At 42.1% G+C, this 144,179-nt stretch overlaps 3 protein-coding genes and 1 long non-coding RNA gene across 10 annotated transcripts in view; 1 reads left to right on the plus strand and 3 right to left on the minus strand.

Annotated features, from left to right (window-relative positions):
* Window positions 1-40,331: 40,331 nt before the first annotated feature.
* On the minus strand, window positions 40,332-81,040 carry LOC308301574 (catenin delta-1-like). 6 transcript variants are annotated; one of them, XM_080745596.1, is made up of 23 exons: window positions 80,937-81,040; window positions 79,704-79,771; window positions 72,462-72,628; window positions 70,294-70,460; window positions 65,048-65,116; window positions 64,536-64,655; window positions 63,380-63,645; window positions 62,265-62,552; window positions 61,262-61,502; window positions 60,252-60,474; window positions 58,755-58,947; window positions 57,369-57,486; window positions 56,503-56,659; window positions 55,261-55,278; window positions 54,199-54,267; window positions 53,296-53,423; window positions 49,558-49,708; window positions 48,512-48,704; window positions 47,736-47,941; window positions 46,376-46,417; window positions 46,151-46,218; window positions 45,283-45,387; window positions 40,332-43,351 (listed from the first exon to the last, which is right to left on the minus strand). In XM_080745596.1, the coding sequence occupies exons 4-22, from the start codon at window positions 70,453-70,455 to the stop codon at window positions 45,328-45,330; spliced, it is 2,772 nt and encodes a 923-aa protein (XP_080601722.1). In that variant the 5' UTR covers window positions 70,456-70,460; window positions 72,462-72,628; window positions 79,704-79,771; window positions 80,937-81,040; the 3' UTR covers window positions 40,332-43,351; window positions 45,283-45,327. The 6 variants fall into 6 exon arrangements, with proteins under 6 accessions (XP_080601722.1, XP_080601723.1, XP_080601726.1 ...); XM_080745597.1 differs by having other exon boundaries at window positions 79,699-79,771; XM_080745600.1 differs by lacking the exon at window positions 70,294-70,460.
* LOC308301973 (uncharacterized protein) lies at window positions 72,535-89,370 on the minus strand (the record flags this gene model as incomplete). The annotated part of the gene is made up of 7 exons (XM_080746119.1): window positions 72,535-72,628; window positions 73,313-73,344; window positions 80,937-81,102; window positions 85,902-86,634; window positions 87,533-87,608; window positions 87,711-87,811; window positions 89,073-89,370. 7 exons carry the CDS (start codon window positions 89,368-89,370, stop codon window positions 72,535-72,537), a joined length of 1,500 nt encoding a protein of 499 aa, XP_080602245.1.
* A 22,650-nt stretch (window positions 89,371-112,020) lies between these two features.
* Window positions 112,021-117,029, minus strand: LOC308301475. The gene is made up of 8 exons (XR_013962886.1): window positions 116,917-117,029; window positions 116,575-116,689; window positions 115,710-115,910; window positions 115,413-115,574; window positions 115,173-115,299; window positions 114,475-114,591; window positions 113,857-114,031; window positions 112,021-113,366 (listed from the first exon to the last, which is right to left on the minus strand). It is a non-coding gene; the product is annotated as an uncharacterized lncRNA (long non-coding RNA).
* Window positions 117,030-123,987: 6,958 nt separating this feature from the next.
* slc43a3b (solute carrier family 43 member 3b) overlaps window positions 123,988-144,179 on the plus strand; it is a 36,985-nt gene continuing 16,793 nt past the window's right edge. Inside the window, exons 1-3 of one of the 2 annotated variants that reach the window (XM_080745728.1) lie at window positions 123,988-124,037; window positions 136,894-137,249; window positions 140,559-140,688. In XM_080745728.1, coding sequence (XP_080601854.1) covers window positions 137,063-137,249; window positions 140,559-140,688 — 317 coding nt within the window. In that variant the 5' untranslated portion in view covers window positions 123,988-124,037; window positions 136,894-137,062. Of the gene's footprint in view, window positions 124,038-135,495; window positions 135,556-136,893; window positions 137,250-140,558; window positions 140,689-144,179 lie in introns of those variants that run through there. The other variant, XM_080745729.1, reaches the window with a different exon arrangement.

Genomic DNA, 144,179 nt, shown 5'->3' on the forward strand with positions numbered 1-144,179 from the left:
TGATTTGATTAGATTATATTTTACTTTATTAGGACATTATCTGGTAGAAAATTGACCTCTAAGGGTCCATTTTAGACAAACTAATAGTTTTGCTGTGTACCTTTGACTACAAACTGTAGAGGTATATAGCTGAGATAGATGGTAGTGTAAGTGGACTGAGATCCTCCAGTGTCTGTGAGGGTGATGGACTGGTTGGGATATTCGTCCATCCACAACTGGACAACGTAGAGACCCTCATTACTGCTGCTGGTGGCAGCAAATGACAAAGTACAATCCTGAAAGAAGAGAGAAGGAACACAGGACAGGAAGAGTAAAAATAAAAAAAATAAAAAAGAGAGAGAGAAAGAAAGAAACAATGGGTCATATTTCTATGAAGATGTGATTATAGAAAAACAGTACAGTATAATCATAGCAGTAATTATGAATATAGTAGTACAAAATAAACACAATTTTGATAAAAAAAAAACTGTGTTAACATCAGAATTAAATTAGCATAAAATGTGTATTAGCTTGTGAAAAAGCATTCAACTCACGCTTGATATGCTGAGACCAGAAGGAAGAGCAAGTGAAGGAGTGCATCTAACCCGGTCTCCATCTGGGTCAAATGCTAACAGGTTGAGGTTTCTCACACAGTTAGAAGGAACTCTGAGAGACAAAGAGAGACAGAAGGGAAAACAGAAAGAAAATGAGAGACAGAATGACATTATATAATTAGTAGAAGTACTAGTACTATTCAGGGGGGTCTTTTTATTGTTCATTTTTACAGACTGCAGCTGAAGTCCTTGTCATGTCTGTCTATCAGTCCCTCCTGGTACACACAACACCACTGACCACTTTAACATGCTGAGAAAGGCTTGAGGCCAAAAAGCTATCAATAAAACTTTTTTCCCCCTTCTCCTTTTACAACTGGCAGTCTTGACTGTGGGGGAGATGGATTGATTGATTGATTGATTGATTGATTGATTGATTGATTGATTGATTGGTTGATTGATTGATTGATTGATTGATTGATTGATTGATTGAAGTATTTATTAGACGTTTTGCATAGGAAAAGGTACAGGTTCATGTACAGTTCACTGATACAAGGTCAACTAAAAGGAAACTCGGGTAAAGGCTTATTTCCGTTGAGATCTTTCTCTTTAATTCTTATGCAGTATATATTATCAGAAAATCCCTTGAGAACTAAACAGTTCAAACTATAGGAGGGTCAGGGGGTTTAGGCTAGGTTTATTGTTATCAGTTTGGAGCGGCTGCCACCTGTAAGTGTTTTTTTCAGGGCGGTTTTAAAGGATGCTAGGGATTGGCACTCCTTTAAGGCCTTCGGTAGGGCGCTCCACATTTGATTTTAGTGGTATACCGTAGCAGGAGAACAAATTAGAATTTTAATCAGTTGAGTGTGTGTCGCTCCCTCAACTTTTATGACATGTAAAATATAATAACAATAAATAACTAATAACAAATTATATTTAGGGTATATTGTTGTGTTGAGTATAATAACAGAAGAGAAGTGTATTATGTTACCGTAGTGAAGGTATGATGGTGGTCTGAGGAGACCTGTTGGCTTTCCCAGTGTCTGATCTGGTCTGGAGGTTCACCCACATTAAAGCAAACCAGTTCACAATGTTATTAGTGTTACTTATCCAGTTACCACCTCTTAACCTGTGGGAGATGAGATTATTATTGTTATTATTAAGTTGACATGAACAGTATAATAACTTTATTTATTTCTGTCCTACTTTTTCTCACACTGTCTCAGATGAAACAATTAAAGTAAATCAAAAAGTAAAGCAAAAGTTAATTAAATAATGACAAATCATTTTAACCATCCCTAATTTGGGCATGTGATCACAGGCATTTTTATTTCATTATTAAAATATCATAGCTACAAGCTCACAACCAGTCTATCAACATTGTGTTATGAGCTTGTAAATCTACTATTTTCACATGTTTCGCACAGCACACATACGCACGCACACACACACACACACACACACACACACACACACACACACACACACACACACACACACACACACACACAGTATATATATATATACAGAATGACAATTATGTAATATTATTATTATTGTTATTATAGAAAACAATCATAGAATACATGTTAAGAACACAACAGTTTCAGCCCTACATAAATGATTACAGCTAAGCAGTAGTGAAGGGCAATCCCGTTCATTTTGGTGAACAAATCATTTTGTTCACATTCACGGTAATGATCCATTCACACGATCCATTCAAGTTCACCGTTCATAGCACGATCGTCCTGTGAAAAACACTATCGCAAAGCGTTTTTATTACGTCGCCCGTACAGACCGCCCTCCCATCCTGTGTGCCGGGGGCTATTAGGGAAACGGGGCGGGGGGATGAACGAAAGTGTGAACGACACATTTTAAGGATTGAACGAATCGTTCACGAGTCTTGCTAATGATTTGATTCTTATGAACGAATCACTCATGAACGACACATCACTACTAAGCAGTCAACACATAAATGTCCTATAATTTACACTTGACACATCAATGGACAAACTGTCTGTTTCAGGGATTGAACCTTTGATCTTTAAATTCAGATCCTCCCATTTAGCTGAGTCATGCAGAGTGTCTGGTCCATAGCGTTGGGAGGGAGTTCTCCTTAACGCTACATGTATGTCAGTGATGATCTCTTGCGACCGCAGGAAACTGCACACCTCTCGTCTGTGGTAAAATAAAAAAAATACAGTTTTCCTACCAACCAAAACAAAGACGGCTTTTGGGAGTTGAAAGACTACTTTCCTTGGTGTAAAAACACTCTGAGCCCCCCACCTCACGTCTAAAATACACATTTCACAGAAGGCAAAATCTAGTCAATGGACATTTCTATAGACAAGATAGGGGCGCTAAAAGATTCTCTTTTCTGGCCAAAAAATATTCTCTTTTCTGGCCAAAAAGTGAATTTTAGACGTGTTTCCACAAAGGAAAGTATAGGCTTTCAACTCCCAAAGCCGTCTTTGTTTTGGTGAGTTGCAAAACTATATATTTTTATTTTTACTACAGACGAGAGGTGTGCAGCGTTTCCTGAGGTCGCAATTAATGGATCATCACTGACATAGCTTTACGGAGGACTCCCTCTAATGCTATGGACCAGCGAGGCAGGCTGGATAATTAAATACAAATTAAATTACCCGCTGTTTAAAACATGAAAGTCGAATAAAATTATATGAAATGTTATTTTTTGTGTTTATCTCTCTTCACTCACATCATGTAGAAGTTAATGTTAATGGGAACCAGTCGAGTCATGATTCCTTCTCGTTGACACCACTCTGTGTTGTTCTGCACCGTGTTCACCTCCAGTAGGGTCTCACTGCCACAGTCCCCATCATAACACTCCCATGTGTCTGAATCTGTGCAGGATGTGAAGGCTGTCTTATAGCGCAGAACCACCTGTAATTATGAGATGATGATATAAAAGTTATACATTACATGATGGGGTGAGGTCGCTTACTGCTAATTATTATTACCCTAATAATAATTATTATTATTATTATAACCAAGGCATTGCAGGTTTAGTTTTATTTTTGATTAGTTTTTAAAGAGGGTTAATTTCCTATTTAGAATGTTATGTTTTAAGAAAAGGCTTAGTTATAGTTTATTTATTTTAGCATTCATTTTATTTCTAATATTGTATGGGCTTGTCAGGGGAGAGATTCAAAAGGTTCAGAAAAGTAGTGAAAATATCTCATCTACAATCTCCTGACACATCTGGATGTGAGGCGTTGTGAGATTGTAGATCGTCTATTTTCACTATAAGTGAAGCATTGTGGCACAGAGCTTTAACATGGCTCAAAACTGGCACAGCTAACTTGAGCTATGATTTTAGTTATGGTTCACTTTTTCAACACATAATACAGTTTCAGTTGGTTTGTTCTTAAAGCAGCACTATCTAAAATTGCATTATTGCGACCGTCAGGTCGCAGTTACTACTAAAACCTCCACCGGCTGTCTGTCAGTCAGTCTGTCAGTCAGTCTGTCCGTCACGTCACACTTTTCCCCAACTCATATCTCCGCCACCGTTGCCCCAATCCATGCCAAACTTTGCACACACACTCCTTGCCTGCCAATCCACAACCTCCACCCCTCCAGGGACCCCCGGAGCTCCAGGGACCCCCTTCCGCCGCTGCCAAAAAGTGCAATAATGACCAAATGACCACCCGAATGGGGCTGTTCACAGGGAATACCCGGGGACCACCGACTCCTGGTGCTCCAAATGGATGCAAAAGTGGTCGCACCCCCTAGTGGAGGACCCCCGCAACTGCAGCGCACATAAAATGCCGTAACTCGGGCTAGGAGCGACCAGAAGAGCCGGGGCCCGTACCCACACGTCCGCCCTGGCGGCGCCAAGAGAGCCATCAACATGAATCTGTCCCATATAGTGCCACCATCAGGCCCATTTTTCCAAAAACATTTTTGGACACTGCTCCTACAGATTTTGCCCTAAAATCACGCAAATCGGTACACAGTATGTCTAAAATCAACTCATCAACATGGATCTGTCCCATATAGCGCCACCATCTGGCCGATCTTTTCAAACACATTTTTGGACACTGCTCCTACACATTTTGCCTTAAAATCACGCTGCGACCTGACGGTCGCTTATCTCCCAATTAGGGAGTCTTACTGGTATTCTATACAAAAACAGTTCATAAGTGCTGCTTTAATAAAGCCTTGTTTTTATTTCAGTTACGTGAAGTTCATACTAGTTTTTGTTATTGTGTTAGTTTAATTACAGTAACTATAATAATCTTGACCTGTGCCTACCGTCATAGATCCATTTGCGTATGTGTCCTTTGGCTCATAGGTAATGACAGTTCCATAAAAGTTGTTCTGTTGGGCTCCTGCATGCTGGGCTCCACAGAGCAACAGCAACACCACTGCTACTGAAGACACACTCATGGTTTACTGAGGGAATGTCAACCCCTAGTAGGTGTTATACACAAACACGTACATGCACGCACGCACGCACACATGCCCACCCACATACACACACTCACACACGCACACACACACACACACACACACACACACACACACACACACACACACACACACACACACACACACACACACACACACAGAGCAAACATTTTCAACATTTGAAACAAGAGATGTACCTGGTATGAGGAAAGAGACTGTTTCTCTGGAAAGGAGAGGCAAAGACGACTTCAATATGTACGGTATGTCTCTGTAATCAATCAAATAAGGATTACTAACCTAACTAACATAAGCATGACATTTTATATGACTGTCCATCCCTTCCAGTCTTTCATTTCACTTATTCTGCTGTTCATTATAATGTCTTCTGTGAATGTATATATGTACAATTAACAGAATTGGTCTATTTCTGTGAAGCAAAAATGCATGCCTGTTTGGTTGGAATGCAAATCAAAATCCACCTGCTCTCTATTTTTAAGAATCAAGGTGTCTCGATCTCCTCCTATAGGTGCAGTTCACTAGCCTGGCAAGCCAACCTCATACTGCATGTGCATTCACTCTCTCGTTCCTTCCCACCATATGAGTCTGGACTTTGGGCTATAGGCAGCTTGAAAAGTGGAAAGGAGTACTTGCCTTGACAGACAGACTCCTCATCACAGTGAAGCCAGACAGTCAGTGCCGGTTCTAGGACTCAGGTGGCCCTATGCAAGATTATTTTAGGTGGCCCCCCCACTGATGATGCGCGCGCAGGGTGCGCAACATTTTGGGTGTTTATTTTTGTTTAGTTTTTTGCTGATACGGGCAGATTTGGGGGTCTCAGCACATTGATTTATTACTGACAGACAGTGACTGAGCAGCCGTGTGACTGGCAGGCCACAACAAACAAAGTCATAACCACTGCAGCACAGCATCGGCACACAGACACAACTTAATAAGGAAAGACTATGAGGGGGCCTGTTGGCCACTGGTGGAATGCATAATGCAATTTGCAACCTGCATTCAACTGTGGCATATTATCAAATTATTCTGTTGTGTCTTGTGTGAGATCTTTGTTTTATCAGTGGCCAAGCCATGAAGTGGCAAAGGCCACTCATTGATATTGTACTTCATCATTTCTATTCTTCCGCCACTTTTACTCCAGTGGCTTGACCGTGCAGTCGCTTTTTATGAAACTCGGCAGTATGGTAGAGGACCACGAAGCTCGCAACAATTGACCAAAGGCTGGCGCTGTAGGAAGCCTTTGAAAGTGCGAACTTTGAACAGGTATAGCTCATGCTCTGTTTGACGTACAGCCATGAAATCTGGACACACACGTGTCTCCTCATGCCGTACAACTTTTACACTCTGACTTTTGACCTCTGACCTTTAGATCTCCCAACATTTTGTATTATATGAAAAACAGTAAAAATCTATCTCCTCCTGGGATTTTCGCGTCACGTACACAAAACATTTTTTACATGAACTTTGGACCAATACGGTCAAACTGTCTGGTCGGAATTTTTGTGAAACATTATTTTTTAATAATTCACTGAATATTGCAGTGTTATGCAAATTACTCTTCTGCCTCTAAATCATACATGCAAAGTTACACATTCATGGCATTTGGCAAAGATGTAGAGGGTATAGTCCAAATATCACTGAAACCAATCTTATTCCAATTGGCCAAAGGGGGGCGCAATACGAAGCGTTTGAAAATTCAAACTTCAAACGGGCATAAGTCATGACTCGTTTTGTTTGAAGACATGCAACTTGATTACACGCGTGCCTTGACTCAAGCGGAAGACATCTGTGTCTTTGTTAAGTAAGCTCCACCCTTAGATTTTCCGCCATTTTGAGCAGTTTGTGAAACGCTTAAACCCGCTTTTATTCTGTAATTTTTGCGTCACGTGGACAGAACTTTTTTTTACATGAACTTTGGATCAATATCAAATTGGAACATTCTTTTTTAATAATTCAATGAATATTGCAGTTTTATGCTAATTATTCTTCTGCCTCTAAAACATACATGCAAAGTCACATTTTCATGATGAAATACTATAGAGGGTTAGTCCAAATTGTTGAAACCAATCTTAACCCAATTGGCCAAAGGGGGGGCGCTATATCATTTTGAAAGAAAATAAGATTGCAGGAAAATTCCAGAAACACTCACTTATATTTACTCAGATTACCTTTACTCTGAGCCTTCAAAATATGGAAAAATCATTAAAATATTGTGGCACTCTGCTATTAAATCATTGTTTAATAAAAGGCACTCAGTGTGTCAAGTACATTACATGAAACCATTTTTTTTTTAAACATGACTGGTCAATTATGTGTGGCAGCCATAGTGTAGTGGTTAGTGCTTGTGCCTCATATGTGGAAGGTTGTGAGTTCAAACCGTTGGGTTGAGTTGATGTTAACATCCTGGATGCCCACGGTGTGTGCATATGTTATAATGTTGACACGTCTGATCTGGTTTTATATGAAACTGTACGGGGCTGGCACGACTGAAGAGAAGTCCGGTTTCCCTATAGAGGCCAGTGTTATGAAATTCACAAAAGTGTATTCATCTCGTAATCTAACTCCAGATCACGTTCATGTTTAAAACGAGCCATTCTCTACCGGCCGTAATTTTCCTGTACCTGAGTGAAAGAAAATGTGATCACTCAAAATTTCAGAAATACTCAGATTACATTAACTCAGATTACGTTTACCCCAAGCCTCCAAAATATGAAGAAAACAAAACAATAAAATACTGTGGCACTTGGTGATTAAATCATCACAGAACCTGGCTGTCTAGTGTAGAGGTCAGGGCATATGCCTTTCAAGTGGAAGGTTGTTTGATCGAATCCTGCCTGTGGTTGATATAAATATAAAATCATGACATTTGGTAGACTTATACAGTTTGGGTCCCTGGACATTGTCTGATATGGAGCCTTCCCCAAAATGCCCCTTCTTGATGCCTATTTTAATATCCGCCATTACCAAATAATGTATTTTGCATCATAACTCCTGAACCAAGCATTATAATACAAACTATGCGATGTCTACACCTATGTTGTGATGGCCAAGGATTACAATGATATCATGTGCAGCATCATAATCTGACCAGGTGAATAGTATCACAGTATTTTATGTGTGTTGCATACAGTCTTTTGCATACATGTTGTGTAGAGGCCAATTTGTGTTTTTACCTATAACTCCACCGATTAGTGTAAAACTTTGTATGCACACTTCCCAGAGGCCAAGGAAAACCTGTGCTCTGCATTTTTCACATCTGCCTTTTATAGCGCCACCAGAAGGCCGACTTACAGTATGTAAAACTCATTCTTCGATATTGCTCCTTCAGATTTTATCCGAAAATCACACAAATCAGTACACAGTATGTCTCTACAGTGATGCAATCATGACGGATTTGTCCGATATGATATTCTATCTAATTGGCTAACATTGAATTCCAAGGTTTGCAGGATTGCTCCTTTTTGAACAAAATGCCTCAAATCATGAACGCAGCCTGCTATGTGTGTGTGTGTGTGTGTGTGTGTGTGTGTGTGTGTGTGTGTGTGTGTGTGTGTGTGTGTGTGTGTGTGTGTGTGTGTGTGTGTGAAATCTTGCACACACATTCCCACTAGGCCAAGGAACAGATGCCACTCTCTCACTTTGGCCTGTTATAGCGCCACTAGCGGTTCAACTTTTGCAAAAGACATTTTTGGAACAAAATGTCTCAAATCCCGCATGCAGCGTCCGATTGCCGTGAAAGGCCCAAGAACGCGTGGCACCCTTTTCACTTTGGATTATTATAGAGCCACCAGGAGGCCAAAAAAACCTACCTGACTGGCCGGAGATCTGTTCTCGGAAGAACACTGCTTCTAGTTTTGCTTTTATTTCTTTTCCCACTTTTCTTGCTTTTCCTGCTTTCCCTTACTGCTTTTTTGCTTTCCTGCTTTTTATGGCTTGGCCACTTTATCGCTGCTTGCATTCACCAGGTTAGCATTCACCTGCGTCTGCACGTTAGTGTTAACCAAGACGGCAGGTTAGAGTTCGCCCACGATTCGGAATGCTGGCCGCTCGAAACAATGGCACATCGAAACATCACTACGCGCCCTCATGTATCACCAAGTGTCATTATGTGAAACCTAGCTGGAGAGTGGATTCAGTTGTCATCCCAAGTCTCCCGGATGTTGCGGGAGTCTCCCGGAAATCAGCGTTTCCTCCCGGACACCTTCGAGTGGCACTAAACCTCCCGGAAATCCCAGCCGCTCCCGCAAATACTTGCCATATCCGGCTGGATCCGGTCGAAAAAAACAGATCTGCAACCCGCAATGCGGTCGTCGAACTGTCAATCTGGCAAATGAATGATTGTAATTCACTGTGGGAGATGTGGGCGTCTAAAAGTGACCAACCACTGGTCCCAGATGCAGACTGGGTTCTCTTCTCGAGAGTCGAGACTCAAGCGCGAGAATATAATCAGCTCGTATTGTAAACAGACAGGTTTTTGACAGGTCTTGCTTAAAGGAGCTATAGTCAACTTTTTCATTGTAGGGCCGACACTTTGTTTACATCCTAGTCTATAGACTAGAATGTAAACAAAGTGTCGGTCTGACAATGGTCAAAATGATTATTTTATCATTATTTTACGCTTTTTGTGGTCATGTTTGAATAGAAACAAATATATGAAGCTTATTTTTTTTATAAAATATTTTCGAAACATTATTTTTATTTTAGCATCCGTTTTTCAAGAAAAGGTTGACTATAGCTCCTTTAATATGAATGAAATAACAGTACTTTACAACTGTCGGTTCTTTTTCGCTGGACATACAACTGGACAAGCTGCATCAGCCTGTGCGACGCACGGCAGCCTGTGTCTCACTGTGACATAACTTTCTCCCAAATAGGTAAGAAAGACATCATTCTATAAATTAACCCGATTATATTAAGCCTAAAATGGTTCCGCCGGCCCGTGCAGAACCGCTTTTAACAGTTTTTCCTGCAGAAATCCACTGCAGGAGGTAATAGATGGGTTTTAACATTTTAAAAGGAATTTTCCATACCCCTGTTTACATTTTTAATGTAATGACATATTTTGGTTTTATTTATTTTTCATTTATAATGTGAAAATATATGTGTCGGAGCTATTCACTGTTTTGTATTTCACATTTATTTATTTGTTGATTAGATTTTGGTAGAATTATTATATGCATTAATATGTCAGTATTTTGACATGTATTTGCTATATTATTTGATTCCTATTTGTTATTTTGTTTTGCTTAATTCAGTTACAGATATTATTTTAGTTAATTTTGAGTTACAGCTAAATACTGTTATTTTGTAGTTAATTTGGCAATTGGGGTGCACAGGTGAATTTACTTAACAGTCATCAGGCAGGCTCAGCACTCAGATTTAGATTCAGTTTGACACCAGGAAGGTGTACAAGTTTTTACCAGGGACACAGGGCCAATGCATATATTGCCATCATGCTGTATTGCTCCAGAGAGATGAATAAAACACCACAAAATGCACTTAATGGCTTCGACATTGGACTCATTCCCTGCGTAAGATCCACTTTACCTGGTGCCTCAGTGGCCTTTTGAAATGGTGTGTGTTTGGAGGACAAATAGCCACTACATTATGTGATGCCATTTTGAACGGCGCTGTATGTACAGTATAATTACTAGTGACTACTTTTAAACCATTAACCATTAATGAATTAATAATAAAACTAGAAAAGAAAATTTCGATGAAAGTTTAAGTGTGCCTGCAGCTCGCTAAGTCTGTGCAACCTTGTGTAGCGGTTGGTGTTAGTGTTTCGTTTTGAGAGGGTTGTTCCCCCTGAAAAACACGTTTTGGCATGAAACGGTTACGTTTTGCGCGTTTGTGGTGCCCCCTATGGGTCGAAGTGGAAATGCTTTTAGGTATATGTTCAGTATAGCGCCCCCCACTTGTGGTTAAAATTTGGTGTTGACTGGATGTTTCGTTTGTGATTTATGGCTACTTCTTACAAAACGGGCTCCTCCCGCTAACTTTGGAACCCTGTTACGGAAGAACGGTATGGACTATCAAAATATCGTTTAAATATGTTTATCGCATGAGTCCATAGATCGTGTGTATCGATTTTTGTGACATTTGGAGAAAATATGTAGGAAAAGGAGCAAAAAGTGTGTTTTGAAGAAAATTCAAAATGGCGGAAAATCTATCCTGACGCAAATGGGCGTGGCCTATATGAGGAGATGCGTCATGACCCAAGGAATCCAGGGAAAAAGGAATTTTAATTTTCCGACCCACGGTTCAAGAGTTACAGGCCGAAAGGTAAAGTGGACTGTTATAGCGCCACCATGAGGCCAACTGACGAAAGTATTTTTTATTTAATCCTTGATATCATTATAAATCTCCTCTCCAAGTTTTGAAACTGTAGCCCCTATGGTTTGCGAGAAAAAAAATATTGAATGTGAGTTTTTGCGATTCCCATTATAAGTCAATGGGTAAAATTAATTCACTAATAAATTAATATCAATTAAACTATACAACTTTTCTCTTAGAAAAGTAATAGCACCCCATTCCCGGCCGAGCCGCACGTTTTGATGTATATATTGCGGCGGTGGCGTAAATCGTGCGGCACTTATTACGTGCCGAAATTTTGTGGCGAAACTATGGACTTAATTAATTAATGACTTAAAGGGATATAACACTTTCAAAACTTTTTTTTCGTCTAATCAGGCTTGTATGAACACCCTGAACAGTTTTTAATTTGCTTCATTCAGTATTTAGATATTTGATGTAAATGTTACCAGCTCCAACACGCCCAGGCCCTCTCCACATACACACCCATTGTAACTTCAAACTCCATTTTAACCATGATAGATTCATTAAAAACACACATTATTTTTTCTGGTGACTCATAATACCCTCCTAATACGTGAGCAGACCGTGTTTTTTCAATAACTTTTTTCATTTATTTTCAATAAAATATTATTGTATTTAATGTTTTCCATTTTCCCAAAGAATTATTAAAAATAAAAGAAAAAGGTTATTGAAAAAACACGGTCTGCTCATGTATTAGGAGGGTATTGTGAGTCACCAGAAAAAATAATGGGTGTTTTTAATGAATCTATCATGGTTAAAATGGAGTTTGAAGTTACAATGGGTGTGTATGTGGAGAGGGCCAGGGCGTGTTGGAGATGGTAACATTTACATCAAATATCTAAATACTGAATGAAGCAAATTAAAAACTATTCAGGGTGTTCATACAAGCCTGATTAGACGAAAAAAAAGTTTTGAAAGTGTTATATCCCACTAAGCACGCCGTCTAAAAGTGGTCTAATAGACGTATAGATTTGGAAGTTTTTTAGTGGTCTAAACTTAGACTAGACGACTAATAGACTTCTAATAGTCGTCTAAATGTAGACGGTCTATATTTAGACGACTATTAGAAGTCTATTAGTCGTCTAGTCTAAGTTTAGACCACTAAAAACTTCCAAATCTATACGTCTATTAGACCATTTTTAGACGGCGTGCTTAGTGGGATCCCTTTAAGTATGGCGGATTACAATAAGTGTTTTGCCATTGCATGGCAGGCACACTTAAAAAAACATGTCTCACTGCATGGACTCCAAGGTAGCCAGTTTCCTGATACTGTAGCAGACAGCCAATAAACATAATAAAATCACATGGTACATACTGTATACTCAATAGATATAGACGGCAGGAATGAATGGGGAAAACGCCAGCACAAATTCAATCAGCATTCTAACAAGCCATGTTTCCATAAACGTATTCTAATTAGGGAAGCGAATTATCAGAAATGCGTATTAACTTATGTTGCTATGATTTTTTCTCTTCAATGTCCCACGTTGCCATGGTTACCATAGACTTCCATGTAATTGCGCAATTGTGTAAAAAGTGCACGCCCATGCCTAGATGATGCACCACGTGTGTGCACACTGTTCACAGCTTTCAAACAAAAAATCCGCTTGGAAATCCGTTCAGGCATTCATGATTTATCAGCCATTATGTTTTCTTCAGATGTAAACAAACATGGCTGCCATGTTTGAAAGAATGGGTTGGTATGGGGGTTAAACATGCAATTTCGCGATCGCGATCATGCCTAATACATTTCTGGAGGTCCAAAAAAAAAAATTTGAAAAAAAAAATATTGATTTTTCTTTTTTTTCTTTTTTTTATTCAAAAACGGCCCAAACTCGGGAAACTCGGGGTTGGCACAGGGGTAGTACCTTTTCAAACTCGGGAAACTCGGGGTTGGCACCAGATGTGTTAAGACAAAGCAAATTTCGCCCGTTTCCATTTGCGGGTGTCATTCGAATTAGCGACGGTCGCATGAGTTGACAGAGTGCTCATCCGGCAAATTTCAGCGTCCTCTGGAAGGTGGCCGATCTGCAAGCTCACAGCGTGGTGCGGAGACGCAGATGCGAGCTGTTGTGAGCTTGTAGATCGGCCACTTTTGGCACGCAACACTGTGTGATGAGGAAGGGTTAGCCACGGATGGCTTGACTCCGGGAGGTGAAAATGGGAGGAATTTACACACAGTCCATGTCACTCCGTGTCTAACAAACAACCGGTTTGTTTTGTGGGCTATAAACGCTATACAATGGACGTTAAGCGGCAGGGGAAAGTGTTAAGTTGGCGGACGATATGGACCCAGAACGTCATAATGTATTTGCATTTATTGTCTGACCCGTTTCCATTCACAAATGCGCATTTAGTTTATTCGATAAAGCCTCAAAATCCACCTCCTCCAAGCGGATACATTTTTTTGCGGATAATGAAAGTTTATTCGCATTTTGAAGTGTTACCATAAGAAGATTTTGCAAAGAGGCTTTATATAAACGCCACTACAGTCAGTGTACTTGGAGAATATATTTAATGGGATGCTGGGGACATGTGACTCACCAGGACAGGGTCTGACGCTACATATCATGGCTTCCACTGCCTTGCCCTCACACGGCCTGCCTCCATGCTGTGCTGGATGGTCGCTGCAGGTGCGGACTCTGGTCCTGGTACCTTGACCGCAGGTGTGAGAACATTCTTCCCAGGAGGACCATTCTGACCAGTTACCGTCCACTGTCACATAATAAAGAGCACAACCTTGATATTGAACACACAGCACATGCTCGCATGTAGTATGTGTGTACCTGAAACTGAAAGCGTGTACTATACACCTATAAACTATATACTATAACCCTAACCCTAACTTCATTAAAACTAACATTGGCAGTGATTGAGAGAAGACAGAAGGCCATGAAAATATTCACACTATTTATTGGTGAAGTATATTATTGTGAATTTCAGACAAAGATTCTTGCTAAAGTACTATATAACCCATCCAACTACAGTATGTGGAAACTGATTGTATTACTACAATCCGACAAGGCAAAAGTTATTTGTAAACTGGGAGCTTTCCTAAAGAATGCCTTGCCCTTGTTCAAATAATGTATGCCATGCCCACTTTTCTGCTACTTCTGTTTGAATATTATTGTAATGTTTGTTATGTAATGTATTCTATTTATGTACAATATTTAATCTGTGCTCCATACCATGTGATGAGTTAAATAAATGATGATGATGATGATGAAAGGAGGAGATCAACGTCAATGCAAATGAGCCTGCCCAGCATAGCTCCACAACATTCTGGTAGGCTTCACTCAGACTTTAAATTTACCAAACTTCCTCGCAGCTGGGTTTTACGGTAGTTTTAGTTCTTCTGAAAAACCTTCTGAAAAAAGTTACTTTTTTCAGAAGGTAACGCTGTAACGTAACAGATTACTTTTTAATGGCAATAACGTAACATAAAGAGTTACTTTAAAAAGTAAGGATACCCAACACTGCACCTGTCAGCACATCCAGTAGCCTACTTACTTAGTACTTAGCAGAGGAGAGGAGTATATGTTTCAGTCATGCTCCATCTCAAAATGTATGTACAATGCACTACACTGGACTAACAGCCACAGGAGATAATCGAGGGGTTTTAACAATTTAACCTCTAACATATGAGAGCCTGTCTGACACTATTTAGGTTGATTTCTATATTGATTCATCCTGCTATTGTTGTCTCCACCAGCCGAAGGCTGAGGGAGAGTATGTTTTCCCCTCCGTCCGTCCGTGCGTGCGTCCGTCCGTCTGTGCGTGCGTCCGTGCGTCCTCGCAGTTTGTGTGCAGCTAATCTCAGTCGCCGTTGGCCCGGTCGCTGCCAAAGTGAGCACACATATTCCCTGGATGCCAATCTAGAACCTCTGCCCTAAATTTTTCAAATGGGCCTTTTCTAGCGCCACCTAGTGGCCGATGTTCGCAAAACACATTTCTGTGCACTACTCTTACAGATTTTGTCCAAAAATCCTACAAATCGGTAGGCAGTATCTCGACAGTCATGTGATCGACACGGATCTGTCGGAATTTTGCATATTCCATCCTGATTGGCTAAGATTGGCTTCCAAAGTTTGTAGGATTGAGCCGTTTTGAACAAAATGCCTCAAATCCCAAACGCAAAGTCCAATTATCATGAAATCGCGCACACACGTTCCCACTAGGTCGAGATAGAAATGCCACTTCAAATTTTTGAAATCATCCTCATGGTGGCGCTATAACAGGCCGATTTGTGGTTTTACCTATAACTCCATCGATCAGTTTCAAACTTTGTAAGCGCATTCCCTAGAGGCCAAGGAAAAACCCTTTCCCTGCATTTTTCACATCAGCCTTTTATAGCGCCACCTTTGGGCCGACTTATGTAAAACACATTTTTGGATATTACGCCTTGAGATTTTATCCAAAAATCACGCAAATCGGTACACAGTATCTCTATAGTCATGTGATCAAGTCCGATCCGTCTGATATTTCATATTCCATCCTGATTGGCTAATATTAGCTTCCAAAGTTTGCAGGATTGCTCCGTTTTTGAACAAAATGCTTCAAATCATCAACGCAGCTTGCGATTACCGTGAAATTTGCCACACATATTCCCACTAGGTCAAGGAACAAATGCTACCTTTTTCACATTGGCCTGTTATAGCGCCACCAGCAGGTAGACTTTAGCAAAACACATTTTTGGAACACAATGCTTCAAATCATGCATGCAGCGTCCGATTTTGAAAGATCTATGGTGAAGAACATATGCCACCCTTTTTACATTGGCCTATTATACAGTAGCACCACCAGGACACACTGCCTGGTGGAGACCTGTGCTCGGAAGAGCACTGCTTCTAGTTTGTATCTGTATTCTGTACCCGTGTATGCAGACATCCTACCATGGACATTTTGCAGCGTGCATGCTCCCGGGCTTGTGCAGACTAGGAGTCAACATTGGTTCAAATGTTTTATTTTCAAAGACCACCATAACTCTGTACACTCTCAGAGTTACATACCTGTTATTGTCTTTCAGGGCTACTTATGTTGTATGTTAGAGGCAATCTCTAATTATAGCATAATACTGTAGCAGTCTTCAAAAGCTAAGAATAAATAAAATGAATACATGCCTGTATATTTAAATATAAAATACATGTTTACCATTCTTTGGTAATGGAGAGGAAGCAACTGAAGGAGGAACTGGAGGGGAAGCACTGTTCCGAGAGTTGACATCTGGGAAGCCAAATATGTACACAAACACAGCCACACTCGCAAAGACAAAGAGGCATGCACACACGCAGGCCAGTACAAGTAGATTGCCTACACGCATAGACGCACGCGCGCGCACACACGCACACACACGCACACGCACACACACACACACACACACACACACACACACACACACGCACACACACACAAACGTTGAGGGTAAACAACAATGTGCTGGGTTGGGCCTGGGTAAATTTCTCACATATTTGTCTCCACCAGCCGAAGGCTGAGGGAGAGTATGTTTTCCCCTTCGTCCGTCCGTCCGTGCGTGCGTCCGTCCGTCCGTCCGTGCGTGCGTCCGTGCGTCCGTGCGTCCTCACAGTTTGTGTGCACCAAATCTCAGTCGCCGTTAGCCCGGGCGCTGCCAAAGTGAGCACACACATTCCCTGGATGCCAATCTAGAACCTCTGCCCTAATTTTTCAAATAGGCCTTTTCTAGCGCCACCTAGTGGCCGATGTTTGCAAAACACATTTCTGTGCACTACTCTTACAGATTTTGTCCAAAAATCCTACAAATCGGTAGGCAGTATCTCGACAGTCATGTGATCGACACGGATCTGTCCAATTTTGCATATTCCATCCTGATTGGCTAAGATTGGCTTCCAAAATTTGTAGGATTGAGCCGTTTTGAACAAAATGCCTCAAATCCCAAACGCAAAGTGCAATTATCATGAAATTGCGCACACACGTTCCCAGTAGGTCGAGGAACAAATGCCACTTCAAATTTTTGAAAACAGCCTCATGGTGGCGCGCTATAACAGGCCGATTTGTGGTTTTACCTATAACTCCACCGATCAGTTTCAAACTTTGTAAGCACACTCCCTAGAGGCTAAGGATAAACCTTTGCCCTGCATTTCTCACATCAGCCTTTTATAGCGCCACCTTTGGGCCGACTTATGTAAAACACATTTTTGAATATTACTCCTTGAGATTTTATCCAAAAATCACGCAAATCGGTACACAGTATCTCTATAGTCATGTGATCAAGTACGATCCATCTGATATTTCATATTCCATCCTGATTGGCTAATATTGGCTTCCAAAGTTTGCAGGATTGCTCAGTTTTGGAACAAAATGCCTCAAATCATCAACGCAGCTTGCGATTACCGTGAAATTTGCCACACATATTCCCACTAGGTCAAGGAACAAATGCTACCTTTTTCACATTGACCTGTTATAGCGCCACCAGCAGGTACTAGGTAGACTTTAGCAAAACACATTTTTGGAACACAATGCTTCAAATCATGCATGCAGCGTCCGATTGCCATGAAAGATCTAAGGTGAAGAACATATGCCACCCTTTTTACATTGGCCTATTATACAGTAGCACCACCAGGATGCACAGCCTGGTGGAGACCTGTGCTCGGAAGAGCACTGCTTCTAGTTATCTTTTTTTTCTACTTTTTTTTACACATCAAACATTATTAAAACATACATTAATAAGTAATGGACCTCACACATTAAGGACATGCTAATGTGTAATTAAGATAAAAATCTGTAAAAAAAAAAGGATTTGCTTTAATGTTTTGATACCTTGAAAGCCTTACATTCTATATATATATATCTTACATATAGTAATTGGAGAAGGGCTCCATGGAGTCACAATGGCTTATGCTCCCTATTCCCAGCAAACCACTAATCCTAGAGGTTCCACGCTTGGCATATGTACTGATCAGTACTCTGCCAATGTTATAGGCACATTTGCCACCATCAATGTACTTACATTAGCGTACAGTTAATATAAAACAAAATTATTATTCAGACGCTTTTTAGCCAGCTATGAGCGGCCATTTTGCCCGCTAGGACCACCCATTACCAACTGCGCATGTGCCAGCTGTTGTTATATGAGCGCTCTGCTCTAGTATATATATATATATATATATATATATATATATATATATATATATATATATATATAAACAACATGTACTCACATTTTGAACACTTATGTCTGCTCTGAGGCTGTGGTGGATCTGATATGTCAAAAACCTGTAGAGTATCTTTGTGAGTGGAAGCCATGGTCTTCTCTGGATGAGGCACTGTTAACAAGCAAAGAAGAAATGTAATCTTTCATTGGAAGGGGGAGATACTTGTAAGTGCCACTTAACAATTTCAACATTGAACCCCCACAATATAGTTTCATCTACATGTATGAAAGTTGGTACACACCTGTATCATGTCCCGACTTATTACCAAAAAGTCGCTTGGGGACTTGACCTAAACCCAGCGGGAAGTCAGACATTTTTGAGCGGTGGTAAACCGCTCCATAGAGTGGCTGTGCGTGTGTCTGTAGCCTTTTTCCTCAGCGTTTTGCCATGGCAAAATGTGTGTACGTAGCATCATGTTTGTCTAGTGATGTCATCATTGTGTGTTTGTAGCCTTTTTCCTCAGCGTTTTGCCATAGCAAAACGTGTGTGTGTAGCATAGCCTGTACATCCTAGACTCAAATCCTAGTCTGAAGACATTATGCAAGCACGACCACCGCTCACTTCACATTGGCTGTGATTTCTTTAATTTATTGTGCCGTTTTGCCATTTTCATGGGTTATACATTAACAAACTCCTCCTAGGAAGATGGTCAGAATCACCTCAAACTCGCATAGCAAACACAAGAGACCTTATAGATGAAAAGTTCAAAAGCGTGAATTTTCATAAAGAAGCATCAAACTTCACAGCCAAACAGGAAGTGAAAATAGCTGATCTACAAGGTAACTTATTTTTTCCTCTTTTTGATGTAACTTTTGAGAAGATTGACATTATAGACTTGAGGGTGGTGTCATTGGAATCAGATCAGAGTAATTGTCTTTCATTAATTGAACTTGGCTCCATGCCCTTTTCTGATATTTGTAAAACTCTGTAATAAGTGTAATAGTTCAATAAGTGTAGCCTACTGTAGGTGTAATCTTACAATAAATGCGAGAAGTCTCTGCGCGCGCGCGCGCGCGTGTGTGTGTGTGTGTGTATGTAATCCGCGTATCTCGAAAAATCACATTAAACAGTGTCGCCACCATGGTAACAGGTAATAATGTCTGTCTGACATGATGAAACTAGTGACCAAAGTTTCAGATGACTGACCTGGTCACGGAACACCATATATACGGGCATAAAAGAGAGCCAGACAGACAGAGATAAAATATCTCCATATAATTTATGGGTATGAAAGGGACACAGACAGACAGACGGATACAACGGGTATTGCACAACCTGGCGTCAATGGTGACTATTCTGCAGGGACATGCTGGGACCCTGATTCAGCCCGGGAAAAAGAGTTAGAGAGGCTCTCATTGCGCGCTATAGCGAGAGATCTCTCTCTATAGCGCTGCTGCTACTCAAAGATTTGCCATGACAAGCCAGTGGGCCAATTACATGAGTTATATTTTGTCGTTGTCGGGTGGAAACCTTGTATGTCCAAAACTGTTTGTTTTGTATTATCATTTTAAGAATGATTTAAACTAGTGAAAACAGCTGATCTACAAGCACACAATGCCTCGCACCGCGAGGCGTTGTGTGCTTGTAGATCTGCTATTATCACTACTTTTGTGAGACGGCCTTGTATGATGAAGCAGGGCTTTGCTTTGTGAAGAAAATCTACACATTTGAAACTTGGAGATACGAGAATGGAACGAAAGCCGACATTTAATTTGTATTTTTTATTTTTTTTCCTAATGGCCGCCCTGGACCAGCCGGGAATGAACCGGGAATGAACCGGCCGTTGCCAAGGGGCACTGGTCTGGGTTCTCCTTGCCTGGTTAATAAACCAGACTGCACTCAACACCACCCCCTGGCGGTACTGGTGTTAAAGGCTGGCACCGCCAGGCAAGGGTTCTCCAACATTACTTCTGAGACTCCTCAGGGACATTCAATCCCTCATATACTGTGCACACCCCCATGCACAAGACTAGTCATATATAATTAGAATAAAACATATACATAATGAGAATATATCACATCATACATAATAAGAACCCGTAAGACTCCCTAATCGGGAGATAAGCGACCGTCAGGTCGCATGTATGTTCTCTGCAAAAAGCAACCTCATGGTGGCGCTAGAAGAGGGGCATTTGAGAAATCAGGGGCGGAGGTTGTGGTTTGCCAGCCAATGAGTGTGTGTGCAAAGTTTGGCATGGATAGGGGCAACGGTGCCGGAGAGGGCCAAAAGTGTGACGGAGGAGGTTTTCGTAGTAACTTGCAACCTGAGGTCGCAATAAATCTATCATAAATATCAAATTTGGCCGAGGACCCCCATCTGTGCAGCACGGCATGTTATAGATAATAAAGATTATTGTCAGTGCATTTGGTTAGACCAGGAGGTCTTCAACAGGGGGTCCGGGACCACTAAGGGGTCCTCAGACTTACTACAGGGGGTCTGCCAAATCTTTGGGTGATAGGATTATTTTTTTTACATTAACCACTCAGCAAATTTCTCAGCAACTTCCTGGTGCTGACGTCAGCTTTGAAGGGTAAATTAATACAGAAATTGCTGGACTTCAAGCCAACAAATCATTATTTCGAATGGTAAAGTAAATTATAACGCTTTGTGCCTTTTACTATCTTGTGTTCTTGATCATGCTAACCGTATTTTATACATTACTATTCGGAAATTGCATTAAATTAGCGATTTCTGTGTTAACTCTACTAGCCCTTACCCGTTCAAAGATATGAGCTCCGAAATGATGTTCAGTGTGTGGGTTATGGGATGTGCACTGTTCACACAGTATATGAGGGATGGAAAGTAACTTTAACTGGTGCTTGCATGATAATATGTAGGAGCATCAATGTAAGAAATACCCGTTTCGTTTAATGGCTACAGAGATACTGTGTTCCCGCCCACATCCCCGCCACTTTCCGGGTGCAGAGCTAAAAAAACATACCGAGTAGAAAGGAGGAGGCTCGCACACCGTCTTAAGCTCCCAAAGTAATAATTTTATTGCAACGTTTCGACCCGCAGTGGGTCTTCGTCAGGCATGGCGACATACTGGGAAGTTGCATGTTAAATACAAGCACACCAAGTGGAGAGTAACAATGTACACAGCTGATCAACATGTTGTAATCAAAGTAACCCCACCCCCTCTCATTACCACGGTAACAGGCTGCAGTGACCAATGACAAGCCTCTGTAGGGTAAAATACATATTAAATTTTAAATTTTATCAGGGACTAAGGGGGTTGGGGACAGATTATTCAGGATGCAGAGTAATAAAATAAATAAACTGCACAGAAAAAACAAAACATTGTGTTGAGTAACTCAAAGTCTACAAAATGTCACCATTCAATTAATCAAAATACAGCATATAGCAATATATAAATGTAAATATAAGTAAGAACAGGAAGGGCATCAAAACAAACAATGACAAATGCAATAATAATGCAAATATTAAAAAGGCAAGTATACAAAATAAACATAAAGTTAACCTAAGAATGGTTTAATGTCAAATTCCTCGTTCAGGCCGTGAGGGGCCATAGTGTTCAGTGAGTAAATGTAAAAGGCCTCGCGTTGAAGCAGAAGCAAGAACCAAGTACAGGGCCAAAGGTTACGTTTATTTAGGATTGATGGTTTGTTAAATGTGAGAATACACATTAATCCAAAATGTCTATGAAGATATGACATCTATGACAAAGTTTAATCTGCAACAAAGTTGTATACAACATGCAGTGGGGGTCCCTGCGTCATCTCTCTCTCAGCTAAGGGGTCCCTGCTTCATCTAAGTTTTGGAAAACATTAGTAGAATCGGGTTAAACTTGGGTAACTGAAGAGTTGTACCCCAGGAATCATAAGGAATGCTATTGGCTGCCGACGGTCTGGAACTGCAGGGATACATGGGAGAATGTGATCGGAGCCTCCCGATATAAAGCACACGAAGAAGAACACAGTCGGCTGGTATCAGTTTAGTTGGCCACGCCCCCCGCAACTTTATCATCAATGGGACCATATTTGCACAAAACGCATATCATGGTAATTGAAAGGCAGTTTTTCACTAGCGACAGAAACCATAAAGTATTTATGATGATGTTTAGAAAATCAAAGAGAAAAATGAATGGGATTCAGTGGAGAAAAAATATTTTTGGTACCTCGCGGGGCCCGGGGGGAAAACAGCGCAACTAGCGGCCAATCATGGGATCTTTCTCTTCCGGGAAAGCTTCATGAATAATCCAGCAAACAACACCCCTGGTGCGTGCGTGTGTGCGTGCGAGTGTGACAGACAGACAGACAGACAAACAGACAGTTGTTCCCAAACCAACTCAGCAGTAAAAATTCAAAGAGATTCATTCATACATGTTTGATGCTCTTCTCCCCTTCAGTGAAGAGTCTTCACCTAAATGTTGACCAACACCTCTGTGAAACAAACTGCTCTGTGGCCACACACAGACACACACACACACACACACACACTGACACACACACACACACACACACACACACACACACACACACACACACACACACACACACACACACACACACACACACACCTCCTTCACCTACAGTAGATGTTGGCAAACAGTGGGTGGACGTTACACACTAAAAACCTTAAGAGTGGGGGTTTGGTCAAACATCTGTGATTGGCTTAACAGCCTTGTGGACGGTCAGTGTGTGTGTGTGTGGGTGGGGGAGGGGGGCAGGGGGGTCATGCTATCTCTGGAATTCCTGCATGTCCGAACTAGAATGACAGAGAGAGGGAGAGAGAGAGAGAGAGAGTGTGTGTGTGTGTGTGTGTGTGTGTGTGTGTGTGTGTGTGTGTGTGTGTGTGTGTGTGTGTGTGTGTGTGTGTGTGCGTGCGCACGTGTGTGTGCGTGCGTGCGTGCTTGTGTGTCAGTTGGAATCAGTAGATGTTGTGTGGTCACTGTCAGGTTGTCAGTGGGGGAAACATTTAAACTCTCACTTGTTCCTTTCAATTCACCACACACACACACACACACACACACACACACACACACACACACACACACACACACACACACACACACACACACACACACACACACACATCCCACTAGCCTTACAGTAGCTACTGAAATGATTCTCAACCGTTTGAATTTCATAAAAGTTTGATCTGCATTAGAACACAGACCCCCATTTGATAGCATGTTTTAAATCTGTGGGACCCCAAATTCTGTCCCATAAGGGTCTATTTTGGTTCCATTTGTACACTCTCAGAGTTACAGACATGTAAGCAACCATATTCACCCCTGATAAAAAAATATACATATATAATGCAGAAGATAATTAATATATAACACCAGATTGCTGGAAAAGGGGTTTAAAACATATCTAGTCCCATCCCTTCTCGCTCTTATCATTACATCATTGAGAATTATGACAATAGTGCATGCTGATTCATAAGCATAACTTTTATAGCTTCACCTACACTACACCACTAAGATACCCATGTACCTGGCAAAATACTTAAAATACTTTATAAACGTTAAGGACGTCCACAATTACAACACCAGAGGCAGCGCCACAGATCACGTTCAACCCAAAGTCAACTTAAACAAAGGGTCAAACTCGTTCTTCTGCTATACAACCAAAATGTGGAACACCCTACCGAAGGCCTTAAAGGAGTGTGGTTCCCTTGCATCCTTTAAAATCGCCCTGAAAAACCACTTACAGGCGGCAGCCGTTCGCAACTGGCAATAACAAACCTAGCCCAGCCTCCCCTGACCCTTCTTCGTATTTACCTACTGTATATATTTTTTGCACTGTTTTATTATTTTTATTTACTTTTTTTTTTTTTACTATATACTGCATAGTACTGTGTTCTATCCGTCTGTCATTCAATGTTATATGAGATACTTCAATGGTTTCCTATGGAAATAAGCTTAGTCTTTTCTAGGATCTCCTTTTAGTTGACCTTGTACCAGTGAACTGTACCGTCATGAAACTGTACCTTTTCCTATGCAAACTTCTAATAAAGTCTTCAATCAATCAATCAAATATTTAACCTGATTATGTTGTACATTATATTCCGGCCTGTTTTATTTACTGCATATTTAGACCGATTGATTGAATATTAATCAGAAATGCAGCACCTGGTATGGTCAGACATTAAGGCTAAAAAAAAGTCCTGGGAACTTGTTTTCATTGTGGTCCTGAATATCCATACTATGGATATTCATCTCTGTACCTCTATCAAATAAACAAACACGTGAAATCAAATTATTATCATTATAATGACCCAAAAGAGAAATGAGACGTTTTCCCGGGACCCAAACTAGTGAAAATAGATGATCTACAAGCTCACACCGCGTCGCTTCGCACTGTGTTGTGAGCTTGTAGATCGGCTATTTTACTTCTTCAACATCTGTTTTCTAATTTATGGAATTTCTTTGATTTTTATTTCAGGCCTATTTATTTGTGAAATTACTCAGAAAAATGATTGACTTCTTTTTTATCACTTTATTTTTTGGTAATATTTTTTTGAAAATGTTTTGAACAAAATAATTAAAAACAAAATGTAGGAAATTAAGGGACCCCTAAATCTATCTGCGACCCACAAATGGGTCCCAACCCGATGTTTGGATAGCAGTGCTATATATTAGAGGGTAAGCGCATGCATGAAGGGAGTGGCAAGTCGAGTGGCAAAGCTAGTGACAAAATGAGTTTAACATTGTTTTATGCAATCAGATGGGACTTTTCAGTTTGGATGTTTAAGCTGTCAAGGGCAGAAAGTAGATTTTTTTTGCCACTCAGTAGGCGTTCCTGCATAACTTACGGGTATGATGATGTCACGCGCATACCCTCTATACGTAGCTGTGGTTCTCAACCTGTGGGTCAGGACCCCCTGGGGGTCCCCAGTTGATTAACTAAATGTGCAACATTGTTTTCTCACTCAACAGTAAACAATCCAACATAAAGTTTAAGTGTATAGAGGGTATCTGGCATGTTTCTAAAGTGTCAATTTAAGGACGTTTTACTCATTGCATGCCAGGCCCGATAGTCCCGAGATTATTTCAATGTCTTTCCCTGCCAGGCCCGATAGTCCCGAGAATTTCCCGTTTTTGAAAAAAAATGTAGTAGGCATGATAGCAATCGCGAAATTGCATGTTTAACCCCCATTGTTTAACCCCCATAGCAACCCCATCTTTCAAACATGGCAGCATTATCTAGGCATGGGTGTGCATGATCCGTGCACTATGAATTACATGGAAGTCTATGGAGACAAGGGGCATATGAGAGTACGAAGGTATTGTTAAATGGCAGGGTATGTGTTAATACCTCTAAAATGACAAATTAAACATTGGCCAAATTGTTAAATACTAGGGACAGAAATAATGAAAATAGCCGATCTACATGCTCACAACGCCTCGCGTTGCGAGGCGTTGTGAGCATGTAGATCTGCTATTTTCACAATAGAACCGTGTTATACAAAATGTAATTCCTCAACTCTTAGTGCTCGTCAGGGTGGGGGGTCCCCAGTTAAAATATGATTATTTTGGGGGTCGCTGCCTGAAAAGGTTGAGAACCACTGCTCTATAGCAGCCGTGACAGAATGCTTGAGTTGAGGTTGCGTGAGACCAACTGGTAACCATATAGGAATAACAGTCGGTGGGCTGTGACTATATGTGACCATGCGTAGAGGAAAACCCAGGGTTTCATTCTTCATGGTATAACCTCAGGCCTGTCACTTCCTCCCCAGCTCCCCGTGCAGGCGGTGGAGACAGCGCTGTACTTTCTCTCCATTGCTTACGCTCACTCACTCACCTCTACGGAACAGTCAGACCACACACCATCACTCCAAGACCACCTGATGGAGGCAACAGTACCACCCACCCAGGGGGTTATCAATATGTCTGTACAGAGACAATGTGTCCGTGGTCAGGGGCGTCACAAGGGGGGGAGTGAGACTGAGTTACTAGGGCCCAAGGTGGAGGGCCTTAATTATTTTATACTTTAGCTATTGAAAAATAGCAGATAAGCTCACAGCCGCGCTGCTTTTGTTTGTATACAGGCTGTGGAGGAAAAAAGTATTCATATTTTTTTGTTTCTTTTATCTTGTAAAAGTATCAATAATGCAATATAGAAATGCTCTGTTATTAGGGTGCCCTCACACCAAAATACCTATGAGAGTGGAATCCGCGTTCCGCCAATGCATTTCAATGAGAGTGAAGGGGTTTCATGCCAGCAGAGGATTTCTGCAAAAACGCTCCCTTCTCATTGAAATGCATAGGCGGAACGCGGATTCCACTCTAGGTATTTAAGGGTGCCCTCAGACCAAAATATGGTCGGCAGTGAATAAACTCTTCTGGTGCGCAGCTGGCAAAAAACGCAGAGAGCATATTCCGTCCCAAAGCCAGTGACGCCCCTGTCACTCACTTCCCGCACCGCCCTCCCTCCCTGTAGCCTGTTACACTAGCGTAGCGATCCTCATCATATTTTACGTGTCAACTCTATAATGGACAGGCGAAGGGTACTCGCCCTTGCTTTATTGGAACGGGAGATGCAACAAGCTAAAAAGAGAAGAGTTTGGGTGCATGAGACTCTTGATCAAAACAAAACATCTCCCAGTCCCTTCCTGATTCTCAGAATGTTACGCCTACGCCTTCCGCCATTGAAATGCATTGGCGGAACGCGGATTCCACTCTCGTAGGTATTTTGGTCTGAGGGCAGCCTTACGAGTGAAAGTCTGGAATTCAAAATGTGCTTGAGTAAAAGTACAAAAGTATTAGCATCAAATTGTCAAGTTTTCAAATGTATAACAATCTTTTGAAAATAACAGATCTACAAGGTCACAATGTGTCGCATTGCGACACATTGTGACCTTGTAGATCAGCCATTTCCAAAATGGCCGAAATGTATAGGGCTGAAGTGGTTAATGTATGTTTTGTAATAATATAAATCAAAATCTACAAAGTAACTAGTACAGTAACTAAAGCTGTCAAACAATCGTAGTGGAGTAAACGTATACAATATTTGCCTCTGAGATGTAGTGTAGTGGAGTAGAAGTCAAAGTAAAGACAATTTGAATCACTCCAGTAAAGTAAAAAATCACTCCCAGTGCAAAGTAAGGGTGCTATTTAGTGTATGAGTCCAGAGAAGCTTGGCCAACATGACCCTGGGCGTACAACACACTTTGGACAAAACCAGATGTCGGAGCTTAGCAGGAGCACCGCTCAAAAATACCTCAACATTACAGAACTTGAGTAAATGCAGTGGTGTAAAGTAACTAAGTACATTTACTTAAGTACTGTACTTAAGTACAATTTTGAGGTATTTGTACTTTACAATTTCCAGTACTTTTACTTCTACTCCACTACATCCCGGATCCAAATATTGTGCTTTTACTGCACTACATTTAAATGAAAACTTTAGTTACTAGTTATACTAGTTTGCCGGTATAAATTATAATATGTTAAAACATACATAAACCACTTTAGCCCTATTTTATACCTTGCCTTTTTGAAAATAGCCGATCTACAAGCTCACAGCGCGTCGCATCTATTTTCAAAAATGTGGTATTTTGATACCAATACTTTCATACTTTTACTCAAGTACATTTTGAATTCTGGACTTCTACTTGTAAGGGTGCCCACACACCAAAATACCTAGAGTGGAATGCGCCAATGCATTTCAATGAGAATGGAGCGTTTTTTGCCAGTGGAGGATTTCTGCCAAAAAAACACTCCATTCTCATTGAAATGCATTGGCGGATTCCACTCTAGGTATTTTGGTGTGAGGGCACCCTAACAGAGTACGTCTACAATGCAGTATTGAAACATTTACTTGAGTAGAAAAGTACTGAGTAAATGTACTTGTACTTTACACCTCTGTATACAGGTTATCATAGATGTACAGTATGCAGATTGATGGTTTGCATGCAGGTTGTGGTTTGGAGTGATGCTGCTCGGTGGTTAGCTGTAGTGGAAAGAGTATGACACACTTTCTACCAGATCTACGCTACACCACATGCTGTTCAACCAGATGAGAAATATACATGTAGTGCCAGTGGTTCTCAACCTTTGGGTCGGGGGGGTCCCCAAATTATTTGTAGGGGTCCCCAGATGATTAACTTAATATAACACTGTTTTCTCACTCAACAGTAAACAGACAGAGTGTATAGAGGGTAACTGCACATTTCTAAAGTGACAATTTAAGGACTTTTTATACCTTTAAAATTATATTAGAGGCAGAAATTGTGGAAAATAGCTGATCTACATGTTGCGAGGCGTTGTGAGCATGTAGATCTGCTATTTTCACAATAGAACCGTGTTGTACAAATGTAATTCCTCAACTCTTAGTGCTCGTCAGGGTAGGGGGGTCCCCAGTTAAAATATGATTATTTTGGGGTTGCAGTCTGAAAAGGTTGAGAACCACTGCTCTAGGCCATGGGATGACTGAGTGACTCACATCTGTTTTCCATGTCTAGATACAGATGATATACATCTGAACATGGCTACCATGCTTTTATTTATACCAAATTGTGCTTAGCTGCAATCTGGGGTATATTTTAATGAATAAAACATAAGCTTAACCTATCTGCATGGTACATTTCTTTATGACAAATGTTGACCCTGATGTCAGACACCTTGTACTGGTTGACAAGTAGCTCTCCCAGCCAGGCTTGGATTACTGCAGTGGTTCTTTTTATTTTTTGGCTCAGGGCCTACATCTTTTATCCATTTTTTTTAAAGTTTTCATCCTTGGCGCACCTGAATTACATTGTTGCTTTACAACACCTTACATTTATGTTATATTACGATATTTAAATATGTAAATATTTCCCCTAAAATACAGCATGTCATCACGAGGAAAGTCCTTGAGAGAATATAGCGTCACTGTCGGGCAAAAACCTTGAATCTCCAAGTTTCAAATGTGTATGTTTTTTGGTAAAGCAAAGCCCTGCTTCATCATACAAGACCGTCGCACAAAACTAGTGAAAACAGCAGATCTACAAGCACACAACGCCTGGCGATGCGAGGCGTTGTGTGCTTGTAGATCGGCTGTTTTCACTAGTTTAGTATTTTTTTAGATGATAAATACAAAACGAACTGTTTTGGACATACAAGGTTTCCACCCGACAACGACGATATGTTTCCATTATAGGTCAAATTGAAGATATACTACGCCATTATCCCTATTCCGGGGAGAAAATTCACCAAAAATAATTTATCCTTGCGTCACATCACATATTGCCACGCACTGTGAACTTGTACATCGGCTATTTCTGCTATTATTTGTTTCCCAAATTTGAAACATTTGGAGAAAAAAAAAGAATGAGGTTTAACGTGGTCAGCCATGTGCATTTATTATTCACGACAACAGCATAATAGTTTCTCTGAATATGAAACAAACCACACATTTGTCAGGCATAAATAATACAGATATTTACAAGTTTAACGTAACATTACATAATGCATGTTCGACTCGAGGGAAATTACTTGTGGTCCATACAGCATAGGCCTATCTTTGCTGTCGGGCCGAATCTCACTGACTCCAAAATGTTCATTTTCAGGAAAGTGAGCTCAAGTGGAGTTAGGAGGTTTTGACCGAAGGGCTTTTTACTACTTTTCATTGGTTCAATATTATTTTAACCAACACACAGACGTAAAGGGTGTTCAATAGCACGTATTTATGAAAAAAAGAGAGGGCCAATCCGGTGGAGTTAGCTGGTTTGGCAGAAAGTGTGGAGTTAGGAGGTTTTGTCCCAAGCACTTTTTACTACTTTGCATTGGTTCAATATTATTTTAACCAACACTCAGCTGTAAAGGGTGTTCAATAGCCCTGGTTCATCAAAAATGGAGCTAAGAGGTTTTGGCCAGACAGTGACGCTATGAAAACAGTCAACGGTCACTGGTGCTGGGTGAGTTAAGTGGAGGGACATGGAGCTATATGGTCCTCTGGGTCTAAGGTGGGTCAGCAGGGGTGGACTGGGCGTCTGGCATACCGGGCCCGGCGGGCCGAACATTAGCGGGCCGTTTTAGGATAGTAAAACCCAAGCATACGGTAAAAGAGCTTACAAAACTTACAACGAGTCACTGCCTCAACCCGTTGTTTTTGATTGATTGATTATTTTATTATACAAAAATGGAGAACAGTACAAGTATAGTCAATACAATTGAAATGTAGTACAGTACAATTACAGTTGAACACCCTGCCTAAAAGGAACATCTCAAATAAGACCTTTTACGGTCTTTTTTATGTTGGAAGCCCTCGGTATACAATTCATGGACATAATAAATAGCAAGCAAAGAAAACATTCAATAATATCACAGTTATAAAAACACTATTATGTACAGGAGAGCGGAAACAAGGGGCTGGGGCTAAGGTAAGGGGGGGGGGGGGGTTGCTCACTTCTCGCCTGTCTATGGGAGAAGTGATAACTACCTCCTTCTCTGTCCTCCTGAGGATGCCAGCGAGAACTATTTTTGACCGGTTTGAACCAAGATGACAGGGAATGGATGTCCCAGTCCAGCCCTGTGGGTCAGATTTAGGTGTGTGGCTGTTGTTGTAGTAGTGCTGGTAGTGGTAGTGGGCCTGGTAGTTATACTGGCGGGTCTGTTCTTTGCGTCCAGGAAGGCCACACTCTTCTGGGCCCACGGTAATGAGGGGTCAGCGCAGAGTCTCTTGTCTTTCACCGTGTAGAACCTGTGGGCAGAAAGGAGAGGTCAGTCTCAAGTTAACACATTGATCAACACCAAGGGCGTCACAAGGGGGGGACAAGTGGGACTGAGTTACTAGGGCCCAAGGTGGAGGGGCCTTCGTTATTTTAAATTTTTGCTATTTTTGAAAAGTGTGCTAATCTTTGAATACCGGTAGCCTACAGTATATGTATTTTTAAGCGAACATTTGTAACTCAAATTTTGCTTCTGGGGGGGTCCCTGGAACTAAATATTTTGAGATGGGGGTCCGTGACCAAATGCATATCACTTTGAGTGTCCTTCACACGAAAAAGTTTGAGCACCACTGACATAGAAACGTAGTTTTTTCACTTGCACAAAATGTCCACGATTTTTCTAAAATAGCAGATCTACAAGCTCACAGCGCGGTGCCACGCTCATATAGTTAAAGCACAAAATAATGTGTAATAATGCGTTCCCAGTCTAAATGGGTTAAACCCCCTCCCCCTATGAAGAACATTCATGGGTGGCCCGCAGTGAATCCTTGTGCCCAGGGCCCAGAATTTGGTGTGACACCCCTGATCACCACTACCACCACCACCACCACCACCACCTATTGAGTATTGATTGATTAACTAATTACACATATTAACACATTGAACACTTAATAGGCCTACAGCAAGCACAATTTACCAAGCTATGTTAAAAGGATAATGCAAAAATAGCTCTGCATGGGGGCTAATTGATTCCATTGTGTTCCTACTGTATGTGCACTATGCTACAGTCAGTGTGTCTGTTCAGTGTAGTCCTGTGTTACTAGCTAATATCAACCAAATGGAATTTCCATTTGTTTCCAACAGTTTTATCTTTTTAACTGAATTAGCCTTATTCCTATTTTAGTGTCGCAATCAAGAATGCAAGAAATGCAAGTTAGATAAGGTCTACATGAATTGTACAATCTATAAGGCCGTTGTACAGTATGTGTGTGTGACACGACAAAACACCTTGAAACATCAACTTTGTCGTGCTGACTTACTGCCTCTGTCTTATTGTGTTTTGGCACAATTTGTACACTTTTAAAAGCTTGTTTGGGAAATAAGGTGTGATATAGGTGTGATACAAATAAAGTGTATTATGGCATCTAAAAATGTGTAGCATTATGCTATATTAAAGTTATTTGGTTCTTTGGACTTACACCAAAGCAGGGATGGCACAGGACTGGGTGCTCTGTCTGTAGTAGCTGCTGAGAAGTTGTTTTCGTATGGTGGTTTTTTTGATCTCCCTGCAGCAGTCTCCTGTTCCACCTGTTGAATACAGAGAAATGGGTTTCTTTTTAGAAGAAGGTCGGAAGCGGCTTATTGTCTATATCAGACAGGGGTGTCACACCAAATTCTAGGCCCTGGGTACAAGGATTCACTCACATTTTGTGCTTTAACTACTGAAAAATAGCAGATATACAAGCTCACAGCGCGGCACCGAGTGCCGCGATGCGAGATTGTAGATCTGCTATTTTTGAAATATCGTGAAAATTTGTGCAGAGTCTGAATATTTCAAATCCTTCCATGTTTTTTTGAAAAAGCTATGTTTCTATGTCAGTGGTACACTTTTTCATGTGAAGGACCCCGAAAATGACATGTATTTGGCCACGGACCCCCATCTCAAAATATTTAGTTCCAGGGACCCCCAGAAGCAAACTTTGAGTTACGAATGTTCACTTTGCAGATTTGCACACATTTTCAGGCAAGTTATAAGAAACTCCTTAAAAGGGTTGGGTTAGGTCATGCAAAGCAGCCTTGGTTGTAAACAATTATGAGGAATGTACATCTAGAATATTTGTCTGTTTTTGGGGGGTCTTTGATATAAGAAATCTTGGGAACCACTGGTTTATAACCAAAACTAAGACAAATATACTGACACAATTCTCTGTTTCAAGCAGGAGAAAAGAAAACATGCCCATAGTCGCTTATCAGTGGTTCTCAACCTTTTCAGACCGAGACCCCAAAAATAATCATATTTTTACTGGGACATCGAGGCGTTGTGAGCATGTAGATCGGCTATTTTCACAATTTCTGCCTTTGACAATTTGGCCAATGTTTAATTTGTCATTTTAGAGGTATTAAAACGTCCTAAAAATCATCACTTTAGAAATGTGCTATACACTTAAACTTTGTGTTGGTTTGTTTACTGTTGAGTGAGAAAACAATGTCGCACATTAAGTTAATCATCTGGGGACTCCCCCCAAAATAACTTGGGGACCCCCCTGGGGGGTCCCTCCCGACCCACAGGTTGAGAAGCATTGGCTTATATTAAGCAGACATGACATGTTGAACGTACCTTTAGCCGAGGCGGTGGGCAGCGTGCAGAGGGCAGTGAGCAGGAGTATAGGCAGGTAGAGGCTCTCCATTGTGTGTCTATAGATGCTCTCAACAGACCACTGATGTGTCTGAGCCGCCGTGTCTTTTTAAACCCACCACCTCCAGAGCCCCGCTTCCATCCAAGCCCTTCACAGCTCATCATTGCACCCCCACCTCTAGGCTACTGTTCATGGAAAGTACAGCGTGGGTTTCCCATACCACATGACTACAGAGTCTCCACCAGCAAAAGACCCTCGCAGTTGAGTTGCCACTCACTTTTTCCCATCGGGGGAGTCGTGGGTGGGCTGATAACTCTCACTTTCAAAAGGAGAGCAAAAACAGAACATCTATAAGCCCGATTAAGCTTGATTGCTATTCATCATATATAAAAGTGTAAAATATATTTTCTAAATATATTTTCTTGTGTGATTATTGATTAATGGCTTGTGATATTCCTTTTTGACTAGGCCTATATTGTTGTGTAATACATGGGACTTCAACAGGGGGGTCCAGAGTCACTACAGGGGGTCCTCCAAATCTTTGAGTGATAGAAAGTTTTTTTTTTTTATCCTTTTTTATATTAACCACTTGAACCCTAGCGTCCATATTCTGAGAACTTTAGCCAAAAATAGCAGATCTACAAGCTTGTGAGCTTGTAGAGTGGCTATTTTTGGCAAAGAGCTTTGGAGTAAAGGGGAAAAAGAGCAGACTAAGTACAGAGTGAAAGGTCAATTTTATTTATATTAAGTATTGACGGTTCAAGTGGTTAAATATCTGAAAACACAAATTGACATGAATCCAAAATACACTGATTGTGCTGTCAATTCATCTCTCGCGCAACTAAGGGGTCCTTGGCCTGAAAACGTTGAAGAGGGGGATAGGGTATAGTCTACTGTACTGTGTCTGTGTTTGAACAGAAGGGCACATGTTACCAGGGGTGTCGCACCAAATTCTGGGCTCTGGGTACTTTAACTATTGAAAAATAGCAGATATACAAGCTCACAGCGCGGCACCGAGTGCCGCGCTGCGAGCTTGTAGATCTGCTATTTTTTTTAAATCGTGAAAATGTGTGTTTCTTATGTCAGTGGTGCTCAAACTTTTTCATGTGAAGGACCCCCAAAATGATATGTATTTGGCCACGGACCCCCATCTCAAAATATTTAGTTCCAGGGACCCCCTAGAAGCAAAATTTGAGTTACAAATGTTTGCTTAAAGATTTGCACACATTTTCACAACGTTTCAAAAAATAGCTAAAGTATAAAATAATTCCAGGCCCCTCCCCTCCACCTAGTAATTCAGTCCCACTTCCCCCCCTTGTGACGCCCCTGCATGTTACTACTGTGGTAAAGCAAGCACTCTCACAACCCACACACACACACACACACACACACACACACACACACACACACACACACACACACACACACACACAGTTCCGCTGAAACCTAGTATGTGGTGGTTGCTACAGTACATGCATGCATAGCAACCTGGGTTCAATGTAGTTATTATTTAGTCATAAGCTCTTGTTAATACTTTTTATTGGTTCAATAGATTTATAAAAACCCACTGGCACACTTAACCACTTTCTACTGATATTGCAAGCAAATTGGAAATGACCTACCTGTGTTCCATTTTGGATGCAAATCTTTCCAGTGATACAATGTCAGCGACAATCAAAAATCACACATGAATGTTCTTCATGGGCTGGGAACGCATTATTGCACATTATTTTGTGCTTAAACTATTGAAAAAATTGAAGATATACAAGCTCACAGCGAGCTTGTAGATCTGCTATTTTTGAAAAATCTTGAAAATGTGTCTTTGAATATTTCAAATCCTTCTAAGGTTTATTTTGAAAACCCTATGTTTCTATGTCAGTGGTGCTCAAACTTTTTCATGTGAAAAACCCCCAAAAATTATATGTATACATCTCAAAATGTTTACCCCCCAGAAGCAACATTTGAGTTACACATGTTAAAACAGAATTAATTTCCCAGTGGATTACTCGCGACTCGCCACACTTGCAATCTCCCAGTTCCCTGTCTAGTTTCATGTTGATCTCATGCCGTCATGGTGATGGTGCTATGAGGATGTCAGTCTTGCCCAAATATGGAAAGGCAGCGTCTTGCACACATGGGCGTTGCTAAGGCCTGCATGGCAACAGCTTGTGGTGTGAGTGAGGTAAGAGCAGAGCTCTGCTAGGCCTGTATAAGGTGTTAATACACGGCAGACTTCCTCTTTATCCCACTGCAAAAGGATAAACGGTCTTAACACTCCCACTTCACCCCATTGATAATTCTTCATCTCATCGACGCGAAAGGATATTTAGGACTTCCAGTTCATCCCACTGAGACCAGATTTGTCCTCACTGAGAGAAAGAGAACATAAGGAGACACATTTTTGACGTTACACCTTCACTCCTGGAAGGAACGGGTCTGAATACTTCCTGACTCTGTTCTCTTGTTCTAAGTGTACATCGTCCCTGACTGACAACTCTCTATAAACACATGAACAGGATTACGGCCTATACTGCAAAAATGGTGACCGGACAGATCCCCCCAGCAGCCTGTCAGCAATTCACCACCAGCCGCGTGACCAGCCAGGAACGTGAAGACCCAGCCAGGCCAACATCTTGCAGCCATCAACAGTTTACAAAGACTTTAACTCGACCGGGAGAGGTAATACTAATAACCCATCAGATGACTGACACAATAAATAAATCTCACGTCTGTAAACAGTGTCACAAGGGTTTCCGTCATTTAGCCGACCTGAAGAAGCACCAGCGCGTCCACACCGGAGAAAAACCTTACCACTGTAAGCCGTGCGGGAAGAGTTTCAGCCACGTGGGTGACCTGAAGAAGCACCTGCGCATCCACACGGGAGAAAAACCGTACCGCTGTGAAGAGTGTGGCAAGAGTTTCAACCAGTTGGCTCACCTGAGGTCGCACCAGCATGTCCACACTGGAAACAAACCTCACCTCTGTCAGTATTGTGACAAGAGTTTTAGTCAGTTGGCGGTCCTAAAGAGGCACCAACGTATTCATACTGGAGAAAAACCCTACCTCTGTCAACAGTGTGGCAAGAGTTTCAATCAGTCGGGTGACCTGAAGAAACACCTGCGTATCCATAACGGGGAAAAGCCCTTCCATTGTAAACAGTGTGCCAGGAGTTTCAGTCAGTCGACTCACCTGAAGAGGCACCAGCGTATCCACAACGGAGAAAGACCATACGTCTGTCAACAGTGTGGCAAGAGTTTCAGTCATTCAGCTAACCTGAAGAAGCACCAGCGTGTCCACACGAGACGAAAGAATCGCGAAGAGCCAGACGTAGGAGCGGTTCGCACTGCTTTAAGAAAAGGTCCACCAGGGACGTGCAGAGAATGTTAGAGGGGCAGGGGCTGACATTTCTAAAAGTCACGTGGGTCGCGCGTGGGTCGCAGCGCGACACGTTGTGAGCTTGGAGGTCGGCAATTCAACATAAGATGATGCATTCAAGTTCAGGAGAGTTTGGACAAGGTAATTCTCTTGAATGCTGCCTTCAGGCATGGCATGAAAAGAGGGTATTTGTATTTCTTTCACCATACTGAAAACTGCATTTAGTCTGGAGAGGGCGCTTTTTTACAGACAGATAAAAGGGCAGGGGCTCAAGACCCCTTGATGTATAGGCTATGTGTGGGTAAAATCATTTCGACCGGATCAAAATCATTTCCACGGAGGTTAGGGTTAGAGTCGGGTGTCGAAAACATGATATGTAGTAACAGCGACACGCTCCCTATGTGTGCACGTGCCTGGTAAACTGTGATAAGACTTTCAGTCGATTAGATACTCTGAATGAACAACCCAGCGTGTCTACACTGGAGATAAACCTTTATCACTGCTAACCGTGTGAGAGTTTGAATTAATTAATGAATTTCAACTAATTAGACCAGGAGTCGTTTTCCAGCCCAAGGACCCCATAGCTGAGAGTGAGACAAAGCAGGGACCCTCACTACTTGTATGATACACAGTGTATTTTGTATGCGACTTGATGAGAGCTTTCAAAGCTAGCTCACTATACGAGCTCACTATACGAGCTAGCTTTGATTGTCTTGCCGTTGAGAAATTTGAGATTTAACATGTTTTTGAGCGGTGGTAGACCGCTCCTATACGTGGCTGTGCGTGTGTCTGTAGCCTTTTTCCTCAGCGTTTAGCCATAGCAAAACGTGTGTGTGTGTAGCATAGCCTGTGTACATCCTATACTCAAATCCTAGTCTGAAGACGTTATGCAAGCACGACCACCGCTCACTTCACATTGGGTGTGATTTTTTGTTTGTTTGCTACATTATCTTTGATAATGGATTGGATTTATTTTAATGTGTATTTTCCCCACATGTAATTGTTTGTAAGAATAAATACATAATCTAAAGATGCAATTGGAAATTGCAAGTGTGGTTGTTGACGTGACTATTCTGCAGCAAGCTAACTGTCATGTGAAGCCAGACCAATCCTTGAGCTAGCACAGGGGTGGGCAACTTTGATGATGGTGAGGGCCACTATATTTCCACCTTCACTCCAGAGGGCCACTATATTTCCACCTTCACTCCAGAGGGCCACATTGCATATTGCTACGTCCTACTTTGTCACTTTCTGGTATCTCATACAAAAGAAGCAAAAATAGCCGATCTACAAGCTCAAAACGCATCGCAGTTGAATTGGAATCCTGAAATATTTTTTGTTATTTTTTTAATTGGAATCCTGAAATGTAACATGTTGATTTAATTTCAAATGCATTTAGTTATATACTCATGTTAACTTTATGAATTAAATACAAATACATACATTGGACATAAGATAAATACATTTTAATACTACTATGCCAGTCATTAAGCTACTAATATATACTGACTTAAAGCAGGTCATGTTTGGAATTGTAACAGCTGAAATCAATAATAGGCTATGAGATACATAAAGTGGTTCCTGTGTAAATAAGCCATAAAGCTTACTAGGATCTCCTTTTAGTTGACCTTGTACCAGTGATGTGTATTGTCATGAAACTGTACTTTTTCCTATGCAATCTTCTAATAGATTCTTTAATCAATCAATCAATCAATCAATCAATCAATCAATCAATCAGTCAGTCAGTCAGTCAGTCAGTCAGTCAGTCAGTCAACCAATCAATCAAGTGACCACTCCAAAGTGTAATTCTGCGAATCAACAGAGGAGGGTGCTCAAGGCCCATCTATGGACTGGTCATGACTCATGAGGTTGGGAAGCCCTGTTGAACATTACAGGCTGGCTGAGAACTCACTTAGTTTCACTGACAGTAAATCAGCAGGGTTCTCAAAGTGGGGTCCTTGAGGAGGTTCCGGGGGCCTCCCCCAGCCCAGAAAGATTATAGTTGTGAAATGTGAATGTGACGGCCCTCCTCTGGGCCCTTGGCAGGTGGCTGGTTTCCTAATTGTTTTGCAGAGTGCAGAGATCTTTTTTTTATTTTTTTTAATATTCAACTAGACTATGGCACCTCTGTCGAGGTGCCAACTTGCTTCTTGTGCACTAGGCTCTGCGCTGTGTACATTTTGTGTTGATTGAATGATGCGTTCATTTAGCATAAAAAATAGGCTCCTCCTGCAAACTTACAAAAAATACAGGAAGGTAATTATAGCCACTCAGACGCTCAGTATGGAATATCAAAAAGGCTTGATACATGTCCATCACGATGAGTAGCCTAGAAGAAAAAATGTGTGTTTTGAAGAAAATGATAAATGAGGAAAAACTCATTAGGCGGACATGGTCCTGGCCTATGAGGAGCTGTCATCCAATGTTATATGAGATACATAAAGGTTTCCTGGGTAAATAAGCCGAAAAGCTTACTAGGATCTCTTTTTAGTTGACCAGTGAACTGTACTGTCATGAAACTGTATCTGTTCCTAAACTTCTAATAAAGTCTTCAATCAATCAATCAATCATGTCATGAAGGAATCATTTTGATTGGACAACCTACAGTTCAAGATAGGCCACAACATAAAGTGGACCATCTATTATAGTGCTGCCAAAATAGCCTGGAAACCAGACAGAAAAAGGACGACTATTTTCCTTTGTATCAACAACATACTGACCAGGCTGAACATGGTGACAGCATTAATAATTTGCAGTTATGGAGGAGGTGTTTACCGTTGCCGAATACATTGGCAGATACCTGGAATTCAACCTCTGGATTTACTTTTCTGAAGTTGGCTTATATTGCCAATTTAAGTATTTTAAGGCAGTGTTTCTCATCCTTTTTTCTGCATGGGCACACTTTTCATGTCCCAAGAATCCATGGGCACACCAACATAATACGGGGGTGTAAATATCGTCACTGTCGGGAAGAAACCTTGAATCTCCAAGTTTCAAATGTGTACGTTTCTTCGCAAAGTAAAGCCCTGCTTCATCATACAAGGCTGTCACACAACAGTAGTGAAAACAGCAGATCTACAAGCACACAACGCCTCGCACCGCGAGGCGTTTGTGAAAACAGCCGAGCTACAACTCGGCTGTTTTAACTAGTTTAAATTGATAAATACAATACTTGCTTTCAAACAGTTTCAAGGGGCACACTTGACCCTTCTCAGGGGCACACCAAAGGTCCCCAGGCACAGTTGTTGAGAAACACCGTTTTAAGGGGAAAGTGTTGGAGTAAATGATAAATCTTCACAACTGTACATATTGTAGTCTGAAATAAAACATACTCAAGTATAGTAGGCCGACAGATCCTCCAAAAATAAAGTAGCCTACTTCAGGTAAAGAAGTAGACTTATGGTAGTTTTACTTAATCACACAGGGCCTGTACAGTATGCATGTATGCAAGCCACTGCATCAAATCTCGTCTAAGAAAAGCTCTTTATTTATAAAAACAGTATTGCCAGTTACATACTTTTACAGACAAAAATGCAACTTTTCAGAGCCAAGGCAGGTATGAATGGTACGTCTTAACTTTACATGGATAGGCAACATTACAGATCAACTTGTAAAACTAAAAGAAAAAAAAGCAACAAAAAAATAAAGGATTGGTCTCTTATGCCATTACAACATATCAGTGGTATAAGTGGGTTTATAAAGCAGAACAGATAACATGAAGCTCTCTCCCACTGAACCCAAATATACCAACCCTCACAGAAGTGAAACAAACCAGTCACAAAAGCCAAAAATACAGAACAAAAAACGATTCATATAACAAAATGTGCTTCTTGTTCCCACTCCCTTGACTTGTATGTCATGTCCTGTGATCTCTTCAGTCTGTCCAAAAGTCAAGACTCTGAGCAAAAATAAAGACTTTATAAGACCTTTATAATACGCCTGCACGTGTACTTTTTACACCAATTGTAATGTAGAATCAATAACTTGGGTATTGAGTGTTTTATTAACCCATTTAGGCCTAGAATTATTGAATGCTTTAACCAGTGAAAAATAGCAGATATACAAGCTCACAGCTCTGCGAACTTGATCTGCCATTTTTGAAAAAGTCGTGAAAATGTGTGCAAATCTTTGAATATATGTATTTTCAAAGCGAACGTTTGTAACTTTGCTTCTGGGGGGGTGAGATGCGCAGGTCCGTGGCCAAATACATATCATTTTGGGGGTCCTTCACATGAAAAGGTTTGAGAACCACTGACATAGTAGTGTCTCAAGAACAGACTGAGCTCCATTTAAGTGAAAAGGACCTTTTCTTTGACGATGGCTGGCCAGATTGCTGACATAGAAACATAAGATTAAAAATCTTAGGATTCAAAAGACACTTATAGAACCGGGTCAAAATTCTCATTTTCACGATTGTTCAAAAATAGCAGATCTACGAGCTCGCAGCTTGTATATCAATAGGTAAAGCATAAAATAATGATACGCAATAACGTGTACCCGTTCTAAATGGGTCAATCACCAATACTTCTCAGGGATCTGTCAGTTGGGTTACATAAATGTGTCTGCCATAATCTGTGACATTAGAATTCACAGGGTTCACCAGTCCTTTCCGTGGTGTTCAACACCAAGCACCCGTTTTCCTTCCTCTGTTGTGTAGTGTGGTTCTCGTGAAGGGATATTTCACTTAAAAAAAAAACGTGGTCATTTTATCGTCCAATAAGGCTTTTGGGAACATCCAGGACAGTTTTTGAATTTCTTCATTCAGTATTTAGATATTTGATATTCATTTCCCCCATCCAGGACCTTCCTATACAAACCCACTGCAACTTCAAACTCCATTTTAACCATGATAGATTCAATTAAAACACCTGTCCTTTTTTCTGGTGACTCCTGACATCCTCCGAAATTAAATGTATTGAATACAATAAAAGATTATAAAAAATCTATGAAACATCGTATTGAAAAAAACACGGCCTGCTCACGTATTCGGAGGGTGTCAGGAATCACCAGAAAAAAGGACAGGTGTTTTAATTGAATCTATCATGGTTAAAATGGAGTTTGAAGTTGTAATGGGTTTGTATAGGAAGGTCCTGGAAGGGGGCAAAATGGGGGAAATATATATCAAATATCTAAATACTGAATGAAGAAATTCAAAAACTGTCCTAGGTGTTCCCAAAAGCATGACTAGACGATAAAATGACCAAAAGTTTTTTTGAAAGTGAAATATCCCTTTAACAGTAGCGTTAGGAATGGTTTCTATTCTTGAAGTCAGAATGTTTCAATGTTCAGTGGTTGAGTAGTAGTGTATCTCCCAAAGTAGTGGCACACCACACATTTGCAAGTCTCCAATGTGATGTATTTTGTACTTAAAAGCACACAGTCAACGTTCACATCCACTCATGGGAGCGTTTTTAAATAAAAAAACATCCACAAATACAAGAAAAGAAAAAAAAAAAGAATCAGAAGCAGCTAAACTGTCCTTTCTTTCATTTGGGGAGGGGAAAAAAACAGTTTGAAATTAAGGTATCGAGCACAAAACAAAAGAGGCAGTCGGTAAATTGTAACAAATGAAAATAAATCAAAAATACACATGCTTTGTCACAGGAGTAAGAAAACGAAATTAAAAAAAAGCACACAATACAAGTCATTTTTAACAATGTGTCGTTATGAGCCCGGTCTTTTTAAACACACTCCATCCAACATTGTGCACACACTGTCACATTGAGGTCCATTTCAATCACACACACCGGCAGGTTTATTGTACAGTATGACAAATATACAGACACGCACACCTGCCTTCGCTTTGCCCACATCCATTTGCCCATCCCCAAACCAGAGAGAACGACTTGAGAGACATGGAAAAATAACTCCTATACAAACATTCTCAAAATCTACAATGCCGGCCAGCATTCCTACTGGTTTGTCGGCCTCTGCCCAAACTCCCATTTCACCCACTACAGGGACCATTTAAATTAAGGAAACAAAAATGTAAAAAAAAAAAAAAGTAGTCAATCCCATGTTCATTTTATATACAGTATATATCCTACACAAAAGGCTACAACTCACGCTTGTTGGGATTCAGATGATGGCAGCAAAAAATGTTACTGAAAAGTGGTTGATGACAAAAAAAAAATACAAAATAAAAAGAAAACTACTAATAGGATGACAAAGACTGGAAAATAAATGATTGTCAAAGATGATTGCTCTTTAGGAAAAGGAATATAATTTAAACAACAGAGAATATATTTCTGATGCTACGATGACTATTGTAAAAAGTGTGTGCTGTATATCAACAATTGATTGCAACACAATCGCTTTCTTTGGATGCTGACCCTCATCTTCATGTCCACGGTCTTGTGATGGAAGGGGGGAGGAGGGAGGGGGTTGAGAAGGAGAGAGAGACTGAGTTGGTCTCTTATCCTCTGCCTCAGTAGCAGTGGTAGGGAAGGGAAGGCCCACACTGAGTAATGCACACTATCAGTTTTTCTGCAAGAGAAGGAGTAAGCATTTATAAATCAACAATATCCAAACAAACATGAAACACAAAGAACCAACAGGGGAACAGACGTTGTCGCCGTCGGGCAGAAACCTTGTATGTCCATAACGATCACTATTTTTGGAAATGGAAGAGAACCTGTTTCAACGGATGGATCAAATGTAGTTATTTGGTCTCTTTTCGTTGGTTAATATTTTTTAAACCCTCGAAAAATTAGAATATCGTGTGAAAAAGCATTGCAGATGCCCTAGCACCCCAAATCATAATCGACTTCGGAAACTTCCCACTGGACTTCAAGCAACTTGACGTTTCTCTATTATAAATCCTTGTTTTGAGTGGTCTTGTGTAGTATTCTAATATTTGAAATATGGACTTGTGATATTCATGAGCTGTATGCCATAAAAATTCAAAATTTTAACAAAAAGAAAATGTTTGGAATAATTCACTGAATGTTCATTGTATCTAGAATATATGAAAGTTTCAAGAAAATGTACTTTTACACAATATTCAAATTTTTAGAGAAGGATCTGTATATGCAACGCATTGTGAGCTTGTAGGTGGGCCATTTTCTCAACTTGCGACACTGTCATACGTCAAAGCATGAAATAGGGGATTCATTTATGCGTGCATAATGCATGCAAAAATGGCATGGTTTCTGACCGACAGCAATGATAGAGATATACTGTATACCGTCACTGTCGGGCAGAAACCTCGCATCTCCAAGTTTCAAATTTGTAAATCTTTTCGCAAAGTAAAGCCCTGCTTCACCATAGGCCGTTGCACAAAAGTTGTGAAAACAGCCAATGTACAAGCACACAACGCCTCGCACCGCGAGGCGTTGTGTGCTTGTAGATCGGCTGTTTTCACTGGTTTATATCATTTTTAAAATGATAAATACAAAACAAACAGTTTTGGACATACAAAGTTTCCACCCGACAACGGCGATATGCATGTATACACGTACACAACACAAGGACACAACACCAATGCTTATTCTGTGGTACTAGTATGGTGCGCACACAACAATAATTGTCATTATCCAGGATCCTAGTTTATAATAAACATACACTGGGGTTTGGTACAACTACGGTAGCATTTGCCACAATTCCCCAAGGACCACCTTGCAGGAACACTATACCAGCATGTGCACATGTCAGAGTATCGTGTTCTTCGGTTATCAGTACCCTGCAGATCTCAGATCAGTGCACCACGATGAGACACGACATGACTTGGTACAACAAGGGGCTTTTATAGAAGCTACGAAAGACAAGAGGATGAGCTCCCTATAGAGCAGGGGTTTTCAAAGTGGGTGACGGGGCACCCTGGGGTGCCGTGACGGCAGTACAGGGGTGCCGCGAGATCATTTGATAATATTTGGAATTTATTTGGACACTTGAAAAAATATTTAGTATCATTTTAAACTTGAAGTACAAAGTTATTTTCAGTCAGTTCTGACCAAAATGGCTATTATCTCAACGTTTTCCTCGCAACATAATCACAAAAATATCGTCACTGTCGGGCAGAAACCTCCTATCTCCAAGTTTCAAATGTGTACGTCTTTTGGTAAAGCAAAGCCCTGCTTCATCATACAAGACTGTCGCACAAAACGAGTGAAAACAGCCGATCTACAAGCACACAACGCCTCGTATCGCGAGGCGTTGTGTGCTTGTAGATCTGCTGTTTTCACTAGTTTAGTACATTTTATAGATGATAAATACAAAACGAACGGTTTTGGACATATAAGGTTTCCACCCGACAACGACGATGTGCTATAAATATAAGGTGCTGGGAGTGAAAATTATAATGTAGAGGTGCCTCCGATTAAAAAATATATGTATGGGGTGCCCTGAGACAAAAGAAAGTTTGGGAACCCCTGCTATAATAGAGATCCCATGCAGGATAAGAGGTCAGTTGGACGTACCATGCTGTTACATGCAGAGGGGGGGGTAGAGGGGATGGGGGAGGGCTAACCATCGTAGGAGTCCAAAAGGGGCAAGGAGCCCTTCCTGCCCCCATACACCCCTCGCTGAGAGAGAGACAACCAGAGAGAGAGAGAGAGAGAGAGAGAGAGGAGAGAAGGTTGTGAGGTTGTGAGTGGGAGAAGTAATTTTGGTCAGTAATTGTGAGGTTGAAGAAGGTTATTGATGGGAAAGTTTTTAAAGTGAAGCCTCTTTAAAAGAAGTGCAGGAGAGAGAGAGAGAGAGTGTGAGAGAAATGGTTAGAAGGGCTGTCACGATTATGACTTTTACATGACGATTAATTGTCACTCAAGTAATTGCGATTAACGATTTAATTGAGTTTTTGTCGTTGACAATTACATTTCTGTTTGGCTTTTAGGCTTTGAAGTTGCACATGGCAATCATGACACATAACTTAAATATACAAAGAAATTACTGACATATTTGACAATTTTATACTTTAAAAAGAACATTGATAGTGGAAATAGCCGATCTACAAGCTCACAACGCGTCGCATCGCGTAGATCTGAGAGCTTGTAGATCTGCTATTTCCACTACTTTTTGAAAGTGTTTGTAACTATATTAACATTTCTCAACATGGAAACGATGACGACGATTATGCAAAATAATTGCGATTAACTCAAATAATTGCGATCGGACGATTATGTAATAATTGTGACAGCTCCAGTTGTGAGGTTGAAGGTTATTGATGGGAAAGTGTTTAAAGTGAAGCCTCTTTAAAAGAAGTGCAGAAGAGAGAAGAGTGTGTGAGAGAAGAAGAGACATGGTTAGAGCAGCTCAATGAACAATCAAGTGTGTTCACACTCTTACTGGTAAAGTGTCTGTCGTGTCATCTAGAGTGTGTCTCCTCTCCCTCTGCTCCAGTGTAGAGTAGCCCTCTGAAACAAACAAAGGCATGGGGGAAATGTAGATGTCATCCACTGACAGGATCCATGGACAGAGTATTAACTGATTATTTATTATTACAATGGGTCTTTACATTTTCCACACAATAAAAATGATAGCGGCACAGTCATAAACCATGCATGCACTCACCAGGGCCCATGTCATTTAAAGGAATCATGTCCCTCTTCTCCCCTGTAAAAACAACATATTAACAGTCAGACACACTACTTGCCACGGAAAAAAAACATGCATGCAATCTGATATCGCCGTGAAGACCAACACCATTTGTTTGTCCATAATAAGGGGATTTTATAAGATATTTGACCAATCTGCGAAGTAAATCGTTACCAGGAAATTTCTTCACCAATGTGTTTCTAAAGGTGTGTAATAATATGTACTAAAAGGTTGAAATTCAACTCCCGGGGGAAACCTCATAAAAAAAAAATCATGAAAAACCCCTAGTTTGACCCCTCACATGCTACTCAAAGCATAATTGTCTGTGTTTTTTTTCCTGTATAGTAAAGTCAATGGGAGACAAACTTTCAGTTTTTTTATGAAGTTTCCCCCGGAAGCTGAATCTCAACCTTTTAGTACATAACATTACACACCTTTAGAAACACAATGGTGAAGAAATTTCTTGTAACGATTTAGTTCGCAGATTTTATTATGTTTCCCTTATTACCAGGACTTTAGGTTGTGTTAAAACCAACCAGCTGCTTATGGTTACAATAAGGATCTGCAGATGGCTGGTTAATCATGGATTCTTAACTCATCTAGTGCCATTTGCGTGATGTCACGCAATAAGTACTAGAGTACTTACAGTGCCGAATGCGTGATGTCGCGCAAAAAGTAATAAATTACTGTAACGTTGAGTACATTACCGAGTAGAATGGCCGGATGTCCGGAGACGAAAATCCGCGCTGATTTGTCATCATCACGGCTCCACGAGCACACAATAGTCATCCCATAACATTGAGGTGGACGGGGGATCTCATCTTTAATGTCCATTATCTCAAAACTACACTTTAGAAGCGAAGATGGAGGCAGATGCTCGCTTATAAAGCACATGTATAAACGCTCTGATGCAATCCAGCATGGCACCACGTAAACAACGGTCGATTCCGGCGCACGACCCGATGACGTCAGACCGGAAGTGATCACGCTGTGGCACTTCTGGCCTTCAAAATAAGAGAGTGCAAGCGGATGGAGCCTGCGTGAGGCACTCTGGACATCATTGCGACCGAAAATCGCGGGCACAAAATGAGTTAATAGGACTAGTTGTTAAAGATCCCTAAATACAGCAATATAAGACTATATCTTATCATTCTGCAATACACACAAGTCTGACTACTTAACTCGCTTTCATGAACACATCTTGGGAGTTTTGGTTAATGGTCTGAAGGAGCAGTTTTCAATTAATCATAATTTCTTTCTTCTATAATTTAAGAATCCGGTCTTTTTATGCTTCATCATGCTTTGTGGAGTTCATCAAATCGTTCAGAACAAGCACCTCTCTCCAGTAGCGGCAGCGTGCTGTCTTCATAGTTGCCGTTGGCTCGGCTGGAGGGGCCGTTAGTGGTGCTGGCAGGGTTCAGGTGGACCATGAAGTCAGTCTTCTTCCAGCCGTCCTTCTCTAAAGGCCGACGCAGCTCCTTGTGGGCCCAAACCAGCTGCAGCACCTGGCCTGCTCCCCGCACCTCACGGTCCGAACGTTTACTGGAGAAAAACACAGACGTGCACAAAGTTGGATTGGGATATGAATTTAGATCATTTCAGACAAAAAAATATATATATACTACTATTCAGGGACGTGCAGAGAATGTTAGAGAGGCAGGGGCTGAAATTTCTAAAAGTGCCTTTTGGTAAAATAATCGAAAATAGCAGACCTCCAAGCTCACAAAGTGTTGCGCTGTGACGCGTTGTGAGCTTGGAGGTCGGCTATTTTCGGTGCTTGCATACCACACTGAACTAAGCATCATCAAGTCAATAGTGGAGACGTGGCTTAACGGCATGGATTTCAACACAGAGAGGGCAATTCTTTCAACATAAGATGCTGCATTCAAGTTCAGGAGAGATTGGACAAGGCAATTCTCTTGAATGCTAGCGTCAGCTATGGCATGGAAAGAGGGCATTTGCATTTCTTTCACTATAGCAAAAACTGCATTCATGGTCGGGAGACGGCACTATTTACAGACGGCTAAAAGGGCAGGTGCTCAAGCCCCCTTTGATGTCTGTGTGTGCACGTAATCACTGTGTCTGTGTGTGCACTCAATCACACACACTTACCCGTCCTTGTTAATGAGTACCAGTCTCTCGATGCCTTGCGAGGCTCGCAGGGTCTTTGCTGCCTCTAGACTGTTGCCCAACACCTCGGTGAGCGTGCTCAGTACGGACACCACCGTCTCCTCGGACAGAACGCGCCCAGACTGGCCCTGACCGCCAGGCAGGTCGGCCACTAGGTGACCAACTGCATGTTTGCCTGAAAACGGGGAACAAAGAAAAAACAATGAGAAAAGAACGGTTTGTTGTGTTGAGGAGTTTGCTCACACGTGCAAGGGGTTGGCCTTAACATTTGGTAATTGAAATGTAAAATACTTGTCATCAAAGTTTATGCATTAAAACAGGCGTATTTTATATCACTAATAATTATTTTATCGTTTATAACACTTTGGCCATTTTGTCTAACTTGTGGATTTGTTAGTTTGTGGTAGATATTATCGTTTATCGTGATAAAAAACACTCACGATAATCGTATCGTGGAGATTTAATTTATCGTAAAATCGTCCTCTGTCATGCACTGGGATCAATTCACCTTTTATTTGCCGAGCTGCATATCCGGTACCATTTAAACCCTCTATAATTGGTAAAAGGTACTTAAAATATACATACTTGATACAGGTCTTTTTTTCATTCTCTATCAATGTCTTTGCCAAAAAATAGCCGATCTACAAGCTCACAACGCATCGCGTTGTGAGCTTGTAGATCTGCTATTTTTTGGCAAATGTTCCACTCCCGGAAAATGGGAAATCGCGATTTCTTTTGTCACAATAATCGTGATATGAAAATCTCATATCGTCCCATCCCTACGTAATGCATACATTATGATTTTGTGTTGCTGTTTGCGTTGTGGAATACCATGTTTGTTACAGTAACATTACTATGGTTACGTACAACTCATTGAGACCTACATTTAACACCCATTTCTTCAGCTACTACAAAAGAGACACCAACTCTACTAGCCCCATGTGTACGGTGGTCCCTCTAGCTGCCAACCAATACACTGTCATTGATTGCTTCCATTCACATGAGAGTTAGGCGTTTCACAAGCTTACCAAGCAGTTCTTTGTTGCGGTTGTCGATGGCCAGGTTCCTCAGGGCTCCAGACATGGCCCGGACCACGCGGTCGTTGCCATGGGCCAGCAGCTCGGCCATCATGGGCAGACCCTGCTCCAGGCGTACTGTGGCCCGTATGTATCGACCATACTGGGGAAATGAAAGAAAAACTTTGTATCAATATTGATATATTGAAACGAATGCCAGAAAAGTCGACCTCTTTCAAAGTCGACCCCAAACTCGTTTCCCAACGGGTCTGAGGCCTTTAGCTAGATGCAGAATAGACAAAAATCTAATATTTGCTTCTGGGGGTCCCTGGAACAAAATATTTTGTGATGGGGGTCCGTAGCCAAATACATATCATTCTGGGGGTCCTTCACATGACAAAGTTTGAGAAACACTGATGGCCACATACGTTTTTTTCAGAAAATTGTTATGATTTAGAAGACATTTGTAGAATGTGCCCATCAGTGGTTAAGGACCCCCAAAATGTATTTTTGGCCGTGGACCCCCATCTCAAAATAGTTTGTTCCACGGATGGACCCCTATTGCTAACCTTTTTGTTCCAGGGACCCCCAGAAGCACAGATTTGATTTTAGTCAAATCTGTGGCTAATTTTAGCCACAGACCCGTTGGGAAAGGAGTCTGGGTCGACTTTGAAAGAGGTCGACTTATCTGGCTACCATTGAAACAGGGGTCTTCAACGTTTTCAGGCCAAGGACCCCTTAGTTGAGAGAGAAATGAAGCAGGGACCCCCACAACCTGTTTATAGATTCCATATAGTTTCATTGTTTGACAGCACAATAATCAGTGTATTTTGGATTCATGTCAATTTGTGTTTTCAGATATTTTAACCACTTGAACCGTCAATACTTAACTTGACATTTCACTCTGTACTTAGTCGGCTCTTTTTCCCCTCTTAGCCAAACGTCTTTGCCGAAAATAGCCGATCTACAAGCTCGCAACGCCTCGCAGCGCGAGGCGTTGTGCGCTTGTAGATCTGCTATTTTTGGCTTAAGTTCTCAGGATATGGACACTAGGATACGCTAGGAGTGGTTAATATAAAAAAGGGAGAAAAGGGTTCACTAAAGATTTGGAGGACCCCCTGTAGTAACTCTGAGGACCCCATGTAGTAACCGTTGAAGACCCCTGTATTAAAAGCAATGGTTGTCCAATTTCAGTTACTTCATAAGCTGGATTGTCTTAAATGGATAATCACACTTATAGTAATGGAGGTCCTTCAAAGGTGAGACTGATAGCTCTCCTATGGGATGCTCTACTGCCCCCTGCTGGATGAGTTTAGGCCTGTCACAATTATGACAATAATCTAATCGCAATTATTTGAGGTAATCGCAATTATTTTCCTCGTCATAATCGTTTCCATGTTGAGAAATGTTAATATAGTTACAAACACTTTCAAAAAGTAGTGGAAACAGCAGATATATACAAGCTCACAACCAGGGCAGGAATTTCACGGCGGCCACGACGGCCATGGCCGTCGTTGCCCCTCTCTTTGGCCGTGTGCCCCTCGAAAAATGACATGCTCAAACGGCCACAGTGGCCGTGGTGCCCCTGCTGTCCCATGCAGTGCCCAGCGCCCACAGCAGTTCACAATTTCATTGAGGAATAAAGAGGAGACGAAAATGTAACCCTAACTACAAAATAAAGACTGGGCTAAAATCTGTCTTCATTTTAGTTCACGAACAAAGAGAGTACGAAATATGTCCTGCGATGCGCATTACGGTCAAACACCTGCTGCTTTCTGACATGCAGTGGCAGATAGAGGCGGGACGTTCGCGAACGAATCGAGTCTTTTGAACGGCTCTTTGATATGAACGATGGGATCCGGTTCGCAATCGCAGTATAGGGAGCCGTTCCTTTAATGAACAACAGTGGTGGGAAAAGTACAATAATGTAGAAATACTCTGCCACAAGTTGAAGTTTGGAATAAAAAATGTAGACTACTTGATTAAAAATATCAAAGTATTGGTATCAAAATGTAGTTAAAGTAGAAAGTACTTATTATGCAAAATGTCCCATTTCACAATTTTTCCAATGAATAAAATGTAGGGGGAAAAAACATTTGAAAATAGCAGATCTACAAGCTCACAGCTTGTAGATCGGCTATTTTCAAATGGCAGGTAGGCCTATGTACCTATTATGTCCGAAATAAATGTATATAGGGTTGAAGTGATAATTATAATCAAAATCTACAAAGTAACTACAACTAGTGACTAGAATGAGCCAGTCTTTTGAACGGCTCTTTGAAATGAACGGATCCTAGAGATCCGGCTCACTTCAAAGAGCCATAAATCCCATCTCCAGTGGCAGAGCGCACGCACACACGCAGAGAGAGAGAGAGAGAGAGAGAGAGAGAGAGAGAGAGAGAGAGAGAGAGAGAGAGAGAGAGAGGGAGAGAGAGTTGAATGGACACAGCAGTAAAAGTTACAAAACTACTAAGCGACGATGTTTATCTGTCACAGAGGCATGGAGGATGTTTGCAACATGTTCCAACGTTATCAAGCCATACGTCCAACACGCGACAAAATAAAGGAATATATATATAGGCTAGAACAGGGAACCAGCTGATGGAAATAATCCCCCCGCGCAGATGTGTGGAGACAGAGAGAATGTGAGTGAACGGCTGTGTACACGTACCTGAACTCTAGCATTAGGCCAAAAAAAAGAATCCATACAAAAATGTTAAATCCATGTTGGTCTACTGTTAGCCTAGCGTGTAGCAACAACAAACACAAACTCAAACGACTAGCCCCCTTGTTTGCGTGCGACGCTCACGTGTATGCACGTGCACGCGCGGGTGTGTGTGTGTGTGTGTGTGTGTGTGTGTGTGTGTGTGTGTGTGTGTGTGTGTGTGGTGTACATGCTTATTTACCTATAGGCTACTGGACTGGTGGTTCTGCAACTTCTGCAGGTGTTGTTTAGTAATGTTAGGCTGTGGCTACTGGGTTGTGGGTTCAGTTGGATGAACTGGACATTGTCTACTAGCTGGTATTGTCTTACTGTACTGTACTGTATGTAATGTACTACTGTAATGTACTGAGATCAGTTGGTTGAATAGACATTGGTTATATAACCAGGACAGGTGTTCTGTGTTCTCTTGTACTGTATTCCTAAAATAGTTTTTTTCATCAAAAGGATGAGAGGAAATGTTGTGTGAAATAATTATGATTACATGGCAATCTTTGTCCAATTAAGGGGTAAATAAAGGGGTAAAATAATTGTCATGATGACTAAAACTAGTCTAAAATGTCAACAGTTTTTGTTTGTACTTAATCTTTAAGCAAAATTAATTATGACTGTCGAGGCGTGGACTTAAAATCACTGTTTTAATTGATGGCCTTCTTGCCCTGGCACTTGGCCTTTGTGCCCTCAAAAATTTGACAACACTAAAGGCCAACTGGCCTTGCCCCTAAAATGACGAAATTCTAGGCCTGCTCACAACGCATGTTGTGAGCTTGTAGATCGGCTATTTCCGCTATCAATGTTCTTTTTTAAGTATAAATTTGTCAAATATGTCAGTAATTTCTTTGTATATTTAAGTTATGTGTCATGATTGCCATGTGCAACTTCAAAGCCTAAAAGCCAAACAGAAATGTAATTGTCAACGACAAATACACAATTAAATCGTTGATCGCAATTATTTGAGTGACAATTAATCATTATGTAAAAAGTCATAATCGTGACAGCCGTCGATGAGTTTTAAGCGTATGACTTACAGTCCATCTTCCAGCACACAGGTTCTGGATGGCTCCAGCAGCAGCCTCCAGCACTGAGGGGTTCTGGCTCTCTCTGAGCAGGGACGTGTACACACGCACCACCTCTGGCTGAAACAGCAGCTCATAGCCTGGCAGAGAACACAAAGGAATACTGGTCTGAGCAACGGTTTGTTTCAATGCCCCAGAGAAGAGTCTTTCTCTACGACCGGCCCCAACTCAACCCAAGTTATCGGAGACTGTCATTAGTAGACAAAATGTATAAAACTAGTTATATATTCCCTTGGCCTGCATGAATAAGGTTGGTAAGAAATATTACCTCTAACAGTAGCCATGTGTTGCATAGAGAATATAGGTTGCTGCCTTCAGGAAGGAGATACGGTGTTCCAGAATACAATAAGGTCAGACTAAAAAGGCCCTTTGTCCATCAGTCGCCTTCAAGGCTTAATCAGGAGTTTGGCCATATGTAGGCTTGGCGGTGGACATTGCTCTTGTCTGTATTATCCTTATGTATGTAAACATGTCTTGTTTTTTGTGCCCTTGTGTCAAATGTTTGTATATATGTTTCGCATACATGGCTGCTGTGTCGCAAGACAAATTTCAGTGTGAACTGACAATAAAATACTATATCATATCATATCATAAGTAGTTATGCCGATTGCCTAATAGTTGCAAGATTAGCTGCATACACAAAGACAGAACCGATCTTATAACAAGATCCCGCCTCGTGGATATACAAATAAAATGAATTCTGTGCCTATGTTTCCCTCCAAACAAACAGCTGTTAGTCTTCATTTAGTGAAGGGAATTCAGGGATTAAAGCCATCTGAATGGTTGGATGTAATTAAAGAGGACGTGTACAGAGTAGTGAATGATGGCTTTAAATTCAAAGTGAGCCATGCATACCTTTGGCAGGGGTCGTCCTTTTGGGAATGTCAACCAGGTCTGCACTCCCGTCGTCCCCATCCTTCTTTCCTGTGCGCGGAAAGAGTTGAAGAAAGAGAAAGCTGAATACTAGATACAACACTAAACAATATATAGGTTACACCAGTGTTTCTCAACCTTTTTTCTGCATGGGCACACTTTTCATGTCCCAAGAATATGGGCACACTATAAATGCAAAAAATTATAAATTCAATACTGGCTTTCAAGCAGTTTCTAGGGGCACACTTGACCCTTCTCAGGGGCACACCAAAGGTCCCCAGGCACAGTGGTTGAGAAACACTGGTTTAGACAACATTGGCTTGGGAGTGCATTCCAACCTCCTCCGTTCTCTGTCTTGGTAGAATGTCAAAATCGTTAAGATGAAATGTGTGAAATGGGACCATGCCATCAGCAGGAAGGTTTGACCATGCAGTTTTACAACGACAAAGTCCATACGTTTGAAGTGATGTGGTATGAGACAGGCTTGAACATCCACGTTTTCACAGTGAAGTTGTTATTCGATGTTAGTGGACTAGTTCAGTGTTTCTCAAGCTTTTTTCTGCATGGGCACACTTTTCATGTCGCAAGAATCCATTGGGCACACCAACATAATACGGGGGTGTAAATATCGTCACTGTCGGGAAGAAACCTCGTATCTCCAAGTTTCAAATTTGTACGTTTCTTCGCAAAGTAAAGCCCTGCTTCATCATACGAGGCTGTGGCACAAGAGTAGTGAAAACAGCAGATCTACAAGCACACAACGCCTCGCGGTGCGAGGCGTTGTGTGCTTGTAGATCGGCTGTTTTCACTAGTTTGTTGTTTTCACTAGTTTAAATAATTTTTAAAATGATAAATACAATACTGGCTTTCAAGCAGTTTCAAGGGGCACACTTGACCCTTCTCAGGGGCACACCAAAGGTCCCCATGCACAGTGGTTGGGAAACACTGGACTAGTTGGTCATACCAGATGGTGAGTAACCAATGGGCAACGTGCAAAAGATGCACAAACTGAGGGTGAAATTAACACCAATCAGAGACGCTTACCTTTTGAAAACCACTCATCTAGAAACACAGTGGAGAGACAGAATTGGGGAGGGATCAAAAAGGAGACAGAAAGAGAAGGGAGGAGAGAGAGAGGGGAAAAGGAAAGGGTGGTAGAGAATGAAAAACAGCAATAGGGGCTCCTTCCACCAACAAGCCACCAACAAGCCTCAACTAGGGCATTCACCAAATATTAGAATATTAGAATATCAAAGTCACTATTCGACGTTGTTCTCCGAAGTAGAATATTCGCTTATTTTATTTTTTATTGTTTTCTCTTTAAAAAAATATATATATATATATATATATAGTATATAATGCTTGGCTAGATAGGAGGTCATAAGAATGAGTTGTCAATGCCCCTGGTGGATGAATTTGTTAATGCTCTATACCAGGGGTTCTCAAACCTTTTTAGGCCGTGACCCCTAAAATAAACATATTTGAACTGGGGACCCCCACCCTGACAAGCACTTGGAATTGTAGGTATTACATTTAATGTGACTCGGTTCCGCAGATAAATATTGTGAAAATAGCTGATTTTTAGCTCATAACGCCTCGCAACGCGTTGTGAGTAGGGATTGAGCTTGTTAGTTTTTATTGATAATGAGCACCTTATTGATCCTGCTTATTGAGCCGGGCTTTTATCGCGCTCGCTATTGAGCATTTTCTAATATTTTGTGGAAAGATATGAGACGACAAATTCAGAACAGAACTGGATTTTTTTTTGTGTGTGTTTAACCACTTGTTGCGACAAATATCACTAAATATCTTTAAAACAATCATTCATTAGTGTGCAATAAGTGTTAAATGGCTTTATATTATGAATAGTACTGTAATAATTTCTTAATCGCCTCTTGTGTTGATTGTTTAAACATGACGTCATGGGCTGCTATGCTCGATAACAAGCTTGATAAGCCCAATGCTTATCGATACCGGGTACTCAATAAATCTGTTATCGGGTTTTCGAGCTACCCTTGTTTAGGGCTCCATCCCTAGTTGTGAGCATGTAGATCTGCTATTTTCACAATGTTCGCCTCTTGCTTACTTAATATTTGACAGTTTGGCAAGTCCTGTCGGATATTCAACTATTCGAATACTTTGAGGTCGAATAATTAGAATACTAAAAAAAAAAATCACTATTCGTGAATGCCCTAGCCTCAACACACCAGCAAACCTCTGAGAAGAGGGAAGAAAAACTGAAATCCAGTGACCTTTTTAACTCTAATTGACAGATTAAAGACGAACCTTTGCCCTTTCGGGAGCCGAAGCAGCCTCCCTTGTTGGACCCTGGGGCGGAGCCTTGGCTGACGGGCGTGGTCTCAGCGTAGCGGTCGCAGCCCGGGACCTCGCGATGAACCTGATAGGACAGATTTCTTAACAAGCATACGCTGTTCTCCACCAGCTGAAGGGAGGGATGAACGTAAAGAGAAGACAAAAAGGCGTACCGTCAGTCTCACATGAAACACATTTCACAATGTAAAAAGCTGTCTTAATTTAGAACGGGTACACATTATTGTGTATCATTATTTTATGCTTTAACCATTGAAAAATAGCAGATATACAAGCTCACAGCGCGGCACCGAGTGCCGCGCTGCGAGCTTGTAGATCTGCTATTTTTGAGAAATCGTGAAAACTAGAATTTTGATCCGATTCTATAAGTGTCTTTTGAATCCTTCAAGGTTTTTTGAAAAACGTATATGTCAGCAATCTGGCTAGCCATCGTCAAAGAAAGGGTCCTTTTCACTTAACTGGAGCTCAGTTAGTCTGTTCTTGAGAGACTATGTCAGTGGTTCTCAAACTTTTTCATGTGAAGGACCCCCAAAATGATATGTATTTGGCCATGGACCCCCATCTCAAAACATTTAGTTCCAGGGACCACCCAGAAGCAAAATTTGAGTTACAAACATTCGCTTTGAAAATACATATATTCAAAGATTTGCACACATTTTCACGACTTTTTCAAACATAGCAGATCTACAAGCTCGCAGCACGGCACTCTGTGCCGCGCTGTGGGCTTGTATATCTGCTATTTTTCAATAGTTAAAGCATTCAATATTCCCAGGCCTAAATGGTTAAAAGCTGTCTTAAGACGTTATCAAATGAACATTTACCTTGTTATCTACATCTTTGCGGTTGATCTGTGATTGGACAATGTACATGAGCGAGTCGACCAATCCTGTGCATTCCCTCAGCTTCCGCCTGGCCTCGCTCCTTTCTGAACTAACATTCCTATTGGAGGGAAAGGAGAGAAAACTTAAAAACTGAACTTGTGGCCTCCCTGTCCCGTCTTTAGCAATTGATCAGTTACTGGGTGTGTTAATGAAGCCACATAAATCCCACTGTAAAAATCTGGACGCATCGGTTTACAAACGAGCCGCATGTGGGCATGTCAACTAGTGGTGACAGTCTACAATAGAGGGTATATACACGTCCACTGGGACCCGCCCCCAGTGGCAAAACATTGAGCAGCATGGAGCATTGGAGTTTTGAAGTGCTAGTTGCAAATCACTCAACGGTCCTGCATACCACCCGTTTCTAAATTGCAAATAATGCAGGACGCATCAGGATGTTGTGTTGTTGAAAACGAGTGCTTTCAAACTCTGACACTCCCTATATAAATAATCCCTTGCACAGAATGTCTTGACAGAAAGTAGCTCATAACATGTCTATGGTGGATTTTTATGAAACAAAAACTTTGCAGATAGAAAGAGGTTAATTCAAGCTTTCAGTACAGCCGCAATGTTGGTGAGTTTAACTTTGTTTAATACATCGAAACTTTTCTGTTTCGATGTATGGGCTGTCAATGGCAGAAATTAGTTTTTTTTGCCACTCAGTAGCACATAACTTCTAGCAACAGTGATGTCACGCGCATACCCTCCTATACATACAGTATATTGCATGCAGTGATTATCAACTATGATACAATTTCCTGTATTGTTGCCGCCGTTATGATTGCCGCTCTGTAGATTTGGCTATTTGGCTAGAGGTGGCTCTGTTTGGTAATGTCATTGTGATTGAGGGGACAGACAGAAAAACTAGTTCTCAACGTGTCCAGCCGGGGGTCATGTTTAGGAACCGACTGGACCCTTATGGGTCTGCAAATCAAGTGTACCAAAAAACAAATGGACCTCTGAGTTAAACAAATACTGAGGATTTTACAGTGTAAATTGATTTTAAAATTATGAAAATGTTTTAACTGCGGACCCCCCCACCCTACGAGCACTAAGAGTTGAGGTATTACATTTTGTATAACACGGTTCTATTGTGAAAATAGCCGATCTACATGCTCACAACGCCTCGCAATGTCTGCCTCTAATGTTTGACAATTTGGCCAATGTTTAATTTGTCATTTTAGAGGTATTAAAAAGTCCTTAAATTGACACTTAAGAAATTTAAGAAATGTGCAGATGCCCCTCTATACACTTCAACTTTATGTTGGTTTGTTTAGTGTTGAGCGAGAAAACAATGTTGCACATTAAGTTAATCATCTGGTGTACCTAAGGCAGCCAGCAGTGTTGGTGAGGGCGGTCTCCCACTCCAGGTGGCGTGGTTTGCAGCTCTCCTCTCCTCCGTCGCTGCCTCGCTCCCAGCCAGAGTGGGGCACCATGACCTCGTCAGACAGGGCGTGCAGAGCGTGGTCCACAATCTCCATCTTGACCGAGTCGTGCGAGGACAGGTTCCACAGTGTGCCTGAAAAAGGGTTGAATAAGTACGTTTTGTTTTATCACAATGTTAATTATGCGATAAGATATAAGATATCGTCACTGTCAGGCAGAAACCTCGTATCTCCAAGTTTCAAATTAATTGTTTTTTTCGGGAAGCCCTGCTTCATCAGACAAGGCCGTCGCACAAAAGTAGTGAAAACAGCAGATTTACAAGCACACAACGTGTGTGTAGATCGCTGTTTTCACTAGTTTAAATCATTTTAAAAGTGATAAATACAAAACAAATGGTTTTGGACATACAAGGTTTCCACCCGACAATGACAATATACTGTAACAAAGTTACTGACAGTGTGAACTGTATGTCCATGTTTAGATATATAATGTAATGTCTCTTCCCCTGAAAAGCTCAAAGAATTAATATGTAATTTTATTTGCTCAACATCTGCATTTCATTTGTGCTCACCTAAGTTGAGGCCTGTCAATTTGTTATAGCTCCTTCAACTGTTGACTGAGTCAACGAGGGAAGAATTCAGAACATTTCTAGTTCAATATGCAAGAACGCAACCAAGAAACATAAGCCTCGAGTTGATTGATTTGGGGTCGCATTCCTTTAAAGTTTACACTGGTGGTTGCTTCCAATCCAAGTGACTTAACCCATTTATTCCCTTCTTCTTTTGGGCAGAAGGGGGTGCTGGTGCCGTGATTTTCTCCCATAGGTGGTTGCTCTTATTTTGAAGATCCGTGACGAAAATCTGTGATGAAAATCTGTGACGACACCAGCAACAATCCGGTTTTACTTTTCCCGTCTCAACCCTGGTGGAGTTTAGAAAGTCGCCGTAATGGCCGCCCAGAGCTGTGTGCCAATATTGGAGAGCGATTTTGCCGTGAAAAATCCCAGCCTTCATCAAAATGATCAATGATCAAAATGTCTTATTTTGAGATGAGGCTTCTTTCTTGAGGTTTCTATGGAAAATCGGCAGTATAAACAAACCACGGCCATTACTGTTCATGAGAATGTATTTACATTATGCAACCCGGTGATATTTAGGATAGGCAAGGCTAAATTACTTTTAATATCCTGGTGATCTTCGGGATAGGCTACAGATGAGTTAATAGGTGTATACATTTTGTAGATAGTCTATTTTCGGTTTGCAACATGGCGCGCATAAAGTAAAATTCAGTCATTACATTTATGTGGGTACAAGCTAGAGTGGTATAGGCTGTGTGTGTGTACAGTTATAAACTAAGCGATATTTAAACTAGCCATTTAAAATCATATTACAACTCATAAAAACAGACAGGACCAAGCCTTAATGTGAACAGCATTACCTGTGATGGTATCGGTGAGGTCCTGGTCACGGGTTTTCCTCAGTAACCTGACCAGGGCTGGCACTCCGTCACAGTTCTTGATGGCGATCTTGTTGTCCTGGTCTCGACCGTAGGAGATGTTCTTCAGGGCTCCGCAGGCTGAGTGGTGGACCTCCTTCTTGGGGTGGTCCAACATGGAGACCAAGGCTGGGATGCCCTTCAGGCGACGAACCTCCGACTTCACCTGAAGAACCACACACTTCAGTTTAAGAACGGGTACACATTATTGTGCATCATTCTTTTACACTTTTAACTATTGAAAAACAGCAGATATACAAGCTCACAGCGCGGCACCGAGTGCCGCGCTACGAGCTTGTAGATCTGCTATTTTTGAAAAATCCTGAAAATTTGAATTTGGACCCGATTCTATAAGTGTCTTTTGAAGTTTTTTTTAAAAAAAACCTGTGTTTCTATGTCAGTAATCTGGCTAGCCGTCGTCAAAGAAAAGGTCCTTTTCACTTCACTGGAGCTCAGTTAGTCTGTTCTTGAGAGACTACTATGTCAGACTTTTTCATGTGAAGGACCCCCAAAATGATATTTATTTGGCCACGGACCCCCATTCAACATATTTATTTCCAGGGACCCCCCAGAAGCAAAATTTTAGTTACAAACATTCGCTTTAAAAATACATATATTCAAAGATTTGCACACATTTTCACGACTTTTTCAAAAAATAGCAGATCTACAAGCTCGCAGCACGGCACTCGGTGCCGCGCTTGTATATCTGCTATTTTTCACTGGTTAAAGCATTCAATAATTCTAGGCCTAAATGGGTTAACAGGATTTCTTTAACCGTTTGCAAGCTCGCACTCCTTTATATGAATACACCTTTTGCTCAATGACTCCTACAAGGCAGCAATTATATACTGAGAGAATAACTGAGAATGTGGAACTATTCTTTACAATCTTGTAGGCGGTGGCTGCCTTTCTGGATCCATTAAAATTTGATAAAAAAACGATTTTTGGTATACCTTGTCGTTTTTGAAGGTGAGATGCTGCAGGAAGGCAGCCGCGTTGGTCTTGACAGGGTCCAGACGGTAGTTCAACATGGCGATCACCTCCGGCAACTCCGGCTGTCTCCAGGATTGGGGAGGACCCTTCCTTAGCGTGCTGTCCAACGAGGCCATACTTCCCCGGTCCATCGTCATGGGCACACCCCATGTGTACGGATCCGCTCCTCCCATGTCACCATCCAAAGTGTCTTCACAGCTCCTTAAAATGGAGGATGAACGAACATCAACATTTGTTGCATTCAAGTATGAACTTGGTTTAGATTATGCAGTTATGAATGCACGTGTGTCATCATAGCCCAAGCTGAAATGCGGGATCTAGGGCAGGTAATAGACCAATTCATATTGCACTCTAAATCAGGGGTCTTCAACGTTTTCAGACCAAGGACCCCTTAGTTGAAGGAGAGATGAAGCAGGGAAAAAAGGTTGTGGGGGCACAACCTTTTCATAGATTCCATATAGTTTAATTGTTTGACAGCACAATCGTCAGTGTATTTTGGATTTGTGTCAATTTGTGTTTTCAGATATTTAAAAATAGCCGATCCACAAGCTCACAACGCCTCGCCTCGCAGCGCAAGGCGTTGTGAGCTTGTAGATCTGCCATTTTTGGCTAAAGTTCTCAGAATATGGACGCTAGGGTTCAAGTAGTCAACATGAAAAAGGAGGACAAAAAAGTTCCTATCACACAAAGATTTGGAGGACCCCCTGTAGTAACTCTGAGGACCCCCTAGGGGTCCCGGACCCCCTGTTGAAGACCTCTGCTCTAAATAGTCATATGTTGTCCAGCAATATAATCAGACTGCAATTACAGAAGTTTACATATTGTAATCTATTTTCAAGCATTGATCTGCCCCTGCTTTTATTATAGTGCTCATGATCATCTGCATGCCACAGATGACGACTCAGTAAGCAACATTAAAACAAAGTTTGTATGATGATGACAAAGCAGTATATCCAGTCATACCGAAGTCTGCGTCTGTCCATTCCCCCGGGGCCAGGGCCGAGGCGGGGCATGGTCCCGTAGCCCCCAGGGTGCATGGGCGGAGGCCCCATGCCGTAGTCGATGTCGTCGTAGCCCAGGCTGCGCTGGTCGTCCTCCATGCCGTAGTGCCCGTGACCGTATCGCATCTCCATGGCCGAGCCCATGGCCCGCATCCCCCGGCCCACCTGGGGCTGGGCTGCATAGGGGTCGATCTGCTGGCGGCTGGGGGCCCGGTAGCCAGAGTCCAGGGTCCTGTAGCCATCCACCTGCCTGTTGAAGTCAAAGAAAGGATGAATACATCAGTGTTGATTTCGTCGACTAAAACTATGGCGAAAAATGTTTGTCGACTGCATTTTTTCCCCTGACGAAAATGAAATAAAAACTAAGCTGTGATGACTAAACTAAGCTGTGATGACTAAAACCAAGACTAAACATATTGACAATTTCGTCAACAAAATAAAAACTAGACTAAAACGTTAGGGAGAAAAGAGAGTCATTTTATGTTTGGTTGCTCTCAAGTGTAAAATCATTACGATGCCATCAAGGCCTGCCAAAATACATTTTAGTTGACTAAATCAACTGTAGATTTAGTCACCTAAAAGATATTTTGTCGACTAAAATTAGACTAAAACTAACACTTTTCAAGTGACTAAAACTAAATGACATTTTATTCAAAAGACTATGACTAAAACTAAATTAAAATTTGTTGTCAAAAACAACACTGGAATACATAAATAACGGATAAACAAGGGACGATGTTAGATGGTACAATTTAAGTGGACATGGGTTGATGGCTTTTATTGACCACTAACCTAAGGTCCCGTTGCCAGTAAAGGTATGGCTATACCTCCAAAACCTGATCAACCCCTACAGCCCCACCCGTTCACTCAGATCAGCCAACACAGGGATGCTGACATTTTCACGACTTTTTCCAAAAATAGCAGATCTACAAGCTCGCAGCGCGGCACTCGGTGCCGCGCTGTGAGCTTGTATATCTGCTATTTTTCACTGGTTAAAGCATTCAATAATTCTAGGCCTAAATGGGTTATTAATTGTGGTCAGGACACAGTGCGTCCAGCCCCATGCATGCCCGTTACCTGTAGCGGTCGTCCATTCGTGTGCCTCTGCTCAGGCTGGCGTAGGTCTCCGACGGGGGCCCTGGCCTGTAGTCGTCGTAGCCCCCCGATGGGGCGTAGTGGTAGTTCCTGGGGACCGTTGCTGTGGGGTAGTCTCCTCCTCCGGGCTGCCGATAAGTGCGGTCCAGCGTGGCACTGTAGCCGCCCATGCCCGGGACCAAGAGGCCCCCGTCCATGGACATGGAGTCAGGGGGCATGACTGTGCGTGAGGCTACAGGCTTCATCATCTGCAAAAAACAAAAGTTTAAATTGTTATGATGGTATGGTTTGGTACAAAGACAATAATAGACAAAGATACAGGCATACCAAGAGAAAAAATGTATTTTTAGTAGGGCTGTCACGATTATGACATTTTACATGACGAATAAGGTCCGTACACACCAGCGAACTAGCGAAGCATCGCGAATAAGCGAACCAAAAAGGCTAAGTATTAGCGATACGCCTTTTTCCATACACACCAAAAAGCGACGCGAATATGCGTATAACTGTTCCCCTCTGCCTCAATGCAAAGGTCCCTCGACCATGCTCTCTCTCTCTTTAAATAGGATAGAGTGAGCTTACTTTGATACAGAGAGAGAGGAGTTCACCAGCAAATGTTCGCTAAATTCAACACAAGGGCGAATAAAAAAAACAGACGCCTTTTCACTTTTTCGAAATTTGCGTTTGGTGTGGATGCTTCCATTGACTTTATAAGGTTTTTTTTAAAAAGCAAATTATACGCCAATTTGCTAATTCGCCCCTGGTGTGTACGGAGCTTTAATTGTCACTCAAATAATTGCGATTAACGATTTAATTGTGTATTTGTCGTTGACAATTACATTTCTGCACATTGTAATCATGACGCATAACTTAAATATACGAAGAAATTACTGACATATTTGACAATTTTATACTTTAAAAAGAACATTGATAGTGGAAATAGCCGATCTACAAGCTCACAACGCGTCGCATACTTTTTGAAAGTGTTTGTAACTATATTAACATTTCTCGACGTGGAAACCATTATGGCGATTATGCAAAATAATTGTGATTACCTCAAATAATTGAGATTAGACGATTATGTCATAATTGTGACCGCTCTAGCTGTGAGTGTGCGTGCACTTCTTGGTCTCCCTACCCCATTGTCTTGCCGTCTTGTGGTTCCCTCATCAGAGAAGACTGAATGCGCTTCCTGGGAGTCGTCCTCTGGGGTGTAACTCTCATCCAGAGCGCCGTGGGCGGGGTCAACCATCCTGTACTGTGACACACACACACACACACACACACACCATTAGGTGACTATGTTCAATCATGCTAGGAACTTGTGCATGACTCAAATACACTCACTTGATAATATAAAGAAAATGTTACATTTTCATCGTTGTCGGGTGGAAACCTTGTATGTCCAAAACCGTTTGTTTTGTATTTATCATTTTTAAAATGATTTAAACTAGTGAAAACAGACGATCTACGAGCACATGTACATGTGCTTGTACATCGGCTGTTTTGTGCGACGGCACTTTTGTGCGGCGGCGTTGTATGATGAAGCAGTGATTTGCTTTGCGAAAAAAGGCGATAGAGGTTTCTGTCCGACAGTGACGTTTTATTATCATCATGTGAGATTGAGATTAAACACACACATATACACACCTGTGTCCCGTTTATGTAACCGTCGCTTAATTTCAGTCGTTCTATGTCCGCATCCCCTAGACGCCCGTTCTGAAAAGGGTAGAGAGAAAAGTACTATCGTAAGAAATAACCTAAACATTAACGACGATAACGTCTATATACACATTCACGTAAGATTCAACCATCTTAAACCTTGCATATAATGAAGGGGAGGTTGCCTACAATTCCAGCAAGCAGCTCGGTCAATCTCTCTTAAAACCCCCTTCAGATAGGATTACTGCTGCTCAAGCACATTCTGCACTGACCAAACCACCCTGCATATTCACGGCTACTGAGTCACACAGGGGTGAGTAGTACTTTTTGGAATTCAGCCATTCATCCCTGTTCACTAGATACTCCCTCTGTGGTCTGTCAGTGATAATCATTGACACTCCACATGATTCTCTTGAGACTATTATTCACCATCATTGGATTTATGTTATGAAGAACTTGATATTTGCAGTTGAACAGAGCTCATTGAGACACACAAAATCAAGCTTGAAATACATTTGAGAATCCAGATCTACATCCATTTAAAAGGGGATAGTTCATACAAATGTTGTCATTTTATCGTCTAATCAGCCTTTCATTTTATCGTCTAATCAGCCTTTTATGAACACCCTGAACAGTTTTTAAGTTGCTTGATTCAATATTTAGATATTTGATGTAAATGTTATCAGGCCCTCCAGGCCCAGGGCCTCTCCCCATAGACACCCACTGTAACTGAAAAATGAATCTATCATGGTTAAAATGGGAGTTTGAAGTTACAATGGGTGTGTATGGGGTAGGGCATTAACGAAAAATTGACAATTCAACTGAGTCGACTTCATTACACAAGTCGACTCCCACCAGAGAAAGTCGAAATTGAAAAAACAAAACTTTCTGCCTCATATATTTGACAATTTGGACGATGTTTAATTTGTCATTTTAGAGGTATTAAATATTGTCACTTTAGAAATGTGCAGATACCCTCTATATACTTAAACTTTATGTTGGTTTGTTTACAATTGAGTGAGAAAACAATGTTTCACATTAAGTTAATCACCTGGGGACCCTCCAAAATAATTGGGGGGGTTGTGTGTGATGTGATGACATCATCAAACGATAAAGTCGACTTCAACTCAACTTTTTAAGCAAGTCGAGTCGACTTGCAAAAATCACAAGTCGTTAATGCCCTAGTATGGGGAGAGGCCCTGGGCCTGATAACATTTACATCAAATATCTAAATATTGAATGAAGCAAATTAAAAACTGCTGGACAGTTCTCATAAAAGCCTGATTAGACGATAAAATGACCAAACTTTTTTTTTAAAGTGAAATATCGCTTTAAGTTAAGTTCATTGACTGGTTTAGGAAGATGGAGACACAGGAAAGGAGCTCCACCATCAAGCCAATAATACCAGTCATACACTAGACTATAGAGACTCACTGCAATGCATGTTACATCCAGAAGGGGGCAGAGTTGCTTTAGATTTAAAGCCGTTATATTCAGTAACAATGGGGTTGTGGACTCTTGTTTTACAGGAAAACAGGCTTATTTCCTTTGTGCCCTCATGAGAACAGCAATACATTTACAAACGACTCTACTCTGCCACCAACATGTGGAATGCTATGACACCATCTGTTAAAGGATGTGTAACTTCTTTCAAAATGGCCTGGAAAAACAGGAGACCACAATGGGATTTTCCCATCTCTTTTGTACATTGTACAGTTTTGTATAATAACGTATTACGGTGAACATTTTTTATGCTACGTTGATCAATTGAACACATAGGACCACAATAGAAACAAGTCCGCAGGACTTTGTTATCCGTTTAGCCTTAATGTCTTACCACGGGCTGTTAACATTTTAATAAATAAAAGAGAAAAAAAAGGAAAAGAAAACAAAAACAGCTGTGCTATTCTTCTTCTTTGCAATGTGAATCATTGGCCCAGGGCCAAAAAAAAGAGAGCAAATTGTAAAGGGCACTGCATAATAATAGAAAAAGAGAAGAAAATTAAGAAATTCTTTCCAGGCTTTTGTTAAAAGACGCAACTCATCTCGACAACTTATCCTGTAGGCCTTTTGTCCAATTAACACGAATCAGGACCAATTATAGCCGTTAATTATGGTCTGGGAGCTTTGGAGGCAGGTGTTACTTGCCCCCAATATGCCAAGCACTGGCCCTAAACTGTACAATGTGTCAGATTAACAGGACGTCTATCCCTGACCGCTACAAATTACAATCGTTGCGTCCTTTCACATTTCAGAAGAACATCACTGCTAAGCTTCAGTGTTGATACTCTGAAGTCACCTGAGCAGAGGGAGAGACTGGCCTACCGTCCAGCGACTGACAGTCACAAGACTGTTTTTAAGAAGCCTGTTAAACTAGACATGGAGGCGGCAGGCAACCATGTCCAACCAATTAACCCAGCTATAAAACAAGACAGCGTGCAGGGAGTCTTAAATCTCCTATACACAGATCAGCTGATGATCTGTAACTGCAAAGTAACATCTGACAATGTTCAAAATGAGCTCAGCTCTGGGGATATTAGGGCATTCACAAATAGTGATTTTTTAGCATTCAAATTATTCGACCGCAAAGTATTCGAATAGTCGAATATTCGACAGGACTGGCCAAACTGTCAAATATTAAGTAAGCAAGAGGCCAACATTGTGAAAATAGCAGATCTACATGCTCACAACGCCTCGCAACTAGATCTGCTATTTTCACAATATGTATTAAATGTAATATCTACAATTCCAAGTGCTTGTCAGGGTGGGGGTCCTCAGTTCAGATATGTTTATTTTGGGGGTCACAGCCTAAAAAGGTTTGAGAAGCCCTGGTATAGAGCATTAACAAATTCATTGACCAGGGGCATTGACAACTCATTTTTATGACTTCTTATCTAGCTAAGCTTTATAAATTATACATTTTTTTAAAGAGAAAACTAAAAATAAGCCAATATTCGACTTCGGTGAACAACGTCGAATAGTGACTTTGATATTCGAATATTCAAATATTTGGTGAATGCCCTAGGGCACATAAACATAGTATACAGAAACTATATCACAATCTGTCCCTACCCCCCCCGCCCCCCCCCCCAACCAAAAATAAAATACTTATCATTTAAAAGTGTAACATGCAATTGTAATGGCTAATTAGCATCATGCAGAAGGACATCGATTAATTAAACCATTCTGATAACAAGAGCCATTAACGTAAAGACACAAGGGTGAATGCAGGGCAGGGCAGGGCAATGCACGACCGACAAGTGACCACATTCCACAAGAAAACATGCTGCAACAAAGAGGAAAATAACTGAGATTCCATCACAGGGGGCTGGTGAAAGGTATGTGTGGGGGAAAGTGGTGAGGGGAAAGTGGGTGCGTGTTGTCCACATTTGAAATGTGTAGCCTATTGCAGTAGGCAATCCTTATTGCATATCTCAGTGATGTGTGCATGCATTTTGCATGCGAGCATGCCTCTTATTTATGTTTGTTAAAAAATGTATATTTGTATGTACGTTTATTTCATTTGTGTGTGTGTGTGGGTCTGGCCAAACTGTCAAATATTAAGTAAGCAAGAGGCGAACATTGTGAAAATAGCCGATCTACATGCTCACAACGCCTTGTGTTGCGAGGCGTTGTGAGCATGTAGATCTGCTATTTTCACAATATTTATCTGCGGAACCGAGTCACATTAAATGTAATACCTACAATTCCAAGTGCTTGTCAGGGTGGGGGTCCCCAGTTCAAATATGTTTATTTTGGGGGTCACGGCCTAAAAAGGTTTGAGAACCCCTGGTATTAACCAATTCATCCACCAGGGGCATTGACAACTCATTCTTATGACTTCCTATCCAGCCAAGCTTTATAAACTATATATTTTTAAAGAGGAAAAAAATAAGCAAATATTCGACTTCGGTGAACAACGTCGAATAGTGACTTTGATATTCAAATATTCGGTGAATGCCCTAGTGTGTGTGTGTGTGTGTGTGTGTGTGTGTGTGTGTGTGTGTGTGTGTGTGTGTGTGTGTGTGTGTGTGTGTGTGTGTGTGTGTGTGTGTGTGTGCAGGTACTGTACATCCGGTGAGTGACTAGAGAGGTATGTGGAAGTACGTGCTGATCATTATCTGCATGTTTAAAGCTGTAAAACTATGTACACAGACAAGCTGATCCGTTACCAGATGAAGGCTGACAGACACACACTGAAGACAGATGGACAGACAGGCGTGCGCACACACAGGCTCATACAAACACACATGTACTGTTACTGTACACATAGAAACACACCGAGCGCCGGTAGAGGAGGATGGATGGAGGCATGGAGCGTATGGGCAGAGGGCATCAACGATGGATAGCGCAATGAGCAGATGAACCCGACTCATTGGAAGTTGGATTAGATGTTGAGAAGGATGCATGGAGACTGTTGGTTGTGTGACAATTAAATTGACAATGTACAGTATGTGCATGTCACGATGTCAGATGTTGCTGACAATGCCTGTGTGTATAAGTCAGATGTTGCTGACAATGCATACACACATATGAGTAGGGATGTCACAATTAAAACATAATCTTCTAATCGCAGTTATTTGACATAATTGCAATTACTTTGTCATAATCGTCATAATCGTTTCCATGTTGAAACGTTTGTGTATTTTCAAACATTTTCAGAAATAGAGGAAATAGCAGATCTACAAGCTCACAGCGTGTTGCGATGCAACGCATTGTGAGCTTGTAATTCGGCTGTTTCCACTATCAATGTTCTTTTTTAAGTATAAAGTTGTCAAGTATGTCTTTGTATATTTAGGTTACGTGTCATATCTACCATGTGCAACTTCAAAGCCTAAAAGCCAAACAGAAATGTAATTGTCAACGACAAAAACACAATTAAATCGTTATTCGCAATTATTTGAGTGACAATTAATCGTCATGTAAAATGTCATAATCATGACAGCCCTAACAGTCATGTAAAATGTCATAATCATGACAGCCCTAACATGATGTACATGTCACAATGTCAGATGTTGCTGACAACGTTGCTGACAAATGCATATTTTCACATGTGGGATGTTATTGATAATGCACGTTGTGTCTGTCAAATGTCGGATGGTTTTATGACTGTTTGGGATTGAAGGACGTCGGGGGCAGTTAAAGGGGTTAACAGCGTTAGCTGGGTGATGCTGAGATGCGGGAGGGACGTCCAGCGGGGATGGCGGGCGGGCATTGAGGGGGGGAAGTGTTACCTGCTGTGCGTGAGGGAGGGAGTGGCCCAGGGCGGAGGGGCTAGTGGCCGGGAGGCCCACTCTCCTCCGCTCCTCCTCGAGCGCCCGGGTCAGCTGCTCAAACTGCACCTCCTGCTCCCTGACCGACTCCAGCAGAGCCGCAGCGCTCTCACACTGCTCCATACACACTACAACGGCCCCAGGGGGAGAGGGGTGCGGCGTTACACACCACACACACACAGAGAGCCTCGTATACGCGACAGCGCTAGGAGACGAGGGTTGTCTGGTATCATGTAACAGTACATGCAGAGGGGTGTCACATCAAATTCTTTGCCCTGGGGTACAAGGATTCACTCACGTTTTGTGCTTTAACTATTGAAAAATAGCAGATCTACAAGCTTGTAGATCGGCTATTTTTTGAAAAATCGTGAAAGTCTTTGAAAGTCTTTGAATGTTTCAAATCCTTCTAAGGTTTTTTTGAAAAGCCTATGTTTCTATGTCAGTGGTGCTCAAACCTTTTCATGTGAAGGACCCCCAAAATGATATGTATATGGCTACGGACCCTCATTTCAAAGTATTTAGTTCCAGGGACCCCCCGAGAAGCAAAGTTTTAGTTACAAATGTTCGCTTAAAAAGGTGCACACATTTTCACGACTTTTCAAAAATAGCAGATCTACAAGTTTGCAGCGCGACACTCGGTGCCGCGCTGTGAGCTTGCATATCTGCTATTTTTCAATAGCTAAAGTATAAAATATTCTAGTAACTCAGTCCCACTCCCCCCCCCCCCCCCCTTGTGACGCCCCTGAGTACATGCACACACACAGTACACAACAATCATAGTATATCTGACATCACGTCACTCTCGCGCACACACAGACATACACAATGATCGTGTGTCTGACATCACTCTCCCACACACAAGACACTTAAGACACCATTTCATACACAATGCACCATCTGACATCATACCCACACACACACAAAGCACTATACAAAGTATATAGCAGGAAGTAGGGCTTGGTCAATGCGGGAATTCTGTGGTCCGATACTCTTAACCGGGGAGGAATATTAACTATTTGACATATCTGCTGATGAAGATCTTCTTTGATGACCATTTCAGAGATTGATCACCGTTTGGCTCTCACAGGAAGGGAGGGTTACACCAATGGTAAATCTCTCCAATAAAACATAACTTGCAGTGTTTCCCCTAAATGCATTAAGGAGCGGCGGGCCGTCACCCCTTAGAATCCGGCCGCCGCTCTGTGATTTTTATTTTTTTATTTCTTATTTTATATATATATATGTTTTAATATACGGTAATTATTATTTGTTGCAGAGGAATTATTTTCACAACAACGTGACTCACGTTTAAAATATGGTTGTTCTCTCGGTTAGCTACGGTTGGAAGTAGATTATAGCGCTCCTCTGGTACACTCATTGGATGGAGAAACAGCTGCGCACCGAGTATAAACCCACTCGTCGCGTCGCCAAGCATAGGCACTGTTGTAGAACAGGAAAAGTTTACTTGTTGTCCCATTCATCATTACAGCTTAGCTGTACATTTCTCAAGATTCATTTAAAAACGTATTGATTTTAGAGTGGTGTAGTTTGTTGTTGTCTGTGGCTACATGTGCAGTTTATGTCTTAGTCTGACTGTTAGCACGCAAACTAGCCTACAGTGTGTGGAGAAAATAACAACATGCAGTTGCCAGGTCTGATAATATAAGCCATGTTGGTCTAGGTTGGATGAAATACCATGCAGTGTTGCCAGGTCTGATTATGATAAGCCATTTTGGGCTTTTATTTCTATAAAGTTGCTTGTAAATGATGGTGGTTGCTTGTGAGCTTGTTGATCGGCTATAGTATGAGGGATGGCCCGCCAGGCTAATGAAAACTAGCTTGAAGTGTGTTCTCAAAAACAGCAGAGTTCAGATCTGCAGCTTCATCGTTGATGCAGACTGAATTCTAGCTCAAACAATGTTGCACGCCTTTGATTTTGATCATTATTTTTCCTCAAAAAAGGACAAGGTCTTGTATTCCAATTCAATAAACACCATGTCATGTCGATACTTCCATCATACATTAGAAGGGACAAGTGCCTGGTATAACAAATGCACACACCATGTATAAGAACGCCATTACACACACTGCACAGGTGATCCTTAATTCATGCAATGACAGATACACACCTTCACCTGTGGGCGTGGCTTTGGAGAAGAGGTCAGAGGTCACGCCAAGGGGTTGAGCTCTAGTCGCAGCGGCTCATGGGTAGAAGTTCACCAAACCACCAAACACAGAAAGAGGAGGAGGAGAGGAGGAGGGGGAGGGGGGGTCAACAGAACGGGGGAGGAACGAACTGCAGAGAGAAACAGAGAAAGATGAGGGGGGAAAGGAATGAGAAGAGTGAGAAAATCTCTTGTGGAGTCTGAAGACACTTCTGTTCGAAAAACGGCAACACGGTGAGAATACCATACAAACGTGTGAGCTCACCAAACGTGCGAGCTTGGCCGTGTTTGCACTATAGCCCCTTTTCAACTGCAGCTTTAGCGCCACACCACACCACACCGCACCACATAAAAATATCTACATTTTCCATTACACAAAAGTATCCCTATTGGTAAGAAACAAATTGACCCGTTTAACTGTGATTATAATACAATATAAATTTGTATTACAACTATCCTAAATTATAATACACTATAATGGATTATAACTGTGATTATAACACACTATAAAGTATTAATGTATTACTATGCTAATTATAATACACTATAATAGTGGTTATAGCACTGGACTAAATGAAAAGTCAGTGAGTGATCAGTCATTATGAAGCTCGGACCTACTCTGGATTGGATACTTTTAGTACCACATTTAGTACCACTTTCACATCACTCTACCCACGTCCTTGTAGTGGAAAACCTGGCACAAGTGGGCGGTGTGGTGTGGTGTTGGGCCAGTGGAAAAGGGGCTATATGAACACACACGGAAGCTCCAGCATCCAGACACGCCCTATATTTACTCAACATTTGGCCCTGCGTACAGTAGCTCAGCCGCAGGAGGCTGCAGTGGTATCTGGGCCAGGGAAAACACACCGTCAGCACGCAGAGAAACAGAGCGGTGTAGACAGAGAAAGACAACTCCCGTGAGCCATCTGTCCTCTCCTATCCACCAGCCCATCTCTATATTAACAACACAACCTCACCCCTTCTCCTTGAGCCTCTGGCTGGCTTCATAGCTTCTTTCTATAAGTCTTCATCTAGTCCAGGGGTCCGGGACCCCTAGGGGGTCCTCAGAGTTACTACAGGGGGTCCTCCAAATCTTTGAGTGATAGAAACCTTTTTTTATCCTTTTTTGTATGAACAACTTGAACCATAGCGTCCATTTTCAGAGAACTTTAGCCAAAAATAGCAGATCTACAGTGAGCTTGTAGATCGTCTATTTTTGGCAAAGAGGTTTGTAAAGTGGAAAAAAGAGCACACTAAGTACAGAGTGAAAGGGCAGGTTTAGTAACTATTGACGGTTCAAGTGGTTAAATATCTGAAAACAAACTAACATGAATCCAAAATACACTGATGATTGGGCTGTCAAAAGATTAAACTATATGGAATCTATGAACAGGTTGTGGGGGTCCCTGCTTCATCTCGCTCAAGAGGTCCTTGGCCTGAAAACGTTGAAAACCCCTGATCTAGTCTGTGTATGACTCTTTGTATTCTCTACCACATGTGCACTGAGAGAGACACATTGTTAAACCAAAGCCAAACAAGCCGAGACTCAAGACATCATGTAACTCCTTCATCTTATCTGCTGATAAACCCTGTGCCAAGGCCAGACACCGTGTCAGTCCTGCTTTTAACCACTTAAGCCCTATATACTTCGTGAGAAAAATAGACATGTTCACACAATCTTTGCTTGTGAGTTTGTACATCTGTTTTTGAATTTTCTTTAGAACAAAAATGGATTTGAAATTGTATGGACATTACATTTTTGAAAATGTCACATGCTCAAAACAGGGTTGCTCTGCCAGGGTTAAAGTGGATAAAACGTTATAAAGTGTGCCCATGCATGCACCACTACCACAGAAAACCACACACACACACACACACACACACACACACACACACACACACTTGCATGACCGGTTGGACAAGGCGAGGGGAGGGGCGCCAGTGTGGCTGAATTTCACTGAGCCCTTGTTTCTGTTTCTTTAAGCCCAATTCATACTTTGTCGCACACCAGTGTTGCTCACCCAAAATAGCTGACTTTCAAGCTAAAAACAATCCGTTATTTTTGGCAGGCGACAAGTCGTGCAATGAAGCAGCCTATAAATTAGACTTGTGTCTCTCACTCCGCAGCTGATGTGCACTTGCAAACATGGCTGCTTATAAAGAAAGAAAAAAGCAAGAAAGTAAGAAAGAAGAAAGAAAAAGAAAGACATTTGGCACTATAGGGCAGTGTTTCAACCACTGTGCCTGTGGACCTTTGGTGTGCCCCTGAGAAGGGTCAAGTGTGCCCCTTGAAACTGCTTGAAAGCCAGTATTGTATTTATCATTTTAAAAATGATTTAAACTAGTGAAAACAGCCGATCTACAAGCACACAACGCCTGGCGGTGCGAGGCGTTGTGCGCTTGTAGATCTGCTGTTTTCACTAGTGTTGCGCGACAGCCTTGTATGATGAAGCAGGGCTTTACTTTGCAAAGAAACATACACATTTGAAACTTGGAAATACATGGTTTCTTCCCGACAGTGACGATATTTACACCCCCGTAGTATGTTAGTATAGGGGATAGGGGTTTAGGCAACAAACAAGGACCTGCATTTACAGTTGTGGCACAGGTGTGTCCAAAAGTAAAGATGTTATCAATACAGCAGCAAAGCAAAGTGGAACAGAAGCATATTGAAATCGGGAGCTGGGGGAGGGGGAGGGGGGAGGCAAGGGGCAGGCAACTGACTCACAGTTTCACCTAATGGGTTGAACAAATGGAAGCGCAAGAGAGGCAGACAAACAGGTATGTGATGACATCATCCTATGCAAGCTGTGTACTACTATGCCCTTTAAGGCCACAGTGAAACTTGTAGCGGCCAATCGGCCATGTCTGCTCTTGTCTTCTAGTCTGTCTGGTGATGACTAATACATACACACACGGTGTCATGTGGGACATGCTGCTGTATCCCAAACTTAAGGCAAGGCAATGGTTACTTTAGTTAGGAAGATGATTCATTCATGGTGATGTTGTGGGAAAAAAGTGGGAGGGAGGGAGGGAGGTCGGGAGGGAGGGGTTGATGAGAAAATGAGTGACGTAAAAGCATGTCACAAGGAGTTCGGTTGGACAGGGGTCGGCTGAAAGAGGGTCACAGAGTGACCTCGCCTAACCAGGCTTTCCTGTGAAGGCCGGGATTCTATTCTAAATTAACAAGTCTGATCCAGTCTAGCCTACTGCATGCATATAGTCATTTGCACACATATACATGTATGCACCGTTTCTGTATCCGCTTTAGACCCAGATCATCAACATGCAAAGTGAACTGATCCCAGTCTAGTCACAGACGGACAAGTGAAAGGTGATGACATCACACTAGGGCATTAACGACTTGTGATTTTTGCAAGTCAACTCGACTCAGTAAAAGGTTGAGTTGAAGTCGACTTTATCGTTTATTGACGTCATCACATCACACACGACCCCTCAATTATTTTGGGGGGTCCCCAGACGATTAACTTAATGTGCAACATCGTTTTCTCACTCAACTGTAAAAAAAAAAAAAAAAAAAAAAAACATAACGTTTAAGTGTATAGACAGAGGGTATCTTCACATTTCTAAAGTGACAATTGAAGGACTTAATACCTCTAAAATGGCAAAAAATACCTCTAAAATGGCAAATTAAACATTGTCCAAATTGTCAAATATATTGAGGCAGAAATTGTGAAAATAGCCGATCTACATGCTCACATAGATCTGCTATTTTCACAATAGAAAGTATTATTTTTATTTATTTTTTCAACTTCAACTTTCGACTTTCTCTGGTGGGAGTCGACTTGTGTAATGACTTGTCGACTTTTTCGTTAATGCCCTAATGCAAAGTGAATTGATCCCAGTCTAGTCACAGACTGACAAGTGAAAGGTGATGACATCACACATACCAAATGCCCTCTACATACACAACTGCTGCGAAGCCCCTGGGAGCACAACCTCCAACCTAAGGAAAAACACAATCTGCTGTACTGTAACACACATGCCCTTATATGGTCAAAGCCGAGGCTACTGTTAATCACTAATAGAAGAAGAAAAGGGAGGGGGGGACAGAGAAAGAGGTTGACAAGCAAATAAACAGAAAATGGGGACAGATAGGCAATTAAAAAAACACATTGATGCAAGGAGCGAAGGAGGGGGGGGGGGCTTGCTGGAGGAGAGGATACAGAATAGATAAGGAAAGGAGTGTCGAATTAAAGATAAAAGCAAGATCTTGCATTCCTCGCATTGTCTCTGGCCAATTCACCACATCAGCCCACCCACTCATTCACTGGAATAGTCCTTCATGGGTTGCAATTATCAGTCTGCCTTCTGTATAAAATACTCTGTGGGGGCATCTCCCAAGGCAAACCTACTGGTGGTCACGCTGACCCAAATGCAAAGACACACACAGACTATACAATATCTCTCTCGCTCTCATCCATCATAACAAAATACAAACAACGTCTCTTTATCTTTGTCCTTCCTCTGACATGCAAAATAATTATAAGCGCAATCGACATTCCAAACACTATCTCATTTCGGTAATGAGCTCGGCTGTCATTGACACAGGGCTAACTATAAACTCTCAAGATGGATTATAAACAAATAGTGGGAGCTACTTCTTGGCCAGTGGCCTTGGGAATGATACTACGTATGTGTGTGCGAGCGCGTGTGCAAGCGTGTGTGTGTGTTTGTGTGTGGGTCTCCTTTCCGACATGTCTCCATTCCGACAATAACCCTATCTCTAACCCTTACCCTAAACTTAAACTCTATGGAAGTGTCGCCACTCCGACAATAAGAAGTCAATGTCGGAGTGGCGACATGTCGGAATGGAGAGCAGTCACCATGTGTGTGTGTGTGTGTGTGTAGAGGGAATTTGCAGCTGTCAGTCTGGGAGGCATCAGTAACAATGAGAAGTTTGTGCAAGTGAGCAAGTGTGAAAGGAGATGGATAGATAAATGGAGACTCTGCGTGGGAGAACACGCTTTTGTCCGCGTGCGCGCGCGTGTGTGTATAGGCTACTGCTCCTGACACTTGACCTGGGGCCTAACTGCTGTCCTACACTCGACTGCCTCTCTTGCAGTTGCTCATGTTTGCCCGTGATGCCTTTTCGGAAGTCAGCTGTGAGTTTCATTGAACAATGAAAACATGGCTACCGTCCCATTCTTGTTCCTTCCCCTTCCAGCCACTTCCTGAGTAACAGGATGTTATGGATTCTCCATCAGAGAAGAGTAACGTGACAGGAGGGCTGCCTCAGCCTACGAGGAACCCTTTTCCTCAACAGACTATACAGTGAATCATGAAAATACTCTGCTACTTCCCCGGTAGATATTTGGTAAATAGCCGATGGTTGAATCCCCCCACTGACAGAATGGTGGTGTGGTGAAAATCCCCTACCATGCGCTAATCATACCACCACAAACCACTTCCCCTTTAGCAATGCTCTTCTCAATCTATTACGTTCTGTTTTCTGAGAAATTCCCCATGGCTAAAACTTGTTTTTTCCATCACGCTATGTGACAAGGATTTGAGATTCATGCATCTAGGAGCATAAAGTGAATGACAAGGCCATGCTGCTGTTACATTGTTCCTATTGTGTGATTGTGATGACAAGGCATGGTCAAAAGGTCAAGTGGAGGGCCTCTGGGTCCATGACATACAAACACCTGGTCCAGCCCTGACACACCACGAGTCAGTGTGTTCTGTGACCATCTGATGCTGCACCAGTCAGTCAGCGTGACTCACTCACTATATCTGTCAGAGGAATCACGTCACAGACAATACAGTTCTTGTTGCATGTGTGATGAAACTGCTTGATGGAATGTGGGCCTGCACCTGCCGTCAGGAAAACCCCCACACATACACACAATGTACATCCCTTATGCATTTAGAGGTAATTGACACTGCTGTTAGTTCATAAGTCAGCGTAATGTCATTGGCACTAGTTTAAGCAGAGTGTGGCTTGTAATGAGATTGAGGCATTAACCCGCTAATCCACTTAGCTCCTAACAAACACATAGTTATGTGCGCACACACACACAGGCTTGCGCTAGATTTACCTACACAACTCAGAAGGGCACAGACAATTTCAGCCCGGTGCCCATAGCTTGGATCAACAATCAAACGCCCACTCCATCAGATAACTACCATGGAAGCCTTATACCAAACAAGTGTGTTTGCACTCAACTACACCGTTATTACTGGGAGCACCTGCAGGTTAACTACAGCTGCAGACTGATCCCTGACCTGACCTGCTGATTAACCCATTCGCTTTAACTATTGAAAAATAGCAGATATACAAGCTCACAGCGCGGCACCGAGTGCCGCGCTGCGAGCTTGTAGATCTGCTATTTTTGAAAAATCGTGAAAATTTGAATTTTGACCCGATTCTATAAGTGTCTTTTGAATCCGTCTAAGGTTTGTTGAAAAACCTATGTTTCTATGTCAGCAATCTGGCTATAGCCATCGTCAAAGAAACGGTCCTTTTCACTTAACTGGAGCTCAGTTAGCCTGTTCTTGAGAGACTACTATGTCAGTGGTTCTCAAACCTTTTCATGTGAAGGACCCCCAAAATGATATGTATTTGGCCACGGACCCCCATTTCAAAATATTTAGTTTCAGGGACCCCCCAAAGCAAAATTTGAGTTACAAACGTTCGCTTTGAAAATACATATATTCAAACATTTGCACAAATGTTCACGACTTTTTCAAAAATAGCAGATCTACAAGCTTGCAGCGCTGTGAGCTTGTATATCTGCTATTTTTCACTGGTAAAGCATTCAATAATTCTAGGCCTGTATGCAGATAGGCACACGACAAAGTTAGGTCCACATGAAAAGGGTACTGAACAACATAGGAGTTGAAGCCCGTGTTAAAATGCTCTTTTACAAGGGTAAAAGTAAGGGTTGAACTTGTTTATATTCAAACAGTGGTTGGTTGTCCCCACCCAGCCTTTTCCCAACTGAAACAAGTCCACACAAGACCCACCGAACGGGTTCACTGGGTGACAGACACAGCCTGCTGTGTGATAACACAACCTCCAGACCACCACCCTTAAATAAACTACAACACACACACACACACACACACACACACACACACACACACACACGTATTATCAGTTTGCCAAACATGTGCAAAGGTTTCCCATTACATAGGTTTACAGGACAGGACAACATTCATCTCGCCATGCCCTTACCTTACCTATAATAGCTGCAGTCTTGAATGAATGGGCTTGTCCTCTCTCTGATAACTCTCCAGGGAAAATCAAACTAAAAAAGAAAAAAGGGGGGAAAAAGTAAACAATAACTTGTATTAGTAGGCGAACTCAGAAAAAAAGACGATTTGTATGAGGGGGAAAAAAACAAGGGCCAGGGTCGGCTTATACAGTACTGTTATTGATTGATTGAATACTTTATTAGAAATTTGCATGGGGGAAAAGTACAGTACAGTAAAGTACACCGATAGATGGGGGAAAAGTACAGTACAGTAAAGTACACCGATACAAAGTCAACTAAAAGGGATCAAGACCACAAGAAAGCTTTTAGGCGTGTTTGCATTGGGCTCCCTTTGTACTCAAATCACACAACGTGGAGGACAGGAGTCAGGACTCCCTGCGATCATTTCAAACTTTGTGATGAGCCTCATCGCTGTTCGTTGGGGCTAGTATTTCCCTGACCCAGCGAAAATCAAACAGACAGTATATCGATTAGGTAACGCAAGCCAGTAATCCGGGGCAGACACACAGCAGCGATGAGCACAGTTGGCTTGTTAGACCAGCCACCACTACAACAACAAAATGTATGCAAAACACTAGAACCATAACGTTTGTTTACACGGTGTGACTGGCGATGTTAAAAGTTACTGCTCACATCAACAACACAACCGTTTCGGAAACCAAATCAACGCAATGGGACTGTGTTGCTTAGCAGCAGCCGTGGCGTTGACCTATTTTTAAAGTGGTTAGCTACAGTAGCATCACAATAACCCACATACTGAAAACACACTGCTGCTGCCGCCAGGCTAGCGTTAGCCTAGCCTTGGCACTGCCTGGGCAAAGCAGAGCCAGGCTAGCCCGAAGGGGGGCTAGTAGCTGGTTAGCCGTGTATCCAACTCCACCACGGCCATTCTCATTGACGTGGTTCTTTTCCTGTAAATGTGTTCTCTTGAGAGGGTAAAAATGAAACCAAATGGACCCGTTCGGTTCCATTTGGTTTCATTTCACGCTCTCAAGAGAACCTCGGGTGGCCGCAGACGTCGTTAGCATCGATGCTAACGCAGGTTAGCCTTTTGGGAGAAAAGTCGTGCCGTTTGGTCTGCTCCCGTTCTCGACGATGACCACTCCTTTTGCCAACGCTGCAGTGCGCCACTTATTAAACTACAGCCCGCTTTACAATCCGCCAAACCCTCCTTTATATCATGTCATAATGTACTCACCTGTTTTTCAACCTTCCCTCCTGGTCCTTCCTGCGTTTTAAAGCCCGTTTTTATTGTTCGTATTCCTCGCTTCTTCTTTCCCCCTCCTGACTGTGTTGTCCTGCGTTTCTCGGTCAGGCTCGTTAGGAGCGAGGAGGCATCACCATACAGTCTGCCGTCGACTGTTCTATCACAGAGAGGGCGGGATCAGGCGGAAAGTTACCGTAATGACGGCGCAACGCAAATTCCTCTTCTCTCATACAGGTGTGTCTCTAGTTGCGGGCAGCGGTGTGAAGTAACTGAGTACTTTTACTCAAGTACTTTACTTCAAGTACGATTTTGAGCTATTCATGTGAGTATTTCTAATTTACACAATTTAAAGCACCTTTACTTCCATTCCACTACATCTCAGATGATCCAAATGTTGTAATTTACTCCACTTCACTACATTTATTATTTGAACACTTTAGTTACCTAGACTTGCAGATATAAATGATTATATTATAAAACATATTTTTTTGTACTTTAAATTTAAGTAGGCCTACATTTTTATGCCAATACTTTCGTACTTTTTGTCAAGTACATTTTGAATTCTGGGCTTTTACTTGTAGAGTAGAATATTTCTATATTGCAGTATTGATACTTTTACTTGAGTAACATGTGAGTACTTTTTCCACCACATGGTCTCTAGAGGTGCGGGGAGGCCATTCTCAGCGATCAGCCAGCACAACAAAGACTGTCAGCTGGAGTATGAAACGCCTTTTATCGTGAGATAATGGCCTATATTTATTGATAAACCATTATTTAACATTGATTGATGGCGCATGTATTCATTCATTTAGCCTACTTGTTCAGAATGATATAGGTCTATAGATAGTAAAAATTAAATAATAGGCCTATTTACTTTATATTCTTATTTAGGCCTACCCTGGTTGGTTCTTTAGCTTACCTCTGCTGTTTTACTCTCACTGCTGCTATATGACACACTCCATACAATGGCATACATCAAACTTTGTGGGGAAATAAAGGTCATATCCCCGTTCTTATTTTTTTTTTTTTTTTCCTATTGTTGTTTTATTGTATTGTAACTGTGATATGGATCTCCCTGGGCCTGAATTAAAATTGAATTGAATTAACCTAGTGAAGACTGTTTCCAATTCAATTTCACTGGATTAAATAGATGAATGAATTTGGCATGTGTGTAGGCCTAGCCTACACCGTCGCCCTCCCCCAATTCACAAATAGCCAACGCCCGCCGTGATGTCAAATACATCGATTCATTGCTTGAGCGGGAATGATGAGAAACTTGGTGTAGCATTCACCACTATAATAACTCATGAGTCATGACATAGGCTACTGACCCACTGATGACCGTCCGTCACTCATAGGCTACTTGTGACTACATAACATTACATAACAGATACTGAGCTGTTTTGTTTATTTGCAGATTTTGCACTGTGACTGTCACATTCAACTTAGTAGGCCATCTGACTGAGACGATTGACCATATAATTTCTATGTAGGGTTTCGTTTCGGGTTTTATATTACAATGACATGAAATGTCATTATCTTATCATCTATTCTAAATAGTCAGTACGTTACTTTCAGTATCTGGGGGAAATACAAAAAACAAAGAGAACCCAGATAAACAATGGGGGGAGGAACAATGCCAGGAATTCCCCCAATTTCCTGAAGAGTCCCCTGCAATGTCTGAGAGTGAAGTCACACAGCTGTATCACAAAAGATCACCCGCCGTAGCAGAAGCAATGCTGCCCTCTAGAGCTCTTGAGGTGCATAGGCTACTGGAAAAGACTTCAGAGGGTGACCCATTTCATTGCACCTCAGTCCCTGTATGTTTTTATTTTTATTTATATGAAGTTATATTATAAATATTAACAAGTAGAAGGAACTCTAAAAGACAATTATTGCAAATGTGAAAGAATACCTAGATTAAGAAGGGTACGGTAAAAAAAATTACACAATCGCATAATTATAAAAACACAGACTATGAAAGGACATGGATATAGAACAGCAAAAATTTCAGAATAATTATCTTATTCTGTTAAAAGAACACCACACTATTAGCCATAGCCTATATTTTCAATCCCACCAGACGTTCGGTGGCCAGGATGACAACATCAGAGGTTTTATCTGTATCTAGTAATCACTAATTATAGATAATAATCATGTGACAATCTTTAGATCTTTTTTGATGTTTTCCTCCTCTGTACATTTTACTGTGGAGAGTGTGGTTCAGCAATCCTGAAAACAATGTCAACACTGTCAGTGATTCAGTTTGTTACAGTTACTTGCAAAAATAGCAATTTTTCCAATAAGCCATTTTGCAACTGGACTTGGGTGACATCTAAGTTCAAGTAAAAAAGTTCCCCCCCCCCCCCCCCCCCCTAAAATATTACATATTGTTGTAACACATATTGCAATATTGAATGTACTGTGTTTAGGCTGTCTAAATGACAGCAAGTTAGTTCAAAAGGTAACAAGTCTTTTCGCCCTCTCGGCCGTTCGCCCTAATTTTTTCCACTGGTCTCGGTGAGGCTGTACTGTACTTAACTGTACAAAAGTACAATTTTGAGGTATTTTTCTTTTACTTTACCTGAGTATTTCCAATTTGCAATACTTTTACTTCGACTCCACTAAATCTCAGATCCAACTATTTTACTTTTACTCCACTACAATTATTTAAAAACATAGGTTTTAATGTTACATTTAACATTCCGCCGAATAGACACCCGGGGCGAACGGCCAGGAGGGCGAACGGCGTGGTATTCGTTCAAAATGCCGCTACCCACCTTCTGAATAGCACGATGTGAAGGTCAAGTGACTTCAAAGACTCTTCAGTGCTTGCCTGTACATTTCTGAATACATTTTAATCATAGCCGTACTTATTGGAGCAAATGGCCCAACATGATCCCATCTAAAATCAAAAGGTGATGTTTTTGCTTCTGTGGCATCTTGACTATGGAACTGTTGACATCAGGTTAACCCATTTAGGCCTAGAACTATTGAATGCTTTAACCAGTAAAAAAAAATAGCAGATCTACAAGCTCACAGCGTGGCACTCGGTGCCGCGCTGTGAGCTTGTAGATCTGCTATTTTTGAAAAAGTCATGAAAATTTGTGCAAATCTTTGAATATATGTATTTTCAAAGTGAACGTTTGTAACTCAAATTCTGCTTCTGGGGGGGGTCCCTGGAACTAAATATTTTGAGATGGGGGTCCATAAATATCATTTTGGGGGTCCTTCACATAAAAAGGTTTGAGAACCACTGACATAGTAGTCTCTCAAGAACAGACTGAGCTCCAGTTAAGTGAAAAGGACCTTTTCTTTGACGATGGCTGGCCAGATTGCTGACATAGAAACAGGTTTTTCAAAAAATCTTAGGATTCAAAAGACACTTATAGAATCGGGTCAAAATTCAATAATGTGTACCCGTTATGAATGGGTAAACTCAGTTCTGCATTTGTAACCACTAAACCCTATACTCTTCATCGTGCAATATAGTGAACATAGTCTACCTACACAACAAGCTCATGTTACATCATTTTAGCTCTTTTTGTATTTATCTTTTTATTGTTCGAACATTTTTGCCATAATGAAATGACCAAATAGGGACAACAGGTTGAAAGAAAACGTCTAACATACTTAAAAAAAAAAGCTTATCCCTGACTTTTCTTGTGTGTGATGTAATCTAAGAATATAATTCCTCTCTCTCTCTCTCTCAACCCAATACTGTCACGGCAGATAGCTGCCCAACTAGAGCCAGGTTCTGTTTTATGTTTCTCTGCATATTTTATTTATTTTGATTTGTGTTTTGTGCTGTCGTAATGACTTAGGAAGCCATTAAGCCAATGGTTTACATGGGTTCGGGCAGAGCAACTTATTTTGCCCCCTACAACTACACCATCATTCAGATTTCACAAACAAAGTGCTTAATAAAGTCTCACACCTGTCTAAATACGGTACAGCATTCTATAATTACCCGTATCCTCCGTTTTCTTTAATAAGAAGCCTTTTTATCCGATCAATGTCTGTTTATCTCAATGGGGTTGGTGCGCATGGGGAACGCCAGGAAATGCATGGGAAAACAGAAAGCGATCGGATAAAAAGGCTTCTTATTAAAGAACACGGAGGATACGGGTAATTATGGAATGCCGTACCGTATTTAGACAGGAGTGAGACTTTATTAAGCACTTTGTGAAATCTGAATGTTGGTGTAGTTGTAGGGGGCTAATTAAGTCACTCTGCCCAAACCCATGTAAACACGGGAACATGACGGTCGGGGCTTGGTCTCTACGACCATGCGTGAGCTATGATGGGCTAAAATCGCTTTGGGAAACCCAGCCATTATCTGATTGCATCCAATTTAAAACACTGGTGATTACCGACAAGGCTGCCATGGGGATGCCATCCCTTGGCCTATGGAGGATATTGTCCTACATGCTTTCCCATCGATCTCTTTCCCTGCCTTCCCTGTGACCAAACTGGCCAAAACTCCAGGTAGCTTAGACAAGACACTTCTCCATCCTAACTACAATTCAGTGGAATCCACTGCTGTCTGAAAACCCACCTCTTCAGACACCATCGAATTTCCTAGCATCTAATCTCTCTTCCTCCCTGTTGAATATAGATGTACAGTATGTTGTTTGCAGATGATGTTATTCAGGTAGATGCCAGGTTAGGTTTGATGTCTACCTGCTATCCTTTGTTGCACATACTACATAGTTTTTTCAACCACTTGCCAATGTTTTAAAATGAATATCAGCCCAAGCCTATCGGAAACTCAAACGCACGAGGTTCTTCACTAGTGAGGCTGACAGTAGAGCAAAATTCAACGTGACATAATATTTCTTGAACCATTTAACCACTGTCAGAGTTCAGAGTATCCCGTTGGTGGTGTGCGTGATCATGTGCCTGCGCAAGTTACTGGGGTTGTTAAAGCTGGCGCTGCACCGCGAGCAGGTATACGGTTTCTCCCCAGAATGAGTCCGCAGATGGATCTTCAGGCTTCCGTTCTGCGTGAAACGCCGGCCACACTGAGGACAAACATACGGTTTCTCTCCAGTATGTATTCGCATGTGGATGCTCAACGTAGTCTTGTTGACGAACGACTTGCCGCACAGGCCACAAATAACGGGTGACTCTCCCGTGTGGCTCGCTCGATGTACGATCAGGTCCTCGCGGCTGGAAAAACGCTCCCCGCAGAAGCTGCAGTCCAGGGATTTATTGGCGGCGTGAGGAAAGTTGAGGAGGTTCTGTTGTTGCTGGTGTTGGTACTGACCGATGTGACTGGGGTGACCCCCTTTATTGTCGACGGTCACTGTTGCGTTTATTGAAAGTATCTTTGCGGTGATTGTCTGGTTCAAGCGACTTCTTTCTAGTTGACCGTCTCTCGCTGGCCCCAGACTGTTGTCCTCTGTCCCTCTTATTGTGGGTCTCTCCGCAGCACCACCGCCACTAAAACTCAGGAGATTCTCATGGTTGATGGACTGATCAGACAGAGACGTAAGAGCCTGCAGCTCCGAGGCAGTGAAGAGCGTGTCGCTGTCCTCCACCAGAGGCCCCTCCCCTCGACCGTGGATGCTCACGATCCGCATCTCTTCACGCTGACCTGACATGAGGGAGGAGCCAGGAGCGCCTAAATCGGTGGTCCCCATGGCAACACCGCCGTGTATGCTGTGGTTCCCAAAGGCATCTTGATCTGAGACAAAGAAATGTTGCGTCATGGATCATGATTGTCAATAGGGCTGTCACAATTATTACATTATCGTCTAATCGCAATTATTTGACATAATCGCAATTATTTGACATGATCGCAATTATTTGACATAATCGCAATTATTTTGTGATAATTGTCATATTGTCATCTGAAGGCAGCAACCCATATGCATAAAGAATATAGGTTGCTGCCTTCAGGAAGGAGATACGGTGTTCCAGAATACAATAAGGTCAGACTAAAAAGGTCCTTTGTCCATCAATCGACTTTAAGGCTTAATCAGGAGTTTGGCCAGAGGTAGGCTTGGCGGTGGACATTGCTCTTGTCTATATTATCCTTATGTATGTAAACCTGTCTTGTTTTTGTTCCCTTGTGTCAAATGTTCGTATATATGTTTTGCATACATGGCTGCTGTGTCGCAAGACACATTTCAGTGTGAACTGACAATAAAGTACTATATCATATCATATCATATCATAATCGTTTACATGTTGAAAAAGTTTTATATATGTTCAAACAAAAAATTGTGGAAATAGCAGATCTACAAGCTCACAACGCGTCGCGATACGAGCGTTGTGAGCTTGTAGATCGGCTATTTCCACTATCAATGTTCTTTTTAAAGTGTGAAGTTGTCAAATATGTCCTTAATTTCCTTGTATATTTGGATTACAGGTATGTGTCATAACTGTCATGTGCAACTTCAAAGCCTACAAGCCAAACAGAAATGTAATTGTCAACGATAAAAACACATAATCGCAATTATTTGATACGATTAATCGTCATGTAAAATGTCATAATCGTGACAGCCCTAATTGTCAACATAACATCAGCTGCATATGTGTCCAATTCTACTGGTCTGGACTTTGGAGGCATTTTTTCTCACCTGCATCTTTCCTGCTTGCTCCAATGTCCTCTTCATCCTTAATCAAAATCACATCTGGTGCCTCGCCTGCAACAGACTGACACACACGCACAGAGTGCACAAGCAGAAAACCTGAACATCATGTGATCAAGATGTTTGCTGAACCACATATTTTATGCAATGTGTATGCTTTGCTTACCTCCACTCCCGTAGCAACACTGGAAGTCTCACTTTCTGAAGGAATTGTAATAGCAGCGTCATTTCCGACAACGTTTTGAGGCACTGGTGGCTGTACTGGAGCTAAGATTAGTGGAGGGAGAGCAAGATATGAGTTTGAGATCCAAGACCACCAGTAGTGGTAGTAGATATAAACCTGGGTTAGTAGTAGTAGTAGGCTACTAGTAATAACAATAATAACATGCATTTATAAAGCACCTTTCCAAAACAAGCTTCACAAAGTGTTTTACAAAATAAAATAACGTATGTGCAAAGTAAAAAGGCGTTAGAGATAATAAGAAACAAAACAATAAATTAGCATGGAAAGCTAAATAAGGTATTATGGAAGTCCTTTGGTTTAGCTGGGAATAATCTTATTCCATCATATAACCACAGCAGTGGTGGACAATACTGCAATATTTTCAAATGTATAAACGTCTTTTGAAAATAGCAGATTTACAAGCTTGTGAGCTTGTAGATCTGCTATTTTCAAATGGCCAAAGTGGGCTGAAGTGGTTAAGTGGTTAATCAAATAAATGTACTGGAGTAAAAGTACAATATCTACTGCAGAGTACTGTGTTCTATCCGCCTGTCATGCAATGTTATATGAGTGTAAATAAGCCGAAAAGCTGACTAGGATCTCCTTTTAGTTAACCTTGTACCAGTGAACTGAACTGTACTGTCATGAAACTGTACCTTTGGCTTTTCCTATGCAAACTTCTAATAAAGTCAATCAATCAATCAATTTGGATCCGAGTAATGGAGTAGAAGTAAAAGTACTGGAAATTGGACATACTCAAGTACAAATACCTCCAAATTGTAGACTCAAGTTAAAAAAGAAAACTTAAGTTACTTTACACCACTGTACCACAGCAGAGGCGTCAATTTGGGTATGGCAAGCTAGGGCAGCTGCCATACCTTGGCTACAGAGGGAAATAATATGTACTTTTCATCGTGCCTGCTGCTAAGGTATGGCAACATGACTGGTGTCTTGCGCGCGTGCAAGACCAGTCATGTTGCCATACCTTAGCTTTTTCTGAACTGACGCCACTGACTGTACCACGGAGGCTTTGATTGATTGATTGATTGACTGATTGAAGACTTCATTAGAAGTTTGCATAGGAAAAGGTACAGTTTCATGACGGTACAGTTCACTGCATGGTACAAGGTCTACTAAAAGGAGATCCTAGAAAAGACTAAGCTTATTTCCACAGGAAACCAAGTATCTCATATAAAAAAAGGCGTGTTACATGTTTATAACCCCCCACTCAAGGCCTTTTAAACAGTTATATCCTACACGCACGTGGCCACTTTGTCGCACAGACTTCTTCCATTTAACCGTTACCTGGCAGTTGTTTAAAGCGTGGTTTGGGGACGTTGGCTCCTCTCGCCAGGGAGAAGCGGCTGGGCGGCCGCGCTGTGTTGTTGCTGTTGTTCCTGGTCTGGAGCCGCAGGGAGAACAGCTCGCTCCTCATCACCTTCATCCTGCTCCTCAGCGCTTCGTTCTCTCTCAGGCTCTGGGAGATCTGGTTGCGCATGGCCGCCGAGCTCTCCGAGAACAGTTGGCTGATCTCGCCCACCGCCGCCTTCGCGAGCACGTCCATTATGGACAGCAGCTGAGTCTCCAGGGCGGTGGGAGACATGTTTGTTGTTGTCTCTTTTTTCTGGTGTTGTTGTTGAATTGTGTGTTGTAGAAAGAAACGCGATACAACACAGCCTAGGTTGGTCACCTCCCCGAAGAGGAGAAGACACACAATGGCCTTTCCGGTGACGTTTACCGTAATCCTTGGAAAGTGTTCGCACCTTATTTTTCTTTCTTTCTTTCTTTCTTTCTTTCTTTCTTTCTTTCTTTCTTTCTGAACATAATAACTGTCTGTCTGTCTGTCTGTCTGTCTGTCTGTCTGTCTGTCTGTCTGTCTGTCTGTCTGTCTGTCTGTCTGTCTGTCTGTCTAAACAACATTAATAATAAGAATAAGGAATAATATAATAAGGAATAAGAAGAAGAAATAAGGATGTCATAACTAGTCTAATTGGCAGAATGTGCTGTTTGGCTTTGATAGTAATTGTAACAAGAATAGACATGAGGTATATAATTAATCTAAATTTAGTCATTCTAAGCCATTATGTTATTTGAGATTGAAGCCAAGCAGTACATTCAAACAATTTGTGACTCAAAAAATAAGAAGGCTGAAAAAAATATTCTTTTGTGTTCACATTTTAATATTTTCGATTAGTAATTCCCACTTGCTATGATTTTTTTTTGTATTGATGTATTGATAACTTGTTGTTTGTTTTTGTGTTGTACTGTACTGTACTGTATTGTCTGTTTCGTATTGTCTTACCGGTATGTATGTCATGACGTTTTGAATAAAGATTTATATTAAAAAAACACATATAATAGAGGGTAGGCGTGTGACATCATTGTACACAGAAGTTATGCGGGAACGCCTACTGAGTGGCAAAAAAACAGTTAGCGGGAGTCAGTAGGAGTGAGGAGGAGTCAGGAGGGGTTTGCCAACAAGCGCTTGAGTGGCATATACCGGTATATGATGGCTTGAGTGTGATGATGCATACCCTCTATGAGATCACCGGCAGGTCGGGTTGGCTACCCGGGGTAATAATAATTTGGAAGTCAACCCCAGTGGGAATGGAATATGAACAATCTGACTTATACTTATTGATCACATGACTCTAGAGATAACGTGTGTGGATTGATGGATTATAAACTGTATAGGCTACAGTAGAAGGCCTTTTCTACATGGCCATAACAGGGCCCTCGTCACTCTTATAAGGCCCCTTTAGACTGTAAACAAGTCTCTACCGGTGCTTTCTTGACCCACAAATGCCTCACAACCTGTGTTTGCAAACCCACCTGACCGACCATGCCCACCTGCCATTCTGGGTAAACACACACGCACACACACACACACACACACACACACACACACACACACACGCGCGCGCGCGCGCGCACACACACACACACACACACACACCTTAAATCCAAAAGAAGTTGATGTTTTACTTGACTATATTGTCAGTTTTAATTTGATCATAAATCATCATTCATCATTACATGATAAATATTTTCATTCACATAGCATCACACAAGAAGTGGATAAAGATCTTTATGTGCTGAAAACAAACATACCCAACAAGTAGTGAACAGAAACAATCACAGCATATTAAACACACTACACTGTACAAATGATAGTGCACACGATCAGATTTCCCATCTAATTCCAACACAGTCTACATTAAAAGTATAGACTTGATGTGTTTCACTCACGTGCGGTGCTCAGAAACCAAAACACTCCTCTGGCACGGCAGTACCAAACTATAAGACTATAGTCTCTGAAGAAGCTTAATCAACAGCCTTTTAAAACTTTGGTCTTTTCATCTCTTTGTCTGTTGCCTTTATCAGGGACGTGCTGGGAAAAGCGGGACAACTCCCTAACGGCCGGTTCATTCCCGGCTGGTCCAGGCTGGCCATTAGGAAAAAATTTAAAGTAAAGTAAATCGTCACAGTCGGGCAGAAACCTCGTATCTCCAAGTTTCAAATTTGTAATTTCTTTCACAAAGCAAAGCCCTGCTTCATCAAGGCCGTCGCACAAAAGTAGTGAAAACAGCAGATCTACAAGCACGTGTGCTTGTAGATCGGCTGTTTTCACTAGTTTAAAGGATTTTTTAAATGATAACTACAAAACAAACGGTTTTGGACATACAAGGTTTCCACCCGACAACGACGAAATATAACTCATGTAATTGGCCCACTGGCTTGTCACTTGTCATGATCTGAAATGGCAAATCTTTGAGTAGCAGCAGCGCTATAGAGAGAGATCTCTCTCTAAAGCGCGCAATGAGGGCCTCTCTAACTCTTTTTCCCGGGCTGAATCAGGGGCCCATGCATGTCCCCGGCCTTTATTTTGTCTAGGCCTCTGCTCCAACGCACACTCCTCCGTCTCCCCCCTTTTGTTCGTTCGCTTCACCTGCTTGTATCGCAGCACTGCTTGATACGTCTCCCCCTCTCTCTGCCCCTGCATCCCCCTCCCCCTCCCTTCCTGGGCCATCCATCACGGCATCCTTGACAGCTTCTCCCTCCTCCTTCTGCGGCGATGCCTCCTCCTCTGCCTCCTGTGCCACCTCTTCTGCTTTCTTTTCCCCCTCCTCCTGTTCTTTATCCCTCCTCGCCTTCTCTATCTTGGAGAGGGACTGGAAGAGGGACCCGACGTAGGTGAAGACACACATGGGGTCGGGTCTGTTGCCCATCATGAGCATGTCTGGCACGTCAATAAGGGGGCAGCAGTCAGCCAGAGACCTGGAGAGAGATTTTGTTATAGATGAGAGAACAGGTGAGAATTGAGGGTACATGATGGGACCTTTAAAAAAAAAAGAGCCCCTTTTTGACTGCAGCTTTAGCACCACACCACACCACACTACACCACACCACACCGCACCACATAAAAATATCTACATTTTCCATTACATAAAAGTACCCCTGTCGGTAAGAAACAAATTGACCCTTTTGACTGTGATTATAATACAATATACATTTGTATTACAACTATCCTAAATTATAATAAACTATAATGGATTATAACTGTGATTATAATACACTATAAAGTATTAATGTATTACTATGATAATTATAATACACTATAATAGATTATAACAGTGATTATAACACAATTATCATGTATTACAACTATATCCTGGTCGTCTAAATGAAAAGTCAGTGTGTGATCAGTCATTATGAAGTGTTTGGCCCTGTTTGGAATAGCTCAGACCTACTCTAGATTGGATACTTTTTAGTACCACGTTTAGTACCACTTTCACACCACTCTACCCAGGTCCTTGTAGTGGAAAACCTGGCACAAGTGGGCGGTGTGGTGTGGGGTGGTGTGGTGTTGGGCCAGTGGAAAAGAAATCAAATGATTTCAGAATAACTGAGCAGGGGTGTCCCACCAAATTCTGGGCCCTGGGTACAAGGATTCACTGCGGGCCCCCCATTATGCCTTTTGTGCTTTAAGTATTGAAAAATAGCAGATATACAAGCTCACAGCGCGGCATGAGTGCCACGCTGCAAGCTTGTAGATCTGCTATGTTTGAAGAATCGTGAAAATGTGTGCAAGTCTTTGAATATTTCAAATCCTTCTAAGGTTTTCTGAAAAACCTATGTTTCTATGTCAGTGGTGCTCAAACCTTTTCATGTGAAGGACCCCCAATATGATATGTATTTGGCCGCGGACCCCCCATCTCAATATTTTTAGTTCGTGGGACCCCCCAGGAGCAAAATTTGAGTTACAAATATTCGCTTAAAAAAATACATAATTCAAAGATGTGCACACACATTTTCACGACTTTTCAAAAATAGCAGATCTACAAGCTCGCAGCGCGGCACTCGGTGCCGCGCTGTGAGCTTGTATATCTGCTATTTTTAAATAGCAGATAGGGACCTAAAATGATTTGGTTTCAGAGGAACCGAGTGAAGGAAAGAGAGCGTTGCATACTCTGCAGTACTGAAGGCCAGGGTGAAGTTCTTCTCCCTCTCCTCTGGTTTCAAGGTCGAGAAGTCAAAGGCATCAGGGAAAAAACGATGGATAAGGGCACAGAATGCCATCCCATCACACCAGGATGAGGAGAAGTTCTCTATGTTGACGCCCTAAGATTTAAGGACGAGAAATGAAAGATCTTAAGAGTCGAAGCAATACAATTATTTGAACACAAATCGTTTTGAATTCAGTAGATCCCAAGTTGTCAAAGTGACAACATGACACTGGACAGAATCACATTACTAATTCTAAAGTTCATTAAACACTCTCATTCAGATGAGAGTGAATCAGTACAGATACTGATCAAACAGATACAGGTTAAACATGGGAAGATTCTCATTCTACTACTCTGCCACCAAAATGTGGAATGCCCTGACCCCATCCCTCAAAAAATGTGGATCACTTGATTGATTTTATTGATTGATTTATTAAATATGTTTTAGAATAGTACAGGAAAGTACAGTTCAGATACAAGGTCTACTAAAAGGATTTAGACCACAAGAAAGCACAATGGCTTGTTTGCATTGGGGTCCCATTTGTACTCAATTCATGAAATTTCAAAACGGGCCTGAAAATCCATCTTCACAAGGGAAGGTGGAAGTTTTCCCTTGTACATAATAATAATGTTTTGTATTTATTTATATTACACAACAGAAACAAGTCCCCAGGTCCCCTTTGTGTTATCCTTTTAGCCTAAATGTCTGACTGTACCTTGTGCTGTTTTTATTTCTGACTAATAAAGTATTCAATCAATCAATCAATCAATCAACATGAGGTCAAACAGATAAAGGCCAATTAATTTCCCCCTTGGGATAATAAAGGTATCTATCTATCTATCCATCTATCCATCTATCCATCTATCCATCTATCCATCTATCCATCCATCCATCCATCCATCCATCCTAACAGGCCAAGCCTACAAACAAACACATGTAGATTTGTGGAACATATTGACCACTAAGGAATATGGCCCTGCTGGTCTCACCTCATATTTGCGTGTCTTGTTGCGGCACCAATCCAGTATCTTCTGTTTGATTGATGCTCCATTGGCCACAGCCATAGATGACCTCTGAAGTTTGAAGTTGCGGGGTAGTGGTGTCCTACAACGTAACAAATACTTCATGACTTCTCATGTAACCCCCATATTTAAACCACAATAACAGCTTTGTAAATATAATAATAAATCAAAAAGCAAAGTCCTAGTATAAAATGATGTCAACATGGTCCATTATGAACATACATGGGCAACAGGCAGCCCGGGGGCCACATGCGGCCCCCACCTTCACTTAATGTGGCAGAATACTGAATATATATAGATACATAAAGTTAACATGAGTATATAACTAAATGCATTTGAAATTAAATCAAAATCTTACATTTCAGGATTCCAATTCAAAAATGAAACAAATAATTCAGGATTCCAATTCAAAAGAAGCAAAAATAGCCGATCTGCGATGCGTTTTGAGCTTGTAGATCGGCTATTTTTGCTTCTGTTGTATAAGATACTAGAATGACAAAGTACGTAGGACATAGCAATATGCAATGTGGCCCTCTGGAGTGAAGGTAGAAATATATAGCCGGGGATCCAGTCATCAAAATTGGAGAGGACCTGTGATGTTCTGCCGCACTTTTTATTTCTGTTTTATCTATTAGTTTGGTCATTAAGGTCCACAGAATGAGAGGCCTGCTCTGCCGGAAACATCGCGAAAAAAAGTTATGGCCATTTGTATATTCACTGTCCCATTGACTCCACTAGAAATATTCAAAAAAGAAAAAGAATCTGCTTTAAGTAGCATGTGAGGGGTCAAACTAGGGGTTCTTCATGATTCTGAATCCATTGTAAGCATTTGTTTTGCATGAAAAACATTCCTTGGGCAAAATATGGCCCCGCAAAAACTGTGAAAAGTGGAAAAAAGTGATGACTCATCACTTTTCACAGATTCTGCGAGCCAATATTTTGCACAAGGAATGTTTTTCATGCAAAACAAATGCTTGCAATGGATTCAGAATGATGAAGAACCCCTAGTTTGACCCCTCACATGCTACTTAAAGCAGATTATTTTTCTTTTTTGAATATTTCGAGTGGAGTCAATGGGACAGTGAATATACAAATGGCCATAACTTTTTTTCGCGACGTTTCCGGCAGAGCAGGCCTCTCATTCTGTGGACCTTAATGACCAAACTAATAGATAAAACAGAAATAAAAAGTGCGGCAGAACATCACAGGTTCAACCCTATTCCTTGAGCTTTTGGGCATGTGGATCCCCGACTAATAGTGGCCCTCGCTATCATCAAAGTTGCCCACCCCTGATTATGTATGTTTTGACTTACTCTGGTGCGCCTTGATTGAACTTAGCAATGATGTCATTTCTAGTGGAAGCTCGAGCAGAGCGGGCAGAGGTCCTTGGCCGTGACACGGGTACAGAGGGGGACGGAGCATTTGTGCCAGTCTTTCTTTTCGTCTTCCCTTGCTTCTCTGGCTCCTTGCTCTTCCCCTTATCCTTCCCTTCTATACCTCCAGCACTCTCTTTTTCTTTGACCTGTTTTCTCTTGTTCTCCGCACTCTTTGACGATTTTGCCTTGGCGTCTTTCGCGTCGGCCTTTTGCTTCTCCTCTGCTTCACCCGTGTCTGACTTTTTCTCCCCTCTGCCCTCCTTCTCTTTGTCCTCCTCATTCAAGTCTGTTGGTTCTCCTTTGCCATTCTCAACCTCCCCTGTCTCTCTGCAATTTTTATCCTCTGCCTCTTCCATCTTCTCTCCCTCCGCCTCCTTCTCTCCATTTGCTGATTCGCAAACTCCGGTGTCTACCTCGGTTGACGCCCCGTCTTTATCTTTCCCCGCCACTTTGACATCATCTTCAGGATCTTTCGGTGTTGTCTGAGGCGTGTCCGTGTCTCCGACAACGGCCTCGTCTGCCTGCTTTTCGGGCGTTGCATCCCCACTTCTTTCCTCCAATGCTCCCACCTCCTGGTCCTCGACTAGGTCCCTCACGGAGGCTTCTGTCTCCTGGGCATCAAACTCCTTTGTTCCTGGGACCTCGGTCTGGAGCACAAGCAACATACCATAGAATAAGAGTTTAGTTGTTAGTTGTATTTCTTATCAAAATGTTCAAGGGCATGAATTATACCAGGGGTCTTCAACAGGGGGTCCGGGTCCCCTAGGGGGTCCTCAGCGTTACTACAGGGGGTCCTCCAACTCTTTGTGTGATAGAAGCAAAAATAGCAGATCTAATACAAGCTCATAAGCTTGTAGATCGGCTATTTTCGGCAAAGAGCTTTGGTGTAGAGGGGAAACAGAGCAGACTAAGTACAGAGTGAAAGGTCAAGTTTATTAAGAATTGACTGTTCAAGTGGTTAAATATCTGAAAACACACATTGACATGAATCTAAAATACACTGATGATTGTGCTGTCAAACGATGAAACTACAGTATATGGAATCTATGAAAAGGTTTGGGGGTCCCTGCTTCATCTCTCTCTCAACTAAGGGGTCCTTGGCCTGAAAACGTTGAAGACCGCTGAATTATAGTATAGAGTCTCAACTGTTTATTTCACACTAACCCTATTTATTGAGATGAGAAATAAATAGCAGTGACATTAGAGTAAGTAACCAGAGGTGTTAAGCCTTGTCACTTCAGTTGTAATCCTAGGACAATATGATACTTTACAATGCAATGTGAATAATGTTTACGAGGCGTTGTGAGCTTGTAGATCTGCTATTTTTGGCTCAAGTTCTCAGAATATGGACTCTAGGGTTAAGTGGTTAATAAAAAAAAGTTTCTATCACTCAAAGATTTGGAGGACCCCCTGTAGTAACTCTGGGGACCCCCTGCTGAAGACCCCTGGTATAGAGTACTGTAAAAAGTAGCTGGTATATAATATTGCTCTTTTTAGTGTGAATTCGCACACTTGATCTGACAGTGAAAACAATGTCTTACATTGTTTGTTTTGAAGTGTCTGACTGCCCTTTATAATGTATAAAGTATGTATGTATAATGTATGTGTACATAAATAAATGCATACTGCAGATTTCTTTACTGGTGACTTTCCATTGGGTTTATGACTGCTTGAAAAGCAAACTGTACAGTCAGCGTGCGTGTATGTGTGTGTGAGTCATTTCTTGATGAGGATATGGCACAAGAACAGGTGTAGCGTAGTTCATGCGGGCATAATCATTACTCCTGTTCCATTGCGTTTAACCAGCACCTGCCAGTCCCACAAATAGGCCTATATACATGTACAGCTTCCTTGTGGATTGGAAAAGCAACATGAAACACTGACGATTTTGCCCTTTGGAAAACCTTTTTGTGCATTCTAATGATCACATGTGCATGTATTATAAACCAAGTCGTTCTCAACCTTTTCAGGCCGCGACCCCCAAAATAATCACATTTTAACTGGGGACCCCCCACCCCGAAGAGCACTAAGAGTTACTTTTTGTATAACACAGTTCTATCTATGTGAAAATAGCAGATCTACATGCTCACAACGCCTCGCAACGCAAGGCGTTGTGAGCATGTAGATAGGCTATTTTCACAATTTCTGCATCTAATATTTGACAATTTAGAGGTATTAAAAAGTTACTTAACAGAAATGCACAGATACCCATACACTTAAACTTTATTTTGGTTTGTTTACTGCTGAGTGAGAAAACGATGTTGCACACTAAGTTAATCTGGGGACCCCCCCCCCCCCCCAAATCATTTGGGGACCCCCAGGTTGATATAAACACGCGCACCTGCACGCGCACACACACACACACACACACACACACACACACACACACACACACACACACACACACACACACACACACACACACACACACACACTTACCTGGTTATTGTTGTTGTCATCAGTTTGACTGGTTGCTTCCATAGAACCTTCAGGCTGCGGACTGGGCGATTCTCCCTCCATGACCCTCACAGCGTTCTGCCTGTTCAACTGCCCACAGGATATCAGATATATCTTATCACTCCTGTTGTTCTATCACTGTCCTACTAGGAGCTTTCAGTTCTGCTTTCTGACTCCTCAAGAAAGTTTTCATTCATTCATTAATGGTCCAATCTGACCATTCCTGCTACTACTGCTGTCTCTCTCACACTCCTTTTCAGTACTAGCTATAGTATTAGTTCTTCTGTATCTCTGTCTTTGCCTCTGTGTCTCTGTGTCTCTGTGTCTCTCAATCTGTCTTTCTGCCTACCTCTCTCTCTCTCTCTCTCTCTCTCTCTCTCTCTCTCTCTCTCTCTCTCTCTCTCTCTCTCTCTCTCTCTCTCTCTCTGCCTGTCAGTCAGTACTGCATGTCTGGCAAGTGCATGTGTGGGACAGTGTGGGTACCCAGGCTAGCCCCTTCACACCCCGCCCCAACCCCTTCCCCCGCTTTGTGAAGATTCCTATAGCTACTTTATCTGACCTTCCGAACAACACCGTGTCCAGAAATAGAGCCCCAGTGACACTGGCACAATCCAGCAGGGCCCAGACAGCTGCATCTGCTGTGGAAACGCAAGAGTAAACACACACATGGACATGTGCGTGCAGTCGTAGATGTCTTTACTCACATTCACATAGTATTCAATCAATGCCGTTGACTTTTTCTATAAGCTATAAGCTTACTACAATACTCAATTTGTTTAAAAGAAGAGTACATGACTAGTATTGACATGTTTAAGAGTAGACTATAGGCTATAGTACAGTATTTTATAGGTTTAATAAACCTGCGTGCCAGCATGAGATTTAATTTACAAAATATTATATTGTTGTTTTTACCTTTATTCTACCTTGTTAGTCTCATTGAGATTAAGAGGTATTTTAAAGAGAGACCAATAGCCAAGAAGAGCAGCAGTTACAGCAGTTACAACAGTACACAACAAACTCATAATACATGATACAATAAGGTAAAAAATATCACAACTATTTATATAGCAAATTGCACATTGGGTGCTCAAATGTAAGCCTTCCATAGGCATCCCGTTTCAAGTGTCATTTGTTGTTTACTTTACACACAAACACACACACACACACACACACACACACACACACACACACACACGTGTGCGCTGCGCGCGCGCGCGCGTACGCTTGATTAGTGGAACAGATGGGGGAGACCTTACCTTTGATGAAGTTTGCAGATCTCCAAAGTCCTTTGGGGTCAATGTGCTCTCACTCTCTCTCTCTATCTCCCTCCCTCTCCCTCTCCCTCTCTATCTCCCACCCTCCCTCCCTCTCACTCTCTCTATCTCCCACCCTCCCTCCCTCTCCCTCTCCCTCCCTCTCCCTCTCCCTCTCTCTCTCTCTCTCTCTCTCTCTCTCTCTCTCTTGTTTGTTGCACTTTCCCCACGGTTTCCCTGGCTCTCACAGTGTTACTAAACCATTATCCAGTGAGTCACTCAATTAAACATTTCACACCCCATTTGTCTTACCTTTCACTGCTTTTCCTGTTCTCTCCTATCTGTCACAATTCTTATCTTTCTCCCTGTGGGATACATACCATCTTGTCAAGATGGGGAGAATACAAGTGTGGAGAATATAATTATAATACCTTGTTAAAGTGACCATGTTGTGAGATTTTGCATTTGTAGTTATTTTACTGTAATTTAACAACATAATAACCAGCAGTAGACAAAGAGACATTCATGGATTTATATTTAAAAGTAACTTTTATTTCGCCCCCTGGACCGAGGGTATGGCAGCTGCATTCCCCTGCCATACCCAATTGACGCCCCTGCCCACTCCCCTTCCTGGGTAAACAAACTAGAATGCCCAAACCTCTTTGAAAATATACTCCCTGCTGATTTGGATATCCTGGCCTGCCACATGTCCCCCCGATCTCAATCACCCCAACTCAATGGTCGTCAGCTGAGCAGTGTGTCTACTCATTCAACACAAAACAGATGGTTTTTAAAAATAAACAGCTATCTTTCTTCTCTCTCTCTGTCTCTCTCTCTCTTGTCCTGTCATTATCTACTCCTGCTGCCCGCTCTCTCTCTCCCCCCCACCCATAATGTGTACTCTTCTCTGCTCTCCAAGTCATGGGAGCTAAAAATAATGTCGGCACCTTCTTGTGTATCTCTCCTGCTCTTTCTGGCCCATTGAGTGGAGCCTATCTATCAATAGGCTACTCATCCCCCTAATGCAGTGTTTCTCAACCTTTTCTGCATGGGCACACTTTTCACGTCCCTAGAATCCATGGGCACGCGAACATAATACGGGGGACTGTGTAAATATCGTCACTGTCGGGAAGAAACTTTGCATTTCCAACTTTCAAATGTGTATGTTTCTTCGCAAAGTAAAGCCCTGCTTCATCATACAAGGCTGTCGCACAACAGTAGTGAAAACAGCACTTTCACTGGTTTAAATCATTTTTAAAATGATAAATACAATACTGGCTTTCAAGCAGTTTCAAGGGGAACACTTGACCCTTCTCAGGGGCACACCAAAGGTCCCCAGGCACAGTGGTTGAGAAACACTGCTCTAATGGTGGGCTCCTGAAAGGTGCTCTGCGTTAGACATTTGTTGCACCATAACATGCCTATTGTGAAAGCTGATGAAGTGTATAGAGGGTATCTTCACAATTCTAAAGTGCCAATTTAAGGACTTTTTAATACCTCTAAAATGACAAATTAAACATACATTTTCAAATATATAGAGGCAGAAATTGTGAAAATAGACGATCTACATGCTCACAACGCCTCTCATCGCGAGGTGTTGTGAGCATGTAGATCTGCTATTTTCACAATAGAACCATGTTATACCAAATGTAATGTAGCAATGTAATATTGGATCATTCCGTCCTTGACAATAAGCAATCCTACTGTTTGAATACTGTACAGACGCACACTTGGAGCAAAAATAATGATAGAAAAAAATACAAAGGATTTTCTTTTTCCACTTTGACTTTCTAGTGGGAGTCGACTTGTGTAATGAAGTCGACTCAGTCGACTTGTCGACTTTTTCGTTAATGCCCTGACACAACACACACACACACACACACACACACACACACACACACACACACACACACACACACACACACACACACACACACACACACACACACACACACACACACACACACTCACTCACTCACTCACTCACACACACACACACACACACACACACACACACACACACACACACACACACACACACACACACACACACAAACACACACACACACACACACAAACGCATATTGCAGGCACCTGCTATTTGTCATCAGATAGCAGGTGATTAGACCTATCAGTAAATGACATCCATGGCTGTGGCATTTTGAATGGCAAAACACATCATGTAAATGGATACATATTATGTAACTGTATGTTCACTTGTTTGGGGGCCCCTATAGTATAACATTTGCTGTTGCCTGATTTGTATTATGCTCTTCTCTGGATACTTTCCATTTCTTGGAATCATCAGACATTCTTGTCTTTAAATTATTCCAAGTGAGATGCTTCCTATCAGTGTCTATTTCAGGGGTCTTCAACAGGGGGTCCGGGACCCCTAGGGGGTCCTCAGAGTTACTACAGCGTGCCCACACCCTAGGTGGGGTTGGCAAAAGGGCCTTTCTGTGTGGAGTTTGCATGTTCTCCCCGTGTCTCCTAGGGTAGATACCCTCACAAAAACATGCAGTAATCCTGGTCTCTATAATGCCTCCCCCTGGCCAGCCGGGGCGCCTGATGGAGGGGAATGGAACTGGTTGGAATAACGTGTTCCTTCCACGCGCTACGTCCAACCGGGGAAGCTCCCCCTGTCAGGTGATAAGAAGCGGCCTGCTCACTCCTCATGCATTGAAGGAAGCATGAGCTCAGTTCGGGGCCCTCCCCAGGTTGGCAGAGGGAGAGTAGAGCCCAGGATTAGGCAATTGGCACCGGGTGAAAAAATGGGTTACAAAAATCGTGGGATAAAAATTATAAAAAAAAAAAAAAGAGTTACTACAGCGGGTCCTCCAAATCTTTGTGTGATAGAAACCTTTTTTTCTCCTTTTTTATATTAACCACTTGTACCCTAGCGTCCATATTCTGAGAACTTTAGCCAAAAATAGCAGATCTACAAGCTCACAACGCCTCGCAGCACGAGGCGTTGTGAGCTTGTAGATCTGCTATTTTCGGCAGAGAGCTTTGGTGTAGAGGGGAAAAAGAGCAGACTAATTACATAGTGAAAGGTCAAGTTTAATAAGTATTGATGGTTCAAGTGGTTAAATATCTGAAAACACAAATTGACATGAATCCAAAATACACTGATGATTGTGCTGCCAAACGATTAAACTACCGGTATATGGAATCTATGAAGAGGTTGTGGGGGTCCCTGCTTCACCTCTCTCTCAACTAAGGGGTCCTTGGCCTGAAAACGTTGAAGACCCCTGGTCCATTTCACACATTTGTGTGTGTGTGTGTGTGTGTGTGTGTGTGTGTGTGTGTGTGTGTGTGTGTGTGTGTGTGTGTGTGTGTATTTAGTGGTGTTATGCCACGTGGAGCATGCGTGTGCTTTCTTTCTTTCCACAATACTTGAAATTTCAGTCTATATGAAAGAATCCGCAGTGTTGTCAAAGCCGTTATTTTTGTACTTGTTGATAACTGTGCAAATATACACCACATAAAACTTGGGATTTTTGGAATTTTTACATCCATGTGGAATTGTGGATGAGAAGGAACACAACCACAGGCAGTGGTGGAAAAAGTACTCACATTTTTTACTTGAGTAAAAGTATCAATACTGGAATGTAGAAATACTCTGTTAGGGTGCCCTCACACCAAAATACCTATGAGAGTGGAATCTGCGTTCTGCCAATGCATTTCAATGATAAGGGAGTGTTTTTTGCAGAAATCCTCTGCTGGCATGAAACCGCTTCACTCTCATTGAAATGCATTGGCGGAACGCGGATTCCACTCTCATAGGTATTTTGGTGTGAGGGCACCCTTACAAGTAAAAATCCAGAATTCAAAATGTACTTCAGTAAAAGTACGAAAGTATTGGCATCAAAATGTACTTAAATTACTAAAAGTAAAAGTACAACATGTTTGAAAATAGCAGATGTGAGCTTGTAGATCGGCTATTTTCAAATAGCCAAGTTATAAAATAGGGCTAAAGTGTTTAATGTATGTTTTATAATATTATAATTTATATCTGCAAAGTAACTAGTAGGCTAACTAAAGTTTAAATGCAGTGGAGTAAAAGTACAACATTTGGATCTGAGTTGTAGTGGAGTAGAAGTAACAGTATTGGAAATTGAAAATACTCAAGTAAAGTACAAATACCTAAAAATTGTACTTAAGTACATTACTTAAGTAAATGTACTTAGTTACTTTACACCACTGACCACAGGGCCTTCCAGCATGATAATTGAACCCATTTGTCATGTGTTTATCAACACAGTGTGAGGGCCCGCCCCCACCCCACTCTGCATGCTTGTTTTTCTCTGGTTATTTTTGCAGGTGATTGGCAAGCAGTGCTGCATGGTTTGTGGAAAGAAAATGGACTGCCACTGTGGGTGTGGCACATTTGATTGAAGTTTATTTGATTGAAGTTTACTTGACGTGAAGTCACGTGATGAACATCACCATTACATTACACTGGACAAACCTGATGCATAAAGGGTCTTAAGGCCTCTCCACACCAAAAAGTCTGCAAAGGACTGCAAAGAACTTGCAAAGGACTGCAAAAAGAACTGCAAAGAACTTGCAAAGGACTGCAAAGAACTGCACAGAACTTCGTCTACCGACTGTATGCCGACTGTACTTACTGTATGCAATTGTGCGCATGCGCGGAGAGATCGCATGAAATACCATTCCAAACCAGGAGGTGGCAGTAGTCTGAAAGGCTATTTTCACTCCATAGTTGATCGTCCCTGCATGCCGTCGCTGTCGGAAAATGCTGTTATTAAGCCTATTATTAATATTATTATTTGGATAAAGTAGAACAACCTTTAAAACCAATCATAATCCTTTAAAATTGTATCATGATCTGACACTTTCACAACAGCTTGTTGCTGCTTCAGCGTTCTGCCTCCGCTGCTGTGTGCAGTTGTATTATTTTGTCATACGATACGATGGTGTGACGTCACGCATTGAAAATATCAGAGCTACAAGCTCACAACATGTCGGAACTTGAAGCGTTGTGAGCTTGTATGTCTGCTATGCTCGACACGCACCGTCATACGCTGAAGCACACATCCAGCTTTTCACAGCTGAAAGAGGAGGTAATCTAACCACTAGTAGGCATGGAGGCACTCTGTACGTGACTGTTCTCCGTGCAGAGGAGAAGAAAAAAAAACAACAACACGGGCAGCTGCTGCACTATTACTAGCCCACTTTATTCAGTTGTGTGTAGTGTGTTGTCTCGGTGTCCTCTGTGACTGTGTGGAAACAGTATTTCAGGAGACGATCACTTGGGTTTAGGTATACTTTATTGACAAGAATGAAGGCAGAAGCAAGCATCACACAGCATGGCATATTGAGCACCCTACTATAGAGACAGCATAATATCTAAGGCCTATATAAGCGCATCATATTGGCAGCCTACCTTAAGCGCTACTATAAGACAGCATAGAATCTATATCCTAAGTGAAGCATTGTTTGGCATGGGTTCTGCCTCGGGGCATTACTCGCTGACCCACGATCCCCATGTTGCCATGAGTATTGAGGGCATAATCTTATTACAGCGAGCTCTGGCCCGAGACCCCCCACGGGGGATCTGAAGCAGAACCTGACGGTGGAGCTGGGGTGGTGGCGGGGCAGTGCTATGCAACAAGACTGAGACCCACCAGCTAGCTTCCCTAAGAACCCTGGGTAAGGGGGGGGGCAGGACCCTGTGTCCCGTGCCCCTCCGCGCGCGCGCCCGCCCCTTGTGACCATCCACCGAACTAGCTATGATTCTACGAATCGTCGCACTATTTCAGGAGACGATCACTTGGGTTTAGGTATACTTTATTGACAAGAATGAAGGCAGAAGCAAGCATCACACAGCATGGCATATTGAGCACCCTACTATAGAGACAGCATAATATCTAAGGCCTATATAAGCGCATCATATTGGCAGCCTACCTTAAGCGCTACTATAAGACAGCATAGAATCTATATCCTAAGTGAAGCATTGTTTGGCATGGGTTCTGCCTCGGGCCATTACTCGCTGACCCACGATCCCCATGTTGCCATGAGTATCGAGGGCATAATCTTATTACAGCGAGCTCTGGCCCGAGACCCCCCAAAACTACAAAACCCCCAAAACACGCCAAAAGCTCAGAATCCCATGCCAGCGCTAGCCAACTGCGAGGAAGGCAGCTCTGCTGTGACTCTAGCGATTAAGAATTATCATTACTGCGGGGGCAAACTATGAACTGCCTGTCCTATTGCTATAGATGGCTATTAATACTGCTAAAGCAAAATAAGTAAGAATGTAGCCGCCTGCATGGCTTGCTATAAATACTACTAAGCAAATAAGTAAGAGAATTAACGGCTTGCCAGAAACGCTATTAATCCTGCTAAAGCAAAATAATAAGTAAGAATATTAGCAGCTGGCAGACCGAACCAACGGTGAGGAAGGCGGTTCTGCTGACTATAGCGAAACTGAAATCTAACTGGAAGCCATACTAAACAGCCTAGTGACAAGCGGGAGCAGCAACACTGAAATATATACAGACAGCAGAACCAGAAGCAGCGATGAGACCTTTAATTCATATAACTTCAGCACCAGACAGCTTGATATATCCTACCTAACTGACACCCCAGCAACCACCTAGCTTTGCGTGATTGAAATATTAAAGCGTAATATTTATCGTGGCCCGCAACCTATCAGGGGCGCGTGCCCCGAGTAACGCAACAGAAGCAGCAAATAAAACACGCAACCTATCAGGGGCGCGTGCCCCGAGTAACGCAGCAGAAGCAGCAAAATGAAACCCTATGGAACAACCCTGCTAATAGTGCCTGCAGCACTATTAGCATCAGCAGCAGAAGCGTTAACTGAAACGCGTCCAACTCCAGCTTGGAACCATTACGCTTCGGTCAGTCCTGTGTTGTGTGTGCTTGATAGCTTGGCGTGCAGGATCTTGAGTTAGCTGAGGGCACCAGAAGTGCTGATGGTGTGGCTGCTCCGATCCGGAGAGAATGCAGAGTGAAGAGGGGCGGGCCGCAAATCTGGCAGCTCTCTCCGGGGGTCGTGAGACGAGGACGTCGGGCAGACAGCCCGGTGTTCAGCATGGACATGAAAGGACAGAAGGGAGAGTTAGTTCTGCGACTGACACTGGTGTACCTTCCCTGCTTAAACTGCGAGCTGCAATCTTCAGAGGCCATGTGCTAGTCGTATCTTAAGCCTGGCCTTGGTGACTGCATGAGCTTGCCGCAGAAATTACCATCTTAGCTTTAGCTGACCATAACAATGAAACCACGCCTAAGGTCGCTGACTTTTAGGATCACAGAGAAATTTTCGCAGCCCACGGAGCGCTCTGCTGCAGAGTCTGCTGCTGCACATATGAGAATCTCCACGAGATACCCGTCTTGACCTTTAAAGGCAAGCTATGCAAGCCTAGAGAGCGGCTAAAGCCCAACATTCAGTACAAGTAAGTCGCTGCTATCTAACTATGGTTGCCTATTATTAGCAAGCTTAGAGAGCGGCTGAACGCTCACAGAATCGAACAAGCAAATGCGTTGCTATTTACCCGCTAGAGTGTGGCTCCTCAGGGCATCTGGGAAAGCTGCAGCTGGCGAGAGGAATGGAGTTCCCACCGCTGGTGCTGGAACTGCAGCTTCCCATGTTCCCTTGCGACCTGGCGGTGGCGACGACGGTCGCAGCCTGACAGCGCCTCCGGAAGATGGGCCGGCACCACAGGCTTCCAGCACGACGCAGCGCTGGATCATGCTCATGGTAGCAGCAGTAATAGCATTAACTGATGCTGTAGCGGGCGGGCGGGCAGCCGGACGGGAGGGCCGACAGGCAGGTGGGAAGGCAGGCGGGCGGGAAGGCAGGCGGCGGCGGGCTGGCGGTAGGCCACTTCCGTCTGCTGAATATGGCGCGTGCAGGCGGGCAGGCGGGCAGGCATGCGGGCGGGAGGGCGGGCGGGCAGGCTGGCAGGCTGGCAGCTCATGGTAGCGGCAGAAGTAGCGGAAGCTGTAGTAGCAATGCCCTCTCCAGTGCTAACCGACTCCTGACTGGTCTCATGGAATTATGCAGTAGTGGACGAAACTATAAAGATAAACATGTTAGCAGAAAACACTCAGCCGCTGCAGCGCGACGCTGCAATGATGGCATGCTGTAGCAGCCGCTATGCAGCGGCTCCGGCAAGAAGCTGAAAGGACAAACATGATGTTAGCAGCAACATGTAGCAGCCGTGGCCCGAAGCTATAAAGAAAAACGCGATTTAGTGGAACATGAAGCAGCTTTATCATGAAGCTGCAGTGCTAACCTGATGCCGTGGCAGGGGGCATGCCGCAGCTCCGGCCTGGAGCTGTAATGATAAATATGTTAGCAGAAAACCTCAGCAGCTGCAGCGCCATGCTGCTATGGCGACCTGCTGTAGTAGCTGCTATGCAGCAGCTCCAGCACGAGCTGAAAGGATAGAAATTGTGTTAGCATTTAGACATGTAGCAGCCGCAGCAAGAAGCTAAAAAGTAAAACACGATTAGTGGAACATGTAGCCGCTTTAGCATAAAGCTGCCATGATAACCTGATGACGTAGCCGTGGGCCTGCAGCCACTCCGGCTTGGAGCTGAAATAATAAACAGAATGTTAGCAACCAACAAGTATTAGCTTTGGCGTGAGCTGCAGCAACAGACGTGTAGCACTTTAGCCTGAGCTGAAAAGAAAGCATGGCGTTAGCAGCCTTTATCCTGGAGCTGCAATGGTGAACATGATGCAACAGTCCTGTGGCCGCTTTAATGTGATTGTAAAGATAAACAACTCGTCATTTTTCACTAGCAGTAGCCTTAGCTGTAATTATTAGCTCGAGTGCCGCAGCTACGGAAACACCACGAGGACATACAGTGCGATACGCAGTGACCCAGAACTATAACCTTAGATTGAAACAAATACGGCAGCTCGATAGAGGATAGTATCCAATGACTTCAACTTCAACGCTGCCACACTCGACGCCGCCCTGATGCCAACAGACACGCGGCAGTTTCTGGCCCGAGCTGCAAACATAAACAGATGTTAGCGTTTTCACCAGAGTAGCATCGGCAACCATCATCAGCTGCTATGCCAGCAGGCAGCCGCAGCTTGGGCAAAGCTAGCATTAACCGAGACCAGGCAAATCCTCATGAACAGCAAACGAAGCCTGTATGCTAAGCTTGTACAGTGGGCACAAGCGAAGCATAGACATTAATAATACATGCGCATCCCTGCCCTATTGAACTGCGCGTGCACATAAAATAATATAATAACGAAAAAGAATCGTAACGGACCAGGTGACATGGAGGTTAAATGCTAGAGAGCCACATTACCCATGTGCTCAGAATGCGCAGACCGTGCGCCACCCTTCGCTTCGTGACGTTACCCTCTGCTAGCCTGTATGCTAGGTAGCTGCTGACCACGGACACACGCAACCCCCATGGAATAGGCAGCTTGAAGAGTCATTACGGAACGTTAGCAAACCTCTTTAGCTACATGAGTTCTGAGTTGCAAGCTAGCCGACCATCAACAGACAGCTCGTGGCTGCCTGGCTGGAATGAACGATGGCTCCTACCGTAGCAGAAGAGAATATTTAGCTGGAGCTACCGAGCATTTAGAGAAGACTACGATTCCCTGCATGCACTAGCGAGTTCAACTGGTGACGTCAGGACAGACAGGCACGACTTGCGTTAGCGGAACAAAACATTGTTTGCACGTAAACTGTGGCACCTATGAGCTTGCGGGTTTCCTCCTCTCAGGAGCCCACGCAGACAAACATCCTTTATAGGCTTCTCAAAGATAGGCGATTACTGTATTTAATAATTCATCCCGCGAGGGCTTCTACGCCACGGTAACTGGCAGCAGCCCTACTGTGGTCCAAGAAGCGACAGAAACCATTTAGCTGCTATGGTATAGCAACTAGCACCTCATAAGCAGCAGCTGTTAAGACGGCCAGACAGTGCAAAAAGAGGAAAACATACACATAACCCGAGGCGAGGCAGAAGCAATATAGGCCCCATACTAACTAGATTAAGCATGCTGCGAGCGAAGCTTGAATCGAAAGCTTCCTCCTGGCCTGACGTGACTAGTAATTCATACGACTCTTGCTATTAGCACGACGCCGAGGCTTGGCATGATAGAGAACTACATTTCCCACACGCAGCGCTTAGTATTCGCTGCCGAACGTCATGCCGTAAATCACCGCTTGACGTGACTCGGCTAGCTCAGAGCTAGGTGAACGCTGCCGTTTACAGACACCTGCAACCTACAAACTGAATCCTCCTAGCGTGATTCATTACTTGCTACGGAGCCATGTTTTCACGCGGGCCGCCGCTCTATGCCTTGACATGGCTAGCACATTGATTAACCAGCTAACAGCATCCTTACCGAAATAGCCGGCTAGCAATAGCCACCAGCTAGCTCCAAGCTGACTGTACATTAAACCTGTTGTTCCGCGCTAGCCGATACGGCCCGCGCCGTTGCAAAGTACTGACATTGTTATCGACAAACCCAACAACTGAGATTACTTTAACTCATGGTAGCCCAGTAAAGGCCCACCAGGGCACGAAATAAGTTAGCATTTAGCCCGTAGCCACAGCCAACTTCTATGATACTGAGTTTACCTTTAGCAACTTTAGCAAGCCTGTAGCACCTTTGAAATAGCTGATAGCAAAATATGGTTGAATCAACGTAGCAAAATAGTTGGCCAGAACGGTTGAATCAATATTCAACACCAACGTTGAAACTATGCTGAAATCACAACGCCATTTTATATTGATTCAACATTGGTGTTTAAGCACTATTTCAGCATTGATTCAACCATGATTCAACCATCATCTAAATGGTATTCTGCAAGCTGATTTTTAGTTGATTTTACGTTGAATCAACGTTATGAATCAATATTGATTCAACCATCATCTAAATGGTAATCTGCATGCACATTTTAGTTGATTTAATGTAGAATCAACATTAGGAATCAACATTGATTCAACCATCATCTAAATGGTAATCTGCATGCACATTTTAGTTGATTTTATGTTGAATCAACATCAGGAATAGAACACAGATTTAATTTATAAATTGATCATACTGAATCATGTTAGGAATCAATATTTATCCTGATCATCCAACAACCTAATGGTAATCTGCATGTACATTTTAAATTATGTGTATGCTGATCACTGTAAGGCTAGATCTTGTTCAAAATTACCATACATTTCCCAAAATGTGAAAATATAAAAATACAATGAGATTAGAATCTTCACATTTATTAAACTGAATTGAAGGCATTTAGTCCTGCTTTGAACTGCTTCAACAGATGATATATAGAACAAAACAGATGAAATATAGAACATACAAGGTTATAAATCTGCAAAAAGAAGGGAAAAAAAGTCCAAGTTCAAAAACAAAACGCTGTCCCGGTCTAGATGGGTTAAGACAAATTTCACATCACCTTGTTGTCAAAACACAAGACACACTTTTCAGGTTTGCACACACTTCTCACATAAAATCTCATAGCATCAATCCACAACACACAAATATTCAAATCTCTAAACTTTCGGGTCAGGCGAGCAATTCAGAGCCAGGTCCCACTGCTTCAGGCCATGGAGGAGGCTTGTGGAGATGTGGGCTTTGAGGCCTGTCAGGGCTTCATGCGGCACTCTAGGCCAGGGGTTTTCAAAGTGGGTGATGGGTAGGCCTGGGGCGGTATCGACATTTTGTTACCGCGATTACCGTCTTCCCATTTACCGCCGGTACTGCGGTAATTACCGCACCCCCGTATCTATTAATTAAGGTTCGGCGATAAGCCAAAATATTGCAATCATCCTCCCAAAAGTCGCCTCTCCACAGCCTGACTGCCCGAGTTATTCTCCGTACAGCACAGCGGGTATGGCTTTGAAAGGAGCAGATCTACAAGCTCACAACACATCGCATCCGCGACGCGTTCTGAGCGGGTTACCATAGTAACGTAGGCTAGCTACTTAGCTTTTCAGACACAAACAGCTGTGTGAACAAACCAGAAGAGGACGGGTAGTCAGATCGTGTACAGTGATTCTGTAAACTCACGTCACGTCTCAACTCTCAAATCGCAGTGATTGAGTGCTGCTATATACAGGTTTTAGTTACAAGACTTGACAGAAAAGGTTATAAAATCTCCGACGCGCCGACAGACGGGGCACAACGTGAGCGACGCGGTGGATAAATAGTTTCATTTTCGGTTTAGTCCACGCGGCCCGCGCTCCGCCAGTAATCCGTATGAATAAAAAAAGATATGCCACAACACAAGGTATGTATTAACATCCTTGTGTCGTGTGGAGAAAGTTTACGCTGCTCAGTACTCCTCTACGCTGGCTGCCCTGTGTAGGTCTGACTGTCTGTCTCTGAGAGTGAGAGTGACGTATGTGGCTTCCAAACTGTGGTACACGGCCCAGAGCAGAGCGGCATGGAGCGCATGCGGTCCTCGCTTCTCCCCTGTTTTAAAACTCGCTGGTTTTCCAATAAAAAATAGACTTTTTTTTGTCTTTTTTTACCGCGGTAAGCACACTGACACCGCGGTAGACCTCGGTTTACCGCGGTACGGCGGTTACCGTGTCCAACCCTAGTGATGGGGCACCCTGGGGTGCCACGACGGCAGTCCAGGGGTGCCGCGAGATCATTTGATAATATTTGGAATTTATTTGGACACTCAAATATTATTTAGTATAATTTTAAACTTGAAGTACAAAGTTATTTTCAGTCAGTTCTAACCAAAATGGCTATTATGTAATGGCTCAACGTTTTCCTCGCAACATAATCACTAAAATATCGTCACTGTCGGGCAGAAAACTTGTATCTCCAAGTTTCAAATGTGTACGGCTTTTGGTAAAGAAAAGCCCTGCTACATCATACAAGACTGTCGCACAAAACTATTGAAAACAGCCGATCTACAAGCACACAACGCGTTGTGGGCTTGTTTGGAGTGTTTGGGGGTAAACCTTTAGACCTACAGTCAATAAAATGTTTTGTCTGCATATTTGTGTGCTGTTTTATGTTTGTCTATGAGAGAAGTGGGCATACACTGGGTCATTTTACAAAAAGGGAATTGGTTCATTTACCAGAGTAATTGACATTCATTCAGTGTGTTCCATTTCGACAATTGTGTTTTCAATTTTGCTCTTCAGTGTTCTGTTCATGCTTGGTAGTGTTCAGCCAAAAGCTAGTTGTGTTTATTCAATGAATGCATGTGTGTGTCATGTGAAAATATGGCTGTGTTTACCAAATGAAAACACGAGTTCCATTTTGTGAACATGTTAAGAGATTTGATGGCAAAGAGTTGTTTTGCAAAGGGATGCCAGGGTTTAGCAATTTGTGTTTGATGTTTGGAGTTTTGTGTGTGCAGTTTTGAAACAAACGTACAGTTTTGAAAAATGTGTTTTAGCAATCGAAAAAAACTGTAACATACAGGCACATACTTACAGAGAATGCAAAATGTCCATTGGTCAGTGCAAAAAAGCAGAAGTGACATGGGCTGGACTCCCAGCAAAGCCGCACAGGAACAGTCAGTAACAATTATTCCAGTTAAGTTACAGTTGTCCAAACGACCGCTGTGTCTCTCTCTCATTGTATAACATTCACAAAGGACTTTCCCAGTCTCTCACATCTCCGTCCTGGGTAGATTAATCTATCGGCTCCTCTGTCTTAAGGTGGAGGGGGTGGGAGGATTTCTTCAAGTTTGTGTCCAGCTTCCACCCTGGCCAATCCTCCACCCCCTACAAGGAGAACCCAACAACGGAGCCCGCCTTCCTCACCAGTCTGTTGAGTTGAAGGTGTCACTCGCTCAGTTCCTCCCCAGCACGTTATTCCACATTAATTTAAAAAAAAACCCTGGCATAACAGTTTGGTGGCTAAACGATCCCAGTCTTCTCAGGAAGAACAGCCTGCTCTTCCCCTTGCGGTGAATCACCTCAGCGTTGTCCAACCAGTCCACCGATACTGCCTTCCATCCAGCTTCGGTGCTATACCGTAAGATTGGAGACAGAGAAGATGAAATTAGCTATAATAGCACATTAAACATGTTTTCCCCTAGCCCATATAGAACCTCTGCTGCATACTGTTATGCACCGCGGGATGGAAAATCATACTCTGGGAGCATGGAACTACCTTTACTTTTTGTGGAGGCATAGGGATATCCGCTTACGACCTCATCTCGAGGAGCACAACGGTATGCAGGGGAGAGTGAGGTTCTATATGGGGCTAGTTGTCCCCATGTTCGGTCCTTTGCTCAGTCAGTGGGGGATGTTACAATATTACATTAAAAAGTATTTGACTAGACTGGGAGAGACTCTCACCACTGCAACATCATGTTGAAGCTGGGCAGCATTTCTTTACTAACTACTGCACAATGTATCAGACACATTATTTCCCACATATAACCAATGCAATGGTGACATCATACTGTATATCGGAATATACTTTACAAAACGTGTAAGTGTAAGATAAACTTACTTTGAATCTTTTCCACTTTGGTGGGGTCCAGCATATGTTTGCCCTCGAGCTCTGGAACAACACCATGCCTCCCTGTGACAACTGCATCCTTCAGTTCTTCAGTCGTGAAGAATTTGTCAAACAACTGGTGGAACAGGCGACTGCAGTCCTTCTTAGCACTGTGGTGAATGGCTACCTGTTCCAACGAGAACACAGAGTCCACAGCCAGTGAACAGAGATTCCATGATTAACACATTTCACAAAGTTTCTGCTCTTCAAGTGGACCATGGAAACAGACTACACTGGCAGCCAAACCCAGCCTGAATCAGATCTGTGTCACATCCGGGTTGGAATCTGATTGGTTCCATGTGACCATTTAAGCCAATCAGATTCCAATCTGAATGTGACTCAGATCTGATTTAGGCTGGATTTGACTGCCAGTGTAAAGCAGGCCTAAAGGAAACTTAACTTTCTAGCTCTAACAGATCACAACGCGTAGTATGGGATATAGTTAAGATAGTTAATCTTCTCACTGTAGTGTGAAATGTATATTGAACATGTTCGTCTACCTCCCAAATTTTTACCTGGACTATAATCGTACCATCAAAAATGTAAAATCCATAATACATTTATACATACCTGGATATAGCTCTTGCACCTCAATGGCCAACACATAAACTTTTCACATTGGATCTGCCATCTCCATGTCCCCAACCATCTCAACAAGTCCCTGTAGAGCTTGCAGGTGTTCAATGCCTGGAATGAAGAGGAAAAAATATTATGGCAATCCCAACATATTCAAAGGTTGAGTAACAACAAATAAGTGTTAAATAGCGCTATATTCTGATAACAGTCATTGCTATGCCATTGCTATGGAATATTTATTTTCTCAGTAGCAGGGATTGTTCAATGGCAACCTTCTCTCCCCATCTCTCCAGTAAACAGAAAATGTAAAGTTTCAAGTGAGACAAAGAAATGAGCTGACAGAATTGACAACTGCAACACTATGCTTCATTTTTTGTGAATGGTGGGTGACCCAGCCAGGGTAGGGTATATTTATAACAACACACCCGGGGGTCTAGAGTAACTTAAAGAGATATTCCAATTTCAAAATTACTTTTTGTCATTTTAGCATCTAATTTTGGGAACACCCAGGACAGTTTTTGAATTTCTTCATTCTGTATTTAGATTTAGAAGCAGACACATATCACAGGGCAGTCGCTGATTACAGATGAGCATGGTCATCGCATAATTTCAGAAAAGTATAGTTTTAAGGGTGAATATTAGGGACAGTACAGTGAGCCATCTTAAAAACTTTAATTGAACTGTAACCTTACCTAGATAAACTTCAAAAGGTGGTCAATGGCTTGTCGGGCTGAGAGCTTTCCTGGTCTCGTTGCGGCCTTGAGGTGAGGGTGGCATGTGGTGGATAAGGCAAGATGGAGGACATCTCACTGTCCCATCCTGAAAATAAAAGGGTGGGGGGAAACAAAGACATTTTTACTAAAATCTGTTTACATTTTGGTTTCAAAACCATCCCCTCTTCCATTAGTATTATTCCTTTAATTCCAGCGTACCATTTTCCAGTTCTTCTGTTGTGGATTCAGCATTATGAAGCAGATCTACATGGTCGCCTGTCTGGGCGAGTCCACAGCTTTGTTCAAGGACTTACTGCATGTAGTGAGTAAGTAGGCCACTTCTGCAGCGATGTCATCACCAAACATCAGAAAATCCTGTATCTGCAGACAGGATGGAATACAAACAACATGGCATACATTTTAATGGGTTCACCCTATGACCAGGGATGTGATCTGTTTAAAGTCATTTTTTATTTCAGTTTGACTTTAAGGCAAGACAGTTCAAGAGCGACATACCATTCCTGCAATGTCAAGAAATCTTGTAAAGGTGGTGAATATTTCAGAGGACTTCACTGGGTCATGAACCATTGTTTGGCGATGGGTGAAGGTCTGTTTCATCTTCTCCTTGACCATCATCAGTGCGATGCCCTCAAGACACTGGGTTTCTGTCGTTAGCTGAAGAAACCCACTCCCATCTACTGGATTGTAATACTGCTCCTAAAAAACAAGAACATGTTTTATTTTTTCTCCTTAAAAAAACTAAACACATGCCCTTGTCTGGAGAATTGCGAAAATCAAGGTCAACAGGTCTGATATCTGTGACGATCAACTTGTTGGGGTTAGGAGAAAGGTATGTACTTGTAGGGGTTAGGAGAATGGTATGTTGGGACTTGGGACTAGTTCTGACCAATGGGCCATGGCTTGGAGCAGTGGTTCCCAAACTATTAGCTCAAGAGAAATTAGACATTTGCCCAGGACCCAAGCTAGTGAAAACAGCAGATCTACAAGCTCACAATGCGGTGCGACGCATTGTGAGCTTGTAGATCTGCTGTTTTCACTAGTTTAGGCCATTTTCACTAACTACTTTTTTATACAAATATAAGGGACGTTAAAAAAATTGTCTGCGACCCACATATGGATCCCGACCCACTGCTTGGGAACAAGTGGCCTAGTGGGCACCCACGCGATTTGCTACAATGTGATGTTGGGTTTAGTTTCTCAAAAACGTTAAGACAGTTTATACCCCTTACACCAGAGGGCCACTTGTCTTTTTACTGGACCCCCTTGCGATGCCCACCACAGTAGCAAAAATGCACTATAGGCCTGCACATTAAAAAATAACTTAACATGTGAAATTCAAACTATAATCAAAATCACATACCTGTCAGTGGCTGAGTGTTTCTTCTCTTCTTTTGTCCCTCTGAGGCTTCGTTTTGAAGTGTTTTAACTCTCCATGCAAGAAACCCACTCCCATCTACTGGATTGTAATACTGCTCCTAAAAAACAAGAACGTGTTTTATTTTTCTCCTTAAAAAACTAAACACATGCCCTTGTCTGGAGAATTGCTAAAATCAAGGTCAACAGGTCTGACATCTGTGGCGATCAACTTGTTGGGGTCAGCATATAGAACATTTGTTGAAATTTAGTTGAAATCTCACTCTTGTCTTTTCGAGCAATTCCAGGAGTGAGGAGTAAAGAAGTTAGACTTGTATTATGTACTTACATAGCCCAAAGTGCCCTAGGGATCGGCCAGGTATGGAAACAAGGCAGTGATTTGCGTAGTCCTCTTTAACACGCCTTGAAGGACTCTTCCTACAGTGTACACACACACACACATTATCAATTACACACACACACACACACACACACACACACACACACACACACACACACACACACACACACACACACACACACACACACACACACACACACACACACACACACACACACACACACACACGTTATCAATTAATTAAACCAATTTGATTCCAGAAATTAAATGAAATGATCTGACAAATGATGATGGATCAAGCACATGCCTCCTTTGAGTGTCAGATGTGTCATTTTGTCTGGCTGGTGTCAGTGGTGTTAACATCAGCTCCACTATAAGATCTAACATCAAAAGTAAACAACACTAAATACAAACTGGTCAAACATTGGCCAAATTGTCAGCTGATATAAGAAAGAGGCAATGTGAAAATAGCAGATCTACAAGCTCACTGCAGTCCAAGTGCTTGGTGGGTGGAGGGTCCCCATAAAATGTGAATATTTTGGGAGGTCCCCAAAACTCCCCATGCAGTTCAAATGTGATTATTTTGGGGGCTAACAGTCAACAACAGATTAAAATGTCAAGGTCTCCCCTTAACTCTAACAGTGTACAAATGGAACCAAATTAACCTGTTAGGAGTTGTTTGGTTCCATTTGTACACTCTCTGCTACCATTGAACAACTAGCACATTGACATTAGCTAGCTAGCTACAAACAACACATGCTGCTAACATGGAACAATTGCTAACTAATGTTAGCTTTGTTAGCCACACATACTACAGTACACAGCAAAGCACCTATGATAACACAAAACCAAAAAACTGCCACTTCTATCAAAAGGGCATAGTATAAGTTATTCAACACAGTTGGAACATTCAGTTCCTTTAGGATGTACTGTAACTTTAGCATCAGTTAGCATTAGCTTTGTATTTGTCTACTGGTTAGCATGGGCCCTTCAGGAAACACCACAAACAAAAACACCACAGACAACATTCTTAACATACATTATCCAGTGGTTAAGTATTGTTTAAATTTCACCTACCAAAAGGAGATATAAATATAGTCCATGAGAGAGCCTTCAGCCTGCATTCACACTCACTAGCAGTGGCAGTGAGTCACTGAGTCAATTCAAACAAACCGGTTCAATCCAGTTTCACTCTGCAGGCACATCAAAGCACCGTGTGATGTCACTCTGTGTGATGTCACTGGTCTAACCAAGTTTGCGAACTTAACCCTGTAACTGCTGATGCAACAATGCATTGTTTCTCATGTGATGAACAACACTTATGCAAAGATTATATTAGATAATAAATTGATTGATAATGATAATAACAATAATTATTACAACTATTATAATTATAATACATACTATAAATAATTTTTATAATATCATTAATAGCCTATAATTATATTAATAAATCCGGATTTTATTTTACATAGGAATGTTATAAAAAAACACACAGCATCAATTATATATTTTTTCAGATAAAATACACTTATTCTGACTTGATTTTTGACATTGAGTCCGATGTAGTTGGTCCTGTCGCGTGAAAATGCTGGCTGTCCGTCACGTCACACTTTTCCCCAACTCATATCTCTGCCACCGTTGCCCCAACCATGCCAAACTTTGCACACACAGTCCTTGCCTGGCAAACCACAACCTCCACCCCTCCCAAGACCCCCGGAGCTCCAGGGACCCCCTGTTCCAGCTGCATATTAATACTACTACTACTTGAATATTGATACTACCCAGATAGCAAAATATGGTTGAATCAACGTAGGAAAATAGTTGGCCATTAATAAACTTGTTCCCAGGCCATAAAAGATTTGCCAAATTCTCCTGGCCAGAGCAGAGTTCATTTTTATACCGAAAAACAGTCGTTTTATACACTAACTGACTCTCTTTGACTTAGTAGCATTAAGATATTGTGTTAATATTCAATCTGTTGTCACCTGAACAGCAATCAATTGCTACTCTGAAAAGTACACTCACATATATATTTATTTTTGCATCTTAAAAGAATAAGCTAAACTACACCTCATCTGTTTTATTTTGTAGGAACTAAAATGACCATGCCCTTGAACACATGGAAGTATTTGAGGGTAAACTGCTTCCACCTGATGCATAAAGTTAAAGTGTAGTCCATCTGATGACTACAACATGACGTAGGCCAGTGTTTGATGAGATCAGTGACGTCTTCATATATGAGGATCAGATAGTCAGCTCCATATATGCATAGAAACATATATGGGCAGGGATATGGCAGGTGATTATAGTCAGCTCCATCTATGGAGAGACACATAAGCCATAAGGGATCTCCGAATGTGTCCATATGGACATTACCTATATATGGGCCCATATATGCCCATATTTGGAGATCCCCGAGGGTGACATGAGATGTTGAGTCATTGTCATTCCATATGGATATCTAGGTGATGATCCAGTCATCTCCATGTATGACTATGTAGGGTTTGATGAGGTCAGTGTTGTGATATTTATGTATTGAGATCCAAGTGATGATCACCCCCACCATCCCTTTGATGTTTTTCTAATATCTCATGATTTGTTTAGGCCCAAAGGTCACGTTTTCAATATTTTCAGTGACCTTTCACACTTACAAGTGTCGCAGTCATTCAGGACCAACTCCATTGAATTTTCCATCTCTTTAATATGAATAATATTTCCTGCCTAGTTGTGTGTGTGTGTGTGTGTGTGTGTGTGTGTGTGTGTGTGTGTGTGTGTGTGTGTGTGTGTGTGTGTGTGTGTGTGTGTGTGTGTGTGTGTGGTGTCGGGGTGTGTGTGTGAGAGAGAGAGAGAGAGAGAGAGGTTTCACGTTGGTCGTGGACGCAGCCCCCCAAATTATACATGCATGATGTGACATTGTGTATTGAAGCACGGCCTATCGTCGTCAGTTGATGCACGAGACGACTGCCTGGTGTAATATCCGAGTGAGGGACATCGTCTTTTTTTCCTTCCACTTTGGGTCGCGACCCATAGTTTGAGAACCGCTGCACTTGGAAATTGAAGGACAACTCCGCCTAAATCACTTCTAGGCTGTGTTTCTTACTTGTGTTGATCCAAAATTACTGTCCATGGGGTCTATTAGGCAGAAATGCTCCTGTTGTCCGATTTCCACAGCCGAAGCCAGCAGCCCTCAGAGCATAGACTGGAGCCATAAGCATATTGCTTGTACACTATTTATTGTGGTCAAAAGTGATTTTTCTTTTTCATGAATGTGTTACTAGTTGTCATTACAAACACATCCATGCCTTGGATGTCTCAAAAAAAGACACCACACACTGCTAAACAGATGTTAGGCTGTTATGCTTTTTGCCAAGTCCCGGAAAAGACGCACTGTGATTGGCCAGTACGTTCACTTTGATTGACAGTTCAGCAGAGTGCTGACCTCAAAACATGATTTTAGAGACTGTGGTGGCTTGTATGGGATAACAAAGGCATGGATGTGTTTGTAATGACAACTAGTAACACATTCATGAAAAAGAAAATTACTTTTGACTAGAAATAAAGAGTGTAAAAGCAAGAGGCTTATGGGTTCCACTTTATGCTTTGCGGACTGCTGGCTTTGGCTGTGGAAATCAGACAACAGGAGCATTTATGCCTAATAGACCCCATGGACAGTCATTTTGGATCAAAACAAGTAAGAAACACAGCCTAGAAGTGATTTAGGGCGGAGTTGTCCTTTAAGAGCCTATAGTTGTAAACCGTAGGTCTGTGTGGAAGGAAACTTATATTGGGCGAATCGGAGCGACGCACTGATCGAGAATCTGATTTTAGATTCACTCCATGGGCTCCAGAAGGCTAACCCTAACCCAAGGGCAGCTAAGGTTAGGGTTAGCGAAGGTAGGGGGAGGAGGGGAGGGGAGGCGAAGGCATCCCCCCTCTCTCACCCGTCAAAAAAGAATAAGGCAAATGTCATAGATAAACATTGAATCAATGTTGGTAGGAGGAGGAGGGGGGAGGGAGGAGGGGGGAGGAGGAGGAGTGGGTTGCCCCCCTCCCCCCAACAAGAAAAAAATAAAAGAAAATGGCAAACTGCATGGATAAAACGTTGAATCAATGTTGTCATTTCAATCATTATATGGGGGGAGGGGGGGGTGTGAGGAGGGGTGTGCCTCCCCCCTCCCCCCATCAAGAAAAAAGAAAAAGAAAAAGGCAAACAGCATAGATTCAATGCTGATTGAATGTTGACATTTTAATCATTGAATTTGGACCATAGATTCAACGCAGATTCAATGCTGGCATTTCAAGCCTTGAATGTTGCGCTGCAATACAACAGTGAATCAATGTAGAAAAACCATCAGTCTTCAATCGTAACCAAAATTCAACACTACCCACTATATGTCAACGTTGAATCTACATTTTTTGCTATCTGGGTAGCAACAAACAACTGAAAGTACAGAAATCAGCTAGGCACCAGCAACGATAGCAAGACATCTGAACCTTGAAACAGCAGTTTAGAATTCAGCGATTACCAGAATAACAATCTCAAACTTCCCATACAACCTGGCCAAGAACACAGCTTCTTAGTTTGGCAGCTATTAAAGAACATGAATTGAGCGATAGTAAAAATAGCAGAAACAGCCAGAAATACTCAGCCAAGTTAGGCACCCTCTCCAAGCGGTGGGCAACAGCACAGCTACCTGCAAGCAACAAGTGTGGCACTTGTGTGTGTACTGCAGCGTGGTAGCAGCAGCAGTGCTATGCAACAAGACTGAGACCCACCAGCTAGCTTCCCTAAGAACCCTGGGTAAGGGGGGGGGCAGGACCCTGTGTCCCGTGCCCCTCCGCGCGCGCGCCCGCCCCCTTGTGACCGTCCACCGAACTAGCTATGATTCTACGAATCGTCGCACTATGTATGCCAAACAGATAGCTGTCAGCGGATTGTGTGTTGTCTTTTATCCGCTCTCGTTGGCTCATTTCACTGCCGACGGGCAAGGGACCGACTCAACAAAACCGGGCAAGTCCAGTTTTCCAGTTTTCGGTCGATAACGTTCCCGACCCGCGGCCGAAAACCTGACGATGAGCTCCCGTTCGGCAACCGACGCTATCCGCCGCCTTCCGCCGCCGAATCGTCGACGAATCTGTGCGGTTAAAAGTGGCCTTAAAAGTGGCCTTTAAGCATATAATGTTCTAAACCTGTCCACAGCAGGCTTTTGTAAAGAAAAAAGACACACTAATGTTATAACATAATAAAGTAACAACATAATAACCAGATATAAAGAGACATTCATGGATTTATATTTAAAAGTAACTTTTATTTTCCCCCCTGGAGCAAGGGTATGGCAGCTGCATACCCCTGCCATACCCAATTGATGCCCCTGCCTGCTTGTATATCAAAATCATAATGTATAGGTTTAATGGTTGTTGTTGTGACCATGATATGGTTTGACATGACATATCATTTCTGATTATAATCGATTATAATTTGGTCTGACCTCTCACAAATGTGCTGTGGCTATATCAAATCATTTTTAAATCCAAGACTAAGTGCTGTAGCCTACTTGAAAGGACTGCTCTCTTTCCACTGTTGCTCTTAACTTGTTCTTGTCCTAAACGTGTGTGTTGTTCACAAAACTTCACATACTATACATATTGTATATTTAATAATGATGAATAACCTTTACAGGCATATAATAAAGCCTGCCCACCCACATGCAGAAGCTGTAGGCCATATAGTTATAGGTAAAGTTAGCCAAAAGTTAAACCAATCTGGGAACTAAATCAAAATCAATATATTTCTTCACAAATGTGTTCATAAAGGTGTCAACTATCACCTCTGAACTTTCTCAATCACAACTCCCTTGGGGAACTTTGTGGGAACCAATAAAAGTTGGGGGTATCGGGATACCTGGGCCTGGGATTAAAGGGGATAAAATAAAATAAATGCCAATATGAGCATATGGGGTGGGTAATTAGTGTATTTTTGAGCTGCTGAATCCATTCCAACCATTAGTTTTCAGTTTAAATGACTCCTTGGCCATAAAATAGGCCTAATTGGCTAAGGCTTAGCCAATCATGTCATTCGAGTTCACCTGTGTCCTGTTAGTCCCTATGCTTTAAACCCTTTTGAGTGTTCCTTGTCAGATTGTATCATGTTATCATGTGTGTCATGATGTGCGCTTACCCACCAGATCTTGAATAGTTTTCATGAATTCAAACCCTACTCCAACCATTTTTTTTATTGACAATATTATGTCTTGTGGACACAAAAATGTAGTTTGTTGTGGCCTATTTTATGGCCAAGGAGTCATTTTTACTGATAACTAATGGTTGGAATGGATTCAGCAGCCCCAAAATACCCTAATTATACACCTCATACACTCATATTGGCCATTTCTTTATTTTCCCCCATTTAATCCCAGGCCCACGGGATACCCCCAACTTTGATTGGCTCCCACAAAGTTCCCCAAGGGAGTTGTGATTGAGAAAGTTCAGAGGTGATAGTTGACACCTTTATGAACACATTTGTGAAGAAAGATATTGATTTTGATTTAGTTCCCAGATTGGTTTAACTTTCGGCTAACTTTACCTAACTAATAATAGTCATTTCCAATGACACCAAGGCTACGCGACAGTATGAGAAATGGTCACATGAGGGCGCCAACAGGTTAACAAATCTCACGTTCTATCACTACATCGATCGCTTGGTTAACTTTTTACCATTTTGGTTTTATTATGTCATAAACCCGCCTGCTATCGTCTATCCCAGATGGCAAGTTTGCATTCGTGGTGATTTGTGAGCAAGAAGATACAATGTTCTGTCTGAAAGATAAATTGTTTTGTTATTATTATTATATTAGGTCAATTATTAGGTATATTAGTTATGGCCTATACCGTTAGCTATATAGCTGGTAATGTTTGGGTCAGTGATTTGGGTCAGTCTGCGATTCTTAGAATTGATTACTGTCCATTGTATAAAGGCCTATTGAGCAATATTAGTCTACATAGCTTCAATCATCATAGCCTACAGTGACTTGTGCTGGACCCATGCATGCAGAGCAAAGCAGGGCGAGAGACAAGAGGCCGACAGCGACAGGAGCTGCCTTCATCAGGTGAGCTAGCTGCACAGCGCGCGCGCACAAACACACACACACACACACACACGCACACGCACACGCACACGCACACGCACACACACACACACACACACACACACACACACACACACACACACACACACACACACACTGAGAGAGAGAGACAGAGAGAGAGAGGTGGAAAAAGTAGCTACTCAAGTGTTTTACTTTAAGTACTAAGAGTATCAATACTACAATGTGGCCTACTAGAAATAATCAGAATGTAGGCCTACTTAAAGTAGCCTATTAACAAAAGTAATGGTAGACCTATACATTATGCAGAATGTCCCTTTTCAAGTTTTCAAATGTAGGCCTATAAAAATCTTTTGAAAATAGCAGATCTACAAGCTCACAATCCTTTGCATGGCTATTTTCAAATGGCCAAAAATATATTGGGAGGAAAATACACAGTATAAGAGACGCTCATCTGAAAAATACAGTGTGGTAGGCTGTAGGCTTGTGAGCTTGAATGGCTATGATATATGAACTGCTCATCCTGGTATGAAATGGCACTGACAGCTACAGAATAAGACTAATATAGTAGTCTACTGTAGCCATAGTCTACGCATTGGCTTGAGAATTTGTCATTGATTGCATTGCCTAGAGTTTGCCCTACGTACTGTAGATTAGATTTTACAGCGGCATTAGAGGACAGAGTAATGACCATTGACCACTAAATCATGGTCAGTTATTGCACAATAACTGTCTCTGCCTCTCAGTAAATAATAGGCTGACTGCTTTACTGACAGAGGATACAGTATGTACAGTACAAGACTTGCCTTGCAGAACAAATGTTAATTTCCATTATCACCTACATTATCTACAGATACCACCAAAAGATAGGCCTACTTAGTTTCTGAAATATTTTATGCATGGAACTATTTATGTAAGGCAGGGGTGTCCAAAAGGTAGAGTGTAATCTACCAGTAGATCACAAAGGCTGTGCAGGTAGACCACGTGATACAGGGGCGTCAATTGGGTATGGCAGGGGTATGCAGCTGCCATACCCTGGGTCCAGGGGGGAAGATAAAAGTTAGTTCTAAATATGAAACTACAAATGCAAAATTTAACAAAATGATCACTTTAACAAGGTATTATAGTTATATTATAGGTATATATAATTATATATATTATGTATCATGCCTGTTGCTAAGTCATGTTGCCATACCTTAGCTTTTTCTGAACTGACACCACTGACGTGTCATACCTCTTTAGGAGCCCGGCCAGGAGTCAACCCATAGAGCCTAGTTCTTCCACGCGCCAGAATAGTACCCCAAATCCCAGCAGAGTAGTTCCGGTGCAGCACATTGAGTGACCCTGTCTTTCCCTAATAGGACTGATCGTGGATAGCTACTGGGACGTAAGTCGGGACTTGATCAACCCCGGCTGGGTCACCTGGGCGAGGGTGTATGATGTTGCGAGACCCGAAACACCCGTCGACCCCAGGCTACATCACTGATGATACGTCCCAGTTGCATCCTTGTGATGTTTTTTTTTTCAATATATATAATTAAAAACAAATCACAAAACCCCTTTTTTTGGCATCTGCCACTTAAATTAAGGTGACTTGAGCCCGTCAGCTCCATTCACTGCTTCTAAAGTAGGCAATCCCCCCAATGCAATGCATATTTTTCAGGAGTCAGTAACTCAGTATTACAAATAACCCCAAAACCTACCACTTCTATACAGAATGGGTTGAAGACTTTTGTCCCCACTATTTCCCATCCAAGTGCATTTTCCTTATATGCAATGCGAGTGCCGCTATTCCAGAGTCCCTAAGGTATTCTTTAGGGTGGGTAGATCATGTTGAGCTGTTCATTTTAAAGGTCAACAAAGTGTGGGCACCCATAAGGTATAGGCCTGTGTAACTCTTGTTGTGTTCCCCCTTCCCGCTCTCCTGTCTTTTATTTGGCCATTGTCTCAATGTTAAAGAAACTATGCTCTGCAATGCATATTGAGTGTTCACAAATGTCAGGGGTCTTCAACAGGGGGTCCTCAGAGTTACTACAGGGGGTCCTCCAAATCTTTGTGTGATAGCTTCATGTTTTTTTACATTAACCATTTTAACCCTAGCATCCCTATTTTTAGTGGAACATTAGCAATTTTATACAATGTAGTGGGGGTCCCTGCTTCATCTCTCTCTCAGCTAAGGGGTCCCTGGCCTGAAAACGTTGAAGACCCCTGCCCTAAGATGGTCAAAAACAATCAAACTTTTTCAAGTAGTATAATTCTGTCATTCTGTGTCTCTCTCTCTCTCATGCGTACACGCGTGCTACACACACACACACACACACACACACACACACACACACACACACACACACACACACACACACACACACACACACACACACACACACACACACACACACACACACACACACACTCTCTATCTCTTTCTCTTTCCCCTAGCTGTGCCTCCCCCTCGTATCAAAAGGGGAAGTGGGCATCACTCTTTACGCAGCTTCCCCTGAAAAGTGGAAGTGGCATCAGAGGAAATCAGATGGGGAAAGAGTTTCCATGGTTTAATATATTTTTACTAAATCTATTCTAGAAATACACAGACAGTGACACCTGACCACTGCCTGCTCTACAACTTGCTGATGTGGGCAGTTTGGTCTGTTGCCATATAGTCTGTTTGACCGCTGGTTACATGCAGTGACAGAGAGAGGGAGAGCCCAAGTGTGTCATTTGGTGTCATTTAATGTGACATACTGCACCTTTACTGCAAATATGAGGGCATTTAGCTATCTTGCACACCGGTATACTAGGCCCATCATCGCCCAGACTGCCACCATTACCTCAATCTGGGTATGATGTACCGGTAGGTTGAGGTTTTAGACCATTTTGGCTGCAAAGTACCCCCTACAATATTTTGCTTCGAAAACTGTAAGAGAAATTAGTTTGTTTAGGAAAAGATAACAGTACAGTTCAGATACTTATCTACCTATTACTGTAGTAGAGCACTACCTACTTAAACCCAAGAAATCACTATAGCCGGGGACCCACAAGCCCAAAAGCTCAAGGAATAGGGTAGGACATGTGATTTTCTGCCGTACTTTTTATTTCTGTTTTATCTATTAGTTTGGTCATTAAGGTCCACATAATAAGAGGCCTGCTCTCCCGGAAACATTGCGAAAAAAAGTTATGGCCATATTCACTGTCCCATTGACTCCACTAGAAATATTTTAAAAATAAAATAAATGTGCTTTAAGTAGCATGTGAGGGGTCAAACTAGGGGTTCTTCATGATTCTGAATCCATTTCAAGCATTTGTTTTGCATGAAAAACATTCCTTGGGTTAACTTTCAGCAGCCCAAAACTGTGAAAAGTGGAAAAAAGGTAATGACGTCTCATCACTTTTCACAGTTTTGAGGGGCTGAAATCTAGCCCACGGAATGTTTTTCATGCAAGACAAATGATTGCAATGGATTCAGGATCATGAAAACGCCCCAGTTTGACCCCTCAAATGCTAATTAAAGCAGACTTTTTTTTCCTTTTTTAAATATTTCTAGTGGAGTCAATGGGACAGTGAATATACAAATCGCCATAACTTTTTTTTTCGCGATGTTTCCAGCAGAGCAGGCCTCTCATTCTGTGGACCTTAACACATCTGCCGCCTTACACGTTTATAAACGTTCTATTTTGCCCAGCTATCTACCGCCTTACACGTTACTGTACGTTCTACCGTTTTTGGCCACTGGGGGGCACTGTTCACTAATATATGAGACAGCAATGTGTTCACAGCTCTTTGGGCAGCCTGTGATGCTGATAAAAAATTATAAAAATGTTATTCATGTAATCAGCTTTCTGCACACCTTCTTCAAGATGGCTGCCAAAATGGCCACCATCCACATGCTGTAATTGTTTGTGTGTGTTAATCTAAAAATAGATTTTTCTTGGGGTTGATTATATTTTTCTGCCAACTGCAAGGGGGCAATGGACATCTTCTGAGAGCTTATTTTTTTTCAAAAAATGTTTAATTTTTTTTTTATTTTCATTTTAATTTTTTGTAAAAAGCCGGGCAGTACTAAGATAGATTTTTTTTTAACCCTTGGCAGGCATTGTGTTAATGACTAGATGAATAGATAAAACAGAAATAAAAAGTACGGCAGAAAATCACGCCCCCTCCCATTTTGGTGACTGGGTCCCCGGCTACTATGACGTGTTTACATTGGAGTCCTAATTCCATTGAGACATTAAATGACAAATATCTAGCAATACTATATCTCTGCAGTCGGGCCGAAACCTCCTAACTCCAAAATGATAAGTGGAGTTCGGAGATTTTGACCGAAGGGCTTCTTTTCAACTACTTTCCATTGGTTCAATATTATTTTAACCAACACTCAGATGTAAAGGGTGTTCAATAGCCCTGATGTATGCCTAATTATACAACAGGTAGTCGGGCTCTCAATGTAAAACAGGCTCTCCAGCTGCGTTGGTCACGAAAGACAGCAAGCGCTCCTCTCCCCCACACTATGCTAGGCGGCTGGCTAGCGGTTTTCATGTGACGTTCAGGGACACAGTAGCTAAATGTGGCATTAAAGAATTACAAATTCCTATCGAATATCTTAATTACAATTAAATAAAGTTGACGTGTTTTTTTTTTTAAGGGCAACAGTTGTATACTCCAGCCCTTCCTACGGAACTCGCCTGTCGGCTCGTTCCTGCGGAAAGGCTGTCGTGCAGGATAACCGCGTTAATGCACACCCTCTCGTGTAATATTGCTTAAATATCTAAAACCTCAAAAATGGAGTTAAGAGGTTTTCGCCAGACAGTGACGATATGCAACACATCATATAACCTCAATCAGTAAGAATAAAAAAACAAAAACAGAAAGGTGCACTTCTGGGAAATTGCAAGTGAGGTTGCAATATATATATATTATATATTTCGATGTCATGTGAAGCATGACAACAGTGACAACAGTGTGTGAAGGATGACAAAAATATTCAAAAAAGTGTGTGTGTTTGTTTGTGTGTGTGTGTGTGTGTGTGTGTGTGTGTGTGTGTGCGTGCGTGTGTGTGTGTGTGTGTGTGTGTGTGTGTGCGTGCGTGCGTGCATGCGTGTGTGTGCACGCGGTATGATGTTTCATTTATATTATTTTGGCATTGTTCATTTACGTATGCATAGGGAAGTGTGACTTATGAGTGTTGGTGACTTATATATAACTCTATGGTTGGTGATGAAGTCTTGTGATGAGTATTAATAGTGCCCCTTGTGTTGAATTGCATCACTGTCCTGTGTCACTATAGGTCCCTCAAGGCAGTTAAGGAGTTGTGGGTAGCACTTTCTATGAAGCTTGTGTCTTTAAAGTTCCAAGAACGCTTGAGTTCAAAAAGAGGAATGAGGAAATGATCAAAATTACATCATCACATGCTGGAAAGAGTGAATGGTATCATCTGTATTTTTTTGGTGCTGCACTGTATCATAACAAAAAGAAAAGAAAAAAATATTACAAAAAAACGTATTCATGATAATCTGCTTATAGCACTTAAGCACTCATAATTCTGTACTATAATACTTTGCCTTTATCGATAGGGATAGACAGTAGTCTGACAGGCAATGGGACATGCTGCAAAGGCCATCGGGATCGGGACTCGATCATACACTGAGCCTATCCACCTCTTTCCGCGGGAATTTACTGGAGAATTATTTGCACCACACTTCCGGTTAACAGCAGACATACAAGCTCACGTCGCGTCGCAGATGCAATGCAACCGTTGTGAGCTTGTAGATCACACTCGGCTGCGGCGCCGGAAGCTCCGTCCAACTTCTGCGCAATGCACTATGGGATGTTGGAAAGTTGTGGACAGGTGCCTGGACCACTGTGCCAGCGGCCCACTTACTTACTTAGGCCTTTAAATTCCCTTAAGGAACATAGGCCATCGATGAAACTCCTCCATCTCCTTCGGTCTTGTGCCCTCCGCTCCAGCTGTTGCCATGACAGTCCTTGCACCTTCATCTCCTGCTCTGTTGTTCTTCTCCAGGTGGCTCTAGGTCAGGGGTGGGCAATTATTATTTCCATGGGGCCACATGAACAACAGAAAATATTGTGGAGGGCCGGGCCAAAAGGCAGTGCTCCCCGCAAGATGTGCTCCCCGCAAACTAAACACACAGCTTTGCCTCCGACTTCAGTAAATAAATACTTAGTGGTCCAATTTTTGTTAAAAACAGTCGGAATCGACTTTTCTTTTTTTAGCCACTTTAGCCATTTTTGATGGGTAAGGTAAGGCAGGTCGTCTTGACGTTTGACCACCTGCTTGTTATTGAGACAACGATCCAATGATCACACACACGTGCTGATGTACACATTGTGTCCAATATGTATGTGAATAAAAAACTTCAAAATAAAAGAAATGCAGCTTTAGTCCATGCATGAGGTAACATTAGAAAAGGTGTTTATTTTGTAATTTGCCATTAACCCTACAAGGGCCGGTCAGAGTGAACCAAAGGGCCCCCGGGCCGCAGAATGCCCAGGTCTGCTCTAGGTCTTCCTCTCTTCCTCCTGCCTTGCGGGTTCCATGTTAGAGCATGTTTGGTGATTGATCTATTGCAGGGGTGCCCACACTTTTTTGACGTGAGATCTACTTTTAAAATGACTAGCTCAACATGATCTACCATCCAAAATGTTATAGCTGAGGGCCTGAGGGGGGCTTTGGAATAGCAGCACTGGCGTTACGTTTTAGACAAACACACTTACTGTAAGGGGGAAATAAATGGGAAATACTGGGGGAAATGTCTTCATCCCATTCTGTATGGAAGTGGTAGGTTTTGGGGTTCTTTGTAATGCTACTGACTCTTGAACAAAGCATTGCATTGGAGGTTTGCCTACTTTAGAAGCCATGAAGGGAGCTGACAGGCCCTTCTTGATGTCATTCTTTTTATATTGTAATTACATATTTTTAGAGGCATGTCATGTGGTCTACCTGCACACCCTTGGTGATCTACTGGTAGATCACGATCTACCTTTTGGGCACCCCTGATCTATTGTGTCTGCGAAGCGTGTGCCCTATCCAGTTCCATGTCCTCCTCCTGATTTGTTTCTCTATTGTGTCTTGTCTAGTGAGGTCCCACAGGTTGGTATATTGGTGATGGTGTTGGGCCAGTAGATACCTAGGAGGCGTCGGAGGCAGCGGTTGAAGAATGTCTGTATTTTGTGGAGTATGTTAGTAGTGATCTTCCAGGTTTCTGAACTGTAGAGTAGGGTGGATTTGTTGAAGATTTGCAGTTTGGTCTTACGTGATATGTTTTTTGCCAGCGGCCCAGGCCTACACTAATACTTTTTAAATGCATAATCACTCTTATAATGTTGTATAATGTTATTATAGTGGGATTATAATGGTTCATTTGGGTGTTTTAGGTAAAGATTATTATTCTTCATTGAATCTATGCAAGAATAACACAAAAGGTTTCTGCCTACACCGAAGGAATGTCATTATTACTTTACAAAATATGTCCTAATTATAGGAATAGGTAAATAGGAATTAAGTCAAATTAAATAATACTAACAAAAAAAACAATTTTACATAGAGGGAGCGATTTACATAGATTGTGCATTATATTGTGCATTATATTCACACACACATTCATAGGTTTTAACCCTCCACCGCGGAGGAAACCATGCAAGGCACCAACGTACTCACAGGGAGCAACTAGGGGGAGCCCGGATTCGAACTGTGGACCCTTCGGGAACCCTCCGAGTTCCAATGACGGTTTCTCTACCCCTGAGCCAATGGGGCGACTCAATAGCCAAGTGATTAGGGCTCATATCACAAGGGGACGCAATTCCCTGATCAAAAAGTCTCAGGTTCGATTGCTGGCCGGCCGGACCATTTGCGAATGTCATTCCCTTACTCTGCCATTCCCCTCTCTCTCCTCATTAATGCTGTCATAATATGTGGTTCATATAAGGTTACAGCCTGATTCAACCCTTGACTTCCATAGATATAAAACATATGTGGAATAAATGCAGGGAGGTATTTCCTCGGCTTAATGGAAGCATGCACAAGACATTCTGTGCTGATTGTGCCAATTCACCCTTTGTCAAGTCCCGCCCATTATCCTGCCCCTCTCCACACCCATTGGTTGCTGTGTCTTGGTGGGACATTCAGTGGGACATTCCATCCACTGCCATGTTAATTCAGTTGCTTCATATTGTTATTCTGTGTGCTCAATTCTAATTTCAAACTTTGTTTCAGTCAATTGGAGCTGCTCAGTGGCAGCATAGGGAATCAGCATGTTTTTAAATGTTTTTATTTCTCCAAAAATTATGTTTTAGCTAATTCAACATAAAAAGGCGGAACCAGGGCGGGACAAGGCAGATAGAGCCTGCTGGTTGGTCAGTCAGGGACCAACCAGGAGGCTAACAAAGGGTGAATTGTCCTGGACAGTCAGCGGGACAGTCAGTGGCGTTATCAGCGGGGGAATCAGCAGGACAATCAGATTGGCCCGGACAAGCAGCTGTGTAGTTATGATACTCATGATAAGTAATAGAACAGAATTTGCTGGAATCTAGGCTTAGTGTTGAATTGAACCAAAATCTTCCTCTATCCTGATGCAAATTTTAGATATCAATCTTAGCCAACCACAATAGAATATGAATAATCTGACAGAGCCGTCTTCGTCACATGCCCAAAAAGATCATGTGTACTGATTTGCGTGGTATTTAGATAAAAAAAATCTGAAGGACTAAAGAATTACGACCTCCTGGTGGCGCTATAAAAGGCAAATTAAGAAATGCAGGACAGATGTTTTTCCTTGGCCTCTAAAGGAGTGTGTACACAGTTTTGTGCTGATCGGTGCAGTATAGATCAAGAAGCAACTCAGCCTGTGATAGGCTGATATGAACATTTTCAAGTTGCATTTCTTCCTCTGCCTATGAGAATGTGCACGAAAATTGCACACTGACTGTGTTCATGATTTGAGGCATTTTGTTCAAAACGGAGCACTCCTGCAAACTTTGGAAGCCAATATAGCCAATCTGGATGGAATATGAAAAATCAGAAATAACTGTTTTGTTTAATGACAATATCTGTAGGAGAACTGTCCAAAAATGTGTTTTGCACAAATCAGCCTCCTGGTGGCGCTATAACAGGCCCATGTGAAAGATTTGGGCCCCAGGGAGTGTGCTTGCACTGTTTCAAGCCATTGTGCCACTGGAGCCAGAGATTATCTGTCCACAGACAGACAGAAGGACACACACACGCACATACACAGGCGGATGGACGGACGGACAGACAGGGTGCAAAACATAGTCTCGGCCATGCCTTTCGGCCTGGCGGAGACAACTAGTTAATTTTTTTTTTTTTTTTTTTTTCTTTTTTTTATTATACTCTTGAGAGGAAATTCTTTCCTCAGCCATTAGCAAACAACAACACATGGGTAAATCCAGAAACATAACACATACTGGACATAACAAAAAACAATGAATTCATACTACAAATATACAAACACAGACATCCCAAACACATGCAGTGCGTTGTTGTCGGGTGGAAACCTTGTATGTCCAAAACCGTTTGTTTTGTATTTATCATTTTTAAAATGCTCTAAACTAGTGAAAACAGCCTATCTACAAGCACACAACGCCTCGCGGTGCAGATCTGCTGTTTTCACTACTTTTGTGCGAAGGCCTTGTGTGATGAAGGCATGAAGCAGGGCTTTACTTCGCGAAAAACTTTACACATTTGAAACTTGGAGATACGAGGTTTCTGCCCGACAACGAGTGGTTCTACAGGGGGAGACTATGTGTCCATATTGCTGTGGCGTTCTGTTGAAATTTCTACAAGTATGAGATGTGATAAATTACTGTGAAAATGTTGTGAAAAGTAGAGATAAGGTTGGGTGTAGCCCAAGTCAGGCTGTGGGCAGCCTGGCATGTATGCCTACAAAGATCAAGGGTCTGCAAATAAGGTCATTATATAGTGGGCCAGAACATAATCAATGTCATTTAAGAAGTGGAACTTGCAGGCAGCAGATAATTATGTTACATTTAGTTGATTCAAGTTCAAAATAACATTTTATCTCAGTCATACTCAGGGGTGTCACACTAAATTCTGGGCCCTGGGTACAAGGTTTCACTGCGGGCCCCCCATGAATGTTGACTATTGAAAAATAGCAGATATACAAGCTCACAGCGCGGCACCGAGTGCCGCGCTGCGAGCTTGTAGATCTTGCTATCTTTGAAAAATCATGAAAATGTGTGCAAGAAACCTATATATGTTTCCATGTCAGTGGTGCTCAAACTTTTTCATGTCAAGGCCCCCCAAGATGATATGTATTTGGCCACGGACCCCCATCTCAAAATATTTAGTTCCAGGGACCCCCCCCCCAGAAGCAAAACTTTAGTTACAAATGTTCGCTTAAAAAAATACATATATTATTCAAAGATTTTCACACATTTTCACGACTTTAAAAAAATTGCAGATCTACAAGATATGCAAGATCTACAAGCTTGCATATCTGCTATTTTTCAATAGTTACTAGGGCCCCTCCACCTTGGGCCCTAGTAACTCAGTCCCACTCTCCCCCCCAGTGTGACACCCCTGGTCATACTCTCTTTTGAACAGTGACAAATGAGCTCTTTCATAGAATAGTAGCTCAAGGTCTTTTCTTGGATATGGAAAGAAACAATGTGATACAACTGTCTGTCATTCACTTTCAACATGGGTAAATGCATTCTTCAGGTGAGGGTGGATTCTAAATGTGGATATTATAGCAATATTATTGCTGGCCTACCACTGACATGGATGGTGCCATCTGTTCCAATAAAGATAAGGACATTTGAGAGGGGAAATAAATGTGCATGGTAGAAATTGGACCGATATCTTGCTAACTCTGAAGTCAGAACTGTTTATTCTCTATTATGCTATAGCCCTTACCATTCCAGGGAGTAGATGTATTTTATCTAGAGCAGGGGTCTTCAACGTTTTCAGGCCAAGGACCCCTTAGTTGAGAGACATGAAGCAGGGACCCCCACAACCTGTTCATAGATTCCATATATGGTAGTTTCATCGTTTGACAGCACAATCATCAGTGTATTTTGGATTCATGTCAAATTGTGTTTTCAGATATTTAACCGTCAATAATTAATAAACTTGACCTTTCACTCTGTTCTCTTTTTCCCCTCTACACCAAAGCTCTTTGCCAAAAATAGCCGATCTACAGGCGTTGTGAGCTTGTAGATCTGCTATTTTTTGGCTAAAGTTCTCAGAATATGGACACTAGGGTTCAAGTGGAAAAAAAGTTTCTATCACTCAAAGATTTGGAGGACCCCCTGTAGTAACCCTGCGGACCCCCTAGGGGTCCCAGACACCCTGTTGAAGACCCCTTATCTAGAGTGAAAGAAAGGGGAGGGGAAACTGGGGCATGGGGAGGGAACTGTGGGGAGAAGAGGAAGGAAGAGCTGAAGCATAAAGCCACAGAGAGAGAGTACAGTGAGCCAAAGGGCGAACTGCTTGCAAGAGGAGTTTGCGAAACCACACCGGGTTTGGGTTGTGAGTATTAAGGAGGATCTGTGTGTGAATCAGTGTTTTCTTTCTGCAACTAAACAATAATGCATTTTGTTTTTTCCGGAATCATTTACAGTATATTTTTTGGGTTTAATTTAGAAATGTTATTTGTTGCTATTTGATGTTATATATGCCCCTGGGAAAGGGTCAAGTGTGCCCCTTGAAACTGCTTGAAAGCCAGTATTGTATTTATCATTTTAAAAATGTAAACTAGTGAAGGGTGCGAGGCGTTGTGTGCTTGTAGATCTGCTGTTTTCACTACTGTTGTGCGACAGCTTTGTATGATGAAGCAGGGCTTTACTTTGCAAAGAAACGTGCAAATTTGAAACTTGGAGATACAAGGTTTCTTCCTGACAGTGACAATATTTACACCTCCGTATTATGTTGGTGTGCTGTTATATACTGTATACCATTGTGCTATTGTGATATACAGTCAGGCTCAGTGATCATTCATTGTAATGGACTATCATCTAAATAAGGATGGCTTCAGACGATTTTAGATTTTAGTTTTTGTGTAACCAAGATGTTTCTGTTTGATGCTCATGTCTTGCTTTTACTTCTATGATCATTTTCCACCTCCTTTGTGACAACCCAAGTGGACATTTTAAACTTGAATCTCACGCAATATAATATTATTTTGTGTATGAGTGTCATTGTGTTAGTGCTTATAGATAGGGAAAATTAGCAGAATACCTGTCAAATCTGGGAATAAATTCCTTATCAAACAATTTCTTCACCACATTGGTGTTTGTAAAGGTGTCTAGTAACATATCTAACAAAGATTGAAATTCAACATCCCTAGCAAAATGTTTGACAGCTAGGGTAATTCTGGGTCTCATTCACTTACTGTACTCCCAAAAATATGCTTTAAGTGGGATCTGAGGGGTCTAACTAGGTGTTTTTAATCATTCTGAATCCATTGCAAGCATTTGTTTTGCACAAAAAACTTTCCTTGGGCCAAAAACCATGTTTTTTTTTGCGTCTGATTTTGGCCCAATGAATGTTTTTCGTGCAAAACAAATGCTTGCAATGGATTTGGAATAATTAAAAACACCTAGTTAGACCCCTAACATGCTACTTAAAGCATATTTTTGGGAGTGATTTCTTCCCTTAAAGTACAGTGTATAGTAAGTGAATGAGACCCAGAATTACCCTAGCTGTCAAATATTTTGCTAGGGATGTTGAATTTCAATCTTTGTTAGATATGTTACTAGACCTTTACGAACACATTGGTGAAGAAATTGTTTGGTAAGGAATTTATTCCCAGGTTTTATAAAAAATTCCCTGACTATTAGTAATTCTTTACCTCTCCGTTTCTCTCAGGTAAAGTCGGGGAAAGCTGACTAAGGACGCCACTGTGTGTTCCTGTGGGCAGATGTGCTTCAGTCCACTACCATCTGTAGAGTGTGCGTGTGTGTGAGTGTGTGCGTGTGTGTGTGTGTGTGTGTGTTTGTGTGTGTGTGTGTGTGTGTGTGTGTGCGTGTGAGGGAAGATGCTGACTTGTGAGGGCAGTTCGGGGGTGCGTCGCTGGTTCACCCTGGCTACGGGTCTGGTGGAGTGCCTGTGTTTTGCCGGGGCGTTGTTCGGATGGGCTTCCCTCGTCTTCGTCCTCAAGACGGAGGGCTACTTCAGTTCGCTGTGTGTCAACACGACAGATGTCAACGGAACACAAGCCATAGGTCAGTGGTTCTCAACCTTTTCAGGCCGCGACCCCCCAGAATAATCATATTTTAACTGGGGACAACCCCACCCCTGACGAGCACTAAGAGTTGAGGCATTACATTTTGTATAACACGGTTCTATTGTGAAAATAGCAGATCTACATGCTCACAACGCCTCGCAAGGCAAGGCGTTGTGAGCATGTAGATCTGCTATTTTCACAATTTCAGACACTAACTAGACCAATGTTTAATTTGTCGTTTTAGAGGTATTAAAAAGTCCTTAAATTGTCACTTTAGAAATGTGCAGACACCCTCTATACACTTAAACATTAGTTTAAGTGTATACACTTAAACATTGGTTTAAGTGTATAGTGTTGGTTTGTTGGGAGAGAAAACAATGTCATACATTAAGTTAATCATCAGGGGACCCCCTGGGAGTCCCGACCCACAGGTAGAGAATCAGTGCTGCTCACTCACTTCCAAGCCCCTATTCCAGTCAAGATCCATGTAGAAGTCAATAATGGTGTTCTCTTTAATGCTTTATTTTGAGCTTTTTTATACTTTAAACTTTGGATTAGGTCACATGATCTTTTCTATTAATATGTTGGATTCATGTTAACGTGTACTTTCAGCTAAACATTTTCAAAACATGCGGACATGAATAACAGCACAGGGATTTAAAGAATCTGCCAAAAGCAAGATTGAAGAAACAGGTCTTGAGCTGTGCTTTAAAGCTATCCACAGAGGCTGCCTGTCTTAGGTGTACTGGGAGTTTAGTCCAAGCCATCTGTCCGTAGAGGCAGAATGCTGCTTCACCGCATTTTATGTCATTGTAGGCACATCGAACAGGTCAGCACTATAAGACCTGAGGGGGGCAGTTTGGAACATATTTTGTCGTTGTCGGGTGGAAACCTTGTACGGTATGTCCAAAACCAAAATGTTTGACAGCTAGGGTAATTCTGGGTCTCATTCACTTACTGTACTCCCAAAAATATGCTTTAAGTGGGATCTGAGGGGTCTAACTAGGTGTTTTTAATCATTCTGAATCCATTGCAAGCATTTGTTTTGCACGTGTGTGCGTGTGTGTGTGTGCCTGGCCTGGCCTGAAAACAGCGCCCCTCCCTTAACATGTGTGGTCATAAAAGGTACTACACCACATGAGGCTACATACAGACCCACAGACCCACCCACATACCCACATACCCACATACCCACCCACATACCTACACACACGGCCACGCTATGGAGACGGTGTGACCACCGCTCAAAAATGTACTAAACTAGTGAAAACAGCCGATCTACAAGCACACAAGTTGTGTGCTTGTAGATCTGCTGTTTTCACTATTTTTGTGCGATGGCTTTGTGTGATGAAGCAGGGCTTTACTTTGCGAAAGAACGCACAAATTTGAAACTTGGAGATACAAGGTTTCTGCCCGACAATGACGATATCTAGGCAGGCTTTCATAGAGGTACTGGCTGCTGCATTTTGAACAAGTTGTAGTCTGTCAGTTGTTTTCTTTGGCAGGGCAGAAAGAAGTGCATTGCAATAAGCCGAGTGTTTTTTTGCATCGTCCCATGACAGATAATCTCTAATTCGCGCAATCTTTGTGGCATGATTAAAGGAGCTATAGTCAACTTTTTCTTGAAAAACGGACGCTAAAATAAAAATAATGTTTCGAAAATATTTTATAAAAAAAGAAAAAAAGCTTCATATATGTTTTTCTATTAAAAAATTACCACAAAATGTGTAAAATAATAATAAAATAATCATTTTGGCCATTGTCAGCCTGACTTTGTTTATATTCCTCTTCTATTCTTTTATATGGATTGATAAGGGATGTAAACAAAGTCGGTCTGACAATGGCCAAAATGATTATTTTATGCTTTTTGTGGTCATTTTTGAATAGAAACACATATATGAAGCGTAATCTTTTTTATACAATATTTTCGAAACATGGGTAAAAAATAAATAAATTAAAAGCAAAAACAAACACACCGGGACAGTTAGCTCCTGATGTCTGTTAATAAGGTCCACTGCTGTCTCCTCTTCACGCCGGTGTCTCTCACCCTCTCTCTCTCTCTCCATAACCATATTTTTATTTTAGCGTCCGTTTTTTAAGAAAAAGTTGACTATAGCTCCTTTAATGTGTGCTCACTAGAACCAATTATGAGAACTTATGTCTAGTCTTCATTTAGTTTGAGAAAGTTCTCCCTCATCCAGCACCCTGGGGGTCCCGGACCCCCTGTTGAAGTAATGAATCATCATTATTAACACTAGTGTTCATTAATCATGTTATGTGTAATATGTGTTCAAACTGGGGCGTGCAGGGATGCCTGCAGACACTGACACTATACCCACACACAGCCACCCGCCCACCATGGCACACACGTGCATGCACGCACTCACACACACACACACACACGCACGCACGCACGCACGCACACACGCACACATACACACACACACACACACACACACACGCACTCCACTCGTCGTCACAAGGGGTGATCATGAGGATGTTTTGGTTCCATTATCAACTCGATGAACAAACCTTTTCATTAGCCAAATCCAGTGGTGGAAAAAGTACTCACATTTTCTACTCAAGTAAAAGTATCAATACTGCATTGAGTGCATTCTAGTAGAAATACTCCGTTAGGGTGCCCTCACACCAAAATACCTAGAGTGGAATCCGCCAATGCATTTCAATGAGAATGGAGCGTTTTTTTGCAGAAATCCTCTACTGGCAAAAAACGCTCCATTCTCATTGAAATGCATTGGTGTATTCCACTCTAGGTATTTTGGTGTGAGGGCACCCTTACAAGTAGAAGTCCAGAATTCAAAATTTACTTGAGTAAAAGTACAAAAGTATTGGCATCAAAATGCACTTAAAAGTGGTAAAAGTAAATGTACAATATGTTTGAAAATAGCAGATCTACAAGATCACAATGCTTGTGAGCTTGTAAATCGGCTATTTTCAAAAGTGGTTTCTGTAGGTTTTATAATATTATAATTTATACCTGCAAAGTAACTAGTAGCTAAAGTTTTCAAATAACTGTGTGGAGTAAAAGTACAATATTTGGATCCGAGATGTATTGTGGAGTAGAAGTAAAAGTATTGGAAATTGGAAATACTCAAGTAAAGTACAATACCTAAAAAAGAATTGTACTTCAGTACATTACTTAAGTAAATGTACTTACTTTACACCACTGCCCAAATCCCAGCACTGTTTTATCTTTTCTACCCCTCTCTCTCTCTCTCTCTCTCTCTCTCTCTCTCTCTCTCTCTCTCTCTCTCTCTCTCTCTCTCTCTCTCTCTCTCTCTCTCAGACTGCAGTGGACAGGATGAGCAGTTCTCGTCGGTCTTCACCATCGCCTCCTTCATGAACAACTTCCTGACCCTTCCTAATGGCTATCTGTTTGACCGCTTCGGCACTACAGTGGCTCGACTCATCGGAATGTGAGTCGGTTGATTGTTTGGCTGGATGGATGGATGGATAGATATTGTCCCATAGCAATAACAGTCACATCACTTTTTTCAGGCCAGGGACCCCTTAGTTGAGAGAGAGATGAAGCAGGTTCATAGATTCCATATAGTTTCATCGTTTGACAGCACAATCATCAGTGTATTTTGGATTCAGTTCAATTTGTGTTTTCAGATATTTAACCACTTGAACCATCAATACTTAATACACTTGACCTTTCACTCTGTACTTAGTCCCCTCTACACCAAACCTCTTTGCCGAAAATAGCCGATCAAGCTCACAACGTCTCGCAGCGCGAGGCGTTGTGAGCGAAACAAATACTTGATCACTAATAAGCCCTTATCAAGTTCTACGGGTGGAAGCCTGTTCAAGATTCATGCCTTTTGGATGAAGCTGTAGAACAAACTGGAGCTGGTCCAAAAGATTGACAGGTGTCTGACGGCCATGACACTGTGAACTGAAATGAGAGTGAAAGAGAACCAGGCCGTGTAGCGACCAGCAGTTATTAACGCAGTGTAGTTACAGACAGTAAGGTCTCTGTCCTCCGCTCTACATCTCTGCATGACTGGTCCTCCTCCCCTCCCTCCTCACTGTCTCTGACTGTTGTGGCTAAGATAATGAGAATGCATACATCTTCTGTATCTGGGACGTGCATAGAATATTAGAGAGGCAGGGGCTGAAATTTCTAAAAGGGCCTATTGGTGAAAATATTGAAAATATACCACACTAAACTAAGCATAAAAACAAAAGGCAATACTGGAGGTGTCTTGTACAGCATGGATTTCTACACAGTGAGGGCAATTCTTTCAACATAAGATGCTGCATTCAAGTTCAGGAGAGTTTGGACAAGGCAATTCTCTTGAATGCTGCCTTCAGGTATGGCATGGAATGGGGGCATTTGCATTTCTTTCAACATAGTAAAAACTGCATTCATGGTCTGGAGAGGACACTTTTTACAGACGGATAAAAGGGCAGGGGCTCAAGCCCCCTTTCATGTCTATGTGTGCATGTGCCAGTGCTGTATAATAAGTTAATCTTTTACGTTTTGCTATATTTTCACTCACAAACACAAATGTTTAGTTATGTTTCCCTTTCTTTCTTCCTCCCCCTTTCTGTTTCTGTCTCTTTTCTCTCTTCATGCCTTTCTATCTCTCTCTCTCTCTCTCTCTCTCTCTCTCTCTCTCTCTCTCTCTCTCTCTCTCTCTCTGGCTCTGTCCTCTATTATGTGATTCCTGTGGTTTTCTTCGAGTCCCATTCAACCCTGTGGGGTTGCCGTGTTTGTGTGTTCACAACAGCAGGCAGCGAGTCTTGGGGATTGGGGAGAAATGGTTTGTAGCTTGTAGCTTGTGCTTGTGCGTGTTTATGCATGTTCATGTGTGCATGTCATCAGTTCGAGTGTGAGCTTAGGTAGCCATGACTGTGCATGCAAGTCGCAAAAACACATTCATATATGACAACTGGACAAGGATAGATAAAATGACTGTGATAACTTCAACCCATTCAGGCATAGAATTATTGAATGCTTTAACCAGTGAAAAATAGCAGATATACAAGCTCACAGCGCGGCACCGAGTGCCGCGCTGCGAGCTTGTAGATCTGCTATTTTTGAAAAAGTCGTGAAATTGTGTGCAAATCTTTGAATATATGTATTTTTAAAGTGAACGTTTGTAACTCAAATTTTGCTTCTGGGTGGTCCCTGGAACTAGATATTTTGATATGGGGGTCCGTGGCCAAATAAATATCATTTTGGGGGTCCTTCACATGAAAAGGTTTGAGAACCACTGACATAGTAGTCTCTCAAGAACAGACTAACTGAGCTCCAGTTAAGTGAAAAGGACCTTTTCTGTTGACGATGGCTGGCCAGATTGCTGGCACAGAAACATAGGGTTTTTCCAAAAATCTTAGAAGGATTCAAAAGACACTTATAGAATCGGGGTCAAAATTCTAATTTTCACGATTTTCCCAAAATAGCAGATCTACAAGCTCGCAGCGCGGCACTCAATGCCGCGCTGTGAGCTTGTATATCTGCTGTTTTTCAATAGTTAAAGCATAAAATAACGATACACAATAATGTGTACCCGTTCTAAATGGGTTGAAAGAACAAGGTCAAAACTCCAAATAGTTCAGCAGAAGGCCACATTCTCCTGAGGTTTCCTGGTTAACAGCTAGGTTGCCAGGCGGAGTGGTCAGTGAGCGAGGAAGCATGTAGCAAAAAGGAAACACAATGAACATGCCTAGGAATGAGACTTTACGAGCCAGGGAACCACACAGAGGGAATGTTTGTGTGAAGACACTGTAGCGAAGGGAGCTCTACTAGGAATGAGGGTTACTGAGACAGTTGCTATGGACCTGCCCTTGAGGTTGATGAAGGAGTATGCAAGACATAGGCTACCCCATCTATGACCTCACCCATCGCTGTAGCATGGCCTACAAGAGTGATTCTTGAATACTAGCAGAAAAAAAGCACAGGAAAGTACATTTCAATACAAGGTCTGCTAAAAGGATTTAAACCCTTGTTTCCATTCTTTGAGGTCCTTCTTTGTACCCAATTGATTGAAAAACAAATAAAAACAAAAGAAGGGTGAGGTGACAGATGGGGCTGGCAAAGAAGGTGACAGACAGGTCAGACAGAAAGGGATCTGCTGCTTTCATTTCCTTGTGGCTGTGTGAATCTTTATTTGTTTGTTTGTGTGTGTGTGTGTGTGTGTGTGTGTGTGTGTGTGTGTGTGTGTGTGTGTGTGTGTGTGTGTGTGTGTGTGTGTGTGTGTGTGTGTGTGTGTGTGCGCGCGCGTGCGCGTGTGCGTGTGCGTGTGCGTGTGTGTGTGTGTGTGTGTGTTGTACTGAAGCTGGGCAGCACTCACAATCGTTTCACATTCCCCATCGGATGGGTGGGGAATGTGTAGCTCTGGTCCATATTAAGCGAACATTTCAAATTTTGCTTCTGGGGGGTCCCTGGAACTAAATGTTTTGAGATGGGAAACCTAGTTTTTCAAAAAACCTTAGAAGGATTTGAAATATTCAAAGACTTGCACAAGTTTTCACAATAAAAAAATATATATTTTTAAAATTATTTTTCAATAGTTAAAGCACAAAATAATGCGTAATAATGCGTTCCCAGTCTAACTGGGTTAAATCCCCTCCCCCTATGAACAACATTCATGGGGGGCCCGCAGTGAATCCTTGTACCCAGGGCCCAGAATTTGGTGCGACACCCCTGGCTTCTCGTCTGTAGTAAAAATTAAAAATACACTTTCGCTACTCACCAAAACAAAAAGATGTTGAAAGCTTACTTTCCTTAATGGGAACACTCTAAAATACACATTTTGGCCAGAAAAGAAAATATTTCACCAGTGAAGTTATCCACTGCGCCCTCTACGCATCTTGTCAATAGAAAATTTCCATTGACCAGATTTTGCCTTCTGGTGAAATATTTTCTTTTCTGGCCAAAACATTTATTTTAGACGTG

Source organism: Nannobrachium achirus (assembly GCF_963921795.1).
Source record: "Nannobrachium achirus genome assembly, chromosome: 17".
Taxonomy (NCBI): Eukaryota; Metazoa; Chordata; class Actinopteri; order Myctophiformes; family Myctophidae; genus Nannobrachium; species Nannobrachium achirus.

Bases quoted from the DNA above. Each gene is read 5' to 3' on its own strand.
- LOC308301574 (XM_080745596.1), bottom strand. From the start codon at position 70,455: ATGGAGCAGTGTGAGAGCGCTGCGGCTCTGCTGGAGTCGGTCAGGGAG. The intron at 64,656-65,047 runs GTGTGTATATGT...TGTGTGTCACAG, and splicing joins GTTACATAAACGGGACACAG to TACAGGATGGTTGACCCCGC. The intron at 53,424-54,198 runs GTATGCATGGCT...GTTCTCTGCCAG, and splicing joins AAGGACGACCCCTGCCAAAG to GCTATGAGCTGCTGTTTCAG.